The following is a 144,179-nucleotide window of genomic DNA, read 5'->3' on the forward strand; positions in this document are numbered from 1 at the left end:
AAATAAAAAAGATAATAGAAGAACTAGAAATAAGCTTGAGAAGGCAACAAAAATGATGAAGTGAATGTCTCCCTTATGAGGGAAGCCTAAGCAAGTTAGAGCTCATTAGTCTGGAGAAGAGGTGACAGAGGTTTATAAGTGGGGTGAAAAAGGTAATCAGTACTATTTGGAAGGATAAAAATTGTCCAAGACTAGGAGACAATCTATTAAACTAACAGGTTTAAAACAATGAAAAGTATTTTTCATTCAACATACAATCAAGCTGTGGAATTTGTTGTCAAAAAGACATGGTCAAGGGATCATTTTCCTAGACGAAAAGTCCATAAAAGATTAGCAGCAGTAGATTTGAGAAAGCTATCACTTATCTCTAGGAATGAACAAGAAATGGATCAATTCTTTGGGATCTGCCAAATACTAGTGATTCAGATTGGCCACCAGAGACAGGATGCTGAGCTCAAATTGATCTTTGGCTTGACACAGCATGGCATGCAACTCTGATCACTATATACTCCATTTTAAGCAACTTATCAGAAATACAACCTGATGGTTCAACTTGAAATCTGCAAAATAGAAGGCTGGAAACATTTTAAGACCTTCAATACAATTTAATATGAATACAACTATTTCAAGCCTTCATTCCAGTTGTACTATATCAGTGATGGGTAGGGCAGAAAGATATGACCCCAAGATTCATTACTGAATATGTGCTTCAGATCTTGGTGAGGGAACGGGAAGCAAGTCATCTTCCCTGTATCTCTGTGCTCAGACTATAAGCTCTAAGCAGGAACCAAGAAACCATGCATTCTTTTGTATATTTCCTAATAAAAACTTATGATTTCTGCTACTTGGTTTTCGTGCCAAACTGAGTCCATAGGTCTGATTTTGACATTCTTTCACAATCTGTCTTGGTGGGAAATCCTTTGAGAAATCAGGTTCTATGCAGTCATCTCCTTCTCAATCATATCATGACAGAAGTCCCAAAAAGCAAAGCAAGGTTTAAAGACCCAATAAATGAGCCCAGAGAAACAAATGCAAAGATTAGCACAATGACAAAAATGTAGTCCAGGAACAGAAGTAATGAAAATACAAACCAACCCTACGAGTGCCACTGAAAATGAATTCAATTATACTCAAATTAGGATATATTCAAAGCTGTAAAGTAGGGGCACATCCACACATAGGGGTCACATCAAGTGGATAGAGTTGGTGTGGGCTGGAAAAAAAATGTAAAGCTGACAAACTGACAGATTCAGAGTTTGATTAGCTTAGTCTACTGCTGGGCTCATAACAGACATTAAAGATGGTATGAAACAGACTGCACACCTGTAGTAGAAAATGCATTTTATTTTCATGGAAAAAGCTACAGTAAGATTTGTAAAAGGTTTGCGAGGTTATATCACCCATAAGGGAAAACAATATCTAGAAAATCGAAAGTGAAGAACAAATAAAAACATTACATTACATTTCTCTACTCAGCAGTGCAATTAGTTCACATTGCGGTAAAGTTGAGTCAAGTATGAATGAATCAAACAAAAAAAAAAAAGTGTTTCCCCATTATTAGCATATTGAAAATTACAGTGCAAAAATCATTTTAGTTTTTAAGAAATCTGCAATCAGTCCATAGACCATCCTGTAAGGGGGATCTTTTTATTTTATGACCAGCAGTTGTATTTTGTCAATACTGTGCACAAAAAAAAAAAAAGGCTAAAATGAGTTTACTTACATAGGTAAATAAAATATGTTGTCTATACAGTAAAAAAATACAAATTAAATAGTGTACTAAGAATGGAACCTGAACACAGATTTACAAAACTGATAACATCTCAAAGACTTTACAAAAACATACTGTACTTTTCATGTTTAAAAAAAATCCTAGCTTTCAGGAAAAATAATTTGGTTGCTTTACAACTGTATTATGGATCTCGCAGGCTGACGATGCAGATGGCCAACTATCTTAAAAACCAGACTAGACGTCTTTCGCAAAGCATACAAAAAACAAAGCAAGATAAATACTCTCATCACAGTCTTATGGTTATTTTTGGAAGTTTTGTTTTCTTTTGCTCCAGAAATGCACTTAAACATCTTGGGGGGAGTGGGGAAATCAAAAAAGGGACTTCATGGTATATTGAAACTGTAAACTGTGCTCGATTTACTCCTCTAATTTTTGGAACAAAAAAAAAGAAAAAACAGCCTAGAATTTACAGTACTCTGAGGTTCATAGGAAATCTTCTTCCATGAGCTCACATCGCATATTTCTGAGTCCATTCTCTTGCTAGTCTGTTGTATCTGTAGAGTCATGGAAAAAAAAAAAAAAAAAACCAAACACACACAATTATTAAACTGCTATTGGTACACTCTCCCAATCATGATGGATTTTACGGTCAGAACTGATTTGCCACAAATACAGAGTAAGAGAAATCCTTTGGCAACATTAATCTGTAAGCTTTAGCAGAAGGAAGATGGTGGAAGACCAATTAGTGCAGGCAGGACATTTAGCTCTGGGAGGTGAAAGGCCAGACTGCTCTGATTATAGGGATGGGTGTGCTATTAGAATAGTATTTCATTACTAACCTGTTCTACTTCAGTGGGAGCAAAGGTGCAGGGATGGTAAAGTTATTCAAAATAAAATAAACATTGTAATTTACACAGAAGTAGCAGAAACTCAGGAAGAAACCAAGCTAACCCCTAGATTCATGAAAATGCTATAATGTCGCATGGATAACTCCCGCGATAAGAAAAAGGGGGTGTTTGACAAGTTTAGAATTACCGCACCACACAAAATGTTAGCGCTTCGCATAGGTAGTATCATGGGGTGCATTAACGTTGTCGCACCCCACGATACTTGTATGTTGCATCTCGCAAAGTGTCCAGACAGCCTATTACTGAAAGAGCGAGTGTGTGCCACAGAGCATGCGAGCGCAAGAGGGCAACTCTTTGTAAGGCCTTCATAGTAGTCAACTATTTATATCACTATAGGAGAGCCAGCCAATAACTCAAAGCTAGGGCAAGAGAACACTGTAGAAATCTCAACTTTGTGAGACTTTCCTCACTCCAAATGATGCAAAATCTTCAGAGGTCTACTGTGCTGTTCGATTGCCTCACTCGTGTCAAACCGGCCCCAAAACCTCACCTTGAGTTATTAGCTGGCCTTCCTATAGTGGTATAAATAGTTGAATACCGTGAAGGCCTCCCCAGAGGCTCTTGCTCTCCAAGCCCAGAAATGGCCAGAATGCAATTTGCAATCTTTAACATAATGCAATTTATGTCCGTTTCGGACATATTGCACAGCTTAACACTATGTGATATGTCCATCGCACGGTGCGATGTTGCTCATCATTTTCATTAATCCCACCCCTTCAAAAAAATTGCATTTGTGCTATGCGGTAAAACACCACATGAACGCATGCGAAGGTTATCATGCGCGTTAATGCCATAACGCATTTTGATGAATGAACCTATAAAATTGGCACATCGTCTGATGTATCCTTAACAGAACAGAGCTGGGTTAGAAAGTTAAAGAGGTCAGACTTATGCTAGTATGGAAAATTCAGCTTTGTGCCAGCTATATCCACATTAGCTTCTGAACCCATTCCATCGCACCATCCCCAAGGTAGCATCAATGCACCACACAGAATGCTCACTATTGTAATTCTTTCATGTTTACTATAAATGTGACGCGAGTGTTGGGTCCACTAAAAAAAAAAAAAAAAAGATTACATATGCAGTCGGTGGTAAAAAATTAACAGGCCAAGCAAGAAGCCAATGTTATTCTACCTGTTTTAAGACCTGCTAAGTAACCATGCTTTTGAAAAAGGCTGTAGCCTGAAAACCATGACAAGCTGCACTACTAGAACAAAAGACTCTTTCCTACCACAACTGCAAGCCTAAATGAGCCCAGCTGTTGGGAGGTGGGGAGAATGCACCTCAACCACATGCTATTCACCTTCAACAAAACCTCTAATGTTTAGATTTTTCATGTTCTAGCTCCCAAGTTCAAGGATAAGAAGCAAAAACATCTGTAACAAGTGTTCTCTGAACATAGCAGTTCGTCAGTCACACAAAATGGGCCACATGACTGCACTTGGTGCTAAGCATAACACTTCCAGCGCTTTCTGGAAAAGATTTTATGCACAAGTTCAGGACTCCCTGTGGTGTGGCTCTGCAGTTTCCCTCAATGGTGTGTCATGCTCCCTCCTCTCTTGCCCTGTTTATATCCCATCTAAAGACCCACCTTTTTGAAACCCCTTTTAAATCTCATGCCTGACTATCTGCTTTTAGTCTTGTTTACTTTATTTTTAACCATTGTCTTGCTTTATGAAATACAATCCTACAGGACGAGACTTGGGGTATTATATTGTAAGCTCTATTGATCAGGGACTATCTTTTTGTATGTTTGTACAGTGCTGCATATATCATGTAACGCTATAGAAATGTTAAGTAAAAGTAGTAGGATTTAGAGCATCTTGAGCAAAAGTAGCTCATTTGCCTATAAGTAAAGAATAGATTGAGTTAAAAGATTTCAAACTATCCCTGTTAACTGCTAATAAAATAGTATACACAAATAAAATGTACCTTGAAATTTCTGTATACTAATGCCAGAAGTCTAAAAAGTAAGATAGGAGAGTTAGAATGCATAGCACTGAATGAAGAGGAAGGCAGTTGGCATCTCAGAGACCTGGTGGAAGGAAAACAAATTGGACAGTGCTATACCAGGGTACAAGTTATATTGCAATGGGTCAACTTGGTGGGGAGGTGGCACTTTATATTAGGAATGGCAGAGTTCAATAGGATAAAGATCCTGCAGGAAATTAAATGCACATTAGAATCTTTATGGGTAGAAATTCCATGTGTGATAGGGAAGAGCATACTAGGAGGGGTATAGTATCATCTCCTGTCCACAATAAACCAACAATGAAATGCCAACAGAAACTAGGGAAGCTAACAAATTTGGCAGCACAGTAATAAAGGGAGATTTCAGTTACACCAATATTGACTGGATAACGCCACATTAGGATACACTAGGAAAGTTTCTAGATGAAATAGAAATCACTCCTTCATGGAGCAGCTGGTATGGGAATCAAAAGGGGGAGCTATTTTAGACCTAATTCTTAGTGGAATACAGGATTTAGTGTGAGAGGCATTGGTAGTGGGGCTGTTTGGTAACTGTGACCCTAATGTAATAAAAAAATGAGTTAATGATTGGAGGAGGACATTAAGTAAATCTATTGTTCTAGTATTAAATTTTCAAAAGGAAGACTGATAAAATGAGGAAAATAGTTTAAAAAAAATGCAGCTACAAAGGTTAAGAATTTACATCAGGCACGGACAATGTTAAAAAATAAATAAATAAAAATTATATACCATCTAGGAAACCCAGACGAGATGGTGGAAGGAAGGCCAAATGACTGCTGGCATGATTAAAAAATGAGGTGAAAGAGGCTATTTTAGCCAAAAGAATTTTCAAAAACTTGTTAAAAAAAAAAAAAAAAAAAGATCCAATTAAAGAAAATGGGAAAAAGCATAAAAAGCACTGACAAGTCAGATGTAAAACATTGACAAGGCATGCAGAGAAATTGAAAAGAAGCTGACTATAGAAGCAAAAACTAGTAATAACATCTTTTAAAAATATAACAGATGGGTTAAAGAGGCATTTAAGGAAGACAAGGCCATAGCAGAAAGACTATCGGCCGGATTTTAAAAGGCCTGCATGTGTAAAGCCTGGGGTTTATGCTTGCCGCGCAAATTTTCAAAGAGGCCCAGCCACGTGCGTAAACGCCGGTACGCACACAAGTGCTGGGCATCTTCAAAGGGGCAGGCCAGGACAGCGCCATTGAATGTTGGCCCTGAAGTAAGTATTAAAACAAAAAAAAAAAAAAAAAAAAGGATAGGTAGGGTGGGGAGAGGGGAAGAGGGAGAGTTTAGGTAGAGCATAGGGAACTGGGGAAGGCCGGATTGCATCGCTGCACAGAGATTGCAAGAGTTCCCCCGGTTGCATGCGAGACCACCCGATTTTATAACTAGTGAGCCTGCGCGTACATGTTATAAAACTGGCACGTCCGTGTGAGCATGCCAGGAACAGAGTGTGCTTGTTATAAAATCTACCCCTAAGTGATTTATTTGCTTTGGTGTTTACCAAAGATGATACCGAGGAGAAATTCTGGAAGTGATATTTAATGGTGATGATTCAGAAAAACTATAAAATTGCCTGGACCAGATGGTTTAACACTCCAGAGTTCTGAAGGCGGTCGTCAAAAAAAGCAAACAGAATGTAATTATTAGGAAAGGAAAACAGAAAAATGTCATAATACCTCTGTATCACTCCTTGGTGAGACTACACAGAGTATTATATGTAATTCTAGCCTATAAAATCACAAGTTGATTATAACAGGTTAATGTTAATCTGTGGTTTACCCTTTCAAAAACTAGGAGACAATCCATGAAGTTTATAAAGTAGCACAATTAAAACAAAACCAGAGAATAAACTCACACTGGAAAGCATTGCCAGAGGATGTGGTGAAGTTAGTATAGCTGGGTTTAAAAAAGGTTTTGACAAGTTCCTGGAGGAGAAGCCCATAAACTGTTCTTAACCAGATAGACTTGGGGAATGCTACTACTTACCTCTGGGGGTTAGCAGCATGGGATCTTGCCAGATGTTTGTGACCAGAATTGGCCACTGTTGGAAACAATACACTGGGCTTCGTCTGATCCAGTATGGCAATTCTCATTCTTACTAATTCTTGATACATCCTTAGTCTCTTTGTAGAGGCAAAGCTAGGTCTGAATGGCATCCTTTTGACAAAACACATGCTGTGAAGCTTGGTGTCCTCAACACCAAACTAAACAAGGATGCTCAAATTACCTCAGTTGCAAGGACAGTCTTATTCTTCCTCAAGCAAATAAAGTGCATACATGGACAGACAACATAGCCACACTGAAATACACTTTCATTCTATACCAACTGCACTTTACATGTGCCTCCCACAAAAAAAACTTCTAAAAATGTCTATAGTTAAGTACAGAATGCTGAAGCATGGCTGTTATCTAACTCAGCTACAAAGACTGCATTAGCCCAACGTTCCCCCAGAACGTACACTGGCTACCAATTCTCTACCAGGCTCAAATCAAAGCCCTCTGTATTGCCTTCAAATTACGGAAATTACCACAGCTCAAGTAATCTGAAGGCATGCACATCTCCTTAGAATCCTTCTCAAAGGCTAAGTTTGCATGGGGGAGGCACCCTTGCAGCTCCCTTCTCCTAAAGATTCCAGGTTGACCTAAATACAGCAGCACACCTTCTCCTCCAGTACCTGGGATGAAAGAACTCTGTTCTCAGAGGTCAGATTAGCCATTGACCTACAGACATTCCACTATAAGGTAAAGAATTGGCTCTTCTTCCAGTCCCATCATCTTCCTTCGCCAACAATCATCGGCCGTCTTTATCTTTGCGTTCAGCTGATTGTTCCTCCAGTAATTCTAAAACTCTACCTCATGACCTCTTATCACCACTTGCTTTATTATGTACCCTGTGTTTTTTTCATCCTACTTATTGCATTTATGTACCATGCTTTAATTAATATAAAAGTTACTCAGCAATTTTGACCTACAAGAAGTCCAGTAGGGGAGAAACAAATCTTTGTAATAAATACAAGAAATTACTCACTGCTGAAATTGTTCTGTAAATGCTAAATTCCATGCTTTTGAGAACTGCAGACAAATCAATGCATTAAAAAAAAAAAAAAAGTTATATCCCAATTACCTATAGGTAGTAAGTTCTAATTTTATTCCTGATATTTTCATGCAGTTGCCAAAGCAGCCAGTTACACTGGCTGTCAATTCTGGAGGTTACTATCTTAAGTATGCAGCCCTACATTATGGTCCGTCTAGAAGTTCTCTATGCATTGGTAAGTCATGTCTACATGCCCCATCAGTTGCTCGACTGTAGCAGAAAAATGTGAGAGACGGCAATAAAGACAACATGCAAAGAGTAGAGAAAAGACACCAATAAAAGTTGGAGACTTACTTTTCCTTGTCTGACTTGTAGATCTGTGCAATATCTGGTACTAAGGGGTCATCAGGATTAGGGTCACAAAGTAAGGAGCATATGGATAATAAAACTGGAAATGAAGAAAGTAAACATCCATTTAGAATGGGGCCAGTCATTAAGGAATGAGCTCCCTCTCCACCCCGTCTTATAATAGGCAATGACATGAAGTAAAATGCAATCCAGGCCAGGCCAAAATTCATGCTGCAAAGGAAATATCTTGCATAGAATTTAAAAAAAAAAAAAAAAAAGCTTTTTTCAGAGCACTAATTCCTAAAGGTGGTCCACAGGTGCTTTCCACAAGAAGACAGAGCATGAGATACACAATCTAAGCACTGTAATGGTGTGCCAACAAGAAAATCCATTATGCAACACCACAAAGGAAATTAAAAACAAAACAAAAAGCAAAAGCCATCAAAATTACAAACCACACCCACCACATCACCCAGTTAGTCTCATTTAATTCTTGGCAATAAGTCAGTTTTCAGATATGAACCATGTAAGAAAACTTTGCTAGCGTGTCACACTCTAAAGCACAGAAATTCATTTGAATGGTTCATGCATTACTGGTAAAAAACATTCCTAAGGCACAATTCTAACACTCCCCTAAATTCAGGTGACAAAAAAAAAAAAGTGATAATTAGAAAGTGATAATTTCTTATTCTGTTCACTGCCAACAGTGATTATTACTCCAGCATTCAAAGGAAACTGGAATTTCTGTAATAAAGAATACTGCAGCATATGTGAAGGTGTTATTTTTAGTTAAAAAAAAAGTTCCTATAATAATAATTTTCAGCACAGCTAAGGTTTTTGGATTGGATCAGTATCACATTTATCCCAATCTTTCTCTAACAAGAATACATACCTGTGAAACTATAGCAATTCTTAGTAAGAATGCTCTCGTTTAGGGCTTGTCCCCAGTCCACATTGCCACGGAACACTACAGATGTGCTGCTTCTTTCATTTTGATTAGTGCATACTAAACACTTCCCCCAATCATGTTTAGTGCACCTTCTCTCCCAGCCCCCCCCCCCCCCCCAAACACCTTTCTTGCCAGTCAATTCTCTCAAATGCAGGCACTGTATTTAAAAAAAAAAAAGAAAAAAACCCAAAACTTTGTCCTGTCCACCTTTTTCAGTGCTAAACAAGAGAGCAGCTTCACCAAAGTTGCAGCTGGAGACTTTTTAGGGATCGATGACCATTCTTCCTCCTGCACACTTGTTTTCACCATAACTCTCTCTGAACTAAAGCACGAGTCAGCATCAAGCTAAAAAGGGCTGCTGACCCCTTCTCTAGTTCAAAGGGGATTATGGTGAAAAAGTGTGCAGGAGGAAGAACTCCGTGGTCCCTAAAAGCCTCATTTTAATCAGACTGCAACTTTCTGAAGCTGCTTCTCCTTTACGCATCCTGTCATCTAGTTTCAGATTCTGTTTTCACAGACATATGCATTAAGCCTCTGGAAGGCATTCAATGTTGGCTGGCACAAACCACCATCCTCCCATTAAAAAAAATAAATAAAATTTAAGCAGTTCTTAACAGAAATACTCCATCTGAAGCAAATGCACTGTCATTTAATACATTTCTAAGACATTACTATATTCCAATTCAGTGAATATTACTAGAAAGAAAACAAGGCTTCACACATTTTCTGTGTGGTATTTCAGAAAACACCGTCAAAAAGGACTTCTTGAAAACACAATCTGGACTGTTTCAGGAAAGCTGGCAGCCTAGTGACAGCTGCCCTAGTCGCCACCCTCTTCCCCATTAAAAACAAGCAAACAAAACAAAAAAAAACCCCCACAAGCATCTGAGCAGGCCATACTACTGCAAGTTATATTTTTAAAAATGTGAGATCATATAAAATGTAAATTATAATTACTGCATAATATTTTGGCACCCCTGACCCTTTCCTAGACCAGCAGATATCATATGAAAATGCTCTGGGTCAAGGAGAATTAAGAGAAACCAAAGATTTGTACTTGAAAATTAATACTACCCATCCCTGAAGACATGGTTTGTTTCAAATATAAACTTGAATAGTTTTGGTTTCTTATAGTTCTAGCATATAAAAAGGTTTGTGGGATGTTCATATAAGTATAAGCCATTTTGCTGCCTGGACTTAGCAAAATTTCCACCTCTGCCATCATTAACACAGCAAACAAACGAAAAAACAAACAAACCAGAAACCAGCTACCGGAAAAGAAAAAAAAAAAAAGATGTTTTTGTTTTCTTCTATTGATCAAACTAGATAATCTACAATACAAAATTAAATCATAGGTCACTGAAAATGCTGTTTTCCTAAGTCATCTTCTCATAAGACTGGACTGATCTCACTTGTTCTATTTTTTCAGGTTTTTTCTGCTTTTCTGAGTTGTTTACCCTCTATGGTTCTAGTACGTTTCACTTCTTTTGCCTCCCCCACCATTTTCTCTTCCTCCCAAATTTGCACTTCCTCAGTACCAAACTATGGCCCTTCTTTTGCAAAACCATCCCCCCCTTAAGATAAAAGTAGTCTACGCACCATCTCGCTTCCCTAGATTTGATCCTTTTATCCCTCTCTCTCTCTCTCTCCCCTTGTGCATTAAGTGGCAGAGGAAGAATGATGGAGGCAGTGAGTTCTGATGGTCCATGGCAAAAGCTCAAGAAATGCCATGGGACCAGCATTGGGGTTTTCATTGTTGATCATCAACTAAGCCAAGCAGGGCACATCAATAAGCAGGAAGTGATTAATTAGGGAATTGAACTGTAATGAAGTAATCCTGTTCTCCAGATGACAAATTGTCCTTTCGCACAGAGGATGAGTTTCCCAGGATAGTGAACAGGAGGGAAGGGTTAGGTCAACTGTCATAATTAGCTATTCAATTAATAGGAATGCAGATAGCTGGGTGGCTTGTAGATGTAAGAATTGCTTAGTAACTTGCCTGCCTGGTGGACCATATGCATCACCAAGATAAGATTTTAGACAGTGAAGGGAGAAGTCTGCTGATGTGGTACACATGGGCATCAGGATCTGGAAGCCAAATTTAGGCTTTTAGGTAGAAAGTTGAAATCCAGAACCTCCAGGGTAGCAGTCTCTGAAATGTTCCCTGTTCAACAGGCAGGTCCTCAGAGGCAGGCAGAGCTCCAGAGTTTCAATGCATGGATGAGACAATGGTGCAGGGAAGAGAGATTCAGTTTTATAAGGAACTGGGCAACCTTTTCGGGATGGTAGAGTCTCTTCCAAAAACAGGGTGGAATCAGGCTGCTGGCACTAACCTTTAAAAAGGAGATAGAGTAGCTTTTAAACTAGACAAGGGAAAAGATGACAGTCGCTCAGCAGTGCATGGTTCGGAGGGAAGTATCTTCAAAAAATATTAATGAAACAGGAGAGATAGGGCATCTCAGAGTGGTTCCAATAAAAGCAAAAGTAGTTCCATGTGCCTATAAGGCAAAAACCACTTTAGTTAAGACTCCAAATCATCCCTGTCAATTTATAAGCAGGTTGTTAATAAAAACAAAACTTTCTGTATGCTGGTGCCAGAAATCTAAGTAGTAAGATGGGTGACAGAGTGAATAGCAGTGAATGAAGAGGTACATATAATTGGCATCTCAGAGACCTGGTGGAAGGATAACCAATGGGACAGTGCTATACCAGGGTACAAATTTTAATCACAGTGATGGGGTGGATCAACTTGGTGGAGGGGAGGTACTTTGTTTGGGGTAGCGCAGTTGCTTACCTGTAACAGGTGTTCTCCTAGGACAGCAGGATGTTAGTCCACACATGTGTGTGACATCATCCAATGGAGCCTGGCACAGAAAACTTGTCAAAGTTTCTAGAAACTTTGGCCAGACTGAGCATGCCCAGCCTGCTACTATCCACACATCCATGCGAGGTCCCCCTTCAGTCTCGTAACATAGCAAAAAATACGAGCGAAAAAATAAGACAAACCGAAGGTGAACCCAACATCGTGGGGAGATGGGCGGGATTTCTGAGGACTAACATCCTCCTGTCCTAGGAGAACACCTGTTACAGGTAAGCAATTGCACTTTCTCCTAGGACAAGTAGGATGACAGTCCTCACATGTGGGTGAGTACAGAGCTCTAGACCACTCCCTTCAACCACAGAGACCAAAAGTGGCCGAACAAGGTGCCAACGGGCACAACACAACTGCGGCACTGTGGGAAAAACAAGAGGTGGTCTGGTCCCATAATGAGCACGAGTGAAGAGAGTTGGGTTCAAGTCTAGAACAGGTTGCGCAGGACGGACTGACCAAAGGTACTGTCCTGTCTGCTATTCTTGTCAAGGCAGTAGTGAGCCATGAACGTGTGGAGAGAACTCCAGGCCGCAGCTCGGCAAATTTCAGCGACGGAGACTGTGCATATGGGCCACAGACACTGCCATGGTCCGCACAGAGTGAGCCTTCGCACTGCCGGCCAGCTGGAGGCCTGCCTGCTCTTAGCAGAAGGCAATGCAATCCACCAGCTAATTTGACAGGGTTTGCTTACCCACCACTGCCCCCAGCCTGTTGGGGTCAAAAGACAGAGCTGGGTGGACTGTCTGTGGCTCGCTGTGTGGTCTAGGTAAAAAGCCAGCACCCATTTATAGTCCAGGATATGGACAGCACATTCCCCTGGGTGGGAATGTGGCCATGGAAAGAAGGTGGGCAGAATGATTGACGTGGAAATCAGTCACTACCTTGGGCAAGAATTTAGGATGCGTACGCAGGACCACACAGTTGTGGAAGAACTTTCTGTATGGTGCATACATAACTGCGGCCTGAAGCCTGTGCGTAAAGGTGATCGCTACCAGGAATATGACTTTCCAGGTGAGGAATTTCAAACCACAGGACTGCAGGGGCTCAAAGGAAGGCTGCATCAGTCTCGTCAAGACCACGCTGAGGTACCAGGACGCTGCCGGAGGCCGAAGAGCGGGATTTCAATTGGAGGAGACCCCGAATGAAGTGGTCAACTAGGGGCTGGACTAAAACGGGTGTGCCAGCAACAGCTCTGAGGTGTACTCTGATGGAACTGGTCCAGCAGCCAGGGGAAGGGCACGAGAAGGGGTCCAAGCCATGCGCTCTGCACCAGATGGAAAACTGTAGGACTTCCTAGTCAAAGGTTTCCAGAGTCCTGATAGAATCCCGGAAACAGTCTGAATGTTGTAATGGCTAGAGAATCATGCGCTTAATATGCAAGCTATGAGGGTTAGCGCCCGGAGGTTTGGGTGGTGCAGGGTGCAGGCACAGACAGGTCCTGTAGGAGAGGAAACCAAACCTGAGGCCAGGAGGGTTCCTTGCGAATCATGGTCCCCCCCCCCCCTCGTGAAGCTTCTTCAGAGTCTTCAAGAGGAGCGGGAGAAGTGGGTACGCATACAGGAAGCCCTGCCGGTGGGGGCAACCCCTGGAACTGGTCCGGGGCATGCAAGTCCGAGCTACCTGAGGGTGGCCCTTCTGAGAGACTAGCGGATAGCTGCTGAAGGGTGTCATGATCATCCTTCATCTGGTCCATTGCATCCTGGACCTTGTCCCCAAACAGGTTCTCGCCTGTACAGGGGAGATTGGTGAGCCTATCCTGGACCTCCGGCCGGAGGTCAGAGGCCCTAAGCCAAGCCATTCGTCTGGCACTGATGCCTATAGCGGCTAAGCAGGCTGCAATTTCAAAAACATCGCAAGTGGAATGCACCTTGTGTTTCTCTGCTTCCCGACCAGGCGAGGCAATGGCGGCAAGCACTTCCTGCTGCTGCTGGGGAAGGCCCTCTGCAAATTCCTGGACTTGCTTCCAGAGATTGCTATTATATTGAGTCATATAGAGTTGGTAATCTGCAATGCGGATGACTAGCATGGTGCCTTGGAAGATCTCTCTCTTTATGAAGTCAAGCTCCCTATGCTCACATCCCGGAGGAGTAGAGGCATGGGTGCGGGAGCTGCCTCCTCTCGAACCCCAGGGCCTGTTGCATCAAGTAGGTGGCATTAGCCTTTGTTAACTGAGGAGACTGAAATGGGGTGCTTCCACACATGGAGAAGAAGTTCCGATCCATGACATTAAGGGACTGCCACGATCTCTTTAGGAGCGTCAATGAACTGGAGCACTTTCTCCTCTGTAAGAAGCTGAAAGGGGATGGACACAGCCATAGCCCTAAAACCCCACAAATGACAGGTCCTCAGGCGGTGACTGGCACTGCTCCTCTGGGGGTGAAGGCTCTGAGAGGGGGTAGTCTGAGTACTCTGAGGACGAGTCTGTGGAGCCATCACCCCAAGGGTCATAAGGACCTCTTCCTCACTTGGGCAAGGATGCCAAGGGCCGTGAGGGACAGCAACCCTGGGCTCCGAGGGCTTAGCAGCATCGATGGATCACCCAGCATCGGGGGGGGGGGGGGGGGGGCATTGGCCATGGCAAGCTGGAAGGACCCGGCAGTGGCTCGGGGAACTGTGGGTGAGGAGGCCTGGTCCCAGTGGCCTCATTCTCCTCAGAGGACTTGAGAATCAGGATTGCTCAGATGGAGGGCATCAGTGGCTGGTGGGGCATTGAAGGCCCCTCTGACACTGGCTGCATTGGTAGGGTGCCAAGGACATCCACATGCTCCAGCACGGGTGCTAACATCCATGGCGGAAGCTTGGGTACAAGTATGGGGCCAGTATCTCAAAAGCCTTGCAGCGCTTTGAACATTGCCAATTGCACCCTGCGGTCCAACTCCTCCTGTAAGTCCTGAGTGGTAAGGACTGATGAAGGGGGGACAAGGTGTTGCTAGCTCATCCTCAGGTCCCCGAGGAGGCACGGCACCCAGCACTGGTGGGGAATGCCTTGGGCTACTGGGGGCACCCAGTAGCTGGTGCCTCTTAGATGACGGCTCGGCAGCCGCCGATGCAGCTCCGGAACTGGAACTATGTCGGGAGGGCGACCGGTGCCAGTGCTTCTGGGATCGCTTCCCATGCTCGGCCTGGTCTTTCGCCAGCACTGAGGAAGACTATGACCCCCAGGGTTGGGGGAGGGGAGAGACCACTGAGGATCACTCTCTCTCACCCCGATCCTTGGGGGTGGAAATCAAAAGGACTGCAAGAGAAGGGGACAGCTACCTGTGATCCTTAGGTATCAAAGCGACCGATGCAGGAGTGGAGGATTTTGGGATCCTGAAAAGTTTCTCCATTTGGGTGTCATTCGATCACACAGATAATACCCATGGACATCCTGCGAGGCCCCCGGCAGAGGATGTAAACCTCATGCGGGTCTGTAATGGACAGTCTGCGGGCACAGACAAAAACCTGTCGACACCATGAAAAAGACCTGGCGTGTGGTCGATGGCAGACAGGCACTTGGAGGTGGAGAGTCAGGAATCGACCGCAAGAAAGGTGAAGAGAACCCACCGTACCGGGAGGGCACCAATCGCGAAGGGGGACCAGATGAGGATTGAAGAGAACTAAGAAAATAGAGACCAAAAAGTTGGGGGGGGGGGGGGGGGGGGAAAAAAGTGGAGCTCCACAAACTGCGAGGCAACTGCACCGTGGAAAAGAGGAGAATGAAGGGGGACCTCGCGTGGACGATTAGATAGTAGCAGGCTGGGCGTGCTCAGTCTGCTGGCTAAAGATTCTAGAAATTTTTAACAAAAACGTTTTGTGCCGGGCTCCATTGGATGTCACCCACATGTGAGAACTACCATCCTGCTTGCCCTAGGAGAAGGCATAGTGTCCAACAGAATAAAGATCTTGGGAGACTAATGCACAGTAGAAATCCCATGTATGTTTGGGAAAACGTATAGCATTAGGGGTAACGACCACCCACCAGACCAAAATGATCAGACAGACAATGAAATGCTAAGAGAAATTACGGAAGCTAACAAATTTGACAGTGCAGTAATAATGGGAGATTTCAATTACCAAATATAAGAAATATCTTTGTATGTGAACCCATGATTTAAATGAACATTAACCAGATGCATGTTACCACGCTCTCTGATGTAAATGCTATCTCTCTTAAACTTTCTTCAACTTAATGTAAATACATTAGTAATGAATTAGGGACAGTCATACCATCCACTGTGCTTCAAGTTTACACTTGTATTTTGCACTTTGATGGGTCCTCTTTAATCATAGGTCCATGAAGTCCAATATTCAAAGTGAAACTGTGTACTTTGATTTCTACTTAAAAAGATAAGAGATGTTACTTCCCTTAATGTCGGAGTCAGTGGTCCGACACGCGCGTTTCGCGGTCCACTGCTTCAGGGACGTGTTCCGGCTGACTCTCGTAGCCCAGCGCTCCTCGCATCACTTCATGCGGTGCTACTATGGGTAACCGAATTTTTGTAATGAATTTAAGGTCCCTCAATTTCAGACCTGTCGCCATTGTTCATTCTTGGGGTCTTTAATTATGATGGACCTTAAATTCATGTCCCTGAAGCAGCGGATCGCGAAACGCGCGCATCAGACAACTGACTCAGACATTAAGGGAAGTAACATCTCTTATCTTTTTAAGTAGAAATCAAAAAGTACACAGTTTCACTTTGAATATTGGACTTCCTGGACCTATGATTAAAGAGGACCCAAAGTGCAAAATACAAAGTGTAAATGTGAAGCACAGTGGATGGTATGACTGTCCCTAATTCATTACTAATGTATTTACATTAAGTTGAAGAAAGTTTAAGAGATATAGCATTTACAACAATACTGACTGGTAAAATGTAATATCAGGACATGCTAGAGAGGTAAAGTTCCTGGATGGAATAAATGACTGCTTCATGGAGCAATTGGTTCAGGAACGGACTAGAGAGGGAGCGATTGTAGATCTAATGCTTAGTGGAACGCAGGATTTGGTGCCACTTGGCAATAGTGATCATGACATGATCAAATTTGATTTAATGACTGGAAGAAGGACAATAAGTAGATCTACAGCTTTAGCACTAAACTTTCAAAGGGGAGGCTTCAATAAAATGAGGGGGGAAAAAAAACCTGAAAGGTGACGCTACAGAGTTTAAGAGTATACAACAGGCATGGACGCTATTTAAAAATACCATCTTAGAAGCACAGTCCAGATGTATTCCATGCATTAAAGGTGGGAGGAAGGCTAATGACTGCTGACATGGTTAAAAGCAAGGTGAGTTTTTTTTTTTGTTTTTTTTAAACTCTTCAAAAATTGGAAGAACGATCCATCTGAAGAAAACAGGAAAACTCATAAGCATTGGGAAGTTAAATGTAAAATATTAAGACAGGCTAAGAAATTTGAAAAGAAGCTGGCCGTAAAGGCAAAAAAATTAATCATAAAAATGTTTTAAAATATCTAAAGCAGGAAGTCTGTGAAGGAGTGTCGGACCACTAGATGGAGAGGTTAAAGGGGCACTTAAGGAAGATAAGGCCATTGCAGAAAGACTACATGAATTCTATGATTCAGTATTGGTAATGAGGATGATGGAGAGATACCCGTTGCAGTAATGTTTCAGACGAACTGAACTAAATCACAGTGAACCTGAAAGATGTAGTAGGCTAGACTGAAACAGAGGCGTAGCAAATTACCTGGACCAGATGGTATACACCCCAGAGTTCTGAAAGAATTAAAAAATGGAATTGCAGATCTATTAGTAAAAATCTGTAACCTATCATTAAAATCATCCATTGTATCTGAAGACTAGAATGGCCAATGTAACCACAATATTTAAAAAGCACTCTAGGGTGATCCAGGAAACTATACACCAGGTAAAAATCGTAGAAACTATTCTAACGAACAAAATCACAGAACATATAGACAGACATGGTTTAATGGGACACAGCATGGCTTTATTAGAGGGAAGTCTTGCTTCACAAATCTACTACTTTTCTTGAAGGGGATTAATAAACATGTGGCTAAAAAGTGAGCCAATAGTTGTACTGCATTTGGATTTTCAGAAGTCATTTGACAAAGTCCCCTATGAGAGACTCCTAAGAAAATTAAGACATGGGATAGAGGCAGTCATACTGAGGATTCCTATCTTTTAACCAGTTTGCAAACAGCAGGATTAAATGGTCCGTTTTCTCAGTGGAGAAATGCAAACCATGGCGTGCCTCAGGGATCTATACTTGGACTGGCACTTTTTAATATATTTATAAATGATCTAGAAAGGGGGAATGATGAGTGAGGAGATCACATTTGTAGATGACAATTATTCAGTTAAATCATAAGTATATTGTGATAAAATGTAGAAGAACCTGGTGAGACTAGAAGACTGGGCATCCAAATGGCAGATGAAATTTAAAGTGGACAAGTGATGCACATAGGGAAAAATAACCCATGCTCTAGTTACACGATTTTAGGTACCATCCAGGAAAACATCTAGGCATCATAATGGACAATACTTTGAAAACAGTCAGTTCAGTTTGCTGCAGCAGTCAAAAAAGAAAAAAAGTTAGGAATTATTAGAATAAGAATGGTGAATAAAAAATAGAGAATGCTTTAATGCCTTTATCACTTCATGGTGAGACAGCTCCTTGAGTACAGTCTGCAATTCTTGTCACCACATCTCAAAGATATATAATTGCACTAGAAAAGGTACAAAGAAGGGCAAGCAAACTGGACCACAGGGGAATGGAACGGCTCCCCTATGAGGAAAGGCTAAAAAAGTTAAGGTTGATCAACTTCAAGTTGAGACCACTAATTAATGGGAGAGATAAGAGGTGTATAAAATCATTAGAGAACTAGAATAGGTAAATGCATTATATGAAAGATTAAATAGCAGATTCACAAGGACTAGGGGGCATTCCATGAAGTTAGCAAATAACACATTTAAAACAAACCTGAGAAAATTCTCATTCACTCTGGAATTCATTGCCAGAGGATGTAATAAAGGCTGTTGGTGTAGCTGGGTTTAAAAAAGGTTTGGATAAGTTCTTGGGAGAAGTCCATAAACTGCTATTAATTCAAGTTGACTTAGGGAATAGTCACTGGTTATTACAGGCATTAGTAGCATGGGATTTATTTAATGTTTGGGTTCTTGCCAGGTACTTGTATCCTGGACTATGTTGGAAACAGGATACTGAGCTTTATGGACCCTCAGTCTGACCCAGTATGGCAACTTATGTGATGTCCAGATTCACAACCCCACTAGCATTCATTGAGTGTCCTTTGCCTTAAGACTGTAAGTTTATTGGGGGGAAGGTGTCTTGTTACCATAGAAGTTACAGCCATCCAGGGTCTAAACCTATGCATATGTTTAATACCCTTTGCATATATATTTTACTCCACCTCAACTAATGAGCATAGACTGCAGCCAAGTTCTCCTCTGAAAGAATGTGTATGTTAAAAATGTCTGAAGGGTTTCAGCTCTGTGTAACAACCTTCACACCCAAACATTAGCCTATTTTAGAAAAATTAGTTTGCTAGCATCTGTTTGGACAGGCTCCTCACTGTTTAATTTATTTGATTTATATTCTGCTTTTCGGTGCTTCAAAGTGGATTGCATTCAGGTATTGCAGACATTTCCCTGTTCCCAGAGAGCTTACAATCTAGCTTGTACTTGTTAATGTGATTTATTTTCTATACCGATGTTCGTTTGCACATCACATCGGTTTACAATGAAACGAGTTGAAAAAAACAGAATTGGGATACAATAGGAAGTTACATCTTAAAGTTTAGAACATCTTAAAATACAGGGCAGTTAAATTACAGGACGTGGGATGAAGCTTCAAGGTAGGCAGGGAGAGAAACAGCTGAATAAGGTTTTTACTATATCTGTTATGTTAAAATTAACAGATTTTAACATATATATAGTGAAACTATTAGTGAGGAATAAAATTTTATATAAGGATATTCGTGTTTCAGGCTGGATTGTCTGTGTGGGGTGGGGGGTATTATGATACACCTAAGCTTAACTAAATTTCTCTAACTCCACCAAAAGAGCATTTTCCCCTTAAATGGAAGTTTAGAGGCATGTTTGACCAACAGTCTGCTGCCCACCGTCTAAGCCATATATGTTGCCTCGCACCCACTGATAAGGCTAGAGATTCTCTATGAGAACCTAAAAAGATCATAGATTCCATCCGCTAAATAAGTGGACTCTAGCCTTATAGTAAAGTTTCCCTCTGGAAGTAGCTGAATTCAATGAAGGAGGGCTCTTCAAAACATAACAGATAGCTCTACCTTACAGGGAGAAATGTATTTGAAGGAAAAAAACAAAACAAAACCACCCACCACATGCTGTGGCAACATCAGCTTTTTTTTTTAATTTTTAAATCTTGTGAGTCCTTTAGATATACCCCACCATCCATAGCCATGACCAGTTACTAAGTCAATGCACATTCATTTTCCTTGTCAATTACTAGACAGACACGAGTCATAATGTAACTTTATCTAAGGCAACCTTGCATTTTAATACATTTAATCCAGTTCTTCAATATTACTTAGTAACACAACTAGGAAAAGTTTAAGATTACCTTTTGACACAGTCAAAGCTGGAGACCACTGTGACCTCAGGATATCAAGGCAAATACTTCCATTACTATTTATGTTTGGATGATATATTTTTGTTGTAAAAGCAACCTAGGATTAAGAAACAAGGGTGTTAAGTTGACATCTTCCTGCATTTTACTTTTGAGCCTATGTGATATGCCTATTGACATACAAGAACTGCTCACAGGGCAAGCCACAATCTCTTTGTAAGTCCAGATTCATCCCTGCCTCAGTGGTCCACACAAAAATAGGCTAAGGACCTAGAAAAACAAAACATCTTTTTGATTTCCTAAAATCGCCATTTCCCCCCAAAAAAACCCTTTTTTTCAGGCTGTTCTTACAGACTGATCTCTGAATTAAACAAACAAACAAACAAAAAAAAAAAATCAAACCACAGGAATGTTTCAGACACTAAGTTACAGAATGCACTTTTTTCTTTCTTGCTTCCAAACTACAACAGGTTGTCATGAGGTTTCTCTGCTACTGAGCTATGCAAGGCAATTTCAATTAGCAAGAAGACACCGTGTTATTTCGGAAATTCAGAAATTTTGTAGAGAACTGTTCTTTGGTTTCCTAGTGTTACCCTTTAAATTGGTACCAGAAAGTCACAGAGCTACAGTACTTAAAAACAATTTTGATTTCCACCTTGGGTTCCTCAGACAAAGAAGCACTGCGGAATTTGAACTCCGAACCTGGAGGGGAGTTATGTCACTGACAATTGTGGGCAGGAGAAGGTGCAGGGAGGAAGAAACAGGGCAAAGAATGCACGGCCACAGGTAGTACACGAGTCAAAAAAAGGAGGCAGCATGTGAGGCTGGGAGCTGAAACTGGATCTGGTTAGACAGTGGCATAAGTGTAGGGGTTAATTGAAACATGATGTGACAAGTTGAAAAATCTTGCTATTTGATTGCTGTTGAATTTGTTTTAAACAAACATGAATTTCCTATACTGATTTGCTTAATGATGACCAAAGCCACTCTAAATGAAGTACAATAAAATCAAATAGTAAACACAGTAGACAAACAATTCAAACCACCTGTAATAGGAGAGAACACTATTTAGTCTTTAACCTGCTTTAAAAGAAAGCAGATAATCCACAATCTAAACTTCATGATCTCAGGTACTTATGACATATGCTGCTTTAGAAAAAAAACAAAACAAAACTTGAAAACGTACCTTTGGTGGTTTAAAAGGATAATCTGTTGGGAAATGGATTGTGAGAAAGAAGACTCCACCCTGGTAAGGACTGTCAGTCTGAAATGATAAACAAAGATAAAACACCAAGATTTCTGCTTGGCAGCATTATCAGACCTGATGGGGGAACTAAAAACCAAACAAAAAAAAACAAACAAACACACAAACAAGTAATAAACCATCTGTAAAACCCATCTTTGAAAATGTAGCTGTAATTTTTTTTTTTTTTAAATACTAGATGAGACATTAAAGTAACATTTATTTATCGAGTTTTATATACAGTCGTTCGGTATTGCCATCACAACGGTTTACAAAGGATCGATTTCACAATCATAAACTCATGCAGCAGTTAATATGACAAATTTGTCATGCAAGTAAAATATTCTTTCAAAGAGTCATTCAGGTATATGCAGGTAATCTGGAATAGTCATTTAAGTATAGTGTCATTTGGAGTTTTGGTAGGCTTTAGTGAACAGCCATGTTTTTAGAATAAAATCTACCTTATAAATGGGCCATGACAGACGGCCCGCAAATGCGCAGTAGAGCACAGCTCTACTGCGCATGTGCGGGCAAGGACGTCGGTCTTAGCCAGCGTCAAAAAAAAAACAAAACATGGCGGCGGCGGGTGGCAGTGAACGACGACGAGGAGCGGCGGCCGCCAGTAGCGAGGGAGGGAGGGAGGATGAAGGAGAGGTGACAGACAGGGATGTGAGTAAGTGGACGGGTAAGAAGTTTTGGAGCAGAGAAAAAGGGAGTGGAGGAGGGCTGAGGGAGAGGGGATGGGATTGAGAGAGGGTGGGGAGTGACTGAGGGAAGGGGAGAGAGGTGGGAGTGAGGGGAAGGAGGCAGTGGGAGACAGAGTGAGTAAGACTGAGGGGTGGGAAGGGGGAATGAGGGAGAAAAAGTGTAGGAGGGTGCTGTGAAAATGGACCGAAAACAAAAATGTAATGTAGCCCGTTGTGACGGGCTTAACGGCTTGTATAAAATAAAGAAACAGAAAATGAAGTCATTGCACCTCAGTAATTAGGAGCACATTGGTGAAGAAAAATCTTGTTACTGTAGGACAGTTAGTCACAGAATGATATAGAAACAGTTATCCAATAAAAATCTTTTGAAATAAATGCAAGATGTTTTTCAGAATGTATTATGCAATAGTTTGTGGTAACCGATTCCGCGAGTATTACAACTGCACTGACAGCTACCCAGTCACATTCTAATACTATACTAAACACACACACAGAATACCCCTCCTTATGCTTGAGAAGATGAGAAAATAAAGTCCTATAAATGTTTGCAAACCTCACTAGGAATTAGTCGTTTTATTTTGTATGTTAAAGGAACAAACTGGAAGACTAATCATAAAATGGAGGTCAGGTTTATGCTTCTGTCCGACAAACTTAGTAAAAAAAAAACAAAAAAAAAAAAAACATACAAATGAGGTTTAAAGCTGTTTTCTCATTCTGTGTCGAGGGGGGAGAGAAACTTCAAATCTGGCTCCAGATAAGGTATTTCTCTTACATGCTAATTCCTTCAATTTCTTGCCAGTCTGGACCATGGAGGGTGCCAGCACCTTCTCTTACATAGGCTTCCCATGATGCTTTTTTACTCCTTCTCACCAGCAATACTGAAGACATAATATTGAGATGGCCTAGAGTGATAGCTCCATAGCACTGCAGTGAACTGCCATGTGGCGTATCCAGATCAGGTCTTCCACTTCCCAGAAGTCCCACTCATGACAAGGCTGACACCTGGTGGTCAAACTTGAAATCCCATCATGATTGCAGAGGATCATCCCTGCAAAGACTCTGCTAAATGAGTTGGGAGGAGATGTAAAATAGGGGGAAATCCCCATGCAGTTGTGAATGGTGCTGTAGCCCAAGAGAAAATAGTTTCAACTGAGGTGCAGGAGGAGGAAACTGCTGGGTTCAACACACAAAAAACAAACAAACCATAATGTAAGTTACAATATAAATCATAAATCACATTACTCTCATACCAATCTATATCCTCATCTTTACCATGGTAGGTTATGTCCAGATGGCAAGAAATTAAAATCAGTAGATCAATTCTTCTGTTACACCTAAGCCAGTCTGTACTAAGCAGGGTGGGTTAAATTATAGCTTGCTGAACTCTTCCTTACATGGCATCTACTGATGCCTGCTGTCAGAACACAGTGTTTACTAAACACATGTAACTACTTCCAATTGGAAGTCTTACAATCCCTGCCACCACAGCATCCACATTCACTGCCCTCTAAGGTGACAGCTCTCAAAGATTGAGGCCAGAAAGCCTCTAGGGCCTTATAAGAATTATACCTTCAAGGTTTTAATTTGGCAATAGTTGTCTCAGAAATAAGGTTATACTACTTGAATACCTCAAACCAACATTCACAGCAAAATTTTAACCTCTAAAAAGTTTAAACATCTTACTATTTGGACCTTGTAAGCTTGTGTGCAGGCCCAGTGCAAATAATTCCTGGCTCTAAGAATGAGTGATCTCTGGAGGCTAGAGTGACAGAGAGGTATATAGAAAAGACTTTTGGAGACATAGTAGCGAAGTCCCAACTCCAGTTTGGCAACCCATATGCTCAGCCTTGGAGGAGCAAGGTCACTTGGATAGAGCGCATCAACTTGGTGTAGCAGGAAGTGATCTCGTAGTTAGGACTTGCCGTCTAGGTGATGCATTATCTTCTTACACCAAGGGCTTGGTCTGCCATCATAGTCTGTGATGGGATCATTAGGAATATAGATAGCTTGGTGGCTGCTGGAAGTGAGAATTGCTTGGTAACTTGGCTACCTGGTGCGAAGGGGGTGGATCTCACTCTGCACCTAGATAGAATTTTAGACAATTCTGGGGAGAAGCCGGCTATCATGGTACATGTGGGCAATAACATAAGATGGGGAGGGAGGTTCTGGAAGCCAAAAATTTAGGTTGTTAAATAGAAAGCTGAAATGCTGAAACTCCAAGGGAGCATTCTCTGAAATGCTCCCTGTTCCATATGGAGGACCCCAGAGGCAGGCAGAACTCCAGTGTCTCAATGGGTAGATGAGATGATGGTGCAGGGAAGTAGGATTTAGTTTTGTTAGAAACTGGGCAACATTTAATGAAGTGGGAGTCTATTCCGAGAGGATGGGCTCCATCTTAACCCTGAGTGGAACCAGGCTGCTGGCACTAACCTTTAAAAAGGAAATGGATCAGCTTTTAAACTAGAACATAGGAGAAGCTGAAAGTGGCATCTAGACATCAACCACCAGAAGCTGCAAGCCATCAACTATGCTCTAAGGGCGCTCTCTCACCTTTTCAGAAAGAAAATCTTGATCCAGATGGCCAACCAAATGACCATGTCCTTTAAAAAAAAAAAAAAACAAAAAAACCAAACCCACACAAGTAGGGAGTTTTACTTCTCCTCATGAGCTTCCAGCATTGAGTGTAAGTTCTCACCATGAGGTAGGAGGAGTCCCCTTCACAAATCAGAAGGGAAAGAAATGGTATCAATTCATTTTGAGTTCATACCAGAAGTGTTCCCCTCGGACCAGTGGATACTTCCTCTGGTCACCCTCACATCTTGGTAAAATAAATAGCTCAGCACCATGGGAATCTTCTGCTCCATAGGAGGACGTGATCTGCCTAGATGAGGCCATCTTCCATCTCTATGTAGAGAAAAAGAGCATGCTCTGGCAGAGTCCTGTACAAATAGCACCCGTTTTGTTTCTTCGACTCAGAGGATGGAGGCCCCAAAAAAATAAATTTAGGAACTCTGTGCCTCAGGCTTCTGCACCACACTCAATACCTGACCCGAGGCAGATCCAGGAGCCAGTGCCACTGGGGAGAACAGGGGAAGAAAGCTTTCTGGTGCTTGTGGGAACAACGGGGGGAAGATACCAATCTTTATTTCCTATGCTGCGTCAAAGCCTCATGCCTGAACAAAGAGCAGCTCAGCCTCACACCGAGACTTTTGGCTCTTACACACTATATTTTATTTGTATTTATTAAAATCGCTTATACTCAGGCATTAAGCAATGTTAAAAACATACAAACAAAAATTAATATGACAAAAAGATACATCTGTCATAATGCCTAGATTAGAAGCTACAGATACAGTATGTCTGTGGCTCTCAAACCTAAATTAACAGCATTTCAACATAAGGAAATAGAGTGCTTGATGCAAAAGTTTATTGCATATGCCTGACTAAAATGAAAAGACTTAAAGATTTTTAAAAAAAAGTCTTCAGACATTCCATTTGCCTTAGAGTTTCATGCAGAGATTTCCAAATAGAAGTAGCTGCCACAGAAAATGCAGTATCTCCTGTTACTGATAGGCAAGCAAACTTTGCTAGAGGTATGTCTAAAAGACCCCTTCGCAGGGATGTAAGAGTCCGTGTTGGCTGATAAATTTACAGCAAACATTTGCCTACGGGAGGGAATTCACATTGATTAATTAATGAGTTATTGTAAGCACTTTGTAATGTATCTGATAGTGAATTAGTAACCAGTGTAGGCTAAATAACATTGGGGGTAATATGATCTGTATGTCTCTTTCCTATAATTAGCAGAACAGTAGAGTTCAAAAGTAACTGGAATGGCCTGAAAGATGAAGATGGCAACCTAGGTAGACAGCACTGCAGTAGTCCATTATAGGTAACAATGATGCCTGAACCACAAGTCTGAAATCACAGGTATCTAAGCAAGTGTTTCAGGCCACAAAACAAAACAAAACTCATTAAGACCAAAAACAAAACATTTTCAGATATACACAAGAATATGTCCATGTAGTAGCTCGGACAAAAGATTGAGGGGGATTATAAAGCAGTGCATGAGGAATTTCCACATGCATTCACAAAAGTTTTTAATCAACTCCAAGGAGCTGGGTCTGTGTCCGCACAGTTGGATGGATGTCACCCATGTATTATGGCCAATTCATGCCAGCCTGTCAAAGTACCATCTTAAACATTTTCTATATTAAGAATCTGTTCAGTGACCTAGGGTCTATGGATAGGAAAAAAAGTGTTCCTGTCTTTTTGAAGGTTCACAAATACCCAGAGCATACTCACAATTCTTTTTCCTGCAGTGGACAGGTTTCACTGCTCTTATGTGCAAGAGAGAAGATATTTCCACCCTAATCAAGTCCTGATTGCTGGGCTTGTGCTCTTTAGAGTAGGTGATTTAGAGGGATTTCTTAATAGGTGTAATCTATAGCCTTCTTTTATGATTTGGAGGAAATCAGCTATTTGAGGTTACAATGGGCCAACAGTTATGAAAAACCTATTCCCTACAATGAGATCTTCTGGAACATTCTAGTTATCTCCTCTGGATTCTATCAAATATCTGTCTAGTTGTAATCAAAGTGGCTGGATGGGGTTTAGAGTGCCTTTGGTTTTGATAGCAGGTTCTTGAGCCCTGCTGTTTGGGCCAAGTGTGGCCCTGAAAGTGGTTTTTATTTTTGTTTCTAAGGGGAAAAAAAACTGCTTCCTAGGCAGACAGAGTTGCTTACCTGTAACAAGTGCTCTCAGAGGACAGCAGGATGTTAGTCCTCACACATGGGCAACATCAGATGGAGCTCTGGTCCAGAACTTTGATCTCAAACATGCCCCACTGAGCATGTGCAGCTGGGGTCATCACCCTGTTCCCTAGGCAGAGTCCCTCAGTCCATGATATACCTAATAAATGGAGAAACCAACTCCCAGGGAGGTGGGTGGGTTTCATGAGGACTAACATCCTGCTGTCCTCTGAGAACACCTGTTACAGGTAAGCAACCCTGCTTTCTCTGAGGACAAGCAGGGTGGTAGTCCTCGCACATGGGCGATTCCCAAGCTAAGCTGTCTGAGCAGGACAAAGTGGGATACTGCACCAGGCTGAAAATACCACCTTTCTCCCTTTTGCCTGCGAGGCAGCCAATCCACACAGGATCTTGGCAGGAAAAAAAGATTTGGGTTTTACAAAGATAACCATAGAAACGACAGACAAAACCCCCATGCGTAGCAGGAGTGCATAAGGCAGAGGGGTGATGTGGAGTATGCTTCTTGCAGGCGCTCGCATCATGGAAAACATTACAAGCAGGGTTTCAGATCAGGAAACTGACAATAAGTCCAGAACCTCCTGGATACAGGAAAAAAAAAAAAAAAAGTCTAGAGATGTAAACAAGAGAAGGACTCTTGGATGAAGACCGCATAGTTTCCTTCATTGTTACAAGACAACTGAAATATCAACGGGGCCAGAGAGCAATCCAGAAAGAAACTGCAGTCCACTGGCATCAAAGGATAGAATGCATCTACAGTGTACACATGTTTGGCTGATAGGCACAATGGGCAGAAAAAAAACCAAACCCATACAACGCTTGGAAGAATAATCAGCAACAATGACAGGGTATGTGACAGACCCTATGAGCCAAAGCACCAGAAATAGCAAGTCATGCAGGACAGCATCAAGAGTTTCAGGGGATGAAAGGCAATCCCTGAATGGGATCGCTAGTCCAAACCTCTCAGCAGGGAGATAATTTAGGCCTGAAGCACACCAACACTGCACCCTACACCAAGGGCAGGGCTATCCATTCTGTCTACAGGATAGTTCAGGTGAGCCGGAAGGCACTTTGGGCAACCTTGTGAAATGAGAACAGGTGAAGGCAGTACTGGCCAGAACTTGTCAAAAAGAGAGAAAAGTGGTGTATATTTCCCTGCAAGTATACACTAAAATATACCACAAATGCCCTAGCTTTTCCTCCCTTCAACATTCCAACTGGAAGTCTGAAGGAGTGAAGAACAAGGAGGCAGACCAGTGAACTACAGAAGAACATAAGAAATTGCCATTAGTTGGACTGGACTATGATTTTGGTTTTGTGACTGGGGCTTGTCAACTCCTTCAGCTGCCTGGACATGATACTTCATGTGTGCCTTCTTACCAACTGCAAGCAGTGTGTCTGTGTGGTGTCTCCCCATTCTCTTTAGTTCATCTTAGAAGAGAATGTGGACAAGCATTGCCACTAACTTTTTAGAGGCATCCAGGTATTTGAGGCAGCCAAAAAGGTATGCTCTGGGTTCATAAGAACATGCCATGCTGGCTCAGACCAAGGGTCCATCAAGCCCAGCATCCTGTTTCCAACAGTGGCCAATCCAGGCCATAAGAACCTGGCAAGTACCCAAAAACTAAGTCTATTCCATGTTACTGTTGCTAGTAATAGCAGTGGCTATTTTCTAAGTCAACTTAATTAATAGCAGGTAACTGACTTCTCGTCCAAGAACTTATCCAATCCTTTTTTAAAACACAGCTATACTAACTGCACTAACCACATCCTCTGGCAACAAATTCTGGAGTTTAATTGTGCATTGAGTGAAAAAGAACTCCCTCAGATTAGTTTTAAATGTGCCATATGCTAACATCATGGAGTGCCCCCTAGTCTATTATCTGAAAGAGTAAATAACCAATTCACATCTACCCGTTCTAAACTCTCATGGTTTTAAACACCTCTATCATATCCCCCCTCAGCCGTCTCTTCTCCAAACTGCTATTCAAAGGGTACGGTTAACTAATTTTTGGACAAACTAAGGGAAGGACAGGTCTTTGATTGGCACCTTGTATAAAGTTTTTGGAGGCTGCAGCAGATTTAAAAAAAAAAAAAAAAAAAAAAAAAAAAAGAACTTCCTCTTCTGGTTGTGACCAACCATTTTGAACAATGACAAGAGAAGCAGTGGTTGTGCTCTATAGCAATGGCTCCCAAACCTATCCTGAGGGACCCCCAGCTAGTCAGGTTTTCAGGATATCCACAATTAATATGTATGAGATAGATCTGCATGCAAATATATATTTGTGGTGATATTGAAAGCCTTAAGGATTCCCCTGAAGAAGAAAGAATGCTTTTGAAAGATAGCCCATGTTTTTTGTTTTGGGTTTTTTTTTCCAGTTTATCACCACATGTACTACTGCAGATAAGGTTGGCAATATTGGCTTTAAGAAAAATAAGCTTAAAAAAACAAACTTAAAACTTGCATGTATAAGGGACTATGATACAGTGAGTAACTTTTTCACAAATTTAAGTATCGGTGGTACAAATATATGAGCAATTTTCGTTTCATGCAAAGTAATGTTGGTTTGCAGGTACTGCGATAAGTCCGGCATATCAAGCATGTCTTGACAAAGGGGCAAATTACCTGATGCATCAAAAGAAGCTGAGAAGCTCTATGCTGGGACCCCAAGTGATGATATAGGGCATAAACATCCTCTTTAGCTCTCTAGAAGTTGCTGTCAAAGGTTCCAAACTGGTGTTTTGGAGACTGATCTGACCGACTGTGCTTGGGAGGCAGGGCTCATTTCCAGACATGACAGTTTTGGTTGATACAAAAGCTCTAGCACTTCCTGGCTCCAAGCTATGTATTTAAGAGATGTGAAATCTACTCCAAACAAAGCATGACACTTTAGCTCTGTACTCAAGCACTGAGAGCCTTAGACTCTGCTTAAGCAGGCAAAGACATTTCTTGACCTCTGGGCCTATCCTCAGACTAAGAGAGCCAGAGTGTTAAAGAGCCTTCTTTGCACAGTCTGGCCACATGATATCAAAGCCCTAGACTGTAGCTCACCCTCAAGGAAGGCTAGGGGCCCACTTTTCAGAGCCTTTGCTGCTATAGGTGACATCTTCATGCAGATGTCACAGCCAGAGAGGTAATAGCCTTGTCCTAAACAATTATAACAAACCTTGTGAAAGGAATAACACACATAAAAACTAAAGTAAAACAAAACAAAAACACACACAACCCACTTTAGGCACCAATGAAAAATATTTTCTTTACTTTTTCACTCTATTGTGCTTTTTCTGTATTGTTTTGTCTTTTTTTTTTAGCCTCAGTTCCTTTTCTTCTCTTCAACCAGTTCAAATCAAACTGGGGATTCTGGCACCATGAGCCTTCATATCTGCCTAGAGACTTTTACCTTGTATTAGTAAATTCTCTCTCCCACTTATTACCAAAACAGTTCTGAAGCTAGCAGTAATGCACCAGGAATCTTTCTAGAACCCTATATCATGGGCTATAAATTCAGCTACCAGGTATCAACCTTAATGATCAAGTCTCCCCTCTTCCTTCCCCCCCAAGGGTCTATAAATTCTACCGTCATAGTTACAGCCAATCCAGGGATTAAAACTGGGCCCTTCTGTATGACAGTGCACAGCACTGCCACCGAGCCACCAACACTGTCCTTGAGGCAAGGTTTTATATTTTGCTACTTTTCCTTTATTGTTTGGCTTTTCTGAATTTTAGAAACCAGGTGCCAAATTTAGATGCCCAGGTGACCCAACTACCAAGATTTTTCCAGCCCTACTCATGATGGTAATGGACATCCTGTTTGCAACCGAGCCTCAACTTGGAAGCCATTGACCTTCTTGGATACAGTGAGGAAAATTAACAAGGCAAAAATCTAAATAAGTTGTCCTCTTTACAGAGAGAGACACAATGTGAAGAGATGAAAAAAATTCAGCCAGCCTGTTGGTGTGGGCACACTGAAGAGAAAAGGCTGGTTCAGTGAATGATGAAGAAAAAAAGGAAAAAAACTCTAGATATGCCAAACCCAACTAGGGTTTTAGTAAAGAGTCTCAAGAAGAGAGAGAGTTTCTTGAATTTTGTGGGGCCCGCAGAAGGAAAACATGTCTAAACTGGGCAGACAGGAGCATGGGAATTATTGTATATGGGCAGAGGAAGGCTTTTGCCCTTTCCAGAAAACTCTGGAAATCTGACCATTTGGCATGGAGAAAAGTCCTACATGTGGGTCATATGACCAAAACTACTAATCTTCAAAGAATTAAGCATGACAATTTCATTTCTCAGCAGCTGTGGAAGGGTGTCATTTGATAGTGTCTTTAGGACTATTTAACACTTTTTATATACCGACATTCATGAAAAAAGATCATATCGTATCGGTTTACAGGGAACAAAGTATTATAAACATAACCTTAACTAGTGGAAGCTTAAAAGTTACAATAAAACGGGTATGGAACTGGGGAGGAGGAGCATAGAGGGGACACATAACAAACTAATTACAACAAAGAGGAAGTAAGTGCTAGAGGGTCATGATCTGATCTAGATGTGGCTGTTGCTAGCCCTGGTTAGGGCAGGCTTGTTTGAACAGCCACGTCTTAAGATTTTTTTTTTTGAAAGTCTGTAGGCAGGGTTCCTGTCTAAGATCTGGAGGTATGGCATTATGAATGGTTTTATGGATGATGGTGAGAGATTTGTGAAGAATTCTGTAGCTTATAGGGAGCCAATGCAAATCTGAGGATAGGCGTAATATGATCTCTCCTATTGATGTTTGTCAGGATTCTCGCAGCTGCATTTTGGAGCATCTGGAGAGGTTTGGTGGTGGAAGTTGGGAGACCTAGAAGAATAGTGTTGCAGTAGTCAATCTTAGAGAACAGAACGGTCTGGAGGACAGTTCTGAAGTCTTGGAAGTGCAGTAGTGGCTTAAGTCTTTTCAGTACCTGTAACTTATAGAAGCAATCTTTTGTCGTGTGATTGATGAACTTCAAGCTCAGCTGGCTGTCTATTATAACTCCCAGATCTCTTGCATGTGTGATTAGTGTTAGTGAATGATTGTTCTTAGGGGTCACAGTCTGGAGAAATAAGGAGTTCCGTCTTGGCAGGGTTCAGTATCAGGTTGAGGTCGGTGAAGAGGAGATTTATTGCTTGTAGACAGTTGTCACAACACTTAAGTGATTTTGTAATGATTTCAGATATAGGGATCAGGATTTGAACAGTCTGCAAATATGTAGTATTTGAGCTTTAAACTCGTGAGCAAATGGCAGAGGGGAAGGAGGTAGATATTGAAGAGAGTGGGTGATAGGGAGGAGCCCTGGGGAACTCCAAGAGTAGAATTGATTCGTGGAGACTCTTTATTATTCACTTTGACTTTGTAGCCTCTGTTGCTGAGAAAGGAGTTGACCCATCTGAGGGCCATTCCTGTTATCCCTATGTCCGATAGACGATTTAGTAGGATTGTGTGGTTTACTGTGTCGAACGCTGCAGAGATATCGAGAAGAACTAGCAGGAAGGAATGCCCTTTATCTAAGCCCATGCTGAGGTGGTCAGTGAGGGTTTCTGTGCTTCGTGATTTACGGAAGCCGTATTGTGAAGCGTGGAGAATGTTATGTTATTCCAGATACTCTGATAGTTGTCTGTTGACTACTTTCTCCATAATCTTGGCGATGATAGGCAGGTTGGATATAGGATGGAAATTGTTGGGGTCACCAGTGTCCAGGTTAGGTTTGAGTATGGGCTTGAGCATAGCCAATTTTAGAGCACCTGGGTAGATACCTTGTGAGAGTGAACAGCTGATAATCTCAGTCAGATAACTGGCAATAGGTTCCAGAAGAAGTAATTTAGCTGGGATCTGGTCAAACGGATGTGTGGAGGGCTTCATTCTCTTTAGAGTAGTTTCGATTTCCAAAATGGAAGTGGGTTAAAAAAATTCCAATGAGGTTTTGGCGATTGGGAGTGGGGATGAGAGCTTGGATGCCGGACTAGAGCTAGGTGGAAGACGTGTTAGTAGGTTGGAGATTTTATTCTGGAAGGATGCAATATTTAATGCTAATATCTAGGATTTGATATTTAATGCTTAAATATTTGATATTTAATGCTAATATCTAGGATTTGAAATCTGGGCTTTGTCCACGCCTACAAGTAACAGTCGCTGGTCACAAGCATCCTAGATTTGATCACCATAAGAACATAAGAAAATGCCATACTGGGTCAGACCAAGGGTCCATCAAGCCCAGCATCCTGTTTCCAACAGTGGCCAATCCAGGCCATAAGAACCTGGCAAGTACCCAAAAACTAAGTCTATTCCATGTAACCATTGCTAATGGCAGTGGCTATTCTCTAAGTGAACTTAATAGCAGGTAATGGACTTCTCCTCCAAGAACTTATCCAATCCTTTTTTAAACACAGCTATATTAACTGCACTAACCACATCCTCCGGCAACAAATTCCAGATTCTAATTGTGCGTTGAGTAAAAAAGAACTTTCTCCGATTAGTTTTAAATGTGCCCCCTAGTCTTTCTACTATCCGAAAGAGTAAATAACCGATTCACATCTACCCGTTCTAGACCTCTCATGATTTTAAACACCTCTATCATATCCCCCCTCAGTCGTCTCTTCTCCAAGCTGAAAAGTCCTAACCTCTTTAGTCTTTCCTCATAGGAGAGTTGTTCCATTCCCCTTATCATTTTGGTAGCCCTTCTCTGTACCTTCTCCATCGCAATTATATCTTTTTTGAGATGCGGCGACCAGAATTGTACACAGTATTCAAGGTGCGGTCTCACCATGGAGCGATACAGAGGCATTATGACATTTTCCATTTTATTCACCATTCCCTTTCTAATAATTCCCAACATTGTTTGCTTTTTTGACTGCCGCAGCACACTGTACCGACGATTTCAATGTGTTATCCACTATGACACCTAGATCTCTTTCTTGGGTTGTAGCACCTAATATGGAACCCAACATTGTGTAATTATAGCATGGGTTATTTTTCCCTATATGCATCACCTTTAGTTATGTTCTAAATATGAAACCCTTTACAACTCATCCTGACAAAATCAGAGGAAAGTGGTACAAAGGTCAATGCTCTCTTAATCATGTCATATGTATATGGAAAAAATATAAAAAATGGAGTGGACATTGAGGTTTTTACTTCTTAAACAGTCTTTATGAGAAAGAGCAAAGAAAAAAAGGGTAAAGTACTTTACCATGCAGAATAGATCACTAATTTAGTTGAACATTACGTGTCTATTACACATGCCTATAGTTAGTACTTATGTAGTGGAAAAAAAAATAAATCAGCAAATAGTGCAGAAACAAATGCAATAAGGTACACCAATTAGTGTGTCATATAATGGAGCAAAGAATTGCTGTTATGATAGTCCATTTGGATACAAAGAATTAAGGGTCAATACTCCAGTTGTAGACGACAGATTATATTTAGGTTAGTCCAATAAAAAGGGTACCGCCTGCAACCTAAAATGTTGACCCTTAATTCCTCATATAATGGACAAATTGATTCATATACAATGAGCAAAACAAAAACAATAAGTTTCCAAAATTAGACTGAAAAATAACCTTGCACATATTCCAAAGTGCACCTTATATGTTTTGATCTGATCCCAAAAATACAACCTATTTCATGGGAATCTCTTCTTTCCCTAAATAAGGCATGCTTAATCTTCAATTACCAGTGCTAGTTCAATAAGAAATCCATTCTCCACAGTTTGCAAGTTAAATTTTCCAGCTTATTCTAAAATGACCATTCTTGCAGAATAGGTTTTAGGAAAAATGTCATGCTGAAGCAATAACCTGGGCCAAACTGAAAATGAGTTACAGGTCCATGGAAGTACAGCAGGCCTTGACACCTTAAAAACCTCAGCAGGTCTAGGCCTCTGCTCCATTACAAATCTGACAAACTGAAAGAAAAAGTGACTTCAAAAAACCAGGCAACACCACAAATCAGTCTGCCACCATTTGCTGGCTAATATTTACAGTAGATTAATTTGCAAAGAGCAGCGATCAAATTTCTTATTAAACTGCCCCTTAGGACTAAGATCGAAGCACCCCTCACAAAAGAAAAAAAAATTTCTTCTGTTTGAAGTTGACATGTATCAAAGTTTTGTCAGGTGTTTTTTCTATGGGATTGTTTTCTATATTGTTTTTCAGGGAATTGGATTCAGACAGTAAACCGAGAGCCCTGACTTTTACGGTTTGGGAAACCGATAAGCATGGCGGTGACCTGCACGGTACAGCAGATACTACCATAAGCTTGCTGGGCAGACTGGATGGACCATTTGGTTCCTTTCTGCCATCATTTGTTTCTAGATTTATTTTTAATTTGATTTCTCATTAGCTACATGTTTATCTATGCCACATAATTTTTGGAGAAAGCTGTTTGATAATAGTGGTATATTCTGCACCACAATGTTTATTCTGCTCCTGTGTCTCATGAAGGCTGCTTGATAAGACTCCTTTACTCAGATATATCGTTGAATGATAGGAAGGCCCTCTCCTCATTTTCTTTTCCCACATGTGCATAACAAAATAAAGACAGAGCATTGATTTGAATCCTCTTAGTTTTTAAAATTTAGTTTAGTGATCCTTTTCTCGTTAGAGAACAATTTTGTTACAGTAAATACTTACAGGTCCCATAATAGTTGCTTGCCAGTGGAACACTAAGAGAGACAAAAAGGATTAGTCATAGTCAGATCAATTGCAAATTCTGAAAGATTTCTAACCAGCAGCAGTGAAAGAAAGACTTACAATCATCCCCCACAGGTCCTGCAGAACACTGAGCAGGTGGGTCACGCTGCAAATCATTCAGCTCCTGAAAGAGAGGCGGGGAAAACAAAAAGGAACCAAAAGAGTCACATACTCATTTTAAGGGAAACATTACTAATCACATTTGCAAATCAGATTCTAAGCATAAGGAAACTGTATAAATGAGATATAGAATACGCAATTCAACTGCATCACTTTTCAGTATACCAGGTGTTGCATAACATTTGCCTCCCCCCTAGTGTCCCATTGGATTATCACACCAATAGCTTTTGTACCATTTTGAAGGCCATTCAATTTTGAATTTAACAGTACCTTACACATTATTTTAATTTATTATTTATGGCTAGAATGTGAGAGTGAAAAACAGCATCAGATTAACCATATTAAGTGTATTGCATTTTGTGAGGCGCATGATGCTGGATTGCTGAAAGATTAGGTCAAAGCAAAAGCTGGGTTCAGAGGGCATGGGGCAAGACTGACGAGTGTTTTATTGAATTTGGAGACGATTGACTGTTTTTCTTGAGACTATTTTAGCAAACAAAAAAAAAAAAAAAAAACACAAACCTGAAAATTCCAGCAACAGGCAGAAAAAAAGAAGCTGTTACCCTGCTCATTTTAAATCTATTTTGCAAGCTGTGGGCACACTATTAATTATATGTTTAAGTCCTTTTTGAATGCTGATTTAAAAAGGTATATTACGTGTTTCTATCAGATTTTTGGTTGCAGCAAAGGTTATGCAACACCTGGTATATTGAACATGCAGGCTGAAAGATGACCCACAAAAATGAAGCATGATTTACCCTCTTATTAATGTTATACATTCTGCAAATGTCCACTTAGAGTAAGGGTAACAAAATAGTCCCGAACAAACTGAGAAATACTGAAGAGCAGAGCTTCCTGCAGGGGTACATGTACTGGTTGTGACATCAGATTGAAATCTGACTCAGCCTCCAACTGCTATCAGGAGCACACTATACCCATTGGTCCTGAGTCTATCTGCTACACGCTAGGAAATATTCTAATATCGAGCATAAAAAGGTCCCATGTCCCACTGTTTAAGGACCACTCATTTCCCAGCTGTTTGACACGTACGTTTGTGAAACGTTTAATACTGAGCAAGAATTCCATTAGTCAGAGTATTTTACGCATACAGCCCCTGAAGCAGCCCCCTATAAGGGGTAAAACTCTGCCAGAGTTGGGCAATTATTGTGCAACTTGTCTCCATTACAATAAAGCGATTTCAAGGACTCTTTCTCTGCACCTCTTATGACTTCAGCTGGGGCTATAAGGGAGGTGTTGCCCTAGGCAGCTGCCAGACCAATAGGATAAATATAACCCCCTCCCCCACACACACAACACATTTTGATATATGAGTAGGGTCTTCAAGGCCACTCCCTGGGTGAAAGAGAAGTGAAAATGTAGCCAGCAAAAGCATGGCCACTACCTGTGCTCCCAAGCAGGTCTTTGATTACTCTAGCAGGACTCAAGGAAAGGAAATCAGGTAAGAAATTATACCTTCCTTTTCTTCCTGCTAGACTAGTCCTTACATGGAGTTACCCACACTGCACCTCACTAGAAGGGAGGAAGATAGCATGTGCTTTGGCTTGCATGTCCAGTATATAATATCTTGCATGCAAGGATGACCAAGTGGCTGTTTTACAGATCTCTGTGGAGGCCGAGTATGCTTCTGCCCTTGAGTACACACTACGTGCTGCCAGAACTTGCCTGCTTGTGAGCAGGTAAAGCAAAGTTTTGTTTCCTTAATCCATCTAGTTAGTGTGGCCTCGGAGGCTACTGAACAGTACAAACAGCTAGTTTGTTTGGTTTTTTTTCTAAAAGGGTTTGTTCACCTTTAGGTACTTCAGGAGTATGTGACATTTCTAGCAGATATAAGATAGTCTTCTCCCCCCAAAAAAAGTCACCACTTCTGAAAGCTGGGAGGGAGGAGACAGACCGATTAAGTGAAATGAGAAGACTTCGGGCAAAAAGGACAGCACTGATCAAAAAGTGAGTCTTAAAAAAAAACCACCAAGTAATGGTCCCTACATGAGAGATCCTGTAGCTCAGAGATGCATCTAAGCAGAGCATATAGCTACCAAAAAGGCACTTTTTTTTTTTTGTTTTTTTTTTTTTTTTTTTTTTTTTAAGACAAATCCTTTAGGGACACCCACTTTGCTGGTTTGAAGGGAGACTTCACTAAAGCCCTTAGGACCATGTTAAGGTCCCACTGAGGGACTCCTGGTCTAAATGGGGGCCTAATATCTTTATCCCCTTTAGAAAATTCACTAGATATGGGTATACTGATACCTGGATGCCTTTAATTCAGCCCCTAGAGCAGGATATGGATGCTAATTGTACTTTCAGTGAATTAAGAGCTAATCCTTAGTCCAGGTCTCTTTGTAGGAAGTCCAGTATTTGCAAGATGTCAGACTTCCAAGGGGAAATTCTGCAGAAACCTTCAAACATTCTCCAGATCCTTATTCAGGCACAGTAGAGGTCTTGTGTGCCTTTAGCACAGCTATTACTGCTAGAGAGAGTTACCTTCTATCCTGCAGGAAAACCCTTTCAAAAGCCAGGCTGTAAGGGAAGGGAGATTGGTCTACCATTGAATTGGGCCTTACCAGAGCAGACCATGCTCCCTGGGAAAATGTAGAAGAGTTCCGACCAGCAACTTTAGTAGGTTCATATACTGAGCTGAATTTCCTCATGTATAATACCCACCAACTTTGCTTTGGAAAGCCTGGTGCATTACCAATCAAAAATCTGAGGAAACCCCCCCCATAGGGAGGGTCCTGCCAGGTACCTAGTGGAGTCTGATCCAAAACCCTCTACTGGGCCTATCATTTTGATACAGGGGCCTGACTGGGAGCTCCGAAGAGTCTGCTTACACTTGTCTGCAGCTGCAGGAGGCAAAGGTGTGGGACCACTCCCTCTCCTGGGTTCCCCCAGTTACCACTTCTGAGAAATGCTGCTACTGGATGCCTGCTGCAGCTATGTTGCCTGCCATGGCAAAGTTCTCTGCAGGCCTCTTCTCTCAGTAGCTTTTTTTTTTTTTTGTGCAAGTTCTCTCACATGGCATCTAGAACAGTCAGAAGAGTGCCTAAGGTCCACAAGGGACTTCAGACCCCTAAACATTTTTTCAATTAGGGTCAGGTCCTAAGGAGTGGGGGTTTTCCTAGGGGAATCCTCAGTCACTCTGGAGTAGGGATTCACACCTAGGTGCCTGTAACTGGAGGGGGGAACCGTATGGGAGGCAGCTACACTAAGACGCAACCCATAAGATTGTTGCCCCAGGAGCTCAGCAGGCCTGACTGGGAGCTCTGAAGAGTCTGCTTACACTTGTCTACAGCTGTAGGAGGCAAAGTTGTGGGACCACTCCCTCTTTGAGACCAAGAGTGAAGTCATGAAGGAGGTGTCCCCTCTAATTAGGGGAACAGGGAAATCCAAAAAAAGAGTATGGGCTGGTCTAGCAGGAAGAAAAGGAAATATGTGATTATATGTAAAGTAAAATTACTTAGTCAAAGCATGTTGTAAGACCAGTTCTACAAACCCTAGGAACATATGAGCCCTATTTCAGAAGATGGCTTACAGTATAACTAACATCACCTGAATTCCTTTTTTCCCCTAGCACTAAAACTACAGGGAGAAAATAAAAGGCACCAATAGCAGCTAGAAATATGGAACAAGTAAAGGAACATTATGAAAAACAGCAACTTGTCTTCTGATTTAGAATGTTTAAAAACCTCTTTATAAGTATCATGCCATTTTACAAGCTCCTTAGCTGAAAGATGTAGTCGGATACTCGCCAGACTCCCTCTGAAGATAGAACACCTGGCCACCCAGGAGAAACCTATATGCCCTGCCCAAGCAAAACCAGCTCGTCCTGTTATTCCAATCTGCCTATTCACAGAAAAAGAAATTTAATTTCATATATATAAAAACAAGCTTGGACAGATGATCGTGCTATCATCCCCCCTACTCTTTCCTCCATCTTCCTTTCTACTTTCCCTCACTATCTTTTGCTCCTTCCACATCCTTCTCCAATTCCCCCTCACACAAGTTCAATTTCCTCCATCTCATCTTCCCCTACCTCCCTACCCCCGCTGTGGATTCACTTCCTTCATTCTACTCCAAGAAATTGAGAAGAACTTGAAGGGAAGGGCACAGTACTGTGGGCAGAGGAGTGGCAGGCCAGCAGAGCAGAGCTGCTCCTCTTCCCCCTACATTCCCTTTGCAATCAGAATAGTATAAAAAACAGAAGGAATAATGAGACACCACAGAGCTTAAGATGTGCTTATTGTGTCCTCACACTGCCAGTCTGTTGTCATCACCACAGATTTAAACTGCAGAGAGGAAGGTCAGCCTTTAAAATGTAGAAATGTTTGACGCAACTTGCCAAGAGGATGTCCTATATTCTGAGGTGATGTTATTGGCAACCCTACTTCCCCTGACCCCACCCTCATCCTCCAAGGGAGTTGCATCACTTCCTGTGTGCTGCTGACTCAGCCCTTAGCCTTGCTGTTCTGAACTTTGAAAGCAGGACCCCAGAGAACTCAGTAGTGCAAGCCCCAACTGCAACAGAACAGCAAACAGATACCAGCAAGTTCTTCCACACAAAACTGCACCAGAAAAGCAACTTTTCTGTAGTCTGAGTTGATTGTGTTTCTAGAAACCCAGAAAAAGATCAGCTCCTAGTCACCATGCCAAGTCTTACTCTTTGATTTTTATATTGCACTACATTGAATATTTTATATGGATATCAGAAGTTCATCGTGGCAAAGGCTGGTCACACATTTATAATGTTGTCATTGCAATACTGAAAGGGACATTTTAAAATGACAGTTAAGTGCCATTAATATGAATGCTGTAGACTAAGAGAAATAGTTACCTATATACCACCTTTTTAATAGTTATAAAAACAATATAACTATCTGTTCAACCTATGTACACTATTGTTTTTTAAAAAATTTCCAATTAAAAAAAATGGCACACAATCTTCAACTAGTTTTACTGACAATTTTCCCAGGAACTGCATAAACTATTATCTTAGGAGGGTCATTAATCCTCAAATATAATATTCTAAATTAAATGAACAATAAACCTTTGAAAGTCTTTCCAGCTCATCCTCTCTAGCCTATTTTTATAATGCAAAGTGGATCCCAATCCAGTCCTCAAGCTAGAATTGACTCTCACCAATAAGCACAATAGACATTCATGATACCTTTGGCACAAAACCAAGATTGCATGTTTTCATTACTCTGAAGAGTAGATACATTTGAGGATGTCAAGGACTGGATTTGGGAACTACTCTCTTAACTAGAAATCTTTGTTTTAAAGAACAGGAATTTCTTACAGAACACATGCCCACATTTTATGTGCATAATATGCAATTTTTTTTCTTTCAGTTCTTGATAGGAGACAAGAGGGGCAGAGACTCAGGAACAAGATTAGAAAATATTTCTGTGTGGATATGATGGAATAGTTTTCTGCTGGAAGTTGTGAAGACATAAAAAGCAATAGAATTCAAGAATGCAAGCGATAAACAGAGGATCTTTACTTACAAAGGGGGGGAGGGGTCAACAAACTAGATAATCCTGGATTCTCTGCATGGAGGATTATTCTGTCAGATAACAGAACTCATATACAGGAGGGGGCAACACTGGACTTGGTGCTTACCAATAGGGACAGTTTCTCTGATGTTGAAATTCATGATCACTATTAGAGCACAAGAGATGAAGGTTCATTCAGAGGTAGGGGTCCTAGATTTCAGGAACACTAATTTTGTTAAAATGGAGTGCCTCAAGGAGTCGTTAGCTGGTTGGGAAAATCTAGGGGGAAGTAGAACACAGGTGGGCAAAGCTAAAAAGATATAAGGTCAACTAATTTTTGGTAGGCCACTATGATTTTCTAAATAAGTAGCTGAAAATGTAATGGAGAAAAAAGTTTAGCATTTATAAAATTATAAGAGATCACAGAAAGTGGAAGACAAGCAACAATATCTGGAAAAGCTAAGGGAAGCTAGGAAAGTAGTCAGGAATGCAAAAAATTCAAATGAAAGAAAAAATAGCAAATATGGTAAAATGGAGGAAGGGGGACAAGAATATAAGATAGGAAGTGCAAAAATTGCATTGTGAGACTCAGATGAAGAAGAGGAATATGTAGAAACTGAGGAAAAAGCAAAATCACTTAAATGTTTCTATTCAATATTCACTGTGGAAGGGCCTAGAGCAGGACCACATAAACAAAAACAAATACAAATAAGATTAGAAGCGGAGGTCATGAGACATGTGAGGAATAGCAACTGTACCCAAGATACTCTAGGTCCCTGCTTCGTTTTTAAAATAAAGTTTGCTATAAGGATCAAAAAAATTGGGATCACAACTGTAAAGAACCTGCCACGTCGTTATTTTGCCGGTGACAATATCAGCAAAATGGCGATGAAAAGAAAGGGAAAGATCGCAGATGGAATGATAGCAATTGCATTAAGTAACTCACCCTCATCTGAGATGCAAGATCCGATGGTAAAACATTGGGCTGTAGCAGTAGCATCAATTTTGGAGGACAAGTTTGAAAAGATTTACCTCAATTTGATGAGATCCATTCCTTTGTCTCAGATGAAAGCAACAGAGTCCAGGAGGTAGAGACACGAGTCTCAAGAGCAGAGGATTGGGTGGCCTCTCTGGAAGCAGAAGTGTTGGCCCTTAGAACATGGGGCTAAACTCAAAGATCTTTAGAATAGATCAGAAGAAGCAATCTTCGATTTATAGGACTTCCAGAGTCAATAATGGACAATGAGCTAGCAGCCATTTTAGAATGGTGGTCACCACGTGCTTTGCTGCTGAGCACCCAACATGGCGATATTCACATTAAGCAAGCACATTGATTAGGAGCAAAGAAGCCTCATAACAAACCATGGCTGGTGATAGCTAAAATTTTTAAACTTTGCCCAAAAAGCAGACATTGCTAAAGTATACCAAAAACACCAAGATCTACAATATGAAGGTGAAGGGATTCTCATCTTTCAAGATTTTTTGGCAGCAGTGGCAGCCTAACGCAAGGCTTTTGCCCTGATTTATACCAAAGTTAGTGGAGAATCAAAATAGTTTTTCCACCTCTGTTTCCAGCAAAGCTGCGCGTGTTCTATGAGAATAAAGTCTCTTACTTCACCATGGTAGACAAGGCACAATCCTTGATGGACCCTTGGTCTGACCCAGCGTGGCAATTTCTTATGTTTTCTTTAGTCAGTGAAGCAGACGATGGGTACAAGCACAACGATTAGGTAAAGAAAGCAGATCTTTCCAAGCAAGGGACATTTCAAACTAAAAAACTGACAGCACTGAACTTTATTTAAAAGGCAAATTGTTCTTGTGACCTACAAAATTGAGTTTGAAGAATGTGAGTCTGAAGTTAAGCTGTTATGATCTACTGTTGCTCTATAGAACCAACAGGAAATGGCTGCAGCAATTTCAGAGTCTGAATCTGTTTGTGGTTTTCAAGATGGACCTAAACTCAGTGATGTCTTTGTGTTGAAAGGAAGTAACAACAATTTTCATAACAAATTTTAGGAGAGCAAAAGCTACGAACATTTGAACTAATTATTTCATTACTGTACCCTAGAGGTTAATCAATTCGGAGGAATAGACAGCTTTAAACGATTATCTTTGCCCAGTTTAGGCTACTCCATTAATTTTGGTCAAAGTGAAATGAAATTATGGCTTTTCAGTTTAGAAGTGGGGGCCCTCTCTCACATTTAATGACCACCACCACTTCTTGGAAAGGGATTTTGTCATATGCTGTTGGGATGGGGAGAGACAAATGTTGATGAGGTTTTGGGGTTTAAAGAAGTTTCTCTCTTTACTGTTTTAAATCCATCCTTCACAGAGGAAATTCATTTTTGTAGGTATGTAAGTAAATACTCTCATTTCTGTTGTTGTGCTGCAGGTATAAGGGCGGGCCAGACCTAGGCTGTGGGGTTTGGGAAGCAGCTGTCTTTAAGATTGCCATGATTATCAATTTCCAGAATTTAAATGAACACTACAGGTATACAATGTTACTTGGAACATGGCAGGCATCGGGTCTGTCACTAAGTTACAAATTTCTTCAGGCTTCAGAGAGTGAAGGCAGACATAGCAATGCTACAAGAAATGCACCTCACAAAGGATGAGCACCAGAAGCTAAAGCAATGGGTGGGGGAAGTTTGTGCAAAATAATCAGGCTTCAGTAAAGCAGGAGTGGGGAAGAGAGAAGAGAGTACTGTTTCATATAATTAAACTTATAGCAGATTTAGAGGGCAGGTATGTAATAGAGGCAGGTACATTATACAGACGTTATATTGTTTTGTGTAATCTTTATGCCCAAATGTCTACAATCAGTTTCTTTACTAAAATTAATATATTAATTAAATTTGATCAAACAATGATGTTAACTGAAGGGGGGGGGGGGGGCACGTGGACTTCAATTGCTTACACAACCCAATTCTGGACAAAAACGACAGAGGGTGAAACGGAACCAGAGGAAGCTTTTGGGAGTTCCCTATCTATGTAGCCATCTAGATTTAGTGGATGCGTGGCGGGTGTTGCATCCTTTATCCTGCGAGTATACCCACATTTGAAGAGCACACAATACATGCTCATGCCTTGACTTTTGCTGCTAAATGTTCTGATTTTTCTCAAGTGAGTAGCTCAGAAATCTTTGAAGTAACTTTATCTGAACATTCCATGATATGTGTGGAGATGGGCAGCTTTCCTCCTCCTGATTCTTAGATGATAGAAATTTCCAAAATACTTATATATAAAAAAAAAAAAACCCGACTATTTTATATTTATTAATTTTAGAATTATCAGAAGGAATATACCTTACAGTAAAAAGATGAATGTTATACAATCCACAAAAGAATCAATACAAAGAAACCCAAATATAAATTAAATAATTATATACCATTCATCAACTAAGGTAATAGTTGGGGGGGGGGGGGGGGGGAGAGAAAATATAGGAGAAACTAGTAAAATAAAGAAACTGACTTAACATGACTCGAGCAGTGAAGATCAAAAGATCACTATCTAGACCCTAATTATTCCCAAAAGGAAGGAGATAAATTCTTCAGTTTCAGAAGTGCTTTAAGTTGTTCAGGCAGAAAAAAAAAAAAGAAAAAACCCCCCAATCACTACAATATCTAATAACACATTTTACAGAGATATCTGAGAACACAAAAACACCCTAAGGGGTAGATTTTAAGACCTACACACGCGTGTCCATGTGCGCAAACTACCCGGCGCACACACATGGATGTGAAATTTTATAACATGCATTCGCCGGTGCACACGTTATAAAAATCGGGGGTCTGCGCACACGGGTGCACATTAGTGCAACTTGCGCGTGCCAACACCCGCAGCCTTCCCCTGTTCCGATTTCAGAGCAGCCTGGGAGGGACCTTCCCAACCCCCTAAACTAACCTCTCTTCCCCTAACCTACCCACCCCTTAGCCCTAACCTAGACACACACCCCCACCCCCATAACCTTAGTCTTACCTTTTGTACCTGCCTCGTAGGAATGTACGTGAGTGGCCGGGCCTTTTTAAAATAGGCCTGGCGCGCACAAGGCGGTTTACGCGTGTAGGGCTTTTAAAATCCGGGTCTAAGGAAATAGCTTGAGACCTAACAGCAAGAAAATCTCTCGTTCCCTCGTGTAGAGCAAGCAAAGTCAGGAAAAATATGAATTGTTTGTCCATGAAATAAGGAAGAAATATTTCTGAAATATCTTTTCATTATCTCACTCACGTCCTGTTCGGAAATAAAACAAACAAGTAATGAGGAGTTCAAGCTCATCACTGGAAGTTTCAAGGAATCAGTCAGATTTTCAAAGCCATTAGATAAACATTCAGCCTGGGACTACTGAGGATTCCTTTTGTTGTTAACTAAAAGTATAAAGTACATCTTATTTATAAAGGGAACTTTTTCAGAGTCAAACTGAAGATTATCAAGGAAATACTCTCAGGGTCTGATAGAGATTCTCACCCACCACCTAGGAGAAATTCAAGAAACACAAGTTTATATGCCTTATATGATTTTTCAGGTACTCAAGCCTAAGAGATTATTTTGATCCTTAACCACTGAAGCATTAAAGATCTAAATATTCCCAACAGTTTCAGTTGTAGAGATTTTAGTTTGCATTTCAGAAAGCAGAGTATCATAATTGTTCTCCAGAGCGTCCACCTTGTTAGCATGGTGGTCAGTTTTTGTGTTACAGTCTCACATAGAACAGCCAAAACCTATCATCAAGTCCCAGATCGCGTCTAGGGTAACCACCGCTGGTTTTGATGGAAAGAGGGGAGGCTCGCGAAGCAGCCCAGAAGGCACAGAACCTGGAACACCAGAAAGCTCCCGTTTGTGTGGAGGAATAAACGGTATCTAAATTCAAGAAAGCATGGGATAAATACAGGGTATCTCCAAGGGAGTGATGGAAATTGTAAGGCCTAGTTAAACTGGATGGGCCATATGGTCTGCCATCATGTTTCTACAGTCCTTGTTTACTTGCCATGTTCTTCATTTCTATGACTAATGATCAAACCCTTACAATTTTAACCATACACTAAGCTTTATATTAAATTAGCAACTGCCAATATCAGAGTTCTGTAAGTCCATTTGCCCAAATTGATTTTTTCAACTGGAAAACAGTGTCTTTGGTCCTGACCTGATCCAGAGGGGAGAAAAGCAGAGAGAAGTGAAAGGGTTGAAGGAAGGAATACATATGTGGAAGAGGAAATTGAAAGGGCATCACAATATATCCTGCCTCTGCTCCCACTCCAAAACGTTTTTTTTGAGGTGGAGAGAAAAAGGGAAGAAGAGTACCTTTTGTGCCCAGAAGAGGTTTTCAAAACCTTGGCCATTATAAATTTCAAGAGCCCAAAATAAATAGATTTTAAAAACCTAAATCCACCCTTAACAGTTATGCTAGCAAATGGGTAGAATATAAATGGCTGTAAAACACACACACACCTACAATAGTAATAACTTTCCAGTACAGCAAGTTTGCTTACCATAAACCGATAAATGGGCCATGACACATTGAGTCCCCTCAAAAATGTCCTCCCATCCATTGCTAGTCATGTTATTCTGCAAAAGTCTAGATACTGTATATAGTTTATTTATACTCGTTATGCTGTAATATCCACTCGCATTTTTACACTCACTGTTCTAAATCTTGTTCTAAATATTTAGTTCCCTGTAAAGCCCTTAATGCTACATTCATGTTCAATGTAAACCAATGTGCTGTTCCCAATGAACATCGGTATATAAAAAAAAAAAAAGTGTTAAATAAACTGAGGGCCGCAAAGCACTTATTGAGTAAGCAACCTGGACTCTTCACAGTAGTCCACTTTCAATGATAAACTACCTCTTATCCAAATTTACTGTCAGTTTGAGAGAATGTCTAGACAGATGACCATACTGCAGTTTTACAGATGTGTTCAAGAGGTACTTATAGCAATTGGACAACAGAAGAGACCATACCTCTCACTTGAGCTTTGACAAGAGACTGATTGGTAAGCCTGGTCCAGTTTGACAATGCATATTTTGTGACAGTTACTCCAAGTCAGTCAGGGTCATATGAAATCAAGAGCTGCAAAGTTTGACTGACGTGGCCAGAGCTCTTTTGCAATCTAATGTATGAAAGGCCTTATCTTCATGTGCAAAGAAGGTAGGTAATTCAATGGACTGACTGATTTGGAAAGGAGAGACCACTTTTGGAAGAAATTTCAGGAAAGTGCATAGCACCACTATTGTGGGAGAATTGCATATATGGTGGATAATGGATGACAGCTTGGAATTCTGACTTTTCTAGCAGAGGTCACTGCTACAAGGAAAACTATTTTCCATGTCAAAAACCTTGAGGTTCAAAAGAGGTAGTTTCTTCAGTTTAGAAAAAGGACAATAAAACTGAAGTTTTTGCACCAGAGTTTTCACATGCCACAAACCTTTCATAAATCTCAATACCAGTGAATGAATAGAGGAGACTGGTTTATTATCCACCAAAAAACATAAGCTGCTGTGACACAGATGTACTCCTTCAGAAGATATAGCGAGGCCAGAGTCAGAAAGAGAGGGCCAAGTGCATTAGCAGAAGTTTGGCTGACACCAGATGGAATATATCTTTTCCAGTTGAAGGCATAGCTTTTCCTAATTGAGGGTTTCCTTGCCAAACCACTGTCTTCAATGTCTCTAGGCAAAGAGAATTTATTGAGCATGCAACATCCAAGCCATCAGGTTGAGGGACGGAAGATTCAGATGATAAAGCATTCAGTCAACTGGTCCCAGATGTATTGGAGGACTGCTGGAAAGTTGTATAAGATATGCAACCCACATTTGTCTGGACTGCACAGGAGCTATGAAGATCAGGCGAGTAGTTTTGTAGCAGCTTTTGTACTGTCCTTGTGATCAATGGTATCAGCAGAAAGACGTACATGAGGCTTGTTGCCCAATCGATTAGAAAAAGCATCCTGAGCTAACCCGAGATTGCTGGGTGAAAACTGAGCAAAATTTGAGCTTTCTATTTTGCTCCAACACGAATAGGCTACCTAATGGCAGATCCCATATGTCAAACAGTTTGTCAACTGCTGATTGTTTCAGAGACCACTCGTGTGGATGAAACACTCTTCTGAAACAAACCAGCATATTAGAGATACTTAGAAGCTAGCAGACTGGTAGAGCGGTTTGATTCCTGATTGCCCACTGCCAAATCTCCTGCTTCCTGGTAAAGAATCCACAACCCTGTGCCTGTTTGACATAAAAATATTACAACTTTGTTTGAATCAAGTTATTCTTTCCTTGAAGAAAATGTGTGAATGTCAGTGTGTATCTGATTGCTCTTGGATCCAAGTAGATTGATCAGAAACTGGCTTTTCCTTTGAGATACTAAGTGTCCTGGGTCCTAAAAGGAACATGGAGTAGAAGAGAACACAGTGGAGCTCCATCCTAAAGAACATAGGATTTTAGCCACCAACACAATTCCCATATCATCTCTGGAGACCTGTACAGTTGTGGACAGTAGTTGAATTAGTTAACTAACCCCCATTGACTGGCAATGGATATGAAGATTGATTAATAGAGTCACATGAATGGCCACCACCATATGCCCTAAAACAAAAAGATTATCTGGCTGTTGAGCACCGAGAGGATAGCTTGTAAATGAGCGATCTCATGATGCTTGCTTGATCTGATGGTAGAAGCGCTCTCTCTCCTGTAGTGAATCTATGCTCCAATGAATTTTATCCTAAGAGTTGGTACTACATTTCAATTCTCAAAGTTTACCCGAATCCTCAAATCCTGAAGGAGAGAGAAGTCTTGTACAGGGACAGCAACACTTTTTCCTGAGAAGTTGGGGGCTGCTGGGTAGAGTATGCAGAGAAGCATTCAGTTGAAATCTTTTGCTCAGTGTACAGCAGCAGTCAAGAAAGCAAACAGAAAGCTGATAATTATTAGGAAAGGAAGAAAATAAAACAGAATATCATAATGCCTCTCTCTCTCATTATGGTGAAACCTCATCTTGAATACTGGTCACCACATCTCAAAAAGATATAGCAGAATTAGAAAAGGTACAGAAAAGGGTGACCAAAGTAATAAAGGGGATGGAATGATTCCCCTTCGAGGAAAGACTAAAGAGGTTAGGGCTGTTCAGCTTCGAGATGAGATGGCTGAGTGGAGATATGATAGAGGTCTATAAAATAAAATGAGTGGAGTGGAACAAGTAAACATGAATCAATTGTTTACGCTTTCAAAAAGTACAAAGACTAGGGGGACATACAATGAAGTTAATAAATTGTATATTTAAAACTAAGAAAATTTTTTTTTTTTTACTCATACATTTAAAGCTCTGGCATTTGCTGCCAGAAGATGTGGTGAAAGAATGTAGCTGCATTTAAACAAAGGTTTGGATAAAGTTCCTTGAGGAAAGTCCATAAGCCATTATTAAGATGGAATTACAGAAATCCATTGCTTATCCCTTGATTAAGCAGCATGGAATCTACCCACCCTTTGGGATCCTGCCAGGTATTTATGACCTAGATTGGTCACAGTTGGAAACAGGATGCTAGGTTTGGACGGACCTTTGGTCTGACCCAGTATGGCATGTTCTTATGTTATGACTAGCCAGTTGTCCAGAAGTGGGAAAACCTGAACCCCTGGGGAGTTAGGTGTGTTACAACCACTGCACGGCATTTGAAGATTCTCAGAGCTGCCAACAGTACTTTGTATTGATAATGGCAACAAGCCACCTGGAAATGAAGGTAGTACCAGTGGAAGGGATGGGGTGTGAACATATGCATCTTTCAGATCAAGTATACATTTCCATGCTCAATTCTGGATATAGGGGAGAACCGTGCTGAGGGAATTCATTTTTAATTTCTCTCAGAATAGATATTTGTTCAGGAATCTTAATACCAGAATGGGCCTCAACCCCCCCCCCAATTTCTTACAGATGAAGAAATATCAGGAATAGAAGCTGTCTTCTCCAGCTCCATCTCACATTGTTGAAGAAGAGAATGCATTTCCAGATGAAGCTGTGCCAGGCGACACTGATCTGGATTGAGAGTTGAGCAATATGGAATGGACAGTAGCCAGGAGAAATGCAAATATCCTTGGTTATCTGGCACCACGAATCGAAGGCAGCCTAGATTCTGCCCCCCCCCCACCCCCACCCCACCCGGACAGAGAACTTTTGAGCGTTCTGAGGGATCAAAAACCAGACCCAAGCTTAGGCTGGGCCTATTGTCGTTTAGGTTGACTGTACTCCTGCCACTGAGGCCTTGAAGTGGTTGCTGCTGTTGAGCTGGAAAAGGCAGGAGGCAGTACGTTGAAAAGGACGAAAATGGGAGTCTGAAAGTAAGGCCTCTTATAAGAACAAAAAGGAACATCTTGAAGAAGGCTGCTCAAGAGCCAGTAAGACTGAACCGCCACATTTCATTCTTTTGAGAGATTGAGTTTTGCCAAAAAAAAAAAAATATGTTCTCCCAGACAAGGAAGGTCTACCAACATGCCATGCACTGAGCTCCAATAGAGGCTGACGAGATACATGAGACAGAATCAAACAACTCAAGCAGAACTTGGACGATGTCTTATGTATTCCTCCAGATCCAACAGGTGCTGTGGTAATAAGAATTGCTATCCGCAGGTTGTACAAAAGGCTTTAGTTTAATGCAGTCATGTTTGTACATTATAAAACTGGTGAGTAGAGATGGAGTTCTGAAATACTTTCATCTTTCTAAAATTGTCTAGCAAGAAGGTGAATTTGAATATACTTAAGAACATAAGAACATAAGAAAATGCCATACTGGGTCAGACCAAGGGTCCATCAAGCCCAGCATCCTGTTTCCAACAGTGGCCAATCCAGGCCATAAGAACCTGGCAAGTACCCAAAAACTAAGTCTATTCCATGTAACCATTGCTAATGGCAGTGGCTATTCTCTAAGTGAACTTAATAGCAGGTAATGGTGTCTTTCTTACTGTGTCTTTCGCCTTTTTCAGTGCAGACAAAATAGACCAATGAGGTAGTTTGAGAACTCTGATCCTTGGTGGACTTCTAAACTATACTTCAAATAGTTTTTTTTGACAGTAGATATGTCAGAAATAGGAGTTTCCCATATTCTCACCTGTAGCAAATTCAGAATGTCGTGAACCGGAAGAGCTGCTAGTTCTTATGGCCATGTCCAGTATTTGAAGGAGACCAAAGACTTCTCACTGGAGTCTTTATCCTTATATACATTGATGCTTAAAACTTTCTGAAAAAATTGGAAATATGTTAAGTATGTAAGAGCCTCCACAGGCAATGTATGGTCAGAAGGAATACCTGTAGAACCTTCTTCTGAACCCAATGGTGTAGGCTCTCTAATTCAGGACCCCAATGATGAAGGCAGTGACCTGGAAGGAAGAAGCAGGGAAATGCTCTGGTCTACTACCTCAGACTGTCTTGACTCTGCTGCAATTGAGTGGGATGATGAAGATCCTTGTAGCAAGGGTTCGGATGTGTTCACTCAGATAGGTGAAACTGGTACTCTGGTCTAAAGGAATTGTAATAAAGGTAGAGAAAAGAGGCTGAATAGTTCTTTCAGTCTCTCTAGTCAAAGAGGGAGAGAAATTATTCACCATATCTGCAATCTGGTTGAGTGACCGACATGTCCTCTGACCTTATGTAGGAGGAGTAACATTTTTTCATAGACAAGAATGTGTTCCTATTCCACAATAGGAAGGTGAGTAGTACTATGGAACATGCTGGGTCCATTGTCTCCAGATGAAATCCCTCTGCTAGTAACCATGAAGGAGTGAGGGCTCTTATAATTAGAGGGGACAGACACAACAAATCTTCTGCACCTAATCTAGAGTGGCCAGTACACAGCTGTGTAGGCAATGCAGCCTGATGACTATGCACTAAATGCAAAGGTATAGGAGCCTTGTGCATTGATGAAGTCAAGTTTTGGGAGACTGCCAAAGAAAGTTTGTCTGAATGCTTTGAAGGGCCTCCCCTTGAGCTGTGTCAATGAAGCCGGCATGGAGCCAGGATGTTTCTCTGATGCATGCATCAGCTGCATTGGGATGATTAGCCTGGAAGAAGGCACGAAGCCCTGAGTTCTTGCACTGTGTATCGACAGATCAGTTTTTTTTACACATCAAAAATGCCTCAAATGAGGCAGGACTGCTAAAATCATATAAGGATTGGAGCTTGCCACAAGGACAGGGATTAGCAAGGATTAACAATATGATCAGAATTCCTAAACATGAACTGTTAAATTGTATGTGGAGTTATTTTCTAGGAGAATCACAAGCCACCACAAGTCACATACATATGTACATTTGGAAGGAAAATTCATACTGCCTCACGACCACCCAGCAATTTCTCTCAGATACCAAATTCTTTAGTCTGAACAACATGTAAAAGCAAAGACAAGTTACCGTAAGTTTTTAGTGCTCAAGCTAAGCTCTTCCTCAAGTCTACCAAAAACATTACAGCTTGGCACTTACCTACATTACATATGGTAGAGCTTTTCCCAACCTCTTCAAGCCGAAGACACACCTGCATTAACAAAAATGTGTGTGGCACACCAGTCTTCCACAGGGCAGGCAATGTGGGCATACAGAGGACTAAAATAGTCAAAAGAACTAGGGAAGCACGAAACATCCCACCAGTCTCTCTTCCAAATTTTAAACAGAGAGAGGGGGTGGAGATGCACATGAACGCATGAGAAAATGCAGAAGGAAGAAGAAGTCTGTATTGCATGGGCAGCTGGCTCGGTTAGTTACCTTGGCTGCTTTATGTGGCTCCTCCTCTGCTGATGATGGGAGAAAGTGCACTGATATGACTAACTCAACCTGGGGATAGGACAGAGAATGGAAGGACTCAAATGAGGAAGATCAGACGAGGATAAAGAAGTGGTGTGTGCTGCGCAATGCATAGCGCTGCATGCTGTCCATTAAATTACCACATTTCAGGGCTCATGCTGTAGCTAGGAAGAGGCTTGCATGATTATACATTCTCAGAAAAGAGCTCCTACAGGTTTAAGAGCCATCACTGGTGCCTCGTATTGCTGCGAGGTTGCCAAGAACAAAGCCTAAGTGCTGCCTGGACCAGAGCATTAGGCAATGGTGAATTTTCCTTGGCATACCTGATCAGGACTGAAGGCACACCAGCATGGCATGGAAACATTGATGGAGAGAGTCAGTACTATGCTATTTTCTGACCTCATTCAGTTATATTTGCCTCCACTATAGGGGTTAAAATCAACCGCACAATTAAAAAAAAAAAAAAGCCAGGTTTCAGTAATATTGTACATATCACTGCTTGATCAGCCACACTAGGAAAGATCACAGAAGTGTGGTTGAAAGTCTGAAAAATTCTATAGTTTCAAAGCTTTGCCCTGTTTTTCTCTCATCTCCTTTTCCCTAAAGTGTATCTAATAGAAAGCTTGCCTTTTGCAAGCTTTGGGTATTATGAACGTCATTAGGCTACAGTATTCGGGAGCTGAACAGAAAAAGGGAGACAAACCTGGCAGAGGGTACAGAGTTAATAGCCTTCAATAAACCTGTAAGGAAGAACTTTTTTTTTTTTAGGAAAACAAAAAAAAAATTCTTCCTTACTTTCACACATACACACTTTACTGGTCTTGCAAATGGGTATCTTAATGAAATATTCCTCTTTGCAAGAGGTTGTACTGCTGGCCATACAAATCACATGAAAAGTGGCTATTACAGCTCATAGCAGATGGGGTGAGGGGGAAGGAGAGCCTACCATGGAGACATTTATTTTTTTTATGGGAAGAGTAAACAATTTCTCTAGATAATCTATAAAGTTTATATTCACACCTCCACCCTTACTTTTTACAGCACTGATCACAATCACTGATGTCTGTTAAGCGAGTGTTAGAAAAATGCCTTCCACAAATATTCTCACACTTTCATATGAAAAGCTTTAACTCAGACTTCTTCCCTAAACACTTAAAGTTGTGTCAATTGCAGTGCTCCTTATACCAAAGAGTGATCCTCTAACTACCGAGAAGCACGGGATCCATGCGGCCTTGAGAGCTCACACAATATAAAAAAAAAACGTCTCTTAAGTTCTAATGTTGGGCCAATAAGGACACTTGACCCCCCGAATCACTGCTACTCCAACTATTTCTAGTCCCCATTAAGAGTGTTTGAATCATAACTGTTGAATTGTATTTGCTATTAGCCTTATGAGTTTGTTTCCAGTTTTTGAGTATAAAAAAGTTCCTATTTTACTTTCCATGGGAATTTCTCACCATTTATAATAATGAATTAAAAAGAAAATCAGTGGGGGAAAAAAATGGACTCCTCTTTTGTTGGTTAAAATACACAAATTCTCAGGAAAAATAAAAGGTGAAAAATGAAGGTGGGATATAGAAAGTTGTATTGCTTTGTATTAACAACACAGCACCAAAAAGGTACAGAACAAGGCTCACAGCACTGTGCAAGTCTAGTAGCAGCAAATATAGATATTAGTATATAAATAGCACTAAACCAGTCTGCTCTATTCATCTGGGCAACACTCCAGTCACTGAATTATTTCAGACTTTGTGTTAAGTGATGAGTATTAAAAGGAAACTACACAGAACTAGACAAGGTGCTAAGAAAAACAGAATATTTGATAGTTTTAGGGTACCAATAAAGGAATATTTTAGGACTACCATTTGTGTAGTAGTTCAAACCATTCTGACTTAAAGAGGTTAATCACACCTGAACAGATGAAAATACCTTGGGCTATAACTCTGCAGAAAAAGGAAAAAAAAAAAGATCACACACCACCCTTCTCCTGCTTAGACATCTAATATATCTAGAAAAAAGTATTGGCACAGTAAGCAAGTGTTAGAATATGTATTTTTACTATTTGCTCACTGGGCCAATATTTTTCTAGCTGTCAGTAGCGAGGGAAAATTGTAGAACACAGCATTTGTCTTTGGGCTTTTCAGTGCTTGGAGATCTACACCAGAAATACTTCCTTACAGCACAGTCAGCTCAAGGAACTGACAGACTGGCCATTTCCAGTATCCATGCTTAGTTGCATTGGTCCCCAAAGTGATCAAGTTGTACATTTTTTTGCAGAACACTCACTAAAAATGTACTCCTCATTGATACAACAGGCATTTGAAGAAAAAGCATTAGTAGTGCATACTAAAGGGAAGGTTAAAGTTTATGACTATTCTGGAGTAAGTCTGGAAGCACATTTGTAGCACTTGGACTACATAGTCAGGGAGAGGCAAGAATAAAATCACTGATTCAGTCAGCTAAACTAGGGCACATTTTTAAATTCTCATTATAGAGCAGCTGAAGTGCATCTTTTACCTACACTTTTTACTAGTGACATCTGCCTTTTCCTCAAACCAACAGATAACAGATTCTCAACGCCATTTAAAAATCCACAAACATTTTCTTGTAGAGAAGAGCTCCTACCAAGCACCATGTATCTGTGGAACTACTTGCTACAAGTTCCATTTCAGGTTTTCTGTTGCTCTGATTTGTCGTCTCAAGTAGGTTAGATTGGGAACATTTCATGAGCTAACTGTTGTTTTCCTGTGGTAATGCAGCAGAGACACCCATGTGATGCTGTTGATAGATCAGTGTAGTGTGGAGTTTCTGGGGCCTTCCTTCTGGTGGGACACCAGGAAGCATTTACCGGTGCTGCTGGAGTGGAAAGGCACTAGGACTAGGCAACACGCCTTGAAACTAGCAACTGAGATTTAAAGCAAACTGTAGGAAATATTTTTTTCACTCCATGCACAATCGAGCCATGGTCAATGCAACTAAAAGTGAGGTGGACAAGTTCCTGAAGGAAAAGAACTTTAAAAAAAAAAAACAAAAAAAAAAAACCAACCCACCACAACGTTATAGGTTATACTTTATTGATTTTCTAGGCAGTCAACATCAGCCGTAGCCTTAACAGTGTACAGTTTATAATTAAACATAAATACAGTAATTTATAAAAAGATAACCTCTAAAAATACTAAGAGATTAAGCACAGAAATAAATTAGCTGTTAAAATTACATAAAAAATAAAATTTAAAAAAATAAAATACCTAAACAAATATAAATCAATCAAATCTTGTACATATTAAAAAAAAAAAGTTAAAAAAAAAAGCAGGCTGGAGAGCTTGTATTGCACATTTTCTGCATAAGTATGTTTAAATAAGAAAGTTTAAAGCAGAACCAAAAACATGGTTTCCCCGTCGATAGCAGGGCTGAATTAGCCATGCTGTCATGGGATCTGTCAGACCCGGGAGGCGGAGCTTGTCAAAACAGAGAACAGAGCTTTGCTTTCTGTGGCTGCGCGTGTGTTCCCGCACAGGAAAGTAACGGAATCTCCTCAGTCTGCTTTTTCCGTGAGCGGGATTGCACGCGGAGCTGTTCTCCTCAAAAAAAAAAAAAAAAAAAAAAAAAGTCAAAATCGGGGTTCAAACCCTGTACTTGTGGTAAGGTAATGTTTTTCACAGATGGCCACGACTGATGTTATCGATGCCTGGGGCCAGATCACAATCGTGAAGATTGTGAACATTGTTCAAAAACGTCTCCGAGCGCCCTGAAACAGCGGGCCTACAGACTGCAAGAACTTTTTGCCTCATCTGAGCCATCTGAGGCTCATTCATCACCAGGCCCTACTTCTTTCCAGGTTCCCTCAAAAAAAAAAAAAAAGAGGGCATCGTCGTTGGATCCTCAATCCTCCAAAATAGGAGGTAAGGACTTGGCGAACCAACAAGGGCTATTGGATTTTAAAACATCCACAGACCCAGAATCGCCGGCGTAGGACACAAGGGCGCCAAACATCCAACCGCAAAAAAAAAATTAAAAAAAAAAAATGTATGCGCCTACGCTGACTTCTGTGCATAGAGTGAAGCTGGCGCATACCACTTATGCGCCTAAAGAGGATTTCACGCACAATACCTCTAGGCGCACGGCGCAGACATCACTTGGGCGCAGAGCGCCGAAAGACCCAGTGCGTATGGCGCAGAAAATTCTGAGCGCATGCCCCGAAGACGCCTCTGCGCATAACAGAAACACACATGCACACGGCGCCGAAGACATCTGCGCAGATATCTCCTGTGCGCATACAACAAAAAAAGATATGCATAAATCTACTTATGCGCACAATTCTAAATCGGCGCATAAATCAGAGCACGGGCGCATTCTAGAAGATCTTATTCCACCTCTCCATCGCTAACCCCACCTCGTTCAGGTACTTCCCTCTCTTCAAGAACTACTTCAGAGTATACCATAAAACGTAGAAGACGCTTACCGTCTTCACGTACAAATCATACAGACTCATTGTCATACCATCACCATAAACGCTCACGGCACTCTCACCACATAAAATCTGGGAGACAAAGTGCTGCATGGGAAGTAAGCCCTTCGACTTCTAAATTCTCATACACCAACTTCAAACACCTTCTCCCACAAGGAGGTAATTAGAGTTGATTCCTCTAACGCTTCTACAGCTTCAGAGGATTCAATACACACTATCTGTAGAAAGAAACAGAAAGTTCAAAAAGCTCCAATGCAGCCAAAAGCAAGTGAATCACAAGAACCAGATGGGCGTACAATAATGCCCCCACGTATAAAAGAGGCATTTTTCCAATTACCCCAATCCTTAGCAGGATTTTATGAAACTCTTCAATCTTCATTCAAAATGACTAATATTGCTGATGACAGTTCTCCAGAACACAAGACGCAGACTAATAGGGAACCGTCTGTGGAGCCTCCGACATCACCCATCATAGACAATCCAGCTTCACCAAATTATAAACAGGATACATCATTTGGTTCTCTTTCACCACAAACATCCCCATCATTCGACGGGATTTCCATCTGATCCGCAAGAACAACCTCAGGAGCTGTATTCCCCCTCCAGAAGACCTTACATACCCGAAATATTTGGAAAAATTGGGTTCAATATTGCATCTAGAGGTCCAAAAAGAGATAGACCCTAGGGCAGAGACCCTTGGTCTCCTAAAAATTTTTGACACTCCAGGGGAACCAACATCTCTTCCATCACAAGAGCTCCTACATTCAGTCTTACTGAAATCCTGGGACACACCTTATGCACTTGCAACTGTTTCCAGGAAAACAGACATAAAATTTCGTATGAGGAAAACATCACCGTACTCTTTACCACAGTTACCTCATGCTTCAATTGTGGTGGAGTCAGCGATGCAAAGATTTAAGAAAACAAAATCATATTCCTCATATACACCAGGGAAAGACAATAAATATCTAGATGAGTTTGCCAGGAAAATATTTCATAACTCAATCTTAAATGCTTGGATTATGCACCATCAATTCTACATGGTTCAATATCTATATGAGTGCATGCAAGCTATGAAAGGTATACTTTCTTCGACGGTGGATCAGATACGTCTACCTCTTCATGACATGGAAGAGTGTGCCCTGTGGTGGATGGGAGACACACAGAAGCAGACACATCAGGCAGTAGTTTTCGGGAAGGCACCCTGAACTAAAAACAGGCGCACTTCTTTTATTGTCCTGGGTTACATCTCAGAGTAAACGTCATACCATTGGTTACAACACTGCAGGATATACAGCTGCAAGGCTTATTATTATCTTTGTCAAAGTAAGCAAGCATTCTGTGTTTAGGGCAAAGGTTGTTTGTGAAGCCGAGAAGAAAGTACAGAGAGCTGAGGAATGCTAATGCAGACAAGCTCAGCGTGGTATGCCAGCTACTGAGCAAAAGCCTTTATTCCCCACAGTGCCCATCATCTGTTGAGGTCCATTTACGAAACATAGTCTAGGGCATCAGCTACAGCCATTGCAGCCCGCAGACTAGCATGGTTGCGTTCAAGTTCGATACATGAAGACTTGCACGAGAAACTAACAAACCTCCCATGTACAGGAGATAACCTGTTTGGAGAACGATTCCAGGACACAGTAGGTAAACTGAAGGAGGAAGCTCTAGCAGTACAATCATTAACATCACATCCTAATTATTCGACCACACGTCATTATATTGGATCTACTCATAGGCAATCATATGCCAGGAGACCCTACAGATCTTATCAGTCTTTTCATACACAAGCATACCCTTCCTACCAGCGTCCTGCTCAACAGAATACATCAAACCACCGTAGAGGTAAACCACATAACCAGAGACAGCAGGCACAACAGCCGGCTACTACGGCAAAAGCAACTCCATCTTTTTAGGTATTCAGCCACCACCACAACCTCCACCTGGCAGGATTCGTTTTTGCCTGGAAGCCTGGGAGATGATAACATCCAATCAATGGGTTTTGGAGATAGTAAGACATGGTTACCAACTCCACTTTGTCACAAAACCCATATTGCCTCATCTTTCCACACTCAAGATTCACAACCTCCAACCACAATTGGAGGAGGAAATTGCTAGACTTCGCAAACAAGCAATTCGACAAATTCACCCAGCCTCCAAAATCAGTAGCCTTTTACTCCCCATACCCAAGAAGTTGGGTGGCCTTCTTCCCATACTAGACCTAAGGCAACTGAACAAATTTCTCACCAAGGAGAAATTCAAAATGGTATCGAAGTCAATCCTTCCTCTGATTCAAACCAACGATTGGATGTGTTCCATCAACATGAAGGATGCTTACACACATTCCAATCCATCCATCCTCGTGGCGTTACCTATGCTTTCGCTACCGACATCAACACTCCCAAGTACAAAGTTCTCCCCTTTGGACTATAGGCTGCACCCAGGGTGTTCACCAAATGGTGGTGGCTCATCTCGGACAACAAGGTATAACCATCTTTCCATATCTGGACGATTGGCTCATAATCGCCTCAACTCCCAACATCTTACTAGATCACCTCCATTGGGTGATACAATGCTTACAGGAATTAGGATTAGTGATCGATTTCCAGAAATCACACCTACAACTAACACAACAGTTACATTTCATAGGTGCATGCCTGGACACTATGTGCAACAGGGCATACCTACCAGGCGACAGAATATCACACTTCCGTCACCTTCTGCATACCTTGACCCATACTCACAGACTGTCAGCGAGACATGTTTTGGTAGTCCTGGGCCACATGGCGGCAGCGATTTTCACGGTTCCCAACATCAGGCTTCACATGAGGTGCCTGCAATGGGGACTAAAATGCCAATGGAAACAACATTCACAACCACTGACGCAGAAGGTATCGCTGACCACCGAAATGAAAAAAAGATATAACATGGTGGCTCCTAGACTCCACCCTATCCAAAGGAGCATTGTTCAGTCCTCCTCCTCCTCACAACGCAGTCCTAACCACAGATTCATCTCGCAAGGGCTGGGGTGCACACCTAGAGATTTACGAAACACAAGGGTTATGGACAATCTCGCAGCAGAACCTGCAAATAAATTTGTTGGAACTCAGAGCAATTCACAATGCATTACGAGCGTTCCAAGACCACCTGAAAGGTCGCAGGGTCATGATCTACATGGACAACCAAGTTGCGATGTTTTACATCAACAAACAAGTAGGGTCTGGTTCATGGTCCCTTTGCAAGAAGACCCTGACCTTCGAGCATGCTCACTGAAATTGCATACATCTCCAAGCAACTTAGCTACCAGGAGTTGCAAACACAAGAGTGGACAGATTAAGTCGCATCTTTCATCCTCACGAATGGGCACTCAATACAGAAATAGCCCAAGACATATTCACGCAGTGGGGGACACCATCAATGATCTCTTTGCAACAGAGATCAATGCACAAGTTCCCAAATTCTGACCAAGCCAATTCAGGATCGCTCAAGATGCCTTCCTCATCCCGTGGACGACAGGCCTCCTGTAGGCCTTTCCTCCAATACCGCTCTTAACAAGGACAATTCAAAAGTGCATAGTGGAGAAAGCTCAACTGATACTTATAGCCCTGGCCTGGCCGAGGCAACCATGGTACAGTTTCCTTCTCCGGCTATCCATCATGGACCCAATTCGGCTACCGAATCGCCAGGATCTTCTCTGCCAAGATCAACGGATGCTTCTACACCCATCTCTCCACTTGACAGCGTGGAGATTGAGTGGCTCCTAACAGAATAAGGAGTTTCGACCTCAGCACAATTCACCTTGTTGGAATCCAGGAAACTCTCCACAAGGAAAAATTACAGTTTTAAATGGAAACGTTACTCTACCTGGTGCACCTCCAAAGGTGTACCACCACTGGACTGCTCACGGATTATCTTCATACACTATATGTAGTTGGTCTAGCAACATCATCCATCAGAGTTCATCTCAGCGCCATAGGTGCCTATCATAGACCAGTTAACAATATTCCTATATCCAATCACCCATTACTGTCTCGTTTCATCAAGGGATTAACTCACATTCGTCCTCCGGTATCTAAACCTCCAGTTCCATGGAACAGCTCATGCTTTCACCATTAGAACCCATGGACTCAGCACACATTAAATACCTCACATGGAAAGTGGTATTCCTGGTTGCAGTAACATCAGTACGAAGAGTTAGTGAGTTACAGGCCTTGGTTCATTACCCTCCATATTTGCAATTTCATCACCAGAAGGTAGTTCTCCGAACTCACCCATCCTTCCTACCGAAAGTGGTTACTCAATTCCATCTCAAATCAGACCATGGAATTACCCACCTTTTTCCCTACATCTCATGCAAATGATAGGGAAAGACTACTGCACACACTAGATTGTAAAAGAGCTTTAGCACACTACAAAGAAAGAAACAATCTCTGACTCCCGTGTTTCTCAACTCTTTGTCTCCTTTGACCCGAAGGCACCTGGATTACCAGTGGCTAAACGCACCATCTCCAGCTGGATAGTACAGTGCATCAAATTCTGCTATGATAAACAAAATTTACAATTACATTCTACTCCTAAAGCTCACCAAGTCTGAGTAGTAGCAGCCTCCTTGGCACACCTGAAGAATGTACAACCCATAGACATTTGCAAGGCAGCTACATGGTCATCGCTTCATACCTTCACATCTCACTACTGCCTTGACCAACAAGCAGCCACTGATGCGAAGATAGGGCAAGCAATACTGCAATCTCTATCCTCCTGTCCACGGTGACTGCCACACTGTCAAAGATCACGTACTAACATATATCATAAATAATGTGATCGGGAGCTTGGGACTCCCATGACAGCATGGCTAATTCAGCCCTGCTATTGACGGGGAAAAAGCAAGTTTGCTTACCGTAAACGATGTTTCCGTAGATAGCAGGATGAATTAGCCATGCTGACCCACCCTCCTCCCTGGCAGTCACTAAGTCTTCGACTACAATAATGCTTAATCACAGACTGAGGAGATTCTGTTACTTTCCTGTGCGGGAACACAAGCGCAGCCGCAGAAAGCAAAGCTCTGCCTCCTGGGCCCGATTGACAGATCCCATGACAGCATGGCTAAGTCATCCTATCTACAGAAACATTGTTTACGGTAAGCAAACTTGCTTTTATCTGCCTGTAATCTCAATAAATGGGTAATGAGTTCCATACTTTTGTTCCTGCTATTGATATAATTCGTTCTCTTACTTGGCTGAGCTTAGCAGATTTAATGGTCTGTACTGCTAGCAATCCTTTGTTAGCAGATCTTAAGTTCTTTTGAGGAATATGGAGGCGCATAGTTGTATTCAGCCATTCGCTACCTTCTCCATAAATAATATTATGGATTATAGCTGCAGTTTTATATTGAATACAATGAGATATTGGAAGCCAATGCAGTGAGATCAAAGTAGATGTTATATGGTCATATTTCCGGTGACCAGTTAAAATCCTTGCTGCCGCATTTTGCAATACCTGGAGCGGCCTTGTTGAGGACGCTGGAAGTCCTAAAAGCAGAGTTTTGCAGTAATCTATATTTGCAGGACTGTTCTAAAGTTATTATGATCTAGAAATGGTTTTAATTTTCTTAAGGTCAATAATTTGAAGTAGCCATCTTTTAATTTGTTAGCAATATGTTTTTTCATGGAAAATTCAGTGTTCTAATATAACTCCCAAATCTCTGGTAAAGAAAGAAGGTGTAATCCTAATATTATCATCCAATAACACATCTGGCAATGTTCAATGACAGCATTTTTGCTCAAACATTATTTCCGTCTTATCAATGTTTAAAATTAGCTGTAAGTGTTGCAGCAGTTTTTTTTATAGCACTTATATAAAAAAACTTTAATAATTTCAAGAGTATGCTGTACAGAATTTTCAATGGGGACTAAGAATTGAATGTCAATCAGTGTAGAGGAAAACTTTTTACCCCTAAACCATTAAGCAAGTGACAAATCGGTAAAACATAGATATTAAACAATGTTGCCAAAGTTGAACCCGGGGGTACACCAGTATGAAGAGGTATTCTGTCAGAAGTTGATTTTTTAATGCTAACTTGAAATGAACGATTTGATACGAAAAAGGATTTAAACCATTTTAATGGTGTGTCTGTGACCCCTAGTTCTGATAAACGTGCGAGTAAAATCTCATGATCCACTGTATCAAAAGCAGAAGATAGATCTAGGAGCACAAAAAAATAGCTTTGGCCCACATCAAAACCTCTTCAAACAAATATCCATAACAGCAAGTAAAAGTGTTTCCGTATTAACATTTTTTCTAAAACTGAATTGGTTAGGCAATAAAATATTGTTAGATTCTAAAAATGCAGCAAGCTCTTTTTGTATAAATTTTTCTAAAATTTTTGCTCAAAAGGATAAGTTAGAGATGGACCTAAAATTATTCAATAGAGAGTGTTAGCCAAGTTTGGATTTTTAAGAATTGGTTTTATAATAGCGTTTTTTCAATATATAAGGAAATATACCTTCTTGTAGTCATAAGTTAACAATATCTCGCACTAAAGGTGCAATGGTGTCCGCAATTAATTTGAGGAACGAGATTTAAATAGCATCTAATGGGTGTTTTGCAGGGTTCAATTTCTTAATAGACTCAGTTTCGAGAGCACAGGTAAGTTCAAAAGAATTACATTGTATACACTCTTTAATGGGCATCCTAACAGTTTGGTTGGAATTAAGTTTGATATTAAGAGTTTAGGTTGTCAATTTTTTTTTTTTTTTTTTTTTTTTTTAAACAAAAGGGAGCGATCTCGTTACATTTCTGTTCTGGTAATCCCTGTTCTGATCTAGATGGGTCTTTAGTCAATTTTGTGTTTTGTTTTTTTACAATGGAAAAGAAAATCTGGGATTATATAAAGATTGTTCCATTTTATTTTTAAAGAATTCCTTTTTAATGCGTTCAATATTTTGTAACTATGTAGGGCTGCTCTAAAATCTCCTAGCAATTGTACTGTTATTTCTTCTCCACATTAGCTCGAGCCTTTTTAGGGTTTGTTTTTGCCTCTTAAAGTATGAATCCTTGGTACAATTTAGAATTAGTTTCAGATTAATTTTTTTGTTCTTAATTTGGCATAGTTTATTAGCTATATTTGAGCATTCTGATATCAAAACTGAAGTTATTTCAGTGGTAGTGTTGGCATTAATTTTGTCTTTAATGGAATAAAATTCAGTCATTAATTCATCCACCTTTGGTTGAGTTTGAAAAGTAAAATAACCAAGATTAGCATAGAGTAGGTTGGCTTGGTAATTGAATTCAATCTCAGAATAGATTAAAAATGATCAGACCAGGGCACCGGGGTAGAGCTAGTAGAAACATGTTTACACATATTATGATTAAGAAAAATCAAGTCGAGTATATGCCTGGGCCTTGTGTGTGGGATCATGAGAAATAAGATTAGAACCAAAGGCTGTTAAGGAATCAATTAAAATAGAACATGTATTATCTAACGGAATGTCATCCATATGTAGATTAAAATCACCTAGTATTAATGAAGGTTTACTAGGATTTAGGTGGGCAGTAAAGAATTCAATTAAAGGAGAAATATTGTGATCTAAGAGAGGAGGAGGACAATACAGTTGCATCTGATCAGACTCAAAAAGCCATCTCTTATCCCTGGGAGTGAAATAGATTAGGGATGTGCAAAGCCTGAACCTATTTGTTCGGGCTTCGTTTTCGGCCCGCCGCAGGAAATTTCGTATTTCCCGCAGTTCGGGCCTTTAATATTCAGGGAGACCAGAATTTAGTTTTAGTGTGCGCTAAACCCTAAAACTAATGATGATTGGAGGTCTCGTTTTGGGGCAAGGAGTTCAATTGATTTGCCTAGCCAGTCTGTTTGATGTCAATTATTAATAAGTCAACTCTGAAGAGAAAGGGTGACATTTTACGCAGGTGAAAACACATCAAGCCTTCTTAAAGCTGCCCTGCCAGAGGTTAGTAGTCAGAACCATAAATACATTTCTATACCAAAAGGAGAAAAAATAAACACAAAAAACCTGGCATCATAGAATGTTCACCTCTCCTTGTTCTTATATTAGATGGCATTCCACATATTACATCTTTGTGAATCTGTGCAATTCTCAACTACAATTTATAAGAAAAAAGATAAATAAAAACTACTTTTCAGCAAATGAACCACTAGTCAGTAATAACAAAATTGCTCAATTTTTATTCTAATATATTTTATAACTCTTGGGTACCAAACAGTTGTAGTAAGTTTCAAAGTTAAAATTAAAAAACCATATACTCATTGAGACCTAAGTGTGATTAAAAACATCTATAGGAATTGTACAGGCAACCAGTACACACACAAAAAAAATGTCTATATTGATATCTTTAGTTCTAGGAAATAAACTATGAAAGTTATTTTAACTGCATTTCATAGGAATTTATGTCCACCAGGAAATGAATTTATTCTGCTTTATGTATGATAAAAATATATGTTTTGCATTTCAAAAAAAACAAACATGCAATAATCTCAAATTTAAATAAGGTGAGTCAATCCTGTGACAATCTCCTCTGAGAATTTGTAAGGATATAGCCACAGCACAGCTCTGAAGACACCTAGCCTGGACTAAAAGTCTAAGTATACTTAAAATTAAACAAATCATTATGGGATGAGATAATGACAAAACACTTCCCCAAAATAGGTCACTGATAAGCAATTTGTTTAAAAATTGTTCAGTTGGCAAACATTTTTCAATTGTGATTGCTGCACAAAGGGGTTTCTTTATTTTAAAAGATTGTGTTGTGCTATCCAGGTTTTAGGCAGTTCACAGATAAGAGCATAGAAATAAAACAAGAGAATCAGATATGAAAGAAATTAGAAAGAAGAACACTGGATTAGTACATAACACTAAGGGCTAGATTCATTAAGGCTTTTCTTCCATTTTCGGTCTATGGAAAAAACCCTTAGTGAAATCAGGTACTAAATCAACTTAAAAGCCTCTGGAAAAATAAAAGCCTTTAGTTGTTTTCTAAAGGTTTTTACACATTTCCTTTCTTAAAGTTTCCAGGAGTTGATTCCATATGGCAAGTGCCATATTAGCAAACATCCTTTCTTTAGTCTCATTAAGCCTAAAAAGGTCCAAAAAATTGGGAAGATAGAGTTGTTTAACCTGTGGATTGAAGGGCTCTGCTGGAGCAAAAAATTTTCAGAGCGCTAATACAAAGCAAAGGATCATTATTTAATGATTTGTAAACCAGCATGAGAATCTTAAAATAAATTTCTCCAGACAACTGGGAGCTAGTGTGGCACATGAAGTATCAGAAAAATATGATCAAGTTGTGAGGTCCTGAATTCTGAACTAGCGAAAAAGCTTTTATAATATTAGTGAAGAAGGCAGAGAGAAATAGAATTACAGTAGTCAAGGCCAATTAAAACCAGGACCTGGAGTATTGTCCTAAAATCTGAGGCATTAAGACATGGTTTAATTTTAAGAAAAATTTGTAACTTAAAAGAAATTTCTGTACCACTGATTTAACATGAGGTATTAGACAATTCAGTATCAAAAAGGATTCTAAAGTTTTTAATTCTCTCAGCAATACAGATAACCCTTTCAAATGTATAGTTTAAAAAAAAAATGGACATCGCAATGACAATTTAATAATTTGTTACAGAAATGTTCAGATTTATTTTACTGAAAACATAACTGATAAAGACTTGGTAATTTGAACAGGTCTTTATCCAAGCAAATTAATCCCCTGGTCTAGATTCCTCCCTAAATGAACCCCTACTAACTTTTATTAAACATTAATAATAATTTAGTAATAATTAACAATATTTCTTTAAAAACTACTAGGAGGCAGTTTTAGTTAAGTTAATTGTTTATTTAACTTTTATTGGTAATTAGTTCTATTAGATTTTAAGATATTTTTCATTTTTTTATATTTGACTAAGTGCATATTTTATTATGTTTTAAATTGAAGACTGATGACATGTATGCTGAATTTTACTGTATTATAAACAGACATGAAATCAATATGAATGTCAGTATATAAAATTGCCTAAATAAAATTAAAATATTGCTTAATAGTTTGATTTCAGTTTATTTAAATGCTGTTAGCAGAGGTTATGGAGAAAACCCCCCCCCAAAAAAACCTATGTCATCGGCAAACAGCCAATAATGAAGCACCAAACCAGATAATTTGGAAATGTTTTAAATATACATTGAACAGGGTGGCCAATCAAGATACTTGTGGAGTCCCCGAGGAAATGGGGTACCAAGAGGACACCTCATTCCCACAAAAAAATAAAAAAAAAAAAACCCACAAAAAAAAACCCCACCCACAAAAAAACCTTTTTAACTTCCATCTGGAAGAAACAAGTGGAGCCAGGCAAGGACAGATCCTAACATATGAATTTCACAAATACTTGTAAACATATTATGATCAATGGTATCAAAAGCCACGCTTATAATCAAGCAACTCAGGATGAATTCTTTGCCTTGGTCGAAGCCACAACAGAATGTATCTAAACTGGAACTAAGTAAAATCTCAGTGGAGTGTTTAGGCTTAAATCCAAACTGGTAAAAGATTATGATCATTTATAAAACTATATTGTTGGAAGACCACAGTTTTGATAGCATTAGCCAAAATGTTTTTCTTAGAAATAGGTCTCTAATAGGTTAATTTCAGATACATCAATATGAAGTTTTATAATGGTTGCACTGCAAATTGTTTTTAGACAGTGGGTAAAACACCCTCACTCAGGGAACTAACAACTAGATCCCTAAGGGGCAGAGCAATGTTGCATTAAAACTACAGTATTACATGGATTTAGAGAGCCAAAAGTGGCCTTCATCATTTTAGCAGGCTATAATTTCTAAAAACACCTTTCAAGAAATGGAAAAGGGATCTGAATGAAGAAAACAGGAAACAGCAAAAGCTCTGGCAAGTCAGATGCAAAGCACTGATAAGGAAGAAAGCATTTGAGAATAAGCTTGCAGTGGAAGCAAAAAAAGTAAAAATAAAACCCTCATAATAAAAAAACCCCAAAAAACAACCGTTACATTCGAGGTAAAAAGCCCGCAAATGAGTCAGCTAGACTATTAGAAGATCAAAGGGTAAAAGTGGCACTTAGGGATAAAAAAAAGCCATAGCAGAGAGATTAAATTAATTCTTTGCTTTGGTATTCACTGAGGAAGATGCAAGATATACTCATGCCAGAAATAATATTCAAAGATGTTGATTCAGAGGAACTGAAACAAATCTCAATGAACCTGGAAGATGTACTATGGCAAATTGACAAACTAAAGAGTAGCAAATCACCTGGACCAGATATATACATCCTAGATTGCTGAAAGAATTGAGAAATGAAATTGAGGAAGTGCTACTGGAAATTTGTAAACTTAATATCATCTGGCAACCTTCCAGCCTTCAGGTAGCAAAATGTAACGCCAATTTTTAGAAAGGGATCAAAGATTAATCCAGGAAACTACAGCCTGTGAGTCTGACGTCCGTGCCAGGCAAAATGGTAGAAACTATAAAAAAAACAAAAAACAAAAAAACAAAAACACAACATGAATTTAGCCAAGGGAAGTCTTGCCTCTCAAATCTGCTGCATTTTTTTTTTTGAGGGCATAAAGATGTGGATAAAGGTAAGCCAGTTGATATAATGTATCTGTCAAATGCTTTCTGAAAATCCAAAGTTCTCATGAGAGACTTCTTAGGAAATTAAAATGTCATGGAATAGGGGGCAGTGTCCTATTGTAGATTGCCAGCTAGTTAAAAGATAGAAAACAGGGCTAAACGGTAAAATTTCCCAATGGAGAAAGGTGAATAGTGGAGTGCCCCAGAGATCTGGTCGGGGACCACTGCTGTTTAATATATTATTGACGACCTGGAAATGGGAACAAATGAGGTGATCAAATTTACAGGTGGACACAAAATTATTCAAAGTAGTTAAATCACAAGAGAATTATAAGAAATTGCAAGAGGACACGGCAAAGCTGGGAGACTGGGCATGCAAATGGCAAATGAAATTTAGTATTTATTTTATTTATAGGGTTTATATAGGTTTAGTGTGGACAAGTGCAAAGTGATGCACTTAGGGAAGAGTAACCCAAATTATAGCCACAAAATATGCAAGGTCCCACATTAGGAGTCACCACTCAGGAAAGGATCCAAGTGCCTTCATTAACTGGGGTGCCACAGGGATCCATGTTGGGACCGGTTCTATTTAATATCTTTGTGAGTGACATTGCGGAAGGGACAGAAGGTAAAGTTTGTCTGTTTGTAGATGATACTAAGATTTGTAACCAAGAGGACACGCTTGAAGGAGTAGAGAATGAAAAATGATTTAAAAAAAAAAAAGCTTGAAGAGTGGTCAAAGACTTGGCAGCTGGTATTTAATGCCAAGAAGTGCTGAGTCCTGCATCTGGGATGCAGTAATCCAAAAGAATTGTATGTGATGGGGGTGAAAGACTGATGTGCACAGACCAAGAAAGGTGGGGGGGAGGGAGGGGATATCTTGGGGCAACAGTGTCAGGTGATCTGAAAATGGAGCAACAATGTGACAAGGCGATAGCTAAAGGCAAAATAATGCTGGGCTGCATAGTGAGAGAAATAACCAGTAAGAAAAAGGAGGCAATGTTCTTGTACAGGTCCTTAGGGAGGCCTCCCCTGGAGTATTGTGTTTTGTTCTGGAGTCTGTATCTCAAGAAGGATAGAGACAGGATGGAGGATGGTCCAGAGAAGGGAGACCAAAATGGTGTGGGGTCTGTATCAGAAGCCTTATGAAAGGCAAGGCTGAAGGATCTAAATACATATACCCTAGAAGAGAGGAGGGGGGAGGGGCAATTTGATACAGGGCATGCAACATTAAAACCTTCAAACCTTTTCCATTGGAAAGAAAACAATAGAACTAGGGGGGGGGGTGTCACAAAATGAAACTCCAGGGGGGGGATATGACTCAGAACCAACATCTGGAAATATTTCTTCATGGAAAGGGTGGTGGATGCCTGGAATGCCCTTCGCAAGGACGTGGTGGAGACACAAACAGTGAAAGAATTCAAAGGGGCATGGAATAAACCCATATCACCTGACACTAAAGGCTAGAGGACAGAAATGAGAAAAGCATGCAGAGTGGCCGCTTGCTGGTGTGGCAGTTACTCCCTTTAGCAGAAGACATGGAGAATTCTACCCTTAACCAATAAGCCTTGATGCTCTGAATACAACTGAAATATTGGACCTTGCTGCAACAGCAGGAGGAAAAAGGGGGAACAGGATTCAGACAAGAACCAAGAAGGCCCCCCCAGCTTCTATGGTCTGGGGTACTGATGCACAGATATAAGGGGAAAAGTACAGGCCTGCTTCTACGGCCAAGTCCATAAGCAAAGCATGTCCAGCAACACTGAATTTTTAAGAAAGCATATCACCCAGTAAAAAATGTTACTAGCTGAAATTTTAGTATCATAAGGTTTGGAGATAAGCGGATAGTAACTGTCACTATATGCAGTTAACAGAAATCTAGAAGTAAGCAGCCCAGAGTGGGCTTGCTGGGCAGACTGGATGGACCATTTGGTCCTTTTCTGCCATCATTTCTATGTTTCCCTAGCAGCAAATAAAATGCTAGGGATTAATTAGGAACAAAGACTAAAACAGAATATTATAATGCTTCTGTATCGCTCCACGGTGCAACCTCATCTTGAGTATTGTGTGCATTTCGGGTCACCATATCTCAAGAAAGATATAGCTGAATTAGAAGAGGTTCAGAGAAAGGTGGCCAAAATAAAATGGGATGGAACAATTCCCCTATGAGGAAAGGCTAAAGAGGTTAGGACTCTTCAGCTTGGAGAAGAGACAGCTGAGGGGAGATATGATAGAGGTCTATAAAATAATGAGTGGAATGGAATAAGTAAATGTTAATCAGTTGTTTACTCTTTTGAAAAGTGCAAAGACCAGGAGACACACAATGAAGTTACTGGATAATGCATTTAAAGTGAATGAGAAAATTATACTTTAATTAAAAAAGTAAGCTCTGGAATTTGTTGCCAGAGGTTGTGGTAAAAACTGTGTGTAACTACATTTAAGAAAGGCTTGGACAAGTCCCCGGAGGAAACGTCAACCACCACAAAGGGAGCAAGAGTGAGGCGGCCACGCCGGTGATACTTGAGCTGGCGGGCGCGTGCACAGAGTGTGACAAAGGTGCCTGCCCCTTTGTGCGCCCCCAATGTGAGTTATTTAAGAACATAAGAAATTGCCATGCTGGGTCAGACCAAGGGTCCATCAAACCCAGCATCCTGTTTCCAACAGTGGCCAATCCAGGCCACAAGAACCTGGCAAGTACCCAAAACTAAGTATATCCCATGTTACTGATGCTAGTAATAGCAGTGGTTATTTTCTAAGTTAACTTGATTAATAGCAGGTAATGGACTTCTCCTCCAAGAACTTATCCAAACCTTTTTTTAAACCCAGCTACACTAACTGCATCCCCTGGCAACAAATTCCAAAGTTTAATTGCGCATGGAGTGAAAAAGTATTTTCTCAGATTAGTCTGAAATGTGCTATATGCTAACTTCATGGAATGCCCCCTAGTCCTATTATCCAAAAGAGTAAACTGCTTCACATTTACCCATTTCTAGACCTCTCATGATCTTAAAGACCTCTATCATATCTCCCCCTCAGCCATCTCTTCTCCAAGCTGAAGAGTCCTAACCTCTTTAGTCTTTCCTCATAGGGGAGCTTTTCCCATCTCCTTTATCATTCTGGTCGCACTTCTCTGTACCTTCTCCATCACAACTATATCTTTTTTGAGATGCGGCGACCAGAATTGTACACAGTATTCAAGGTGCAGTCTCATCATGGAGCAAGAGAGGCATTATGACATTTTCTGTTTTATTCACCATTCCCTTCCTAATAATTCCTAACATTTGGTTTGCTTTTCTGACTGCCACAGCACACTGAGCCGACAATTTCAATGTATTATCCACTGATGCATAGATCTTTTGCCTGGGTGGTAGCTCCTAATATGGAACTTAACATTGTGTAACCATAGCATGGGTTATTTTTGCCTATATGCATCACCTTGCACTTATCCACATTAAATTTCATCTGCTATTTGGATGCCCAATCTTCCAGTCTCACAAGGTCCTCCTGCAATTTATCACAATCTGCTTGTGATTTAACTACTCTAAATAATTTTGTATCTGCAAATTTGATTACCTCACTCATCGTATTCCTTTCCACATCATTTATAAATATATTGAAAAGCACTGGTCCAAGTACAGATCCTTGAGGCACTCCACTGTGTACCCTTTGCCACCAAGAAAATTGACCCTTTACTCCTATTCTTCATTTCCTGTCTTTTAACCAATTTGTAATCCACGAAAGGACATCGCCACCTATCCCATTACTTTTTACTTTTCTTAGAAGCCTCTCATGAGGAACTTTGTCAGACACCTTCTGAAAAGCCAAATACACTATATCTACGTGTTTATTAACCCCTTCATAAAAAGTGAAGCAGATTTGTGAAGCAAGACTTGTCTGGGGTAATCTCATTCTAACCACTCAACTCTAATAATGGAGTTGACACACTTTATCGAAATCATCTTAGGACAGGGCATATATAGAAATCTAAGGAGAATCACTAAACACAAGCAAAGAAAAAACACAAAGCTGATCTTCCCCATGATAAGTAACAACTCTCCTGTAATCTCCTGTTTAATGTTTACACTCCTATTAGTAAATGTTCAATCACTGACTACAAAAAAAAACAAAACAAAAAACAACCACACTAATAAACCATCTGTTAGAAGATTTAAATCCTGTCTTCTGCATCTCCGAAGCCTGGCTAAACAAAGATAATGTGCTCCTAAATCAAATTATCAACACAATTATGATGTCTTTCACTTCCCTAGACCTAAATATAAAAGTGGGGGTATTCTAATAATCTGTAAAAAAAAAAAAAAAAAAAAAAAAAAGAAAGAAAGAAAGAACTCAAACCTTACAAAGCAGAGATTAACCTTCTCTACAAAGTTGCAATACTAAATTCACCACAACTAAACATAGGAATGGGTCTATTCCCCCTCCCCCCCCCCCCCAAACACTTAAAAAAGCCTGCTCACCACTAATTGAATTATTCACTAAAGCGTATCTATCACCTGACTCTACACTAATTGTAGGAGATTGTAACCTACATGTAAATAGAACACCTAGAACTACAGTGTGTGAAATATTTTTAGATTCAATGGAAGCAATGGTATGGTCACAATCTGTAACCAACCCCACTCGTAAAGCAGGACATATCCTTGACCTAATATTTCCAATTACAATAATTGTCTAATCAATATATCCCACATCATAATGCCCTGCCTGAACATCAATTATTAAAAGCAAATATAACCCTCCTCAACACAAAGCAAACAAGTTTAAAGAATAATCAAAAACTTTCACCTTTAGAAAAAGAAAAAAAAAAAAAAAAAAAAAAGATAGAACCAAGAGTACTTGAAGGATCAATTAAAAATAAGCTAATTGATTTTAATCAAGCTAATGCCTCCTCGGCTTTTGACCCCTGGGATAAAATAGTCAGTCAACGTGATATCTGATACCCTAAGCCCAGGCAAAAATGTTTCAAAAAGAAAGGAATCTCTCTAAACAAAAGAAACCTTGGTATAGCAAAAAGCTAAGACACACTAAACAAACACTGAAAAAACAGAGAAACTATGGTGGAAATATCCATCTGCAGAATCTCTAGGAAAACTACAGATCCCTCCTAAGAAAATACCGAACACAAATTAATAAAGCAAAAACAAAAAATAGAATACTATGCAAAACAGATTCACAGTGCAACATTTAATTCCAAATTACTCTTTGAAACCATCAAAAATTGAATCAAGGAATCAACTTCCTCCATCTCAAGTAACCAGTACTTTTTAAAGAACATCTTCAAAGAATATGCCATTTTTGTTAGATAAAATCAATGTTAAAAAAAAAAAAAAATTCTCCACTTGCTCTCCAACAAAAGAACCTGAAGAAAAACATGGGCAAGCTAAATGGACCACATTCAGAATAACTAAACTTGAAATTAACCAAATTACCAAAATTACGCCTGCTATTCACCCACTGGACCCAATCCTTGCAAGTTCCCTGAAAACAGTGTAATCACACTGACAATCGCAACCATAATCAACCACTCACTATCAGAAGGGTTGGTCCCTGCTGGGGCAAAACAATCTGTGATCAAACCAATACTAAAAAAATAAAGTTGGCAGAATTGACGACTGGGACAATTATCGAGCAATATCCAAACTTGCCTTTTATTGCAGAAGTCCTAGAAAAGGCAATGTTCTAAAATAGTCAACAACAGAAACCCCTGCCTAATAGGAGTGATTCTCCAACCACTCACACTGCAGTGAACACTAAGATCGCAAAACAAAGGACTATTAACTGTGCCTACAATGTGGAGTACACATCTAACAACTAAGAGACCGAATGTTTTGCATAGTGGGCCCCAATTTGTGGAATTCTCTACCAGAGATGTTATAACTGATAACAGAAAGAGTTTCAAACACGAACTGAAAACCTGGCTCTTCAAAAATGCATATGATCTAACTTAAAATATCAATATGCAGAGAACGTCACTATCAAAACACAGAAAATGTTTGAAGAATGAGTAATATGAGATATAAAGAGGATTAACTTAATGTATCACAAACCCCTAATTAACATGTTTTATATGTTGTGTTGACCTAGAATTTATTTATTTAGAATTTTTATATACCGAAGTTCTTGTAGGGATACAAATCAATCCGGTTTACAAGGAACAGAAAAATGCCCAAGGCCTTAAATACATATAAATACAATATGAATGTTGATTTTGTAAACTGTTGTGATCTATTGGAATGACTGTATATAAAATTCCTAAATAAATAAAATAGAGTTACAGAAATCCATTGCATATTCTTGGGATAAGGAGCTTGGAATCTATCTACTCCTTGGGATCCCTGCCAGGTATTTGTGACCTGGCTTAGCCACTGTTGGAACAGGATACTGGGTGTGATGGACCTTTGGTCTGATGCAGTATGGCAAGAAAAAAATTTTTTATCCATGGACATCAAAACTTCAAAAAAAACTGCTAGACTAGATTCACTAATTTCAGAAGGTGAGATGCCAACAGAAGAAAAATAGGAACAGAAGTCTTTTTAAATTAGAGGTTATATTCAAAACTCCACTGGCAGAAAAGAAAAAAAAGGGGAGAATTTAAACCACATAAGATACCTATTTAAGGCCACTTCCAGAAGACATATCAAGCCATTAAAAAAAAATGAAATTGCAAACTAATTCAAATCCTAAATTTGAATGGAGACAAAAGGAGTACAAGTCAAAACATGGTCCAGGTGTAGTACCCCAGCCCAGATTTAGAATAGTAGTACACTCAAAAGGAATGTGACCTATGCCACAAACAAGTTCATGGTGAATAATCAGTATAGCAGAACAAGAAGTCGCTGGAGGAGAAAGACCAAGTGTTTGCAACACTGAAAAGATCTGTACAGGATTTCTTAGCACACACCCGGAAATGCGTCAAGACACTTACTCAACATTCTGACCAAAATAAATCCACAACTTTTAATCTTTAAGGCTTTGACCAGCTACCTCAGCTGAGATTTCAGTAAAACCACCGCGCATTGTGGTGCCATCAGAAATTCAGTACCCAGTAAGGCTTTGCTTTCATCACGGGCACCTGATGCTATCTGACATCATAATGTTTGATATATCAAGTAGGGCCTAGCATATGAAGTGTCCTGCATTTAACAGACTACTCGTCGCAAACGTATACAAACTTTACACCACTATTTTATCAACAAGAGAATGACAAGACAAAGAGAGCAGCTATTCTGTAGCTTAATTTAAGGCTAAAGTCTATTACATGCTTTACAGTGCCAACATGTCTCGACAATTAATCAGCCGTAACCTGCTGAATAAAAAGCTGGAAATCTCAAGCTATTTTTAAACCTGGTAATGATTTGCTTGCGATCTAGTCAGCACTTCCCTGAAAGCCACCTATTGTTTCTTCAGAGTCTATCGAAAGCACTGGGTTTTCTTTCGTTTTAATAAAGTGTCCCCGGCTCCTCGGGCCCCAGAGCCAGCCCCCCCTCCCAGACAGCGCCCCGTGTCAAATCTAACACCCCACTTCCGCGGGGGGGGGGGGGGGGGGAAGAACTCCAAATACCAAGTCCAACGTACCCACAGCCCGACCCCCAAAATGACTACTCCGCAGAGATCGCGCTGCTCTTTGAGGGCCAGAGCCCTGAGGCCGAATACAGTTCACCCCAAAAGCCAGGGGCATCTCTGGAGAAACTGCGCCTCTATGCTGCCCCAGAGAATCAACCATCCAGCGTCTGCCCAAGAAGAGGCTTCGCGGCCTTCCCCCTTTTCCCAATACCTGGCGGGATGGCGAGAAAACACAGTCCTATTTTTAGGCCACTCTGATAGAAGCACAAAACTGGCCAGAGGGTCGGTGAGGCTGGGGCTCCATCCCAGCCCCAGGAGCCCAGCTTCCGGACCCCGCGCCAGAGCCCAGCGATGGGCACCGCGGAAAAGCTGCCATTATTCCGGGCAGAAAATTACTCACTTTCTGTATTCTTTTCAAAGCCATGGAGGAAAAATGCTGTAGATCGCAGTCCTGGAACTCTAAACCAGGCTCTCACAACTGTCGCCTCAATCTGCAGAGGAAAAACGCACTCACTGCCCGCTGCCACCACGACCACTGCCGGAATGCTGCTCTCTTCCCTACCCGGCTCCCCTGACTCACTCAGGGTGTGTTGTCAGGGTTTTTGCTCTTTTGTTTCCGCTTTGACTTATAGGAAGACTGCGGTGCGCTTCGCATGCTGGGAAGTGTAGTACAGCCCTCTGCGAACTGGAGGTTCAGGGCCGCGAGCATGGTGAAAACTGTACTTTCCGTAACTTGTACCTTTATTTGACGTATTACCGTTGTAGTTTTCCCCTTCTTTTCCTGCCCTTTTATTTTAATCAGTCTGTACATTAGTTTGGCAACACATGTAAAAATGGCATGCCAATAAAGTTATCTGAATGTATAAAGAATGACGTCTCTGGGCTTCCGGGAATCCCCGTACGTCGTGTCACGTGCGTGTCCGCGTGATTCGGTAACAGGGAGGAACAGTGATGATTCAGCACGGGATAGGCATGTGTTGCGATAGATTCCGCTTTAACTTGTTTGCTGGCTTTTTCTCTTTCCGTGTATTTGACTGATATATAGCAGTACGGTTTTCTATCAACACGAAATTTAAACGAGGGAGCTTATTTAATTTTCTAATGCATTAGTGAGAGAAAGGTCGTTGCGAAATAGAGGTTTTTATGACTGTTCAGAGCGCATCTGCTCTGTTTAGCATATAAATTAAAAAAATATTTTACATCTTCATTAACTAAGATAAAGAGTGGGAAATTCGGAACAGCAGTTGACGTTATTAAACAATGCTGAACAGTGTTCTGATTATTCACTATCACAAGTATATTCCTATGAGCTCTGTCCATAAAAAGCTTAAGACAGAGTACAACGAAGAAAATATGCGATGTAATGAAACTTAAACAATTATAAATTAAACCAAAACGTACATGTCAACGATAAACACTGAAACGACATTGACTTCTTAAATTCTGCTCCTCTTTCCCACTATTTAAACTATTAATCTTAATTTTCAACTAAATGTAACCATAAAAAAAGAAAACCTCATCAGATGAATATTCTTTAAAACTGAAAACTGGTTACCAATGTCATCTACAAGACAATGTAAATAAACTTATCGGTTGCATAAAATAAACTAATCGGAGGTTAAGGGGGCAACCTTAGACAAAGCACCCCACGGCAACAGGAAATCTCTAACTAGCCCAAACCTTTCTAAAATATTCAAACGATTCAGAACAAATAAAAGTATTGAGGACAGAAGGTCTATTTTTGTTTTGCTGCTACAATCTGAAACGGCTACTAAGTCACAAAAAGAAAGGATTATGAAAATCACCCTATGGCTTAATTAATGCTGGTCAAGGTTGCCAATTTATGAGAATTTTTTTTTTTTTTTAGGGATAGGTTGCTGGTTGCTTGGGTTCAGACTGCGATGGCAGGTGCAAGCCTGCAGAGGAAGCGGCAACAGTAAAACTGCTGGCTACTCTCCTACTGCCCTCTGGTGGGGAGGGGAAAGGATGGCATATGGGAGGAGCAGGAGGGCAGGGAGAAAGGCACCAAATTAGCATGAGGAGACAGAAAAAGACAAGCCTGGGGGAGAGTGAATGTGTGTGTGGAGAAAGAGGAAAGAAGGCACCAGCAAAGGAACCATTGGATGTGGGAGATGAGGGAAAGGCATGAATGTATTTGAGGGAGGAGAGGGAACATAAGAAATTGCCATACTGGGTCAGACCAAGGGTCCATCAAGTCCAGCATCCTTATTCCAAGTGGCCAATCCAGGCTACAAGTACCTGGCAAGATCCAAAACACTAACAGGCCGATACAGTACAGTGCGCTCCGATGGAGCAAACTGTTAACCTGCCCTTGGACGCACGTTTTCCCTTACCCCTTATTCAGTAAGGGGAGGAAAACGCGCGTCCAACCCGCGGCACCTAATAGGGCCCTCAACATGCAAATGCATGTTGAGGGCCCTATTAGGTATGCCCGCGCGATACAATAAGTAAAATGTGCAGCCAAGCACATTACAAGGTAAGCGCTAGTTTCTGCCGGCACTGGGAAAGTGCACAGAAAAGCAGTAAAAACTGCTTTTCTGTGAACCCTCCGACTTAATATTTATTTATTTTATTTATTTATTTTATTTATTTGGTTTTATATACCGACAACCGTTTGCACATCGTGCCGGTTTACAGATAACTTATAACACATAATATATAGGCGAGGCCTTTACAAGGAACAGTTTGTAACATAAATGCAGTAACATGGCAATTAACTAGAAAAATAAGTAGGTGAGGGAAGGGTAGGGATATACGAGACAAGTGGAGGGGGGAGGGGGAGGGGTGAAAATGGAGAACATGGGGAAAAGATATGTACAGGGGTTCGAGGAACGATTAATATGTACATAGGTTATATACAAAGTTTTTGGGTTTTGTTTTGTTTTTGTTTTTTTTTTGTTTTTTTTTTGTTTAGATTTGAAGCTTCTTGGAGGGGGTGGGTGTCGGGTGTAGGTCTTGAGGGGGAGTGTTGGTGAGAGGTGGTGGTCGGGTTAGGGTGTTAGTAAGAGATGAGGATGATTGGGGGAATGCTTGGAGGAAGAGCCAGGTTTTGAGTTTCTTTTTGAAAGTGGGTGTGGAGGTTTCAGTACGTAGGTCAGGAGGCAGGGAGTTCCAGAGGGAAGGGCCTGCGAGAGAGAGGGCCCTATTGGTGGTGGAGATGAGTCTTGTAGATTTTATTGAAGGGGGGATAAGGGTTCCACGGAGAGAGGAGCGGGTGGGTCTTGTGGAGATCCGAGGGAGGAAAGGTGGGTTTAGCCAATTGTAATGTTCGTTGGCAATACTTTTGTGGATGAGGGTAAGGGTCTTGTAAATAATTCGTGAGTGAATGGGAAGCCAATGGAGATTAATGAGGGTGGGAGTAATATGGTCTTTCTTATTGGCATTGGTTAGGATACGTGCAGTAGCGTTTTGAAGGAGTTGTAGAGGTTTGATGTGGGTAGCAGGGAGACCAAGTAGGAGTGCATTACAGTAATCAATTTTTGAGAAGATTATAGATTGAAGTACTGTGCGGAAATCAGAGAAGTAGAGAAGGGGTTTAAGTTTTTTGAGGGTTTGTAGTTTGAAGTAACAGCTGCTAAGGATAGATTTGATGTATGGTTTGAAGGTTAGTTGGTTATCGAGAATAACCCCCAGGTTTCTTGTGTCAGAGAGAAAATTGAGGGGGTGGAGGGTGGCGGGAAAGGGTATGGAAGCATGTTTTGAGGAGATGAGGAGGAGTTCCGTTTTTTGCGGATTAAGGGCTAGGTGCATGTCAGTGAGAAGTTGGTTTATGGAGGTGAGGATGGTGTTCCATTTTTGGAGAGCAGTGAGTACAGAATTTGTGAAGGGAATGAGGATTTGCACATCATCGGCATAGATGAAGTGTGTAATACCAAGGTTGGAGAGGAGGTTTGTGAGGGGGAGCATGTAGATGTTAAATAGGGTGGAAGAAAGGGAGGATCCTTGGGGGACGCCACAGTCGAGATTAACAGGGGGGGATGTAAAGTTGTCGGTGAGGACTGTGTAAGTTCGGTTTTGGAGGAAGGACTTTATCCATGAAAGAGCGGTACCTGTGATTCCTATGCTGATGAGGGTGTTGATGAGGATGTTATGATTTACGGTATCGAAAGCGGCGGAAATATCTAGCATGGCGATAAGGTAGGAGTTACCGGCGTCCATACCTTTGATGATAGTGTCTGTGAGGGAGAGGAGAAGGGATTCTGTACTAAGGTGTTTTCGGAAGCCATATTGTGTGGGAAGGAGTATGTTGGCTTGTTCTAGGTGGTCAGAGAGACGGGAGTTAACTAGTTTCTCCATGATTTTGGAGAGGAAGGGGAGGTTGGAAATGGGACGGAGGTTAGATAGGTTGGAGGGATCGAGGGAGGGTTTTTTTAGAATGGGTTTGACCACGGCTTGTTTCAGGGGGATAGGGACAAGGCCGTGTTCCAGGGAAGAGTTCACGATTTTGGAGAGTGAAGAGGCTATAGTTTTAGGAATAGCGAGTAGTAATTTAGTAGGGATAGTTTCTGAGGGGTGGGAAGAGGGTCTCATCTTTTTTAAAATGTTTTCTATTTCTAGGGTAGAGGAGGGTTCAAATGAGGAAAGAGAGGTGAGAGTGTGTGGGGTGGGGGGGGTTATACTGTTGGTGTTAGAGGAATTTTTGGTGTTAGGGTTAAACTTGGCGGTGATATTTGATATTTTGTTCTTAAAGAAGAAGGCAATTTCATTGCATCGTGTCTGTGAGGAGGGGACTTGGGGTGTAGACACGATGGGTTTAGTAAGATTGGAGACTAGGGAAAATAGAGCCTTTGGGTTGAATTGGAGGTGGTGAATTTTTTTGGCATAGTATTCTTTTTTTGTTGTTTGAATGGCATTTCTGTATGCATGCATGAGTTGGTAATAGATGGTTTTTGAGGCAGGAGTGGGATGTTTGCGCCAAAGTCTTTCAGCTGCTCTAAGCTTGGTTTTTTGGGTTTTGAGTGTCTGGGTGTACCAGGGTTTTTTGGATGATTTGGGTTGTGTGATTGTTTTTTGGATGACTGGGCATAGTTCGTTAGCGATTTCTTGGGTAGTTTCAGTCCAGGAGGATATGGCACTATCTGCTGTCTCCAGGTCAATGTAATTTGGGATGTTGGAGCAAGCCGTGGCAAGGGTTTCTAGTGGACAGGTTTTACGAAATTGGAAGGATTTAGGCTGAGAGGGAGAGGGTGTGGATGGGGTTTGTAGAGAGAGAGTTATGTTGATGATGGAGTGGTCGGACCAGGGGACGGGGAGGCATGTGGGGGAGTGGATGACGTTGATGTGTGAGTTGGTGAAGATAAGGTCGAGGGTGTGACCGGCTTTATGGGTTGGGGAGTGGATAAGTTGGGTGAGGCCCATTGCGTCTAAGGAAGAGATGAAGGCTTCGCATGGTGGGGATTGTGGAACTGAATCAACATGGAGGTTAAAGTCGCCGAGGAGTATCGTGGGGATGTCGGGAGAGAGGGAAATGGTGAGGAATTCAATGAGGGGGGAGGGGTCTTTTTCTAGAAGGCCAGGAGGGGTATAGATAAGGCAGATTTGTAGAGATTGCGATTTGAAAAGGCCTACTTCGTATTGATTGGGAATATTGCAGGTTTGTGAGGTAAGCTTGAGTTCTTTTTTAGCTATGAGGAGTAGGCCCCCTCCTCTTTTCTTTTTGCGGGGGATGGAAAAAATGTCATAGGTTTCTGAAGGAAATTGGTTAATAAGGGGGGTGTCACAGGGTTTGAACCAGGTTTCGGTAACAGCAAGAATTTCTGGTTTGGAGTCAGTTAAAATATCATGGAGGAGATGTGTTTTTTGTCTTAGGGATTGGGCATTAATGAGTAGAAGGGAAATGAGGGAGATGGTAAGGGCTATCATGGCGATATTAAGTCGGAAGTCCCGAAGTGTAAAAAAAGTTTAAAAACATTTTTTTTAAATGGGCCGGCGGCTGTCGGGCCGAAAACCGGACGCTCAATTTTGCCGATGTCCGGTTTCCGAGCCCGTAGCTGTCAGAGGGCTTGAGAACCGACGCTGGCAAAATTGAGCATCGGCTGTGGTGGCTGAGCATCGGCTGAGCATCGGCTGTGGTGGTGAGCATCGGAGTGGTGGCTGACAGCCACCACTCCGGGTCAAAAGGAGGCGCTAGGGACGCGCGCACCGGCGAGTGGGCATTCATCCGCTCTCCTGCAGACTTTACTGAATCGGCCTGTAAGTATGCTACTGATGCCAGTAATAGCAGAGGCTATTTTCTAAGTTAACTTGATTAATAGCAGGTAATGGACTTCTTCTCCAAGAACTTATCCAAACCTTTTTTAAACCCAGCTACACTAACCCCATGTTAAGGTGACCCCTACCTGTTTAGGCTCAGCTCTGCCTAAGCCCATAGCACCAGAAGCAGACCCATTACTCATGATGTTTTTACTGACAACATTATTTTTAAAGACTTTTTTTTTTGTTTACTGAAAGTTGGCAACCATGTTGTTGATATTTATGAGGCATGAGCACTACCAAAATTTAGAGTGAAACAATAGAAGGCATCCTTCAAACAACTCTAGAAACGTTAAAGGAATCTAGGAAGGTAAAAGATTTGCTAACATTAGCAAATTAAACAAATTTGGAGGCTGGCAGGATGGAGCTGGGGAATATTATATGGGAATAAATTAATAGAAATGCACACAAAATAGGATTATAGTTCTCCTTTAATTTCTTCCTCTACGTAGAGAACAGTAGACCTGCATATACTGGACACATGGTAAGACCCACAAAAGGAGGGTGTGAGCAAATACCATTCCTCAAGGCTGCAACCCTGGCTACTATATCTTTAAAAAAAAAAATCTCTTTAAAAGTGAGAATACATCTGACATTCACTCACACCTCATGTGTGGATCAGAAAGGGCTGGGCATTTTGGCCACAATCTCTTGAGTTTCCTTAGGAAATGTAAATATCAATGGGGGAAGGGGTATGTAAGGGGATGTGATTATCTAGGGAGGAGAAGAAAGGTGGAGGAGGAGAGAAGCACATTACCATAAAAATAGCTGCGATGCTGACTTGAGAACTGAAGCTTAAATCACAAATATATAGGAAGAATTATAGATTGCTGCTGATCCTTACTCATCCTCTTCCTATACACATTTCAAAGCCATCCACTATCTAAAAATCAGTGCAGACTGAACGTAGTTCAAACATTTTTACTAGCATAGATTCATTTTTAAACCCAATAGTTTTCCTTCTGTTCCTTTGGGCTTCTACCTCATTCAGAATCAGGACTGGGACATAATGCCAGGAGCCTTCATTTCCAATTATTTGGAGATTTTTTTTCTCCCTATTTTATATCCCCTCCCAACTTGCTTTACTCTTCATCTAGTCAGACCAATGGATTTGTTGGGTTTGAGGCATAGTGTGGACTCTTAGTCGCAGTGGTGATGACTCCTCCCACGGGGAGGGGCCCCATGGGGTACCACAGTGATAGGCTAGACTTAGAGAGCAGATACTGGAGATGGAAAGCTTTATTGTACTGCTGTAGATAGATGGTAATAGTGCAGGAAGATATGGCATTGAAGTCCAGCAAGGTGCCAATACGTTCAGACAGCCTCAGATGACTAGCCAAGGCAGTCCAAGTACCACTGGGTGCATGGCCTTTTCCAATACAAGAAATGAGATGGACTCAGAGTGTAGAGCAGAGTGTGCAGGCCGATGGCCTGGGTACATAATGAAACTTCTCCAGGAAGTGGTTCCCCATGGATGGAGGACAATAGCAATGGCTTAGCTAATGGTGTGGATGGAATCCGTAGATGTTCTACCAAGCATTTCAAGATGAGGGCGAAAGTCTGAAATTCGAGACCTCTGCAGAGCAGAGAGACTGGTAAGGATAATGTAGGAGTAGGAGAGGTGAGGCCTAGGAGAAGTCTTCCTGCAGATTCTAGGCCTGTCAGTTTCCCGGACAGATGGGACAGGTTTGGCGGCATGGCCTATTGGTCACAGTACATGCATAACCCCATGTGCTTACGAAAACGTCTCTCCTTGGAAGTTAAATGGCTTTGGCCTAATTGCATAGGCTCTTCCTCTTCTAAGGTAGCAGACAGTATGCTTGAAGAAATAGGCACAGGTTTAGGACGGTTAGCCCCTGCAGTGGTCTTTCGTGGACTCTAAGCCTCCTGAGTTCGGTCTCGAATATGGCGGTCAATTCTCCCAACCAGTTCCATCAGAGACTCAAGGGTATCAGGCAAATCACGAGCCACCAATTCATCCTTTAAGCGGGAGTTGAGGTCCTCCATGAAGATAGCACGTAAACATCCAGTGTCCCAATGTAGTTCAGATGCTAAAATCTCCGAAGGGCATGACGAGATATTCGAAGTGTCCATCGCGGGTGTTAAAAGCAGTCTTCCATTCGTCTCCTTCGTGAATATGCACCAAGTTGTAAGCTCCTTTAAGGTAATTTGGAGAATATCTTGGCTCCTTGGAGCCTGTCAAACAGTTCAGAAATTAAGGGCAGGGGATACCGGTCCTTGATGATAATCTCATTCAGACCCCTGTAGTCAATGCAGGGGCGTAAGGTGCCATCTTTCTTCCCTACAAAAAAGAAGCCTGCACCAACAGGAGATTTGGAAGGTCTGATGAATCCCTTTTGAAGGTTCTCTTGTATGTAGGCGGACATGGCCTTAGTCTCAGCTACAGAAAGAGGGTTGACTCTTCCATTGGGAGGTTCTGAATTCGGTTTCAGGTTTATAGCGCAGTCAAAAACTCTGTGCGGTGGAAGTACATCTGCTGCTTGTTTCGAGAAAACATCCTGGAAAGAGACGTATTGTGGAGGTAAGCCAGGTAATGATGGTGTAGTGGGCATGTAAATGAGTGGTGAAACTTCCGCAAGACACAGACCATGACAGTCAGGCCCTCACTGGGACAATTCCAACATGGCCCAATTAAATTGTGGCATATGATCTTGTAGCCAAGGCATTCCAAGTACCTCCGGGTGCATGGCCTTTTCCAATACGAGAAATGAGATGGATTCAGAGTGTAGAGCTCCGGTGCCCAGGCCAACAGCCTGGGTATTCAATGAAACTTCTCCAGGAAGTGGTTCCCCATGGATAGAAGACAATAGCAATGGTTTAGCTTTTTGTGTGGTAGGAATCCGTAGATGTTCTACTAAGCGTTTCAAGATAAAATTACCTCTGGCTCCGGAGTCAATGAGAGCGAGAGTCTGAAATTCAAGTCCTCCGCAGAGCAGAGAGACTGGTAAGGATAATGGAGGAGTAGGGGAGGTGAGGCCTAGGAGAAGTCCTCCTGCAGATCCTAGGCCTGCAAGTTTCCCGGACAGATGGGACAGGTTTGGATGGCGTGACCTGATTGGCCACAGTACATGCATAACCCCATGCATTTACGAAAACGTCTCTCCTTGGAAGTTAAATGGCTTCGGCCTAGTTGCATAGACTCTTCCTCTTCTAAGGGAGATGATGGTATGCTTGAAGCAATAGGCACAGGTTTAGGATGGTTAGCCCCCGCAGTGGACCTTCGTGGACTCTTAGCCTCCTGAGTTCGGTCTCGAATACAGCGGTCAATTCTCCCGGCCAGTTCTATCAGAGACTCAAGGGTATCAGGCAAATCACGAGCCACCAATTTGTCCTTTAAGTGAGACTTAAGGCCCTCCATGAAGATAGCACATAGACATCCAGTGTCCCAATGTAGTTCGGATGCTAAAGTCTTGAATTCAATCACATAGTCTGCAAGTGGCTTATTACCTTGCTGGAGATTAAGCAAAGCAGATCCAGCGACGGTCTGGCGAGCCAGTTCATCAAAGACAAACTTGAAAAGTTTTAGAAATTCTGGTAGGTCATTCAGGATAGGGTCCTCACATTCCAATAAAGGCGACGCCCAAGCCAAGGCTCGTCTTTCTAGAAAAGATAGGATGTAAGTGGTCTTGGATGCTTCTGTGGGAAAGAGGGTAGGCTGTAAAGAAAAATGCATGCTGCATTGATTAACAAACCCTCTACACATCTTAACTTCATCCATAAAGCGGGTAGGTTTGGATAAAGGTACAATGGTCTTGATCGTCACCACTGGAGACAGCGATTCTTTCACTGGAGTTGCTGAAGTATTCAGTTGGGTGTGCAACTGATTGAAGGCAGTAGCTAGGCTTTCCAGAGACGTCTGTTGCTCAGTGATCCGCTGGGCTAGGCCAGGAATGGCCTGCAAGGCCGCGAGCTGAGCCGAGCCCTTTGGAGTTAGCAATCTGTTGGGTTTGAGGCACTCTTAGTCGTGGTGGTGATGACTCCTCCCACGGGAAGGGGCCCCGTGGGGAACCACAGCGATAGCCTAGACTCAGAGAGCAGTCACTGGAGATGGAAAGCTTTATTGTACTGCTGTAGACAGATGGTAATAGTGCAGGAAGATATGTCACTGAAGTCCAGCAAGGTGCCAATACATTCAAGCAGCCTCAGACGACTAGGTCTCACCCAGATGTAGAAGGTCGGTAGTGTTCTGCAGAACAGGATAAGCCGAACCTGATGGGTGGAATTGGAGAGCTGGATCATAGAGGTACTCACTGAAGAGTAGTGCAGGAATCCCCCTGGTAGATGGTGACGGTGGGACCCGAAGTCCGTGGTGCAGGATACGCTGAGCTGGATAGGCCCTCGAGGAGTGAGTACCTGGAAGTGCAGATGATCCTGAAAAGAGAAGAAAGACCCCAGAGGAGCAGTTGTCTAGTTTGAGGTAGAAACCCCGAAGGGTAGTTGGAAGTGAGAGGCCCCCGAGGAGCGGGTGCCCAGAGCTTCTTCAGGAGCGAGATACCCCGGAGGGTAGCGAGGAGTCTAAGCTTGCAGCTTAGAAGCGGTCAGAGTAGCTAAACCGAAGTCCTTGCTAGCTCGTTCGTTCTGAGAAGAGTGGAGGCTTAAATACCCGGAGGTATGAAGTTATGTGGTGGGGACACCCCTGAGGTTCCCGCCATGACGTGTAGATAAGCGTAGGCAGCGTGCGCGCCCTAGGAGGCCACGGGAAGGAGCATGGCGGACTGGGACGCCCATGCTGAATTGGAGACGCTGAGGGTTTCAGCACTGAACACCGGAGGCAGCCATCTTACCCATGGAGGCGGAGAAAGGCAAAAAAGAGGTGAGGCAGAGCGGTCACAGCCGTCTGCGACAGACGGATGCAACAGGATTATACTCACTGACAGCAGATGGATGCAGAGATCAACAGGCTCACTGATGTCACCCCTTATAAGCATCTGTGCTGACACCAGTCTGCCAGTATTCTCTGTCTCCAGCAGATGGTAGACAAGTATCCTATGCTGTGGACTGTGGCTGAAAAGGCAAATCGTGCAGAGGCTCCTAAGGTGAAAGATTTAATTTCCCTCCTTCCATTGAGCATGGGCCCATGGTTTGGGACCACATATGGTGAATTGCAGGAGAGCCTGGGTGAGTTGCAAGGGCAATGGCAATTCCTTTGGGAACCGTGATCAACTGGTATGAAGCATACATGGCAGCTCAGGCAGAGCATGGGAAAGAAGTCGGGATCTACTGTGCATGCATTTATGGAATGTGCAAACAGGGGAAGGAGGAGGAGGATTTTGCAACTGCAGCATGGCTCGGGGGCAGCTCCAGAGCATGAAAACCAAAGTGTGTGAGTGTGTGTGTGTGTGGGGGAAACGACACAGGGGACATGGAGGCAGATGTATCTTTCCCGATAAGGTAAGGAGGGGTTTTTAGATAGGGCTGGGGGGGGCGGGTTAGATAGGGGAAGGGAGGGGAAGGTGCGGGGGGGGGGGGGGCGGAATGGAGGAAAGCTGCGCGCACAAGTTGCACAATTGTGCACCCCCTTGCATGCGCCGACCCTGGATTTTATAACATGCGCGCTGCAGTGCCCGCATGTTATAAAATCTGGCGTAGATTTGTTCGCGCTGGGTTGTGCGACAAATCTACTCCCACGCGCAGGTTTAAAGATCTGCCCCTTCATGAATATTCTAGGAACTACCGATAGGACAAAGGGTAGAACTTTGTACTGACAGTGCTGATTGTCTACCTTAAATTTGAGGTATCACCACTGAGGCAGGTAAATTGGAATGTGTGTGTAAGCTTTCTTCAGGTCCAGAGCACACCCCCAGACCTTTGTCTGAATGAAAGGGAAGCCAGGGTGGAGGTAATTCATTTTGAATTTCTCTTTCTTAGGTGCAAGTTCAAACAGTCATAAATCCAGGATGGGTCTCAGACTCCCCGATCTCTTGGGGATAAGGAAGTATCAGGAGTAAAACCTCTTGCCATGCTCTGAGGGGTGAAATAATTCTAATGCCTTTTGGTAAAGCGGTGTGTCCACCAGACGGATCCAGATTGAATGAGAAACAGTGTTGTCCTAGAAGATGGGAGAAAAATAAGCAGCATCCACATTCCATAAGCCTGAGTACCCAGCGGTCCCTTGTGATCCTCTTCTACTCTTGCAGGTTCTTATGGCCTGGATTGGCCACTGTTGGAAACAGGATGCTGGGCTTCATGGACCCTTGGTCTGACCCAGTATGGCATGTTCTTATGTTGAATCCACCCTCCCACTGGGTGAGATGGGAATTGGGGCTTCAGCCCTGTTCAGAACTAGGCCCTGGCATTGCTTGAGGTTGCTGGTTTGTCTTTGGTTGGTGCGCTTCCTCAACCATCCTCTAGAAGGAAGTTGCTGTGGCTAGTTACGTCGGAAGCCCAATAGTTCTGGTAGACAAGGGAGGGGAACACACTAGTTTGTATGAGAAGTATGGGTATGGCCGCACTGATGTCTGATCAGTGGCAATCAATAGAGACTGGAGGACCATGAGCTGTTCCTAGATTATATGACATGGTTTCCCTGATCTTTTTGCCAAAAAGGTTATCTCTCGAGCACAGAACATCTGCCAACTAGTCAGACATCTTCATGTAGCCCACTAGCTCACAATCATGCCATTTGTAGGACCTCAATAGCCTGGCTGAACCCCAGCCTCTGAATGCAAAGACTTAGACCAAGCAAATGAAGTGACGTTCACATTCCTCCATTTCCAGGAATGCCTGGCAGCAAGCCTCATGTTCTTCACCCAGGGTGTCCATGACTGGTTTCATCCTGTTGATGCAGTCATACAAGTATTGCATCATATTAAGCTGGTGGCTGACTATCCAAGTGTTGAGCTTTGGAAAAAAAAAATTCAAACGAGTCAAGCAGCTTTGGGTCCTTTCACAGAGGGGCATTTGAATAGAATCTTGTCATCTTTGCCTTCTTCAAAGCTGATTCCACCACCATCAATTTATGGGGAAGTTGGACTACCCCAAACCCAGGTGATTGCTGTACCATCAGGTCCAGTTTCCTCACAATGGAGCACAGCAGAACATTCTGAGTCGTTCATTGGTGTATCAGGCCCCTGCACTGGTGACGCTGAGAAGCCACAAGCCTGTTTCTCATGTCCTGACAGAGCCGTGTCCCTCCATTATCTTGGCTTACCGCACATGGAACTCACTGATGAGGAGCTGCAATGGCCCCTGAGCTTGGCATTTTATAGGCTTGATTCTTTTGTGATCTGGGGGACATCTGACCACACTTGTAACAGTCAGAGGAACTGTTACAAGACACCTATAACAGACATCTATAACAGAGATCATATTCATCTGTGATGGACATCTTTTCCCCACAGATGCAGTCCTTGAAGCCACTGACATAGGCTTCTTGGACCTGGGCATGTTCTCTTCTTTTGTTTTTTTTTTCCCCAATAGCACTGAAAAGTGCTGTTGTATGGACTGCTTTGGCAGTGAAGCAGAAAAAGTTAAGAAAAACTACAGAAAAAGTCAGAACAAAATTTCAACAAGCAAGAGAGGTGCATGTCTAGATAGCAGTGCAGATAAAAACTGACCGAGAGGCTCATGAGGGAACTCCCACACATGCTCTGTAAACTGTTCAGGACAGTAGTCCATTCGGTGCCATCGGATGACAGCACCCATATGTCATGGCTAAGTCAGCCCTGCTTGTCAATGGAGACAAATTTGAATACACACACTCAAAAACCACAAAATCAGTGTTTTTGGAGAATGTATCCTCCCAAAAAAATCCCCAGTGCTTGAATATGGGTGACACCCAGTCATTTACCTTCACACACACACTTCCTCATGCACCCATCACACATCCCCACATATATCTGAAATTTATTAGTTAATATGTCCACTTCTTATGTGTCTGCATAATATCACTCCCCCCTCGACTTTGTAACTAGAGAGAAATAATTTTGTGCAGCACTGGAGAGCCCACTCTTCCTTGTTTGCTTTCTAAAGTCTGAATTTACACCAGAATGGTTTGTAGCAATTGAGTAAATTGGGATACTGCTGCACTTTTTTTTTTAGTGCATTCCAACATAAGGAATGTTGAAAAGAATTAAGTAAAATGGGTCCACATCTGTCTGCAGCAAAATGTTTCTCCAAACAAGGGACCGAAAGTCACCAAATTTGGCTTGCTGAAAGAAAATGGGAATATCTGAGACAAGATTGAAAACCAGAAACATCTGGTCAGTATTTTCAGAGTATGGAACAGAAATGAGTGGTCAAGGCTGCTCCAAGTGCTTTATTTACAATGTAGCAAATACCAACAGTCTGCTTACTTTCAGCAACACTCTTCAGGTTACAACAGTTCCACATTCACAAACTTCTCATTACAACAGGCCAGCTATGTTAAAGGGGCTGCCTTTCCCTTCTTACTCATGATTAGGGCAGACATATTACAGGAGTTCCCTTCTGGAGTTCTTTGGGCCTGTCTTGCTCTCCTCTGAAGCTAAGCTATATTTCTGCTCAGGAGAGCTACCCTGCACCCAGAATGCCTTTTCTTAAGGTGGAAATGAACAGATGGTTGGGACCGGTCATTTACACTGGGGGTTTCTCAGGCATGTTTCTTTCATACAGAGAACAAACTCTTCCAAAACAAATCCTCATTGCTTTACTATGGGAAGTAGTTAAAGGCTTTGGAATATTGGCAACCACTCCAATTCAACAGCCCCATATCTCCCTACAGCATAATGGTCCAAAGCAAGAAAGATAGGCACATTGGGAAAGAAAAAAAACAGAAGCCGCCGGTGAAGGATGGTGCTTCCCTCTCACAGCACACACATTACAATCAGCATGCTTTTCAAAATATATACACACATCCTCTACACACACCCAAATATATATACACACACACAAAATATATACACACATCCTCTACACACACCTAGGGGTAGATTTTATAATTTTGCGCGAGCGCGAACAAAAGTACACTGGATTTTATAAGATACGTGCGTAGCCGCGCGTATCTTATAAAATCCGGGGTCGGCGCGCGCAAGGGGGTGCACATTTGTGTAACCTGCGCGTACCGAGCCCAGCGTGCGCTGCCTGTTCCCTCCGAGGCCGCTCCGATTTCGGAGCGGCCTCAGAGGGAACTTTCCTTCGCCCTCCCCCCACCTTCCCCTCCCTTCCCCTACCTAACCCACCCCCCGGCCCTATCTAAACACCCCCTTACCTTTGTTGGCAGATTTACGCCTGCTGAAAGCAGACATAAATCTGCGCGCGCCAGCAGGCTGCTGGCGCGCCATACCCGACCCGGGGGCTGGTCCGGAGGCCTCGACCACGCCCCCTGGCCGGCGCCACACCCCCGGGCCCGCCCCTGAAATGCCGTATCATGCCCCCGAAACGCCGCGTCACGCCCCTTTTACAAAGCCCCAGGACTTACGCATGTCCTGGGGCTCTGCGCGCGCCGGCGGCCTATGCAAAATAGGCGCGCCGGTGAGCGAGGGCCCTGCGAGCGTAAATCCGGCCGGATTTACGCACGCAGGGCATTTAAAATCCGGCCCCTAGTGTATATGTGTATCTGTGTATATAGCCCATTTTTCCATGCTTGTTTTCCAAAGTTTCAATTTCTACAACACTATTTTGTGCTGAGCTAAGCTACTGAAAAGAGCATGGGTTTGGAATGGATCATCTGTAAACATTCTTCCCCTAAGCACTGCAATCCTACTTAAGGCCATATACATACCCCCCCCCCCCCCCACACACACACACACAATGGCACCTTCCAAATTTCTCCCAACCCAAACTCCCTTAACCTTAAGTGGAACAAGTTGCAAAAAAGAGATGCTCATAGAAAACAAAGCCTTGGCAGAAAAATTGAATTAAGTCTTTGCTTTAGTATTTACTGAAGAGGATATTGGGGACATACCTACACCAGAACAGTTCTTTGAAGGTGATGGATCAGCAGACCTGAAGCAATTCACCTTTAAAATGGCAAACATACTAAATAGCAACAAATAACCAGGGCATGTTATTTACCCCAGTGGTCTGACAGTACTCAAATATATAACTGCAGATCTGTTACTGTTAATCTGTAAAATAGCATTCAAATTATCCAATTTGCTTGAAGACTGGAAGTTAGACAATGTAATGCCAATTTTTAAAAAGGGCTCCAGGGATGATCTAGGAAACTACAGACAAGTAAGCCTGATGTCAGTGCTGCACAAAATAGTAGAAACTATAGTTAAGAACTGAATTACTGGGCATATGGATAAGCATTGCTTTATCAAAGGGAAATCAAGCCTTTACAATCTATTATAATTCTTTGAAGGTGCAAATAAGCACCTTCAAAGGGTGAGCTAGACAATATAGCGTACCTGGATTTTCTGAAGGTATTAGAGACTCTTCAGGAAACTACAAAGTAATGGGATAGGAGGCTATGGCCTATTGTGGACTAGTAACTGGTTAAAAGACAGGAAACAGAGAGTGTAGGCGTAAATGGTCAGTTTTCCCAATGGCAAGAAGTGCATAGCAGAATGCTCCAGAGATCTGTACCAGGACCAGTGTTTAACAGTTTTAAATGATCTAGAAAAAGACCAATGAGCAAGGAGATCAAATTTGTAGATGTATGCATGGTGGCCGTGTAGGGGTATATTTTTGTTGCGCCCGGTCGCAGACGGCTGCGCCCTCTATTGCTCACCTTTTTTCTGCCTGACTCGGTTCCTTTTGGGAAGATGGCTGCCTCCACTTCTCCAGGCCGACCCCTCCGACGTCCCCAGTCTCGCATGGGTGATTGCGTTCGCCATCTTTCTCCCGGAGTCACCTAGGGCAGGCATGCGCGTGCAGCCCCGTCCTTTACGTGCGTCATGGCAGGAACATCCCCATCGCGTGACCTTACGAGTTCTGATATTTAAACTCCATTCACGATTCCTAATACAAGTTAGCAAGGAATCCTCCATGCTGATCTCTTTACGTTACCAGACGCTGCTGCTCTGTGTACTCCCGCTCCAGGATGACTTAGGTACCCGCTCCTCGGGGGCCTTGCCTCGCTCCTCTATACCCTCCGGGGTTAACTGTTACCAACAAGGACGTCTAAGGTACCCACTCCTCGGGGGACTTGCCTCGCTCTTGTCTACCCTCTTGGGTTGCCTACCACCTTCAAGGATGCCTAAGGTACCCGCTCCTGGGGGGGCCTCTCCTACTACAACTTCCAGCATCAGAGTGAGTATTACTGCTCCAGTTCTGTCTCTGTATTGTCTCATCTCTCTCTACCTAGATCCTCGCCTACCCGGCACCACGGACCACTACCAGATCTACTCTCATTGGCCTTCCATCTAGGCCTGGGTTCTCGGCCTACCCCACTTCACGGACCACTACCGGACTCATCTCCCTCTCAGGACCTGGTGAGACTGTGTGACTGCCTTGCCACTCTACAGTTTTCAGATGGAACATTGCCATCAGGGATCTCCTCTTCTGGCTGGGATCACTGCCCATTTCTTGGGTTACCATCTACGTTGCAGTATAATAAAGACTACCTTTCTCTGTGTCCATCTCTGCTTGGAGCTAGCCTATCACTGCATGTCCCCACAGGGCTCCACCCTGTGGGAGGTGCCATCTCTTGCAGCAACCAAGGGCCCACACCTCAAAACATAATTTTTATTATGTCATAGAAAACTCTACACATAATCTGGTAAAACAAAATTTAGTTTGCTGATTTATTATTCATATATATATAATTTAATTCAGTAAAGTAATATCAACATTGAATACAGTATCACAATATGCTGTACATAAATACAACAAAGAATAACAAAAGAAAGAACACTCCCTTATACGTCCTCCTCTATATATGCCAGTGTTTATAGAAACCTTAGGCCTGGGGCCTCTGAAAAAGAACGACTCGCTCTATGTTCCTTTCAGCTCATCCAACTAAAATAAGCAAAAGCTATGCTTTATATATCCCTCTGCGTTTCAATTTGCACTTTACCCAAGAAGGTATTTCAGTACCAGGCTTTTGATCTCCCATTTGGTAAAAGACACCAACTGTTTAACTTATTATCAGCGTATTGGTACTAGAATTTAGCATTTGATTTTCCTAGGTGTTAAGAAATACCAAATGTCTTAGCCTTTGATCTTCCCAGAGACACCAGATGTTCCTTGGGGCCATCCCAACTTATTATCAGCTCACTGATGCCAGAAAGTCTCAGGAATGAAGGGAACAAATAGTGATAGGGTCATGCCTTTATACAATCTTTCTACTTAAATTATATGTAATATATTGTTCCATACTCATCAGTCATTAGAGTCTGTTCTGATCTATAGCTCTCTATTCACGGTACAAAATCTTCCCGAGATCTATCTGTCTAAAATTATCTTCCCACACTCCATTTCCCGTCTTTTTGGATCAGAACAGATCTGGATGATTATGTATATGAGTTTTCAACTCTTGATTTAAATGGCTCTTCCTGTATAGTAATGGGCATGAGACAAATAACAAATCTTTGTAATAGTACTTTACACATTGTAATAAAAGCTACTGCAATACAACATGCAAGTCTTATGAGGAAATAGATCAATAATTTTTGTTCCCCATACTTTAATTTATTCCCACAAAGATACAATTTTCATCACTCTGGTTCAAGTAATTAATCAGAGGACCGTTTTTAATTGTGTTCTAAATGCTTGGTTAAATCTAGAACTATAGGGGTACCATCAGTAATGTCTACACAACACAAACAACCATAAGTGTTTTAGAGTGTATGGTACAGGCCTCATGATATTATTTACAGCAAATCCAGAGTCAATCAAAGTAGCTGTTATTTCTCTTAATTGAATGATATGTTTCTGTGATTCCACTGTAATGTATAAAAATTATTTGAAAATTATGGACACAAACCTTTAAAGATTCAACCCTATTTTTCAATTCCTATACATGATATCTGAAAAAAAGTGTGTGCACCAAACTAAAATATATTCATAAAACTTAATATTCAGTTTATTACTAATCTTAGACATCTGTCAACTCATTCCAGCATTCAGCACTAGGAGAGAGCTGTTTGCATTAGATTCTCAATCTCCTGTCTCACTCTAAATAAGTGGTTTTATTAAGTCATGTCTCCACTTTCTATGTGTGACTCAGCACTGTGGCCTGTGTAGGCAACAAATGACCAAGCTACTTCTAGCAAAAGGAGAACTTAACTCTAAAATGTACTAGAAAAATAAATAATCCTTGGAATCATACAGGACTACAAAACACATAGTGCATTTCTTATTACAAGATGTGAATCAGTTATTTACACTTTCGGATAATAGAAGGATTAGGGGGCATTCCATGAAGTTAGCAAGTAGCGCATTTAAGACAAATCGGAGAAAATTCTTTTTCACTCAACGTATAATTAAGCTCTGCAATTTGTTGTCAGAGGATGTGGTTAGTGCAGTTAGTGTAGCTGGGTTCACAAAAGGTTTGGATAAGTTCTTAGAGGAGAAGTCCATTAACTGCTATTAATCAAGTTTACTTAGGGAATAGCCACTGCTATTAATTGCATCATTAGCATGGGATCTTCTTGGTGTTTGGGTACTTGCCAGGTTCTTGTGGCCTGGTTTGGTCTCTGTTGGAAACAGGATGCTGGGCTTGATGGACCCTTGGTCTGACCCAGCATGGCAATTTCTTATGTTCTTATGTCTGGAAATAGGTACTAAGACAGGAAATGTGCATACAAGCATACATTTTCAGTTCAACCAAAAGGGAAAATAACTTAAATTTATATCCCTTGATAAGGAAATTACTATGTGTATAATTAACCATTAGGGCTAATGGTATAGGACCTTCTATGATATACCAAATATGAAGCGGTATAATTAAGAAATATCAAGAAAAGCCAATAATATTTATTTATTTATTTTTAGATTTTTTTTGTATACCGGTGTTCCTGTATGAAATACAGATCACATCGGTTTACATTGAAACTGAACATAAATTTTTGCCTAGAGGCATTACATAGAACAAGGTTGTGGAACTTGGAAATGGGTAAACTAGATCAAAATTAACATTGTAATGTAAACATATTAGCTAACAAGTCTCATTGAGCAGTATAAACAAAAAACAAAAACATATCCCAAGGGTTAAATTATTCCACACTTACTATGTGTATGCATGTTACCATAATTATCATATCTCATGACATTTATGAATGATTTTAATACTAAGCCTATAAAATGCAATATAAAAAATTTAAAGAAATCAAATGAAGCATTTTCATAAAGGTAGTCTAAAAAAATAGAGATGAAACAAGAATATGCAGCATATAAAGTCTTTTGCTTCTCTACTTGGTCAGGGCTTGTGAATTCATTCTGACTACAAACAAGCAGATCTAAAAATGTCTATCTGCAATGTACAAAGTACCTTCACTAAAGAGGAAAAGCACAGTCTATTAGTCTATTGCTCTCTCTGTATAATTGGTCACATGACTTTCATCATTACCTAAACCCCATCTAAGTTTAAGTACACCTGGAGTTTAATTGACCTAGAAAATGGCCACTTTAAAATACCAAAGCATACCTCTAATCTGCCAGGAGCATCCGCAGTATCTTCTGTCATCCGTTGTGATCTTAGATAGCTGTACACATTATTAGCCTATTCTGACTTTTGGGGGCCACCCGTTTATCAGAGTATATAGGCTACCTTTCATTGTGTATTCAATGTCAGGCTCACTGTGCTCAGTGCAGCCTGCATAACAAAAGCTCCACAGGTGTGGTTATTTGGGTGTTTTTCCACCCTGTGATGAAGTATGGTCTCCGTGCCTATTAGCATCTGTCACTGGCTGTGTATAGCTTGCTAATCATTATTTTTAGTATCTGGAACAGTTACACTCAGGTTTGGCATATATTCCCCCACCCACCGGTGGTATAAAAGGTGAAAAACAAACCCCTGTTTCAAAAATCTATCCTAGTTCATTCTTACAAACAAAAAGTACTATCTGAATGTTGGGTGAACATACAGACAGTTTATACCAGTAACACAGAAAATAGCAACTAAGAACTAATAAAACAGCATCAATTCAGACTTTATCATGTGTATGAACAACAAAATAGTGGCATCTGCAAGTATATATGTAACTAAATATTAACTAAGTGTATCATAAAGATATTTCATCATGAAGGTCAATTATTACATTTCAAATAGAGACATATTGCTTCATAAAACAAATAAAAACAGTATCTAAGTACGACTATCTCTCATGGGACAAAGAAACAGAGACAGAGGTAATGCATTCATAAATTCTAAGCACTTCAGTCCAAAAATGAAAGGTTGAAGGGGTCTATCTGTGGCAAAGAATGTGATGGTTTTCCCTCCACACGGTCATGGTGTGTACAGTTCTCTCAATTCAGCATTCTCGAAACTTGTCATTAAAACAAAACCTTTTTCACTCAACATCATCAAGTCAGATGCATGTGTATGAATTAATACCTGATATGAAATAAACAAAAAATCAAATTAAGTAAAAGAAACTAAGATAGGAGAAATCTTTCTCTATAATTTCTGAGGCAATAAGATAAGAAGGAAGCTTATCTCATCTCTTACATCAATTCTCCATAAAAACAGCTATAAACATCTGCTTTGTTCAAAGAGCAAAGCACTCAGAAAATAACTGCATGTTTCAACTCATTCTGCCATACAAGTTCTTTCCCTAAATAAATTATACTTCATTACATATAATAGGGATAAAATATACAAACATATGAACACATTTAAACGTGTGACAGGCGTTCTGGTCTGTTGATTCAGGACCAGAATAATTTTCTTTTAATCTCATTTCCCCTTTGTAGCAGGATCTTTGCTATCAGACAGACTACATTGCACATCTGCCTAGTGCAGAAATGAAAAAGAAAGTTGAACCATAGAACAATGCTGATCCATTTCACACAAGTATTTACCCAGAGCTTACAGAAACCAAACCAAACCTTATTAGTTTCTGTACAAATCCAATGCTAGTCATTAAGAGGTATACATTCCCTGTTCTGACAAGATACAGATTTCATTTCACTACAAAACTAATCGGAGAAAGTTCTTTTTTACTCAACGCACAATTAAACTCTGGAATTTGTTGCCAGAGAATGTGGTTTGTGCAGTTAGTATAGCTGTGTTTAAAAAAGGATTGGATAAGTTCTTGGAGGAGAAGTCCATTACCTGCTATTAAGTTCACTTAGAGAATAGCCACTACCATTAGCAATGGTTACATGGAATAGACTTAGTTTTTGGGTACTTGCCAGGTTCTTATGGCCTGGATTGGCCACTGTTGGAAACAGGATGCTGGGCTTGATGGACCCTTGCTCTGACCCAGTATGGCATTTTCTTATGTTCTTATGTTCTTATGTAAACATTCTTGCTAAATCAAGTTCATTTTCTGTAAAACTCAACTCATTTCCTCACAAATTTTAATTCTCCATAAGTCTGTTTATAGCTTTTAAACTGAAAGATCAATTCATTTAAAGGAGCTTTCTCCTCCGTTTGTATTTGCGTATGAGAAACACTTCCTGCATCCCCACTCGTCCCCCTTGCTCTCTGCTGTTAACCCCTTAACTCCCTGTGTCTCTTCAAGTTTTACAATTTTAACACTAGTAATTGCTTCTATAACAACCGAATTGTCAATATCCCCTATAGAGGAGCTCCAGTGTTCCCCCATGACCCAATTCTGAATCCCTACATAATTGTGCGTGTCTACTACAAGTGTAAATTGAGACTGGGCTGTGATTCCTGGATCTGAAGTAGTTCCTTGCTCTGGGAATTGGGCAGACAGCAGTTCTTCACTGCAAGGGCAATCAGACAAAAGCATGGGATCTGATTCCAAACAGTTCCTGATATTTGCCACCCTTCTCTGGAAAAGACAGTTAATCTCTGAAATCAAATTAGAATTTTGTCCTAATGCTATAAGGTCCCTTAAATCTGCAGTATCTATTTGGTTCAGTAATTGTGCTGGAACAGTAAAGTGTTTGTAACTAGTCTAGCCAGACATGCTATCAAAAGCCTGGTCACCGGGAGTAGCGCTAGACTTACACATGATCCCAGTATTAACAGCAAAGTGGACACAAATTCTTTTTGTCACTTTCTGACTATATCTAACACTCTGGAAAACAATCAATCACTAATCCCACTTCCAATATTGTGTTACAATGACATAATATATAGATAATCCTATTCATGATGCCACATGTGTGTGGTGCCATGTGGGGGTATATTTGATATTATGTCCTAGAACACTCTACATGCAATCTGGTAAAGCAAAACTTAGTTTACTAAATTAAATTAAATATATGGATAATAAATCAGCAAAGTAATATCAGCATTGAATACAGTATCACAGTAAGCTGTACATAAATCAATACATCGCAGCCGGCGCAGCTTCCCTCCTCTTCGGCGAATCGACGAGAGAGCAAGGCCTGCACAGTCAGCGCCAGAGACCCTCCGGGGTAAGGCCTTAAATATTTCACTTATCACCGATTCTCCCAGCGCCGACCACGAGGCTTCAATCGCCATCCGCCCTAAGCTGACTCGAGGGTCCCTCCTCCTCCTCCGATTCGGGCCTCTTCCTGCTCAGCAGTCAATCCCCGGGTCCAAAATAGGGCAGCCAATCAGAGGACAGCTCCGATCGCCCTTTAAATTCTCCATCGCAGCTAGGCGCCGCGCGCCGAAGGAGCGCAACAAAGGGGCTGTCCCCTTTGTGCGCCCCTTCGTGCAGCAGCTTAGTGCAGCCTTATCCTCACACCCACTGCGGTGTACAAAACCTCTAAAAGGCACTCTCTCCAACTCTCCTCAGACCAACCTCTATCCCTCAAGTTGCCTTTGCCAGCAGTCAACCAACGCACCCCAGCATTCTCTCTCAGGCTCGTTCTCACTATCTTGTTCAATCAGTCACTTCCACCATCTATACCAAGCCTGTCCGAACATTCATCCGGAATATAATCTATTCCAGATCTCATACACTACAGCATCAATCATATCCAGTCAAGCATTCATGCACCATAGCCTTTCATCCATCTTATCCCAGCATCACCACTCCCCAGCCTTCAGCCAACCTGTGCCAACTCTCATATATATCATTCTAACAACTAGAGTTTCTGACACCACAGGCCACAATGCAGCCTGGTCTCCCAATACCGATTCTCCACCACAGGACACTTTTCACAGGAAAATCATCTATACTACCTCGCCACCACTCCTACAAATCCCTCATCCCTATCTTGATCTCACCTATTACCCAAATCCTAGGCCTCGCTCTATTCTCATTGATATTATTTAATGCGCAATCACTCACCAAGAAATCTCTGATCCTCAATGACCTTCTCCTAGACACGAACCCGGACATCTGCGCCATAACAGAAACATGGCGTAAACCTACGGACATAGCATTAATAAATCAACTACCAACACAGACCTACGACTTTTTCTACATCCCCCGAAGGAAAAAAAGGGGCGGGGGTATTCTCCTAGTAGCCAAAAAAGATTTGAGATTCACACAATACCCAATCAAATCAGATTCTAAAATAGAAACAGGCCTCTTCAAATCAGACCATCTACAAATCCTCCTTGTCTATGCACCGCCAGGTCTCCTAGAATCTGATGGTTCACCCATTGTCGAAATAATAATGTCACACTTAAATTTGGACTCCCCAGCTATTATCCTAGGAGATTTTAACCTGCATGTCGACAACCCCTCACTCTCAACCCTAACCGCCCTGTCAGCAGATAATCAACAAACCTACCCACAAAGCGGGTCACACCCTGGACCTCATCTTTGTGAACTCAGGCATCACGTACTCACTCCCGTTATGCAAGCAGGTCCCATGGTCAGACCACACATTAATCTCTACCACCATCACACTGGCAAAAAAGAGTAACATCCACCTCCCCAACAATCATTTCTCTACAGGAAATCTTGCTCTTCTGATGACCTCAGCAAACATCTAGCCTTAGAACTCCCACTCATAGACTTCTCTACCCCCAATTCAGCCCACCACTCCTGGTTGAACATAACAGAGGCGGTAGCAAACAAACTATGTCCACTTACAACAAAAAAACTCAACCATAACTTGTCCAAAAGCAACCTTGGTTCACTAATGAACTTCGAAAACTCTGTTTGAGTTTACGACAGAAAGAAAGTAAATGGCGTAAAGCACCATCCCCCACTACCATCTCTGCCTACAAACTTGCCCTTCACTCCTACAAGAGCTCCACCTTAAAAGCAAAAAGGGACTTCTATGCTCATAAGATCCATGACCTAATCTTCGACTCTAAAGCCCTTTTTGCATACATTTCCAATTTAACACAAATCAATGCTCCAGACATTCCACTTAACCATGCTCAATCTAAAGCAGAGGAGTTGGCCCTCTTCTTCAGTAATAAAGTCTCTAACCTCCTAACACAGCTTACTCCCAATGCCATATTGCCTTCCAGCACATATCTCCACCCTAACAAAAACATCTCTCTCCAATCCTTTGATCCCATCACAACCTCAGAGATCCAAGCAGTTTTGAAGAAAATGAAACCTTCTTCACACCCCTTCGACCGAATCCCAACCAAACTGCTAGTACTAAGCCCCGACACCATCTCCAAAACACTGGCTGAAATCATTAACTGTTCTTTATCCCAGGGAATCTATCCAGACGATCTTAAACTGGCATCTGGATCACCTCACTACTGCCACCTCTGGTGGAACACCTCTGCTGTATAATAAAAGACAAATCTCTGTGTTTGCGTGTCTCGAGTCTAGCCTAGCACTGTGGCTCCTCACAGGGCTCCTCCCTGTGGGAGTGGTCATCGCCACAGTACCCAAGAATCCACTCAAACACCTCAAAACCATAACAAATAACACCAAGATTATGGACATGTTTTGAAATATTGATGGTTGTAATGTTAAATGAAATAGTTTTAGGAATGTTATCAAAAGAGGGGTTTTTGAAGATCATTATTTCCATTTTTGATAGGTTTAAGCTAAATTTGTTATGAAACAATCAGGTTTTGACAGAGAACAGACATAGAGAGTTAAATTGAGAAGTAGATTGCCAGTTATGTCTTGTTGGAAAATAGAACTGGATATCATCAGCATAAAGGTGGTAGGAGACGCCTAAAGTCAAAAGTAGTTGACAGATAGGGGAGAGACATATATTAAATAGTGCAGCAGAAAAATATTTATTTATTTATTAACTTTTTTATACCGACATTCGTGGGAAACATCACACCGGTTTACATAATAACTGAAGAAAGGCGGAAAAGTACAATGAACAGGGGAGCGGGGGAGGGGAGCAGAGAGGAAGATAGGAGAGAGAGTAACAGCAGTGAAAAAAGGCAGCAGGAAGGCAATAGGAACAGTACCAGGTGGTGGTACAGGCAGAGTTATAAATGGGCAGAGAGAGGCCAACTTGTATTTACAGGGGGAAATCAATCATTACATATGGGAGACTTTGGGGGATTAATAGGGAGCAGAACAATGACTTATTATATAAGCAAAGGCAAAATAGTATGTACAGAGAGTAAACCCAATTACAAAAGGAGAACATTTTTTTTTACAGGTGTTAAATTAGGAGGTAGGGTAACGTAGGGGAGGAATAGACGAAGCAAAATTATTAAATAAGCAGAAAATCACAAAATCTTTTGTACAGAGAAAACCATTTTTACAAGTGTTGCATCCGGGGATTCGGAAGAGCAAACAATGAAGAAGAAAGCATTTGGACGGAGGGACCATAAAAAGGGAGGGGTACGGGAGTACAGGATAAGGGGTACATGCTAAGTTTGGTCTGCGTCTGGGTAGGCTAATTTGAAAAGCCAGGTCTTAATTCCTTTTTTAAATTTGCGCAAACTTGGTTCTAGACGAAGTTCAGTGGGCAGGGTGTTCCAGAGGGAGGGGCCAGCTATGGAGATGGCTCTTTCTCTGGTGAGTGCATGTTGTGCGGCCTTGAGGATGGGAGTATAGAGAGTTCCTGCAAGGGAGGATCTGATGGGGCGATTGGATGAGTGGAAACATGGAGCCTCCTCGATCCAGGGATGAATATGATTGTACAAGGAGTTGTGAAGGATAGTGAGAGTCTTGTATCTTATGCGGGAGGAGATGGGTAACCAGTGAAGGTCCTTTAGAATAGGGGTGATGTGGTCACTTTTGCGTGTGTTAGTTATGTTCCTAGCCATGGCATTCTGAAAGAGTTGCAATGGTTTGATAGAAGAATAGGAAAGACCGAGTAATAAGGAGTTGCAGTAATCCAATTTAGATAGTATAGTTGTCTGAAGTACTGTACGGAAATCTTGAGCGTGGAGGAGGGGTTTAAGTTTTTTTAGGATATGGAGTTTGAAGAAACCCCCTTTTATCATTGAGTTGATATGATGTTTGAAATTTAAATGTTGGTCTAAGGAGACTCCCAGGTCTCTCACAGAGAGGGGGTGGTCGTTTGCTGGGGGTGTATTGTCAGGAGAGGAGTGGGGTGTGTGGAATGGTTGCTTGGAGATAATGAGGAGTTCTGTTTTGGAGGCATTTAAGGCGAGGTGAAGGTTGGCGAGTAGGGTGTTGATGGTTGCAAGGCATGATTCCCAGAACTGGAGAGTTTTGGCGAGCGATTCTTGGATGGGGATGAGTATTTGTACATCATCTGCATATAAGAAAAATTTTAGACCAAGGTCAGAGAGGAGGCAGAAGAGGGGCAGTAGATAGATGTTGAATAGTGTAGATGAGAGAGAAGATCCCTGGGGAATGCCTCGTTTAAGAGGAATATTGGAGGAATTAGAGTTGGCGATTCTCTATCATTGAGATAGGAGGTGAACCAGAGAAGGGCTGTGCCATATATGTCTATTTATTTTAGGCGGGTAAGGAGAATTTTATGGCTGACAGTATCGAAAGCCGCTGATATGTCAAGGAGGGCAAGAATATATGATTGGCCATGGTCCATGGCCTTGAGAATGGTGTCTGTAAGTGAGAGAAGGAGGCTTTCAGTGTTAGGAGTTTTATGGAAACCGAATTGGGCTGGGTGAAGGATATTATGATCTTCCAGGAAATCAGATAGCTGGGTGTTAACTACTTTTTCCATAATTTTTGATATGAATGATAGGTTGGAGATGGGGCAGTAGTTAGAGGGGTTTCCAGGATTGAGGGTGGGTTTTTTGAGTAGGGGCTTGACAAGGGAGTGTTTGAGGGGAGCTGGGACTGTGCCATGCAAGAGAGAGCAATTGATTATGTCAGCTAGGGGTTTTCAATGGCTGAGGGGATGGAGAGGAGTGCTTTAGTCGGGATGGTGTCGGATGTGTGGGTAACAGGTCTCATTTTTTTTTTAGGATGGATTCAATTTCCTTGGCTGATGTAGATTCGAGGGACCCTAGGGAGACGTTGGGGAGATTAGGGAGCGGGTTGACAGGAGGGGGGTTAGTAGGAGGCGTTGGAGGATGTTTGCAATTTTGTTTTTGAAGTATATAGCGAGCTCTTTGCATTTGCTACTGGCATTTTCATCAGTGTTTGTGAGAGGGGTGGAGTTCGTTAGTTCCACAACATATGAGAAAAGAGCATTTGCATTAAACTGATAGTCGTGGATTCTTAAGGAGTAGTAGTCACGTTTGGCTTGAAGGGTAGATTGTCTATATGCGTGCAGAGTTGATTTATAGGCGGCTGTGTGTATAGGGGTAGGGTGTTTGCACCAAGTGCATTCCCTGCTTCTAAGGTCTTTTTTTTACTTCTTCAATTCCGAGGTGTACCAGGGTTTTTTTGAGATTGGGGTGTGGGAAATATCTTTGTGGACAATAGGATATGTTTCATTGGCTATAGTGGAGGTAATGTTGATCCAGGATAACAGAGCGGTGTCTGGGTTGTTCAGGTCAAGGTTGTTGGCAATTTTGTCAACAGCTGAGATGAGGTCTTCTGTGGAGCAGGGTATGTGGAAGGAGATTGTCTTGCTGTGTGTGGAGGAGCTAGAGGAGGGGGCCTTTATAGAAAGGAGGACATTAATGAGGGAGTAGTCAGACCATGGGACCAGGATGGAGGTGTGTGTGTTGGGAGATTGAATGCTAGTGTTGATGAAAATGAGGTCGAGGGTGTGCCCTGCCTTGTGTGTAGGGGTAGTAACCAGTTGTCTGAAACCCTGGGCCAGGAGAGTGTTAAGGAGGATCTCACAGGAGGATGAGAGGGGGAGGGCATCAACGTGGAGATTGAAATCACCTAGAATTATAGCAGGGGTATCTATATTGATGTTGTCGGATATATATTCATTGATGGGAGAAAGGTCCTGTTCTAGTTGGCCGGGGGGGGGGGGGGGGGCATAGATGAGGCAGACTTGTTGCTCTTTCGATTTGAAGAGTCCAATTTCTAGTTTGTGGGGAGAGGGGATATTTTGTAGCTTGAGATTGAGGTGTTTTTTTGCTGCAAAGAGGAGCCCTCCACCTCTTTTTTTTTTGTCTTGGCATGGAGAAAAAGTCATAGGATTGTACTGGGAGCTGGTTAATGAAGACATAGTCGGTGTTCTTGATCCAGGACTCAGTGATAGCACATATGTCGGGGTGAGAATCAGTGAGTAGGTCATGGAGGATGGGAGCTTTTTTCAGGATGGATTGTGCATTAAAGAAGGATATGGCTAGAGTGGTGAGGCCCAGCAATTGTGTGAAGGGTGATGTCATAATGGGTAGTAGAGATTTTCACTGGGAGAGCAGGCGGAGGTGAGCAGGAGTGGGGTTTCTTTGGGTAGGGCAGTATAAGCGGGGAATAGTGAGAGAGTACATGTCGAAAATTGCAGGAGGTGGCCGCGGAAAGGGGAGGAGAAAGGTGAGAAGAGTGGAGTTAGCTTAAGCGCCAAAGAGGGGGACACTAAGGGGCAGGTCCCTTTGTCGCGCTCCTTTGGTTTGCAGCGCCCGACGCCGGGGAGGCGTCTGGTTTTGAAGAGCCCGGAGCCTTGTGGGACTTCAGTATTTAAAGAAAACCATGAAGAGATAAGAGAATTTATGAGTATCTGTTGAGTTTGGTTTAGTAGGTAAGAATTGAACAAGGAAAAAAAGTGCCAGATAGGCCGATGTTGGTGAGGAGAGAGAGTAATATTTCGTGGTTTATAATATCAAAGGCGGCAGAGAGATCTAGGAAAATAGAAACATACGAGGTACCAGAATCAAATCCTCAGTAAATAATATCAGTGCTGGACAGTAAAAGAATTTCTGTACTGTGATGGGGTCTAAATCCAAATTGATACTGATCAAGTAGAGAATGTTCATCTAAATAACGCGACAGATTATATGATTTTAGATAAGAATGGAAGGGAAGAAATAGGATGAAAATTGCTGTAGTCCGTATTAGAGGTTGTAGGATTCTTTTGGATTGCTATAACAGTGGCAGTTTTTAAGGAGGCAGGGAGAATACCTGTGGCCAAGGAGGAATTTACAATTTGAGAAATAGGCAAAGCTATGTCGTCTTTGATGAATTTGAGTAAACTGGTTGGACAGGGTGTTAGGGGGCAAGAGGATGGTCTCATTTTAGAAATGATTTGCAGAATTTCTGTGCTAGTTACGGTTTCAAATGTGTCCCAAGTCTAGATAGGTGTGACAGCGGAGATAGTAGGTAAGGTAGTAGAAAAGGAATTAACTATGGTTTAGATTTTTGATTGGAGATAGTTTCCAAACGAGTCAAATAACTCATGCAGAAAACTGGCTTCAGGATATTTGCTTCCATGATTATGTTTTTTAGTGATAGATTTTACAGTATTGAAAACAGCCTTATGATTGTTATTAGCTTCTTGAAAGAGTCTAGAATAGTAGCTTTTTTTTTGCTGAATTAATAGCTGTCCAATAAAGCGAGAGTTGCTTATTGAAGAGATCAAGAAGCGAGGAGGCTTGCACATTTAGGTCAATAAGCCATAGTGCCAGGGTCCAGGTTTCTCTTTCCATGCTGTAGATGCCTGATAATGTTGCGTGCCCATACAATGCAGTTTCCACTAATGTCAGTGCGAGACCGAGCATGACAGTCCTTCAACTTGTCACTTTTAAAGAAGTGGCTGTTTAAATCCTCTCTTGGAGCTACTGAAATGTCACTTGCCAACCAAAACCTTTTAAGGTCTACAGTGTAGGGACTCCCAAGTCAGGTGTGCCATGTTAGTGCACTGTCAGTCCTCAGCTAACGATGCCCATATCGGTATCTAGTCTGCAGCACTTGTGCTCTGAGAGCCAGGATGTCAGCCACAGTTTGTCCTGACCATCACAGGTGTACACAGATTCAGTTGATACATAGAAATGATGGCAGAAAAGGAGCAAAGATCCATTAAAGTTTGCCAAGCAAGCTTATGGTAGTTTCTGCCACTCCTTATAAGTATGTCACCCCCATATTTATCAGTTTCCCAGACCGTCAATGTCAGGGCCCTTGTTGGTTGCTGTTTTAGCCCAATTCCCCATTTACCTCCTGCCACTGAAGCAGAGAGCAATGTTGGAGTTGAATCAAGAGTTTCAGGCTTATTGGTTAAGGGTAGTAACAGTCACATTAGCAAGTTACCCCTATGCTCATTTGTTTTCTCTAATCACAAAATTCAATGTCCTTGTTGTTTGCTGTCTGAATCTAATTCCCCTTTTCCTCTTTTTCCCCCTGCCGTTGAAGCAGAGAGCAATGATGGAGTTGCATCAACAGTATGAAGGCTTATAGGGTTAAGGATAGTAACTGCCACACCAGCAAGTTACTCCCATGCACTCATTTCTATCCTCTAGACTTTAGGGATCCACAGTATTTATTCCATGCCCCTTTGAATTCTTTCACTATTTTTGACTTCACTACCTCCTCCGGAAGGGCATTCCAGGCATCCACCACCCTCTCTGTGAAGAAATTTTCTGATATTGGCTCTCAGTCGTCCTCCCTGGAGTTTCATTTTGTGACCCCTAGTTCTACTAATTTCTTTCCAATGGAAAAGGTTTGTTGTTGATTGTGCATCATTAAAGCTTTTCAGGTATTTGAAGGTCTGTATCATATCTCGCCTTTCCTCCTTTCCTCCAGGGTATACATATTTAGGTCCTTCAACCTCTCCTCATAAGTCATTTGATGGAGGAACCCCCCCCCCCCCCCCCCATTTGGATACCCTTCTCTGTACCGCCTCCATCCTGTCTCTATCCCTTTCGAGATACAGTCTCCAGAACTGAACACAATACTCCAGGTGAAGTCTCACCAAGGACCTTTACAAGGGGATTCTCATTTGGTTTTTCTTACTAGTTATTCCTCTCTCTATGCAGCCCAACATTCTTCTGGCTTTAGCTATTGCCTTGTCATGTTGCTTCGCCAACTTCGGATCGCTAGACACTGTCACTCCAAGGTCCCTATCTTGCTCTGTGCACAACAGCCCTTCACCCCCAGCATATATAGCTCTTTCAGATTACCACACCCCAGATGCACAACTCTGCACTTTTTGACATTGAATCCCAGCTGTCATATCTTTGACCACTGTTCAAGCTTCCTTAAATCACATCTCATTCTCTCTACTCCTTCCGGCGCGTCCACTCTGTTGCAGATCTTAGTATCATCCACAAACAGACAAACTCTACCTTCTATCCCTTTCGCAATGTCGCTCACAAAGATACTGAACAGGATCGGTCCCAACACTGATCCTTGTGGCACTCCACTTAACACTGCTGTCTTCAGAGTAGATTCCATTTACCATCATATGCTGTCTTCTGTCCATTAACCAGCTTGTAATCCATGCCAACACCTTGGTGCTCAGTCACAAGCTTCTCATTTTATTCACAAGCCTCCTATGCAAGACTGTATCAAAAGCTTTGCTGAAATCCAAGTAGATCATATCGAGGGCTCTTCCTTGATTCAATTCTTTAGTCACCCAATTAAAAAGAATCAATCAGATTTGTCTGACAGGACCTTCTCCTTGTGAATCCGTGTTGCCTCGGGTCCAGTAATCCTCCTGACTGTAGATTGTTTATTATCCTTTCCTTCAGCAGAGTCTCTATTAATTTTCCCACCACCGAGGAGAGGCTAACTGGCCTGTAGTTTCTAGCCTAACAAAATGCTATAGTGTACATATAGTGTCACAGTAAAAGGCAACATGGATTTTGGGTTCAGAAAGAGTCTTTTAAGGCTAATGTCAAGTTATAGCTTAACTTCTAGTATGTAACAGCATGTTGTGTGGTGACAGTGATATAACAAAGTCATGGTGGTGTGAGTGATACAGACATTCTTTTTGCCACAGGAGATTCGGGATATGGTTGCAGGACTTGGCTTCTCACATCTGTCACTATTCCCAACATGCCAGCAGAGAGGAGGTACAACGAGGCCTTATGTTCTACCCACTGTGTCACTGAATGCACCTTTGGAGTTATAAAAAGTAGATTTTGATGATTGAACAAAATGGAGGGAGCTTTAATGTATGGCCCAGCCAGTGAAGCAGAGATAATGCTTGTCTGTTGTGTATTTCATAATCTTGCTCTACCTTATGGCAGCCCAGTTGATCTTGATCTTGTTCCAGATCTACCTGAGGATCCCCTATGTCCCCATGCAAAAGCAGGGAAGACCACATGAACTGGCAGTCAGCTTCGGCAAAGTGTTATATGTTATGGTTTTGAGGTGTTGGAGTGGATTCTTGGGACCTGCGGTGATGGCCACTCCCACAGGGAGGAGCCCCGTGAGGAACCACAGCACTAGGCTAGACTCGGGACACGTAAACACAGAAGATTTGTCTTTATTATATAGCAGGATGATACCACCAAAGGTGGCAGTAGTGAGGTGATTCAGTAAGAGCAGTCCAGGGGCCCTCGGCAGAGGAGAGCCGTCCCACAATGGTAGATGTTAGCAGCTCGGTATAGGGAGTCCCGGATGTAGGCTCCCAATGCTGAGCTGTAGGTGAGATAGACTGACAAAGGTTAGATTACTCACTAAGTTGGTAGCTGTATTGATGGAGATAGCAGCAGGCAGAAGTAGTTGAATTACAGGAACCATGGTAGAGAGAGCAGGCCCTCGAGGAGCGAGTACCTGGTATCCCAGATAGGCACCTGAAAGAAAGCATAGGGCTCCCGAGGAGTGGGTACCCAGGTTAGTTGAAATACCCCGAAGGGCAGAGAGAGCTTCCAGCGGCAGCAAGGAAGCGGCAGAGTAGCTTAGACCGGAGGCAATCCAATCTTTGCTAACTCAATTTGTTAGCAAATGAAGGGCAGGCTAAATACCCGGATGGCGTGATGTCACTCGAGGGGGACACCCCCGAGGGTCCCGCCATGACATGAATAAAGATTTGGCTAGGGTGCGCGCGCGCACCCTAGGAGGCCCTCAGGAGAAACATGGCGGATAGTGTTGCACGGCGCGGCCGTGCAGCCGCACGACTGGCTCAGCTTACCAGCACGGGCGGATCTGTGGTCGTGCAACGAGGCATCAGAAACATCTCCTTCGGCACGATCTCTGACGTCGCTGAACGCGGGCATGAGCAGCCCTCCAGATGCTCGCCTCGCCTCTTAAAGGGGCCAGGGACCAGGAAGTGTCCCGGCCCCAGGAAGTGACATCAGTGACAGCCTCCTTTAAAGCCTGGGACCTGCCTGCCGGTCTTTGCCTTGCAACAGGTCTTCCTGCCTAGCTGTCTCTCTGCCTTGGTTGTGATTTGGACTGCCTGACTCTGCCTGCCTGCCTGCCTCTGAGCCAGATTGCCTGACTCTGCCTGACTCTGCCTGCTGCCTGCCCTGATATGGATTACCTTTTGGACTGTGCCTGCTTGCCTGCTGCCTGCCTTTGACTCGGATTGTCCGACCAGCCTATTTGCCTGCTTCCTGCCCTGATCTGGACTACACGAGACTCTGTCTTCCTTCTGCCAGTCGCTGACACCAGTCCACACCTGGATTCCACCTATTCAGGTGAGGGGATTTTCTATTCACTGTTGATTCTGCCTTCCGACAGTGAGGATTCATGGGGTCATCTTCTGATAGCCCCATCTCACCTCAGTCAGGGGTCCACATTCTGGCTGGCTACAGCCAACAGTTTGCAAGGCCATGGACCCGGCAGACCTCTCCGGACTCCAGTTCATCCCTGGGTTAGTCCAGAAGCTTCAGCAGCAACAGCAATGTCTCGAGGTAGTGGCAGCCACCATGGATCATCTCAATGCTCTGACAGTTGCAGCCCAACCCATACCGGCATCTCTAGCTCCGGTGGCAACTCTTGCTCCTCTGCGTCTTCCAGTACTACCCAGGTACAATGGGGATTCAAAACTTTGTCGAGGATTCGTGAATCAATGTTTGATGTATTTTTCACTACAACCGATCCAGTTCTCCACCAATGCCATCAAGACCACTTTCATCATTTCATTATTGGATGGCAAGGCGCTTGATTGGGCATCACCCTTATGGGAAAGGGCTGATTCCATGCTCCAGGACATTCAAATTTTTTTACGAATATTCAAACAGGATTTCGAGGACCCTGGACGATCAGCTACGTTAAGCACCGATATGCTTCACCTCCATCAGGGTATCAGGCCTTTGATAGACTACACCATTGAATTTCGTACTCTATCGTCAGAATTGAATTGGCGTGAAGACAGTTTACGGGTCATTTTTCTTGAGGGATTGTCACCACACATCAAAGATGAATTAGCGGCAAGAGAGTTACTGGATTCATTGGACGAGCTGATTGATCTTGCAGGGAAAATTGATAGATGTCTTCAGCAACGCGCCCGCGAAGCACATCCTCCATGAAGATTCTCACCTTTAGCTCCTTCCTTCTCTCATCCTTTTCTTCCACCCAGCTCAGAGGCTTCTTCCCCAGGACAAGCCGATGAACCCATGCAGTTGGGAAGAACCACATCTCGTCTGGGGAGAAACTTCGTCGATGCCGTTTGGGACTATGTTTTTTCTGTGCTGGTAGAGGACACATGGTAAATACATGCCCCCAGAAGCTGGGAAATTGACCAGCCTAGTCGCTGGAGGGGAAATGCTCCTAGGCTGCACCCTCGCATCCCCACAACTAACTCTTCTGGTAACTATCCTGAAGGACGGAAGAGAGTTTTCCTCACTGGCATTAGTAGATTCTGGGGCTGGTGGGAACTTTGTCACCAGAGCCCTGGTGGAAGAACTACAGCTATCCCTCTGTGCTTGAGACCATCGTCTATACATTTCTTCTATCTATGGAGAACCTCTGCTGGGACATATCGGATTTACGACTGAAACTTTATATCTCCGCACCAGACTTCTGCACGAGGAACAGATCTCTTTCTATGTCCTGGACAGAGCAGTACATCCCATGGTTTTGGGGTTACCGTGGCTTCAGCAACATTCTCCTGTGCTTGATTGGAAGACACTCCAGCTCGCCAGCTGGGGTTCTCAATGTTTCAAAACATGCCTACAGCACATATATCCTCCAAAAATCGTTACCCTAGCTACCACCTCAATGGATCTTCCACCACAGTATCAGGACTTTACAGATGTTTTTTCCAAAAATAAAGCTGAGATCCTGCCTGAACATCAAAGTTTTGATTGCATTATTAACATGCTACCAGGCACTCTTCCCCCACGGGGAAGGGTGTATCCTCTCTCTCCAGTAGAAACCAGATCCATGTCCCAATATATACAGGAAAACCTTGAAAAAGGATTCATTCGACCGTCCTCGTCACTGGCTGGTGCAGGTTTTTTCTTTGTTATGAAAAAAGATGGTTCCTTAAGGCCATGTATAGATTATTGAGGACTCAATGCCATCACAAAAAAGGATAGATATCCCCTGCCACTCATCACAGAACTGTTAGATCATCTTAAAGCTGCCAAACGTTTTTCTAAGCTGGACCTGCATGGAGCATATAACCTCATCCGTATCCGGCCAGGGGACAAATGGAAGACGGCCTTTAATACTCAGGACGGCCACTATGAGTACCTCGTCATGCCCTTTGGCCTATGTAATGCTCCCGCAGTGTTCCAGCATATGATGAATGAGATCTTTAGAGATCTCCTGTATGATTCAGTGACTGTTTATCTTGATGACATTCTTATTTTTTCCCGTGACCTTCAGACTCACCGACAAGTACGAACGGTGTTACAATGCCTGCGAGCCCACCAACTTTACGCAAAGCTGGAAAAATGTGCATTCGAGCAAGAGAGTCTACCCTTCCTGGGCTACATTGTGTCCTGCCAAGGCTTCCGTATGGACCCTGAAAAAGTGCGTTGCATCCAAGATTGGGTCCAACCATCCACCCTCCAGGGTCTTCAAAGATTTCTAGGATTTGCGAACTTTTATCAACATTTTATTCCGCATTTTTCTCAACTGGTGGCTCCTCTAACAGCACTTATGTGAAAGGGATCTGATGCCAAGAAATGGCCACCTGAGGCATGTTTAGCTTTTACAAGACTTAAGCAAGCCTTTCTACAGGAACCATGCCTCCGGCACCCTGATCCAGAATGCCCATTCATTATGGAAGTGGATGCTTTCTCTCTGGGAGTGGGAGCAGTGCTAAGCCAGAGGGCAGATTCCGGGACCTTACGACTCTGTTCTTTTTTTCCATGGAAGTTCACGTCCGCTGAATGTAACTACGGCATAGGGGATAAAGAACTCCTTGCCATCAAGTTAGCCTTGGAGGAATAGCGACACTGGTTGGAGGGGGCCCATCATCGAATCACGATTTTCACAGATCATAAAAATCTCGAATATCTGCATCGGGCACAACATCTTAATCTCGTCAGGCCTGATGGTCACTTTTCTTTGCCCGATTTGATTTTGAACTACGCTATCGGCCAGCCGAAAAAAACGCCAGGGCGGGCGCACTCTCCCACTCTTTTGAAGCCAATGAAATCCCGGACCCACCAGATACATCATAGATCCAGCTCGGATTCTACTAGCTGCGACCTTACCTATACCTTCTGGGAAGACTGCAATTCCCTCTAGGCATCGCCAGAAAGTCTTGAAGTGGTCTCATGATTCTTTAACAGCAGGACATTCAGGCCAACGTCGTACATTGGACCTACTCAGACGATATTACTGGTGGCCATCTATGACACACAATGTAAAATCCTATGTGGAATCCTGTCCCATCTGTGCCCAACACAAACCACCTGTAGGATGACCATGGGGATTTCTGCAACCTTTACCTGCTCCCAAACAACCTTGGACACATTTATCTACTGATTTTATAGTAGATCTTCCCACATCTAATGGCTTTACCGTCATCTGGGTAGTCATGGATCGATTCTCGAAGATGGCTCATTTTGTGGCACTTCCTGGCCTCCCATCTGCACCAGAGCTGGCACGTTTGTTTACTTCCCATGTCTTCCGATTGCACGGACTTCCTTGTCACATCGTCTCTGATCGAGGCGTACAATTTATGGCTAAATATTGGCAGTCCCTTTGCTGGAAATTCAATATCCAGCTGGGTCTCACTAATGCTTATCACCCCCAGGCCAATGGGCAAGTGGAAAGACTCAATCGTACACTTAAAACCTTCTTAAGGACATTTACCAATACTCGTTAGGACAATTGGGCTGATCTTCTTCTGTGGGTAGAATTCTCTCATAATTCCCACCTCAGTTCCTCTACAGGCACTTCTCCCTTCCAGGTAGTATATGGGAGACAACTGTTAACCCTCCCCCCCTTCCCTTACCCCTCTCCGTACCCTCCCCGGCCGCTCAATTGACAGTGGTCAATCTGCACAATCTCTGGAGACAGACCGAAGATTTGATTCGTAAAGCGGGTCTACGGGCCAAGAAGGTAGCTGATCGCTATCGACGACCAGCGCCCCTATTTCATCCCGGAGAAAAGGTCTGGTTGTGCACACGTAACATCCAACTTACAGTTCCATCCATGAAGTTGGCACCACGCTATATTGGCCCGTTTTCTGTAGTGCAGCGCATGGGGCCAGTTTCCTACCAGCTGCGATTACTGTCCTCTCTCAAGATACATGATGTCTTTCACATCTTCTTGTTGAAACCTCTCATTCTTTCTTGGCCTTCTCGCAAATCACCTGAACCCTCCCAATTGTCAACTGAGGAAGATCAGATCTTTGAGGTTCAAGACATTTTGGACATTTGTCGTCACCGGAACTGCTGGGAGTATCTCATATTGTGGCGAGGCTTTGGCCCCGAAGAAAATACTTGGGAGCCCGCATCCAACATACTTGATAAAAATCTTTTGTGCCAGTTTCACAGTGCTTATCCCCGGAAACCCAGACCTCCTGGGAGGAGGCCTAAAAGAGGGGGTACTGTTGTGCGGTGCAGCCGCAAGATCGGCTCAGCTTACCAGCGTGGGTGGATCTGTGGTCGTGCAGTGAGGCATCCGGGACATCTCCTCTGGCACAATCTCCGACGTCGCTGAACGCGGGCATGAATAGCCCTCCAGATGCTCACCCCACCTCTTAAAGGGGCCACCTCTTAAAGTGTCCCAGCCCCAAGAAGTGACATCAGTGACAGCCTCCTTTAAAGCCTGGGACCTGCCTGCCGGTGTTTGGCTTGCAACAGGTCTTCCTGCCTAGGTTGTGATTTGGACTGCCTGACTCTGCCTGCCTGCCTGCCTCTGACCCGGATTGCCTGACTCTGCCTGCCTGCCTGCCTCCTGCCTATGACTTGGACTGCCCGACTCTGCCTGCCTGCCTCTGATCCAGATTGCCTGACTTTGCCTGCCTGCCTGCCACCTGCCCTTATACAGATTACCTTTTGGACTTTGCCTGCTTGCCTGCTGTCTACCCTGATTCGGATTACCTTTTGGACTGTCTGCTGCCTGCCTTTGACTCGGATTTCCGACCAGCCTATTTGCCTGCTTCCTGCCCTGATCTGGACTACTCGGGACTCTGCCTTCTGCCAGTCGCTGACACCAGTCCACACCCGGATTCCACCTATTCAGGTGAGGGGATTTCCTATTCACTGTTGATTCTGCCTTCCGACGGTGAGGGTTCGTGGGGTCATCTTCTGATAGCCCCCATCTCACCTCGGTCAGGGGTCCTCATTCCGGCTGACTACAGCCAACAGATAGCCTTGCCATTGTTGTTCTGGGGACGCCGGAGAGAGAGGCATGCAGACGCAGTGGTAGCCATCTTCCAAAGGCTAGCAGGGAAAGCAAAGAGAAAAGTGAGGCACAGAGGTCGAAGCCGTCTGAGACCGACGGACACAACATTATACAATACCACTTTGATCTGTTAGTCATCATCTAGTTCTTCCCATTGTGTGGAAGACCGCTCAGCAGAGTGGTTGTTTCTCACATCTGTATCTTTCTTTTAATCACTGATTCTGTGTCTGGCTCAATGTGTAACAGAAACCACTTAGGCCTAGTTAGGCAACATCGTGAAAATAGGTCATTAGCTGCAATTGACAATAGTACACAAAGTTGACACAAAATAAACCTTACAACAAAGAGAAGTGGCTGTCCTAATGTATTCATATTGAATGTCAATCAAAAAGTTACATTTCTCCATAGCATTCGTGTAGGACTGCCAAAACAGTGTGCATAGCGGGGCATAGCTAGTGCCTTCTTGCTAGCCTCAGCTACACATTTGACCCTGTCCTAACTCTTACATGTTGGCAAAATAGTTGGATATGTATGATGGAAGTCCAGTGGGTCTAGCACCTGGAGCTGAATAATCTATTTGTACAATAAATCACAAGTAGCTCAGCTGCTTAAAGGCACAGCCTGAAGCTACAAGTTGACAGCTACAATCATCAATTACTGACTCTACACATGACAGCCAGATTCCCTAGCTGACATCCATGTGCATCTGAATATATCCACATGTACATCAGATTCATAGTCTTATATGGACATACAAACATGCAGGTGACAACACTGCCTCATCAGTTTCTGACCTACCACTATCTATCCACAAACTGTGGGGGTAACCCATATATCATTAATCAAACAACCCACACAACTACAATGTTGTTATCTTAAATTGAGAAATCTCTTTAAATATTTTTGAACAAACTTTTCTTTAATGAATTTTATTAAAACACACCTACGTGTCCCAAAAACTGAAAAATTCTTAAATGTGTTTTTTTAAAATATTTTTTTAAATATTGTGTAAGTGTTAGGTGATGCTTCATATAATAACCAGAACACCAAACCTTGGTGTCTGGCTCAATTTTGTAATATAATCATGAGCACCACCCTCCACCACTTCAATCTTTTTAAATAATTTATTGGAAAAACTTTTCTTTTTGTGTTTTTTTTAAAATGAATTTCACCTAACCTATTTTCGTATTATATCTTGTTATTAACCTAATAAATCTTAATACTTCATCGAAAAAAGTTGGCAAAAAACATGTATTTGAAACATGTGTTTGAAACACTAGATGTGTAACAAGGAAATCAGGTCGCCATTCATTTAAAGAGCAGAACGTTACTTAGCTTGTGATACTTTTGCGATCAAAGTCCTTGGAATCAGTCTTTGCAGTGGCACTTGCCCCAACGAGGCCAAGTTTCGACAAATCTTCTTCAGGAGAAGCCACTCAAATTGCCTCCAAAGTGTTATAATGTTTTAGCCTTTTTTAAATTCAATGGCAAGCTCGCCTAAGCGCTGCTCCCTCCGTTTCCATCTCCAAAAAGATGGCGAACCCCCATCTTTGTGATTTATGTGGTGATACGATCCCTTACTAGCATATATTATTTAAATACTTGCTTCCATGTCTTTAAAGCCAGCTAGCATATTAAGAGTTAAATCTTAACTGGCTTTATCTGTCAAAAGTTTAGCACAAGTTGTTTTGGCAAAAGCTGAGCGTTGAAACATCTTGCAATTGCCCAGGCCTTCATGGATACACTTTAGCTTTTGGGACATACACACACACATTCTTTTAACAGTAGTGATTACTTGTTACCTGATACATGTGCTAATTTCTGGTTATTATTTTGGGTGTTTCACAATATGGCAATTAGAAACAGTGACCAAAGACAAAGAAGTCCACTATCTTAGAGAACATATGCAGTAAATTTTTCTTATCAGTAGCTTGGCAATATTTCAGGAAAGTTAAACAAAGAGATCCCTTCTGAGCATGTGTAGTCAAAAAAGGCATATATAACCCCAGTACACCCTTTGCCAGATGAATTCCCCGCTGAGAGTGATACTGAACAGATAGCACGACGAATCTCGCAATGACAGGGATCTCCAGCGCTGACCTGTCTCCAACCGAGAACTTGCTTAGTTGACTCACCATTTGGGAGGGCTGGAGAAAAACTTTTCCCAAGAAAAGTGAAAGCTTACGTTAGGCTTTGTGTGTAATTATACCCTATCAGTTGGGGAAATTACTCTTCCTTATTGTGCTGATATATTGTATATATTTTGTTTTATTTGTCTCAGGTGTTCTCATAAGCACCTGCTCTGTACATATATTATACAGAAAGGGGCGGATTTTCAGAGCCCTGCTCGCCTAAATCCGGGCGGATTTAGGCGAGCAGGGCCCTGCGCGCCGGTGCGCCTATGTTCAATAGGCCTACCGGCGCGCGCAGACCCCGGGACTCGCGTAAGTCCCGGGGTTTGGCGAGGGGGCGTGTCGGGGGGCGGGCCCGGTCGGCGCGGCGTTTTGGGGCGTGTCGGCAGCGTTTTGGGGGTGGGCCCGGGGGCATGGTTACGGCCCGGGGCGGTCCGGGGGCATGGCCGCGCCCTCCGTACCCGCCCCCAGGTCGCGTCCCGGCGCGCTAGCGGCCCGCTGGCGCGCGGGGATTTACGTCTCCCTCCGGGAGGCGTAAATCCCCCGACAAAGGTAAGGGGGGGGTTTAGACAGGGCCGGGCGGGTGGGTTAGGTAGGGGAAGGGAGGGGAAGGTGAGGGGAGGGCAAAAGAAAGTTCCCTCCGAGGCCGCTCCGATTTCAGAGCGGCCTCAGAGGGAACGGGGGTAGGCTGTGCGGCTCGGCGCGCGCCGGCTATACAGAATCGATAGCCTTGCGCACGCCGATCCAGGATTTTAGCGGATACGCGCGTATCCACTAAAATCCCGCGTACTTTTGCTTGCGCCTGATGCGCCAGCAAAAGTACGCCAATTCGCGCGGTTTGAAAATCTACCCCACAATATATAAGTTTTCATTGTTTCACATAAGACATACTGGGCAGATTTTAAAACCTGCGCTTGGGTGCAGATTTGTTCGCGCAACCCGGAGCGAACAAATCTATGCCTGATTTTATAACATGTGCGCATGTGATAAAATCCAGGGTCGGTGCACGCAAGGGGGTGCACAACTGTGCAACTTGCACATGCCAAGCCGCACAGGCTGTCTCCGTTCCCTCTGAGGCCGCTCCGAAATCGGAGCGGCCTCGGAGGGAACTTTCCTTCCACTTCCCCCACCTTCTCCTCCCTTCCCCTACCTAACCCACCCCCCAGCCCTACCTAAAACCCCCCCTTACCTTTGTTCCAAAAGTTACGCCTGCCCGAGGCAGGCATAACTTGCACGCGCAGGCCAGCTGCCGGCGTGCCATGCTCCGGCACAGGCTGCTATGTCGGAGCACTCGGCCCCGCCCCCGGACCGTCATCACGCCCCCGGCCCCACCCCTGGACCACGGCCCTGCCCCTGGACCACCCCTTTTTCGAAGCCCGGGGACATATGCGCATCCCGGGGTTTGCGCGCACCGCCAAGCCTTTGCAAGATAGGCTCGGCGCATGCAGGGGCAGCTTTTCGGGGGTTATGTACGTATGTTACGTGTGTAACCCTTTGAAAATCTGCCGCAGTGAATGTTATTCTTAGTTTATCACAAAAAAACAAATTTTATGTGTTTTAAATCAAACTATTATGCATCACAGGATAGCACAATCATTAAACAAACCATAGCAATAAGGGAAATAAAATGGTCCTGTTCAAAAGTTTGCACACCCTTAAATGTTTGGGCTGATAATATACACTCAAGTTGGCACACACAGGTTGAGCTGGCACAGCTGTGCCTTGTTTGATTGTAATTAGTGTTTGTGTATAAATAGACAATGAGCTTTTTAGCTTTTCAGAAACCCTTGTGCATTTCATCCAGGGCTGTATTGAATTTGGTGGTTACTGAAGAAAGCAAAAGAACCGTCAAAGGATCTGTGAGCAAAAGTAGTTCAACTTTATAAATCAGGAAAAGGATATAAAAAGATATCCAGGAGGCAAGATGGCGGCGTGAGCCAGGTTTGCTAAAGCACTATCCATTGCTAAGACCGTTTCCTTTAAGATGCCTGCAAAAAGAAAGGGGAAAGTTTGCATTTACCCCAAGACGCTGCTCTCCCATCTGGACAGTGCCTCATAACAGCTTACAAACCTGGAACGGCTTCGGAAGAAGGGGTTTGTTTCCCCGCTGTGGTTCCTGGCAAGGGAGCATCGGAACTACCAGGGGAGGTCACCCTAAGTCTTCCGGATCTTCACCCACCGTTGGCTCCGATGAGTGCTGGTTCTCCTCTTTCGTCCGTGGTGCAGGGCGATGACATAATTGGAGAGACCACGAGTGGTGGGGGCCATAGAGGAGGATTGCCGACGCAGTCCTTGTCTTCCCCCCATTTGCTGAAGGCTTTCGGTATTGTTAAGGGGGATTCTACCTCGTTTCAATGCCAATTGAGAGCCTTGGAGCTTGTGGAGGGACCATGGCTGAATTGACGAGACTGGCACTGGAGGTGGACGTCTCCCCTCTTGGAAGAGAGGGTGAGATTTTCCAGATACCAACAAAACCAGCGGTGGTAATGTTGGTTGAACTTTGGGACCTTGTGGCTGGGTTCGGCTGCTCCTTCAGAGATCAAGGAACAAAGCTGGAAGATCTTAATACAAGACTAGACTCTTTGGAAACTAGAGTTGAATGTCAGATTTCTAGCTTTAAAACTCAGTTAGAGACGGTTGAATCCTCTACTTCTAAGATTCAGAATTGTAATGTTAAAATGATTAAGGATTTCAGTAATGTCTCACACAGAATAGAATACCTGGAAAATCATATAAGGCATCTTAATTTACGTTTTTTAAATTTTCCTAAAGTGTTGGGGGAAGAGCCTTAATATACCTTAAAAAATTACTTTTTGGAGATACTCAAGTTTGAAGATGGGAAAATACTTTGTATAAGTAAATTGTTCTTTCTGCCTGTTTCTGGTAAAGAGAGGTTTCCACAAAATCATCCTGAGGTGCTAGAGAATTTGACCCAATTCTTGGAAAATTCCTTGGCAGAGATATATGACCATGCTATTCTCCTAGTTTTGTTTGTGTCTGAGCAGGAACTTAGTGAAGTTATGAGGAGATTCTTCAAGAATATATCTGCTCGCTTTTACAATCAGGAAGTCCGCATTTATCCGGACTTTGCACACGCAACTCAGGAGATGGGATTTTCTTCTTTTAAAATCTCAGATAGTATCTCTGGGTTTTACTTTTTGTTTAAGATATCCATCATATGTGTTATATGTTCGCAGAATGAATGTTTTGTTTTCTTTTTACCTGAACAATTAAAATCGTTTATTAATTCTAGGTACATAACCACCTTGTCTCTAGATAACACCTAGGTTGGGAAGATCATTAAGGTAGTGAAGCCTTGACCACGTTAAAGCCTGTTTCTTGTATGAGATTACCTTTCTCTCCCATTTATTCTGTCCTCCCCTGTTTAATATTACTTAATTTGGAGTATCTCCAAAAAGTAATTTTTTAAGGTATAATAAGGCTCTTCCCCCAACACTTTAGGAAAATTTAAAAAACATAAATTGAGATGCCTTATATGATTTTCCAGGTATTCTATTCTGCGTGAGACATTACTGAAATCCTTAATCATCTTAACATTACAATTCTGAATCTTAGAAGTAGAGGATTCAACCATCGCTAACTGAGTTGTTTTTTATATTCAATATGTCATTTTCATTTTTCTGGAAGTAAGTGTTTTCTTACTAGTATTTGTTGAAAATAATTAAAAAAAAAAAATTTAAAAAAAAAAAAAAGATATCCAAATATTTGAAAATGCCAATCAGAACTGTTCAAACTCTGATCAAGAAGTGGAAAATTTTTTGTTCTGTTAATACCAAGCCTTGGTCAGGTAGAGCTAAGAAAGAAACTGCATGAAAATTTGTCGGGATGCAAAGAAAAACCCACAAGGAACTTCTACTGAAATACAAGCTTCTCTGAAACAAAGTGGTGTGGGTGTTTCAGCGTGCCCAGTGAAGAGATACTTGAACAAAACTGGGCTGCATGGTACAGTTACCAGAAAAAAGTCATTGCTGTACGGTCACAAAACAGCCCACTTTCAATACCCCAGAGAAGCCTCAAAACTTCTATAATAAAATAATTTGGAGTGATGAGACCAAAATTGAACTTTATGGTCACAAACAAATGCTATGAAGAGAAGCACACCATCCCTACTATGAAGCCGTTTTGGGGGGGTGTGTGAGCTACAGCAGCACAGGGAATTTAGTCAAAATGGATGGCAGGATAAATGTAGCATCTTAACAGAAAATATTGGAGGACAATTTGAATTCATCAGTCAGGAAGCTGTGCATGGGGCATACTTGAACTTTCCAACATGCCAAGGATCTGAAACACAAGGGAAAGTTGACCTTCAGTGGCTGCAGCTGAAGAAAGTGAAGGTTTTGGAGTGGCCATCACAGTCTCTTGACTGCAACATCACTGAACCACTTTGGGGAGAACTCAAACATGCAGTTCATGCTAGACAACCAAATATATGGAGGCTTTTTTCCATGAGGAAAGAGCAGCTTTACCACCTGAGAAAATAAAGGGCTTTATTCACAACTATCACAAAAAACTGCAAGCCATCATTGATGCAAAAGGGGGCAATACATGATATTAAGAACTAAGAGTATGCAAACTTTTGAACAGGACCATTTTATTATTTCCCTTTTTGCTATGGCATGTTTAATGATTGTACTATTCTGTGATGCATAATATTTTTACTATGCTCCAAATTAAACTAACAGACATGTTTTGTCTGATCACTCATGTTTTCTTAAAATGCTACACATCTTACAAATTCTGCCAGGGGTATGTAAACTTATGAGCACAACTGTATATACAAAATAGTTTTTGGTCTTTTGTTTCATAGTACATTTTATTTCTATAATCCTTTTGCTGATTTAATTTTTTAAAGGTTTATATAAACAAGACAGGTGAAATATTAGGCAACCATAAATACATGAAAATATCTAAGTTTACAATTTATGATTAAAACTCTACTATCTACACAATCTCCAAGCATACCCCCAATCATCATCACCTACTAACACCCTAACCCTGTCATCATCACTTACCAACACTCCCCTCTCAGGACTGTAGAATAGTGCACTGCATATATCCTGCACATATGTAGTTATAGCACTATGATGCACTATGATCATTGAACTTGCCAGAGAATCATCCAGCACAGATGACATCATTCCTGGAAGGATGGAACTAAGTTTGTTATTCCAACTGATAAGAAGAGGCCTGTGGCCTATAGTAAGAGCAAGCTGCTGTACACATGTTAAAATATATATTGATTGGTTATTAAAGGTAATGGGTGTGGATTATGCAGATGTCTGATAGTAGCAGATTCAGAAACCTATATAAACTGATGCACACGTGAAGAACACTGAGCAGATTTTAAACAGACTTTGTACACCTTTGCTTGTACTATTTTTTTCTCTGTATTTTTCTGCTCCTAGAGGAATTCTCCGCCTTCCTCTATTTAACTACCTGTATTAATAAACCTCTTTCTTTATTACCGTCTGAAGCTGGTATTCATTCTGTAATTAGATCGAGGGGAAGCCCCTCTTTTAACAGGACCTACATCCAATACTTACCCCTCTAGCCCTCCCCGCCCGTCATCCCCCTCCTAATAAAAAAAAAAACCAAAAAAACAAAAAACCAACCAATAAGGAACCACAAATGCATCGCTTTACCTTTGTATATAAAGAATGTTATGATATATAACCTCATATACAACCTCACTTTGAACGAGTGTTGTATTCGGGGTTATATAATTTTGTATATTACCAGTGTACATAATGAATGATTCTCTAAACCCTGCACATAACCCATCCCCATGTTTTACCCTCCCTCAACCCCCCACTCTGTCACTCCTTTTTTGAATCCCCCCTTCTTCAATTTATCTAGTTATTGTTCTGTTACTGAGTTCTTTTACCTACTGTTCTTTGTAAAGGCCATGCCTATATATACTTTGGTTGTAAGTTACATGTGAACCGACACGATGTGCAAACGGTTGTCGGTGTATAAAATCATTTAAATAAATAAATAAATAAATAAATAAATAAAATGTAAAAACACATATCATGGAAAAGGTAGCCAATCAGCTGGTTTATCATATTTGAATTCAGCACATCAACATTAATAATAAATGGTACATTTTATAGCTGAAGCAGATTTCTAAAAATTATACCAGTGTTATTAAGTCTGATAGACTTTAGTTTCTCCACCTCTTAATTCTTAGGGAGAGCAATATGAAGTATACTTTCATATTGCGATTTGCTGGGTACTTCTAGGCCATCCGTACTGACCACTGATGGAGACAGGATTCTATGCTCAATGGACTTAGGTCTGGCCCATCATGGCATTTCTTATGCTCTTATGTCAACAAATGAAAAAAAAAAAACATACTGATACATATTGAGTACATGTTATGCATTATAAGAACCCAGTTACCCCCTTCTATAATTCTATGTTGGGAAGCATTCCTGAAGCCATGCTCCTGCATGCTTTCCACATTTGTTTTTCTGGTCTCTTTATGCTTCTGTTGCTCTGCCAAGTGTGTGTGGGAGGAGGAACTTTTGGAATGAAGCACTTGCCATCATTCTGCTGCCTCTGTCTACCTATCATAAGCACCAAAATCTTATTTAAGGTCCCGCAAAGACAAACACGTCTCCTAAACACTCCTCCTCATATTCAATCCCTCCCACATACAATCTCCTCTAAATGTTGTCCCCCTCCCCCCCAAGCACATATACACCCCACCGCTACATTGAAGAGTCAAGGGCACAAGTAGGTGGAAGATGAGAACAATCAGGTCTACCCTTTTAAAATGCATTCCAAAAGCAGTATTTTTGGGAAGGTCTTAGATATTCATATATGATGTCTATTTGGATGCAGAAGAATGGCCTTTGCTTGAATCCTGAGTGGAGAGATCTTGAGGAAAGGAGTCTTAGGACCGGCTATGGTGCTGCCTCCCACTATTCTCCTTTAAGGTACCTCTAGGCAGGTCAGGAACAAGCTGAGGTCTATACCAGAAGATCAGTCCAAGGTAAGACTGGAGAGATGAACAACGACCACTGGAACAAGCAGGACTAGGAAGCAGGAACAAGCAGGAAAGGGACTGGAACAGAAGGATCCTGGAATGAGATTAAGAACAGGCAAGCAGGAACACAAGCAAGGGCAATCTCAGGAACAAACCGACCCAATTGCCAAGGCAAGGAAGTGAGGCCAGGAACTTCCTTTTAACCTGAGTTCAATCAGGGTGCGCCGCGGAACTAGGCCCCATCCTGGAGCCTACATCAGGGCGGCTAGTCTGCGCGCATGCACGTAGGGGCGTGGCTAGCTGCTGCAATGCAGAGGCCCTGTGTGAGGCCTGGCATACAGCCGAAGGCCCGGCGACCGCAAGGGCTGCGAGGGCTGCAAGGGAGCCAGAACCAGGACCCGCTGTGGAACCCCGAAGGTGAGTGGTCCCGTGCGGTCCCGTGTGCAGGACAACCGCGGGTGGGGTGCATAACAAAATTCCCTTGTAAGTGCTTGATAAAGTACCAAGGCAACCATCCCAGTTAATTTCTTTTATATCTAGTTAAAAAAAATGTAGTGGTTTCTTCCTCTCCAATGACCTAAAGTCTAACTTCAAGTAGATGCAATTTCTGTTCTATCATAAAAGTAAAAGCTGTATCCTATTTTGCCACAAAATTGTATAAGTGTATTCTTTAAGGTTGAGTTAATTTTGGACCCTATAGTGGGCTTGAGATATGTTATAGTAGCTACTAGATTGGGATATAGCAGCTATAGAAAAACTAATGGTTAGTTTATATACCTGTTGTATAATTTTAAGAGGGGAATGATATTTCATTATTGTGTTTGATTTTCCTAGAATTTATATAGTAGAGCTACTAAGCATGTTATTTCTGTTCAGGTTATGCTTGAAATAATTTTACAATTGATAAATAGAAAATAAAAAAAAAACCCAAACAACAAAAACAATATTGAATTAGCCATTACATGTGGGGTGTCTCAAAGTGAAGGTTGTCAAGACAGTAATGAGCTGTACAGATATGCAGATGTTCTCAATGGAAAACACTCTTACATTAGCAATTGAAGTAGCCATGGCCCTTTCTTGATGGGCCTCAACAGAGTCTGTAATTTGATGGGCAGCTAGCGCATAACAATGTGCAATACAGTCCGCTAGCCAATTGGAAATGTTCATTTGGTGATAACTATGCCCATTCTGTTAGGATCACAGGAGACAAAGAGCTGAGATGCCTATCAATGTGGTTGTGTACTTCGGTAAGTAGTATGCATTGGCTCTTTTGCAGTCCAGTGAATGAAGGGCCTTTTCTTCTTTATGTGCATGCGGTATTGGAAAAAATGTAGGCAAGATGATAGCCTGATTGGTATGAAACACAGAAACTTTCGGTAGAAACTTAGGGTGAGTGCGCAGTATCACTCTTATGAAAAAACAATAGATAAGGTGAAAAAGGAACCAGAGCCTGTAGTTCGCTCATTCTTCTCACTGAAGTGATGGCTACTAAAAATACAATCTTCCAGGTGAAAAACTTTAGTGGACTAGAGTCCAATGGCTCAAAAAAGGATCTAATTAACTGTACAAGAACAATATTGAGATCTCAGGGTACAGTGGGTTTCAAAACTCGAGGTTTTGTTTGTCACAACTTTCTCATGAATTGAGAAACTAAAGGATGAATCAGGTTGGAATTCCCATCCACACTAGGGTGAGATGCTGCGATAGCACTCAAATGAGACTTCATACAAGATGCATCCTGATGAAGACAAGCAGTACAGGAACTTGAGGAGATCTTTAGGGTAGCAAGCAGACTAATCTAGAGATGCTGCATTGCACACCAGGTGAAAAATTGCTTCCACTTAAATGTGTATGATTTCCTAAAGGATGGTTTTCCTGTAGATATGATATAATATCCTCCACCTCCTTCAGGTTGAGATGAGGAAGATTAGGATGGCAAAGTTGACCTCTCATCTGAGTAAGGAGTGATGGTGAAGTCCTCAGATGTATCGGGGGATGCACAAAGAATTGTATGAGGTCAGAGTATACTCTGGAGCAATGAGGATCATGTTTGCTTGGTCTTGTATCATTTTTTGCCCTGTTCTATTAGTGGAAGTGGTGGAAATGTATACAGTAGACTGACATTCCAAATGAGCAAGATGCATCCTGCACTAATGTGAAGCTGCTTGGTAGAATGGAGCAGAATACTTAGATTTTCCAATTGTTCTCTGAAACCAACAGGTCTATTTCTGATTATGTCCATCGGGAGGTCATCTGTGATCTTCTGATCCAATGACCATTCATGGGGTTGGAAGATACAACTGAAGTAATCCATCAGTGTTGGATACTCTAGCAGATATGTTGCTTGGAGATAGACACTGTGGCTGACAGCCCATGCTCAAATCCACTGTGTTTTGCATCAGAGAAGCCAAGAGCCAGTTCTGCCTTGCTTGTTGACATAGAGCATCACTACTTGATTGTCTGTTTGCCCTAGTATTTTCATTCTTTGTAGCAGATGTATGCACACCCTCAGGGCATAAAGGATCGCCCAAAGCTTTAATATATTTATTTGGTACTGGTGCTCTAGTACCGACCATTTTGCCTGTGTTTGGTGGTCACCTGTGTGAACTCCCCAGTCTCTGATAGAGACATCTGTTGCTAGAACTACTTAATGCGGCAACAGCTGAAGAGGAGAACTCATGATGAGAGTTGTTGGTTTCAGCCCCCAAATAGAGAGATGCTCTTATTTTTTGCCTCACTTATATCACGTGAGATAGGGTTTGTCACAGTTGATCCCATTGATATCGAAGGCTCCACTGCAGGTCTTTCATGTGTAATTAAGTGCACTGCATGACACAAATTGTGGCTGCCATGTGCTTGAGAATGAGCCGTGATCCAAGTTTGGTGCATCATCTGATGGCTCTGCGTGAAGGAGTGTACAGAAGGCAGGCTAAGAACATTTTAACAAACCAGGTCCAGGTATCTGGCCCAGTCACCTTAAGACATACCCCAGAAGGGAATCCTAATCCCAGGATGTTTCCCTTAGCAGCAGGATAACTAGCCAGGCCCAAGAAGAAACAGAGAAGCCCCAGACCAGAGAAGATAGTTGCAACGTTTTGTTACAGATCTGCTGAGGTAAGCATGCCTTTTTGGTTTGTTGCAATTAATAAAAAGTTCTTAAGTAACTGTGGTTGTTTTTAGTAGATTTTATGTCATATTGTTTATGATTATGTTTGTATTTTGTTTTATGTGATAATTCCTTAGGATGATATTTTTAGTATGAATGTTTTTACAATAACCCACTAAGTACTGTATATAGGCAGGATATAAATATTTTAAATAAATAAATCAATAATAAGTACAGCCAGATCCCAGACTCTCTGTCCTCTGCCTTCCTCAAACCACAGCTGCTCTCACTGTCTCACACTTTGTCTTCTGGTAGGAACACTTTTTCCTCTAACACATCTATTCAGGCTCCAATGTATTGAATTCTCTGAGTCCTACTAGGTGTGCCTTGTTGAAGTTAAAAATAAAGTTAGCTGTATCATTTGTTGTAAGGCCTCCAGGATTCCTGTTATGGAGGATTATGTTGCTAGCCAGGTGTTCAAGATAGAGAACACCGATGTGCCTTGACAGCGAAGATGTGCCACTACTACTCCCAAGAATTTCGTGAACACTCTTGGATCCGCCAACAAACCAAAGGAAAGGACTCTGTATTGGTAGTGCTGTTCTGCTCCCTTAATCAGAGATATTTCCAGTGAGACAAGTAGATGGGAATGTGGCATATTCATAATTTCAGAATGAGTCTTAGGCTCCCCAAATTTCTTGAGGACAAGGAAGTATCGGGAGTAAAATCCTCCACCACATTCCTAAGGGGGTACTTGCTCCATCGCTTGCTGGAGAAGTATGGAGGTCCATATGCAGAAGCATATAGCTGGATAACTCAGAAGCTATCCGGCTAAATGAATATTTGGGCACTTATCTGGCTACATTCTAAGGAGTGTTCCAGGTGTAAACTGGGAGGAGCAGAGTTAGCTGGATAAGTTATCTGGCTAAGTCTGGTTGTCCCATAGACCTTTCCTAAAGTTAGCCGGATAGACTGAACCGGCTAACTTTAGGATAGCCAGGTACATTCAACAGTGCATTTGCACTGCTGAATATACAGGCTACACTAGCCGAATAGTTTTCTCCAGCTAACTAGCTGATCCCCATAGCAGCTGAATATAAATCCCAAGGTTTCCACCTCGAGTCTGAGTTGAGCCATATGAAATGGGTCTAAATCTGAGACTTCATAGTTGCGTTGCTTCCCCAGATGGGAGAAATGCAGGTGGTACCCAAATTCCACAATTTTCAACACCTACTGGTCTCTGATAATCTCTTTCCACCTGGGAAGAACTGTTGGATCCCCCCTCCCCCCACTTTGGGAAGTGGGGTAAAAGGCCTTATTTTCATTAAAAATTAGGTCCCACTTTTGCCTGAGGCTGCTGGGATGTTTAGGCTGACAGCTTTCTCTAGGACATCATCTAGCCAGCAACTGCTGTGATTACGATTACAGAAATGGGGATTGGTATCATTGATATCCCTGAAAGCATCAATGCTGGAAATATGCCCTCTTGTAGAAGTAGTATGGATACTTTTGGATTGAAGTGTCATCAGTGACAACTGACGATGACTGCAAAACTGCATGTTGTTCTTTGATCTGAGATATGGTTTCTCTGACTTTGTCCCTGAAAAGATTATCTCCGGAGCAGGGGACATCAGCTAACTTCTCATGGACATCTCATGAACAGCTCACAACCAGGCCATCGTCCATGTACCAATAGCAGCTGCTGAACCCCAGGCTGCGGGTCAAAGGATTCATAAATCGAGCAAATGAGATGATGCTCATGTTCCTTTAAGTTTGACAACTGACAGCAATAATTTTTATGCTCCTCACCGAGGAGATCTAATTTAGGTTTGAGTTTGTTAAGGCAATCATGCAGATATTGCACCAGATAAAGTTGGTGGATGGCTATGTGAACATCCAGCATTGAACTTTGAAAGAACTTTTCCCCAAAACATCCAAAAGTCTAGGATCTTATCCAGGAGGAGTATTTGAGAAATTTCTTGTCTTCTTTCCTTTCTTTAGGAGAGTCGCTACCACCACTAACTGATGCAGAAGTTGAATCACCCCAAATCCAGGTACCTGCTGCACTATGTACTTAAGATCCATTTTCCATGCAACCAGCTGACAACTGATTGGATTTTCCCACATTCTTGATTGCAGGTCTCATAGAGATCAATGAACTGGGAGAGCCGCTGTCTCTATCAGGGTTTCTAAGACATGGAGAAGATCAAACACCTCCTTCCGAGGGTCTCTATCCCTTCTGTTAAACTATGATGGTCTTCCATAATTTGTCTAGGAACTTGGAGCAGGATAAGTTCTCTGGTGGAGAAGAGTGTGTTGCGTCCGTCAGTCTCAGACGGCTTCGCCCTCTGTGCCTCACCTTTCTTCCTTCTCTCTCCTCAAGCCTTGGGAAGATGGCTGCTGCCACGTCTTCATGCCGCTCTCTCCGGCGGCCCAGAACGGCAACGGCGACGGTGTTCGCTATGGATTTCCTGAGGGCCTCCTAAGGTGCGCGTGCGCATGCCACCCACGTCTTTATCCACGTCATGGTGGGAACCTCGGGGGCGTCCCCTCTGAGTGAAGTCACAACATCCAGGTATTTATCCTGCTCTTCGTTTGCTAACAAACTGAGTTAGCAAGGATTGGATTGGATTGGAATGCCTCCGGTCTAAGCTGCTCTGCTGCTTCCTTGCTGCCGCAGGAAGTCTTCTCTCTGCCCTTCGGGGTAATTCATCACTAACCTGGGTACCCGCTCCTCGGGGGCCCTTATGCTCTCTTACAGCTACCTATCTGGGATATCGGGTACTCGCTCCTCGAGGGCCTGCTCTTCCTACTCTGGTGCCTTACTAATCTACTTCTGCCTGTCAGGATCTTCATCAATACAGCTATCTACTTCAGTTAGTAACTAACCTTATCAGTCTGTCTCACCTCCAGCTTCAGCACTCAGAGTCTGCATCCGGGACTTTCCACTACTACCCTGCGCTGCCTACCATCTACTTGAGTGTGGGACTGGTCTCCTCTGCTGAGGACCCCTAGACTGCTTCTACTAAGTTACCTCACTGCTGCCCCTCCTGGGCAGTACCACTGAGCTGTATAATAAATACAAATTCTCTGTGTTTGCGTGTATAGAGTCTAGCCTAGTACTGTGGCTCCTCATAGGGCTCCTCCCCGTGGGCGTGACCATCACCGCAGTACCCAAGAATCCACTCCAACACCTCAAAACCATAACAGAGTGCTCTGCTAGCTCCTCCAAATGGATGTTCGTGGAGTCCTCTTCCAAATCCATTAGAGGGGGAATCCTCAGTCATGATTCCAATGAGGACAAGCATAACTGTAGAAGAGACCTAGATTGTGAAGGCATGCCACCCAACGGGTCTTCTGAAATTTGGGAGAAATCTGATATAATAATACAAGGGTCTCGCTGAAGACTAACCACTAGCAAAGCAAACATAAGGAAATGCTCTAGCACCAATGTAGAGATTGGTGGTTCTCCCCAAGGAGTGTAGCCCAGTGATGGCAGGGGGTTTCAAAGATCCCTCTCCCTGCTTGGCAGAAAAGTGATGAAAACATTCTTGAGCAAATCCATCATTTGATCTGTGGACTAGTGCACTCTCTGGGCTAGTACTGGCGAAGCTGCATCCTCTTCAGAAACCAGGCTTGATTCATCACTTTGTTTCCCCCAAACTCGATAGAAGGGCAATTACTTGCGTAATCTGCAGCTGTCTGGTAGATATCAGTGGAACAGTAGAGCAGACAGGAGTTTTATATGAGGTAGAATTCAGTGCTATGAATGACAAAGGGGCTGGAAAAACTCCTTTTTGGTGTTTGCGCGTGAAGAAACACTGATACATTGACAGCACCAGAATTTCTGTTTAGATAATGGCAAGAATACATCAAGGTCTCCTGCACCAATGGCATGGCACGATGCACCATACATTGGTGGAGCTGGTGGTGCCAAGCCCTTGTGTTTCCTCCACTTCAGGTCTTTGTCAGACTTGTATTTCTGCGTGGGGTTCTTACATGACACCAAAGAGACAGCTAGCTTGGCCCCTGCCAGTGCATCAGAGTCCTGTGCCACCAAGGAATCCTGTGCCCACTTACTTGTGGAATCTGAGTTATCAGAGACTTCTGCTTCTGAAATCTGCTCAATGCCCGTCTAAGATTTGCACTGGGGGAGCTTTGGCAGAGGACCCCTTGTCTGACTTGCCAGTCACTGAGATTGGGGAGTGTCTCTTGTGGAGTTTAGCCATCTCATAGGCTCTATTCTTCTGGAGTTTGAGGGGATTTGCGGCCACAGTCGTAGCAGTTGGCAAAGTCAGGGTACAGTTCCAGACATATTTCTTGTCTGTCTGTGATTGACATTTTGCATCTGTAGTCAAAATTCTTAAAGTCACTGAACTTAGGACCTGGCATTTTTCTTCCTTTCTTTTTCTTCTTTTTTTTTTTTTTGAAAGCATAAAAAATGCTGTTGAGGGGTTGCTGAGACAGCAAGGCAGAAACTGTAGAAAATAAACCGTTTAGATAGATACTTTAACAGAAAAAACATAGAGAGATATGCATATTCAGACTGTAGCACAGATAAAAAATGACGGAAAAACTCACAAGCTCACAAACCAGCTGGTTTCCATGGGAACCTCTGTATATTCTCAGTAGGGCAAAAGCTCTACTGGGCTCAGACAGAATGGTCCATCTCGGTGCCATCAGTTGATATCATCCACATGTAATGGCTAATTCAGCCCTGATTGTCAGAGAATACAAGAATAAATAAATAAATACAATAAAATTCCATACAAATATGACACTGATAAAATATGAAATAAGCACAAACAGTAGACTCTAGAAATTAGATTTTTCAAAACACAGAATGCAACTATAATAGTTGCAACCTTTTTATTAAAGAAAATATAAAAATGTTAACAAAATATATTCAGGTAAACAGGTGGGGGAACCATACAGAGATGTGGAATGTTGGAAAGCATTCCCAAAGCTAACAGATTTCTAGGGAGGAGTGATGGGGTTCTTACATTGCATATTGAGATCAAGCTATGCTGCAGGATGGTTTTTCCATTTGTTGCAACCATAAGATGTTGGGTCATTGTGTTGCCTTAGGTAGGATTGTAGTGTAAATTCAAACTTTACAAAGCAATCAAAGAATGGGCTACATGCACATGAACTGTTCAGTGATAAATCTGCGATAAGTGCATGGATGTACACATGCATAGGGGGGGGTGGGGGGTGGGTATGTACGCTGGGGTATGTGAGTGTGGCTTATATTTTGAGGGGGATGATGTGATGTGTTAATGCTGTCAGGGGAATGCCATCCTTCACCAGCTGTTTCTGATTTTCAAACTTGTCTGAGATATTCCTATTTCAGTAAGCCAAATTTGATTTTCTGTCCCTTCTTTGGATAGATATTTTGTCGTCCCCCCCCCCCCCCCCCCCCCCCCCCCCCAAGATGGTCAGAAATACAGGTCAGACAGACATATACCTTTTTTTTTTTATATACTTCTTTCCAATATTCCACATATTTCAAAGCATACAATGAAAGGAGATTTAGGCATTATATCCAAAATTAAGAAATCAAACCAAGAAACAGACAACTTGATATTTTGAGTTTAGCAGGTATTGCTGCTGCTTTAAAACCCTAACAGGGAGAATCAAAGAGAACGTCTGCAAGAATTTTATAGAAGCCACCTTCTCATATGTTGCCTAGCACTATTTTTAAAACAGTATAAATTCTCACCTAGCATATCAAATGCCTTACAAAATCCTTCATTTGACTAATCACATAGCAACCAGCTATCAAGCTATCATGCATTATGCACTGTTATTTTTAACAGCACAAGTTCTGCCATAAATATGATCAAATTATTATGCAAAATATATAATTTGTTATGCAAAATCACAGTGAATATGCAGTGCTTTTTCTATGCTAGGTGTTTGACAGTTTATGTAAATACCAAAATGACACTAAGAGAATGACAGTCACAAAAAAGCTGAATGTGTACATTTAGGTCCCTAAGTTAGGAGCCTAATTTCAGTCAAACTTCGGACTTGAAGTTTTTAGCTGAAAATTCACCTAAATTTAGGCCTACTATTCATTTCCCTAGATTTAGGATCCTGGAGACCCAATTAATTAAGATATGTAGTAAACGTGTGCCACTAAAATTCAATGCACAGGGGGGTTTTTTAGCCCATGTGGTAAAAAAAATTAACTCCCAATGCAGAACGTTCAGTCTTTTGCATAGACTAAGAACACATTTTAACTTGGGAAGGATAGGGGGGGTAGCAGTTTATGGGCATGGGAAACAGTTCAGCTGCACTGTATAGAACAGGGGCCCAGCACAATATTTCCTTTTGGAAGACCAATGCCTGCTTTCACAAAGGCAAGGAAGCCCACAAAATCAGAGTGGGTTGAAACCAGTCTACACTACCCCAACAGATGTGCAAACAGCCAAGTAGGATCAGATGTTGAAAGAGTTCCCCTGCCTGGTTCCACACCCTTTACCTTCTGCTTCTGAAGTTGTGGTTTCTTTGCTTCCAGTGGACAGATATGGTTTTAGACCTGAAGCCACGGCAACAGTTTTTAAAGCCCAGCAAGGGAAACAATGAGGGTGGCATGGCTGGCTGCCAGTAGAGCAGATCTTAACATTACCTGGTAAATGATAACTCTCATACACCATAACTTTACAGTCACCATTAACTGGCAAATTTGTTATCAATGTTGATTTCCCATTGCCTTTGCTCTGCCACAAGTTTTTGTTTTCCCCTTCGCCTCTTCATTGTTCCAAGTTTTTGTAGTATCCCTGTTTTATTGTAACTGCAACTATTTCTCTCAGCACTTGTTAATGTTCTTATGTATTCATTTATATCTCCTATTGCACCCCTAGTTAATTGTAAACCGGCATGATACGATTCCTATCGTGAATGCCGGTATAGAAAAAACTTTAATTAAATAAATAAATAGAGTCCCCCTGCCCAGGGATAGAGCAAGATCTGGCCTCCTTCCCCTCCCTGTTTTCTGCGCAGAAAACAGGCTGTATTTACATAAGTCAGATGGTATGCACAGAAAACATGCTTTATATGCAAAAAGAATGTTTTCTGCATACAAATCCCGACTACAAATCCCGACTACAACCATGCTTATTAAGCCTGTTGTAAATCCGAGTTTGTTGACTGTTATTTATTATTTGTAATAATTTTAAGTCGTTCTCAGCTTTATCTATAAGTTCTTACGAAGTTAGCCCTGTTATTTGTACCCTCTTGTTCGATGTAATTTCCAACTTTGGTTCTATGTAAACCGAAGTGATATGTACCAGTACATGAACATCGGTATATAAAAGCCTTTAAATAAATATAATAAAATAAATAAATACAGATCCCAGGATGAGAACTCGTGAAGAGAGTATGATTTGTTGTTTTATTATTGTGATTGTATTATATTTATGTAATTAGCATTTGTACATCAACTTTGAGTCTTCAGTGTGGAGTGATTAATAAATGGAAAAATAAATATAAGCTCCAGCTTCTGCCCATAGACTAACATTGGCCCTGCAAACTTTACTCCAAGGAGGGTGGGAAGGCAGTATAGCTAATGTCATCATTAGCATAGGATTTGTATGAGAAAGCTCTAACCTGTATGGACACATCTTGTGTGCAAAACTCCTTGCTGCAAAGTCTGCACACAAAACATGTACATAAAACTGTGGGTAAAATTCAGGGCTCCATCGAACACATCTTATTACTCTGGGCCCTGAGTTAGCTGCCTAGTATTGAAAAACAGTGCTATTTTTCCCTGCCTTAACTCTGCTCCTGATGCCATGCACATTTAGGATCCTAAATTCAGGTGCTTAGAAAAACAAGGCTCCTTACTCAGACCTGGTAAATTTTCAAAAGGGCCAATTTAGGAGCTTAACTCCCAAAGTTAGATACCTAAACCCTTGGAAACTAGTTTTAAGGTCATAAACTGTAGCAGTGAGTGTGCCTTGGGAAGTTTTGTGAATATATTAGATTTCTTAAAACTCTGCTTGATTTAATGTTGATTTGATTCATCTTAAGGCTGACATGCTCTTTCTTAGGATCTCAAAATAGTGCAGATGCAGCCAGATTAAGGTAATGTAACCCTGTCACAGTATTGCCATGCTGTGTCTCTAAACTCTTACTAACAAGCTTAAGAAATCCCTCATGTGTGTTTAGAAAACCCTCTAGCAGTCTTTCCTTGTTCAGTAGGAGTTCTCCAGGAGGTAGCAGAGAAGTAACTAGCACATCAGATTAGCTCCTGCCCAGTATGGAAGATTCCAGCTTTCCAGCCTAATCCTAGGCTAGGTCTGTTCAAGCTCTTGGGAGGATCATGCAGTACAATCATAATGAAGTTCTCTCTAAAACCTGGATGGTATTTGCCTGCCAAAATGTAAGTAATAATTTATTGCTGGGAACTGGTTAAACTGCAGATAAAAATCTCGTGTCTGGGATTTTACAAAAAGACAAGGGAATACCACCCATCAGCTCATGGAGGCAAGGACTTCAGCCAGTATTGCTATAATTACACCTAATGTTCCTGAAACTCTGAATACTGCATATTTTCAAGTCATCCATAAATATGTTCTAAGGATGTATTGTTGGAGGATGCTCTTATTGTATTGTTGAAGACAAGTCACTGTAAAGCCTCCTGTAGACCAGATTATAGAAACATGACAGCAGAAAAAGATTGTATGGCCCATCCAGTTTGTGCATCTGTCCAATTAATTTAGCTTTATAATTCCCATCACTTCCTTAGAGATTCCCTGTATTTATTAGAGATGTGCTTCGTTGTTCGCCCGAAGTAGGAAATTGCCCTAAATTTCCTACTTCGGTTTTTTTTCGGAGGCCCGAAACCCGAAAAGAATTTTCCCCGACTTTCGGGGAAATTTCATTTTTCGGGTTTGCCTGGGGGAGGGGCACACATTTTTTTTTTTTAAATTAAAACCCACCCCAAACCACCCCAAACATTTACCTTAACTATAATTCACCCCCCCCCATCCCGATCCCTCCCCAAGACTTACAAAGTAGATCCCTGGTGGTCCAGCGGGGTCCCGGGATCCATTTGCCCTCCTCCGTGCCCATGTTTCTGCAGCCGTGCTCTTTAAAATGGTGACGCGCAGCCTCTGAACTACCATGTCACAGGGGCTACCGGCGCCATTGGTCAGCCCCTGTCACATGGCCATCGGCGCCATCTTGTGCTCCTGTCATGTGACTGGAGCTGACCAATGGCGCCGAAAGCCTCTGTGACATAGTATGGGCAAAGGCTATCGGCGCCATTTTGATTACTGGCAGCCGACAATGAAATGGCTCTCGGACCCCCGCTGGACCCCCAGAGATTATTGGCAAGCCTTGGGGGGGTCAGGAGCCCCCCTTCTGACCCCCCCAAGGCTTGCCAATAATCTCTGGGGGTCCAGCGGGGGTCCGGGAGCCATTTCATTGTCGGCTGCCAGTAATCAAAATGGCGCCGATAGCCTTTGCCCATACTATGTCACAGAGGCTTTCGGCGCCATTGGTCAGCTCCAGTCACATGACAGGAGCACAAGATGGCGCCGATGGCCATGTGACAGGGGCTGACCAATGGCGCCGGTAGCCCCTGTGACATGGTAGTTCAGAGGCTGCGCGTCACCATTTTAAAGAGCACGGCTGCAGAAACATGGGCACGGAGGAGGGCAAATGGATCCCGGGACCCCGCTGGACCACCAGGGATCTACTTTGTAAGTCTTGGGAAGGGATCGGGATGGGGGGGGGGTGGTAGTGTATGATAGATATGTAAAAAAAGGATTTTAAATGCTTGGGGTGGGTTTTTTTTAAGCTTCCTTTGCCGTTTCGCTTTTTGGCCCGGTTTCGGGTTTCCTCGTTTCGTTTTTTTGAAAAACGAGACGAGGAAACCCGAAATTTACCACGAAGTATCCGAGTCAAAAAACGACCCGGCAGGAAAAAACGAAGCACATCTCTAGTATTTATCCCATGCTTTCTTGAATTAAGATACTGTTTTTGTCTCTACCACCTCTACTGGGAGGCTGTTTCATGCATCCATCATGTTCTCTGTAAAGAAATATTTCCTAAAATTACTCCTTACCCCCTCTTTCACCCTGATCCTATTATCCCTTCTTTTAGAACCTCCTTTCCATAGAAAAAGGCTCACCTCCTGTGCATGGAAATCTTTGTGATCACCTTTAATTTAGTAAATAAGCAGACTTTGGTTGGAACCACATCAGTGTGTCTACCACCTGTCTTTAATATCTAGGATTGGTTACCAGCATAGCAGCCTCTTTAGATGCGTCCAGAAGTAACATTTCCAGTCTGTGTTTTAAACAATTAATACCCTTCACAGAAGCACCTTGTCAGTCCGGTGCAGTGAGTGATTCACTATAACATCTGCCTGACCAGGATTATAAAGAACCTATGCCGGTCAGGCCTAATACCCCTCAAACATCCAGTTATAGTAGCATTTTCTTTTAAAATAAAGTTTGAACTTTTATAGGATGTGCAGTAGATATCAAAACATGCAACAATATTTCTTAGAGGTATGTTTGTATGGCGGAACACTGGAAAAGTGCACCCATAAAAATCCAACAGATTACACAATTTTCAGATTTGTCTGTTTTGTAATAATTTCCATCCGGTTTTGTTAAGTTTATCTGATCAGGCTTCAAGCTATTTTACTCCTTGATGCTACTAAGACACCTGGGAAGATTACCACGATCATCAACCAAGAGCAGGCAGGGCAGAAACAAAAAATATTATTCCTGCAGGAATTTTGTTTTGTGCAGAATTTCTCCTCCCTCAAGAATTCTGCATTTGCCCAACAGAACTAGGAACGGGAATAAGGAAGCAGCAGCAATGGCAGTGGAGGCTTGCATGGGCCAGAAGACAGGAAGGTAGTGTTGATGTCAGCTGGAAGTGAGAAAGGAGCAGGGTGAGCCGGTTTGTGCAGACCTGAAAAGAGTTGGAAGAGTCGGAATTGGCCCACACAGCCTGGAAGAGTTAAGTTTGCAGTGTCAGTCTTGACCTGCACATCCCAAACAAAGGAGGTAACAGTGATAGTGATAGTGATGGTGGTGGGGTCCTGGTGGAGCTGATCAAGAGAAGTAGAAAGTGAGCTTGGGGAAAGGTAGGAGATAGCTGGGGATTTTGATAAAGAGGGTGTTGCAAACAGAAAGAAAGCTGGGAGTCTTGTTAAAGTGTAGGTGTGGGGCGGGGGGGGGGGGGGAGGAGAGACAGAGGTCTTGCTGTGGTGAGGAGGGTGCTTTCTCTCTCTGGTGTGCACGGAGCAGGAGAGAGACCTTGGGGTGATAGTGTCTAATGATCTGAAGTCGGCGAAACAATGTGACAAGGCGAAAGCTAACGCCAGAAGAATGCTGGGCTGCATAGAGAGAGGAATATCGAGTAAGAAAAGGGAAGTGATTATCCCCTTGTACAGGTCCTTGGTGAGGCCTCACCTGGAGTACTGTGCTCAGTTCTGGAGACCGTATCTCTGAAGGGAAAGAGACAGGATGGAAGGCGGTCCAGAGAAGGGCGACGAAAAAGGTGGAGGGTCTTCATCGAATGACTTATGAGGAGAGATTGAAGAATCTAAATATGTACACCCTGGAGGAAAGGAGGAGCAGAGGTGATATGATACAGACCTTCAGATACTTGAAAGGTTTTAATGATCTAAAGACAATGACAAACCTTTTCCATTGGAAAAAAATCAGCAGAACCAGGGGTCACGATTTGAAACTCCAGGGAGGAAGACTCAGAACCAATGTCAGGAAGTATTTCTTCACGGAGAGGGTGGTGGATGCCTGGAACGCCCTTCCAGAGGAAGTGATGAAGACCAAAACTGTGAAGGACTTCAAAGGGGCCTGGGATAAACACTGTGGATCCATAAAGTCTAGAGGATGTGAATTAAGAGAAGAGGCATGGGGGTAGCTTGAGGGAATGACAGCTACTACCTGGAGATTAATACCTTTATTCAATATACATACTCACTGTCAATGCGACTCCAGCATTGCTCTATGCTTCAACGGCAAGAGGAAAAGTAGTAAAAAGGATTTCCATTCACAAAAAAACAGGGAGTAGCTTGCTTGTTGCGGCGGTTACTACCCCAAGCCAAATAAGCATAGCTCTCTGCTTCAACGGCAGGGGGGAAAGAGGAAAAGAGGATTTATACTCAGGCAACAACCAACAAGGACTGAATTACATAGTCTGGGTAAACAAATAATTATGGGTGTAGCTTGCTTGTTACGGCAGTTACTACCCCGAATCAATTCAGCCTGATACTTTACTTGGAATACATATCCAGTGCAACTCACTGCTTCAACGGCAGGGGGGAATAAAGAAAAGAGGAATTATATTCAGACAACAACCAACAAGGACTGAATGGCACAGGCTGGGTAAACAAATAAGTGTGGGAGTAGCTTGCTTATTGCAGCGGTTACTACCCCTAACCAATTAAGCTAGATACTTCACTTAGATGCAGCTCCAGCACTTTCTCTACATCAATGGCAGGGGTGGAAGGTAACTAGAACCAAAAAGTTACTAATAAGGGCCAAGAGTAACAGATAAGTATGAGAAAAAAAAAAGTGTGAAAGCTTGCTGGGCAGACTGGATGGGCCATTTGGTCTTCTTCTGTCGTCATTTCTATGTTTCTATGTTTCCAAGAGTCAAGCTTGTGGAAGGCGCAGACAAAAAAGCTAGGTGGTCTTGCTGAGGTAAAAGGAAAGGACTGGGGGTGTGGGGGGAAGAGAGAGAGAGAGAACTGTGGGGGAGGGGGGGAAGCCAAACCTGGGGTACGGCAGAGACAATGGGTGGGAGCTGGAGCCTGGTGGGGCAGAGAGACAAAGCTGATGGGGGAAAAGGGATGGGAAAGGGTTCAACCCTGGGGAGGAGGGGGAAAGGGAAGTGACAAGTGAACTGGGAGATTGATCTGAGGCGGAGGAAAGATCAAGTATGGGAAAGAGTTTCAAGCCATAAGGTGGGGGGGAGAGCTAGGAAGGGTTATTGAGCTTGAAGAAGGTCAAGAACAACCTGAAAGGGCTGGCCTTATAATGGGAAAATTCTACACATAAAAATAAAAAACCCCCCAAAAACTGGAATCTTTGAAAAATAACTTTTCTCTGTATTGCATTATAAATTATTACTCAAAGATTATGGTGAAATTAAAATTATCTATTGCTGGTTAATTTCCTTTCCTTTAGTCTTGCCAGACCAGCCCAGACAAGATGGAGGCAGAGACCAAAGCTTACTCCCCCTATAAAGGTCTGATGCTACCCTCAGTTCTTCAATATCCGATGCCAAAGCTAAGCCAAATCAAAGGAAATTGGTTTCCAAATCACTATTAAAACCACAACCTGATACAGCCACCGACTTCACTCCATGGTTATTAACCCTGGAACCAGAAAACCTTCATCAAGCTCACAAGTAGGCCAGTTTGCTGTTTGATTTCTGAGCTTAAGAGTCCAGGAGCCCTTGAGGCTGCAGCTTCCTTGGATGGGTTCTGGACTAGTCTGACAGGACTAAAGGAAAGGAAATTAGCTGGCAACAATAAGTTTAATTTCACCTTCCTTATTGTCCATGCTGGACCAGTCCAGACAAGTGGGATCTCCCAAATTTCCACCCAGTCCAAGCGGGAGGAAGTCACGATTGCTCTCAGAACTCCTTCATCCAAAACAGTCTGGTAGTTTTTTAAAAAGTTGCTTGCGTAAAAAGGCCCATATATGCGAGTATATGGGCCACATGCAAAGAACTATTTTAAAAGAGGCAAAGTATGTGTGTATATGTACATGCGCAAGCAAAAGAAAGTACATAAAAGAGGGGCACTAGTGGCAGGTCACAGTCAATATTTATGGGTGTGCATCCAACTTTTAAAAATGGTACACATAGCACACTTTGGGCTGTTACCTGCACATATTTACTTCTGCTCTTTTTCAGGTGTAAGTTAGAATAAAACTTGTTATAGGCACAAAGGGATCTGGGTAAACTGGGGGAAGTGCAGGCTGAAGAACCAGAGGGATCTTGATGACCTAGAGATAGACTGGGCAAACTGGTTATTTCCTTCATGTGCGCATGTTTAAAAATATGCTGACTTGCGCGAATAGAAGCCAACAAGTCCTAAGGAAAGATACATGAATAACATTCCCTCGTGTAACCACTTAAAATTAGAAGCACACATATTTTATATTATACACGCGCACTTGCGTGGATGATTTAAAATTCCAGCTTGTATGTGCTCGCACCTACATATGCATATATGTGGGCATACACGCACTTGTTTTAAAGTTACTTTCAGTCTCTCCCCACCTGCCCACCCCTTCTGAGGTGCTCAGAGCAGAAATGCCACGGAGCAAGGATGCTGCCATGCATTATCCTCTGGAAAGACAGATGTTGGTTTTGCCTATGAGATTACCTTCTTCCCCTTGAGCAGGTTCCTCGAGACCTGCAAACTCTCACTGGAGTGGGCCCCCGGGCTCTTCTTAATTACTCTTGAAATTGATGACTTAGAAACCAATGTGCTTTAACAGGACACATTAATAAACCAAAGCCCTATCTGAAAAGAACCTGGTCACCAACAAATATCCCACAGATGGCATACCCCAGGATGTGGCTTATGCTCCACTTGGAATCTGGGTCTAAGTCTTTCCCGAGCATGGCCTACTCACAGCTGCAGCACCAGTTCACATGTCTGCACATCTGTTGAGGCAGAGACAAATACTGAAGAGCTAAGGGCAGCACCAGACCTTTACAGGGGGGAGTGAAATTAGCTTTAAGCTTTTGTCTCTGCCTCCATTTGCTGGCTGGAGAGCATATCCCACTTGTCTGTACTGGTCTGGCATGGACGATAAGGA

The 144,179-nt window shown here is 42.2% G+C and overlaps 1 protein-coding gene across 2 annotated transcripts; it reads right to left on the minus strand.

Annotated features, from left to right (window-relative positions):
• Positions 1-1,326: 1,326 nt before the first annotated feature.
• On the minus strand, positions 1,327-77,734 carry UBE2D1 (ubiquitin conjugating enzyme E2 D1). Of its 2 annotated transcripts, none has more exons than XM_029609773.1 (7): positions 77,648-77,734; positions 35,899-35,962; positions 35,779-35,810; positions 21,602-21,679; positions 20,410-20,515; positions 8,021-8,114; positions 1,327-2,286 (listed from the first exon to the last, which is right to left on the minus strand). In XM_029609773.1, exons 1-7 carry the CDS (start codon positions 77,717-77,719, stop codon positions 2,241-2,243), a joined length of 492 nt encoding a protein of 163 aa, XP_029465633.1. In that variant the 5' UTR covers positions 77,720-77,734; the 3' UTR covers positions 1,327-2,240. The 2 variants fall into 2 exon arrangements, with proteins under 2 accessions (XP_029465633.1, XP_029465634.1); XM_029609774.1 differs by lacking the exon at positions 77,648-77,734 and adding an exon at positions 77,309-77,532.
• Between the last annotated feature and the right edge of the window lie 66,445 nt (positions 77,735-144,179).

Source organism: Rhinatrema bivittatum, chromosome 7 (genome assembly GCF_901001135.1).
Source record: "Rhinatrema bivittatum chromosome 7, aRhiBiv1.1, whole genome shotgun sequence".
NCBI classification, from domain to species: domain Eukaryota; kingdom Metazoa; phylum Chordata; class Amphibia; order Gymnophiona; family Rhinatrematidae; genus Rhinatrema; species Rhinatrema bivittatum.

Coding starts and splice junctions, on each gene's coding strand:
- UBE2D1 (XM_029609773.1), bottom strand. CDS start 77,719: ATGTACAGACTGATTAAAATAAAAGGGCAGGAAAAGAAGGGGAAAACT. Junction 8,115..20,409: donor AGCTTTGACTGTGTCAAAAG/GTAATCTTAAAC, acceptor CTTCATTTCCAG/TTTTATTATCCATATGCTCC. Junction 2,287..8,020: donor TACAAGTCAGACAAGGAAAA/GTAAGTCTCCAA, acceptor ATGACTCTACAG/ATACAACAGACTAGCAAGAG.